This window comes from Salvelinus alpinus, chromosome 30 (assembly GCF_045679555.1).
Source record: "Salvelinus alpinus chromosome 30, SLU_Salpinus.1, whole genome shotgun sequence".
Taxonomy (NCBI): Eukaryota; Metazoa; Chordata; class Actinopteri; order Salmoniformes; family Salmonidae; genus Salvelinus; species Salvelinus alpinus.
The window spans coordinates 14,120,107-14,239,428 of record NC_092115.1 but is presented as its reverse complement, the minus strand read 5'-3'; the positions used below and the strand labels follow the sequence as shown (position 1 = coordinate 14,239,428).

The 119,322-nt window shown below is 43.5% G+C and overlaps 3 protein-coding genes across 14 annotated transcripts; 2 read left to right on the top strand and 1 right to left on the bottom strand.

Moving 5' to 3' along the window:
• The first annotated feature begins 13,825 nt into the window (after positions 1 to 13,825).
• On the top strand, positions 13,826 to 58,923 carry LOC139559913 (kinesin-like protein KIF1A). Of its 11 annotated transcripts, none has more exons than XM_071376367.1 (49): positions 13,826 to 14,173; positions 15,886 to 16,075; positions 21,922 to 21,995; positions 22,234 to 22,416; positions 26,837 to 26,905; positions 28,751 to 28,929; positions 29,328 to 29,439; positions 29,760 to 29,837; positions 30,061 to 30,126; positions 30,234 to 30,251; positions 30,429 to 30,507; positions 30,641 to 30,719; positions 30,980 to 31,122; positions 31,304 to 31,342; positions 32,344 to 32,543; positions 32,828 to 32,907; positions 33,019 to 33,094; positions 33,256 to 33,335; positions 33,627 to 33,733; positions 35,743 to 35,826; positions 36,112 to 36,292; positions 36,393 to 36,465; positions 36,565 to 36,661; positions 36,802 to 36,950; positions 38,129 to 38,307; positions 38,467 to 38,604; positions 38,893 to 39,011; positions 39,150 to 39,235; positions 39,369 to 39,504; positions 40,405 to 40,585; positions 44,330 to 44,420; positions 44,597 to 44,715; positions 44,812 to 44,867; positions 44,974 to 45,082; positions 45,201 to 45,267; positions 45,367 to 45,451; positions 45,784 to 45,889; positions 46,712 to 46,735; positions 47,484 to 47,598; positions 47,739 to 47,872; positions 48,005 to 48,066; positions 48,931 to 49,076; positions 49,362 to 49,550; positions 49,736 to 49,807; positions 51,207 to 51,313; positions 53,000 to 53,122; positions 53,410 to 53,602; positions 53,901 to 54,019; positions 54,231 to 58,923. In XM_071376367.1, the coding sequence occupies exons 2-49, from the start codon at positions 15,970 to 15,972 to the stop codon at positions 54,268 to 54,270; spliced, it is 5,148 nt and encodes a 1,715-aa protein (XP_071232468.1). In that variant the 5' UTR covers positions 13,826 to 14,173; positions 15,886 to 15,969; the 3' UTR covers positions 54,271 to 58,923. The 11 variants fall into 11 exon arrangements, with proteins under 11 accessions (XP_071232468.1, XP_071232467.1, XP_071232466.1 ...); XM_071376366.1 differs by having other exon boundaries at positions 40,387 to 40,585; positions 44,794 to 44,867; XM_071376365.1 differs by having other exon boundaries at positions 35,728 to 35,826; positions 36,790 to 36,950; positions 40,387 to 40,585; positions 44,794 to 44,867.
• Positions 58,924 to 73,583: 14,660 nt separating this feature from the next.
• On the top strand, positions 73,584 to 88,261 carry LOC139559845 (ras-related protein Rab-6B-like). 2 transcript variants are annotated; one of them, XM_071376221.1, is made up of 8 exons: positions 73,584 to 73,790; positions 78,409 to 78,467; positions 78,775 to 78,840; positions 79,322 to 79,427; positions 79,668 to 79,779; positions 81,611 to 81,704; positions 82,787 to 82,853; positions 87,389 to 88,261. In XM_071376221.1, the coding sequence occupies exons 1-8, from the start codon at positions 73,721 to 73,723 to the stop codon at positions 87,451 to 87,453; spliced, it is 639 nt and encodes a 212-aa protein (XP_071232322.1). In that variant the 5' UTR covers positions 73,584 to 73,720; the 3' UTR covers positions 87,454 to 88,261. The 2 variants fall into 2 exon arrangements, with proteins under 2 accessions (XP_071232322.1, XP_071232323.1); XM_071376222.1 differs by having other exon boundaries at positions 73,589 to 73,790; positions 78,775 to 78,828.
• An 851-nt stretch (positions 88,262 to 89,112) lies between these two features.
• Positions 89,113 to 101,255, bottom strand: LOC139559844 (CMRF35-like molecule 5). The gene is made up of 6 exons (XM_071376219.1): positions 100,983 to 101,255; positions 100,364 to 100,705; positions 93,667 to 93,789; positions 92,858 to 92,956; positions 90,609 to 90,652; positions 89,113 to 89,617 (listed from the first exon to the last, which is right to left on the bottom strand). Exons 1-6 carry the CDS (start codon positions 101,026 to 101,028, stop codon positions 89,504 to 89,506), a joined length of 768 nt encoding a protein of 255 aa, XP_071232320.1. The 5' UTR covers positions 101,029 to 101,255; the 3' UTR covers positions 89,113 to 89,503.
• Positions 101,256 to 119,322: the final 18,067 nt, after the last annotated feature.

Sequence of the window (119,322 nt, the reverse complement as noted above, 5' to 3'; positions counted from 1 at the left end):
TTGCCGGTGATGTCTGGTGAGGACCTGCCTTACAACAGGTACAAGCCCTCAGTCCAGCCTCTCTCAGCCTATTGCGGACAGTCTGAGCACTGATGGACGGATTGTGCGTTCCTGGTGTAACTCGGGCAGTTGTTGTTGCCATCCTGTACCTGTCCCGCAGGTGTGATGTTCGGATGTACCGATCCTGTGCAAGTGTTGTTACACGTGGTCTGCCACTGCGAGGACGATCAGCTGTCCATCCTGTCTCCCTGTAGCACTGTCTTTGGCATCTCACAGTACGGACATTGCAATTTATTTCCCTGGCCACATCTGCAGTCCTCATGCCTCCTTGCAGCATGTCTAAGGCAAGTTCACGCAGATGAGCAGGGACCCTGGGCATCTTTCTTTTGGTGTTTTTCAGAGTCAGTAGAAAGGCCTCTTTAGTTTCCTAAGTTTTCATAACTGTGACCTTAATTGCCTACCGTTTGAAAGCTGTTAGTGTCTTAACAACCGTTCCACAGGTGCATGTTCATTCATTGTTTATGGTTCATTGAACAAGCATCGGAAACAATGTTTAAACCCTTTACAATTAAAATCTATGAAGTTATTTGGATTTTTACGAATTATCTTTGAAAGACAGGGTCCTGAAAAAGGCACATTTCTTTTTTTGCTGAGTTTAAATGCATGCCCTTAGTTGCTCTATTCCACTGCTCCTGCCATCTCTGCACCATCACTGTCCATATCAGGCTTTTTGCCTCTGCCTTGCTCATTGAAATTACAACATCAACATCCCCGCTTCTAAGTGCTTGTGTAGCCAGTACATCAACTGCTTCATTCCCCTCCACTCCCACATGGGGCTGAGACCCAAATCAATCTTATCTGTATACCCATCTGTCTAATCTTGCCATGGGTTTGTAGTACCTCATAAAAAAGGTATTGTCTACTACGTGACCTAAAGACTCATTAACACCACATGAATCAGAGCAAATAACTACTCTGTCTGGCTTGACTTCCTCCACCCACTGCAAGGCCAACAGTATGGCCATCAGCTCCACCGCATATAGAGCCAGATGATCTGTAATACATTTTCTGACTTCCACCCCACATTCCTGCACTACAAATGCTGACCCAGTACGTCCTGTCCTTAGATATTTTGAACCATCTGTGTAAATGGCCACAAAATCCTGATACACAGTATCAAGACGTCTCTTGAACAAATCAGATGGATCAACACCCTCCCTATCTTTCTGTAGTCTCTCCAATCAGATGGATCATGACCCTCCCTATCTTTCCCTAGTCTCTCCAATCAGATGGATCATCACCCTCCCTATCTTTTCCTAGTCTCTCCAATCAGATGGATCAACACCCTCCCTATTTTTTCCTAGTCTCTCCAACACTTCTAGATCAACTACTGGGGGTGGCAGTAGCCATGGTAGATTTACAGAAATAGCTACCTTTGGACTAAACTCCCTTCAATACAGTCCCATCTCCTTCGCCTGGGTATTACCCACCCACCCAAAACTCGTGTTCTGTCTTCGCTCATGTTCGCAGCATGCCTGTAAAATCAAATCAAATCAAATGTCATTAGTCACATGCGCCGAATACAACAGGTGTAGACCTTACAGTGAAATGCTTACTTATGAGCCCCTAACCAACAATGAATTTAAAAAAAAACACACACACAAAAAAAAATATGAGTAAGAATAAGAAATAAAAGTAACAAGTAATTAAAGAGCAGCAGATAAAATAACATTAGCGAGACTATAGACGACGTACCGGTTCAGAGTCAATGTGTGGGGTGTCGTGGTAATTTCCTGTATTACAGCCTTACCTATTGCCCTTTTCACCTCTGCCTTGGTAAATGGTGCATTCAACACATCATTTACATCCTCCTTCCTATCCAGCACTTTAGGATGCTCCTCTCTCGTTTTCTGTCTCCCCCTCTGCCCCTCCTCTGACAAATTTTACCGAGCTATGTACTTCGACAAACGCTCGGCCATCCTCTCTGCCTTCTCCTCATCTGTTACTGCCACATCCTTCCTACTCGTCAACACTGGATAATCCCACTCCCTTCTGACGCCACTCATCCTTTTAATCATCCCCCACACTTCTCCCACAGGTGCACAGATGAATCATGGGAGATGTAGTATTTTGCGGCTTGTGGTAATGACTGGAGTGGAATAGTATCAAATACATCAAAAACATGGTTTGATGCCATTCCATTCGCTCCGTTTCAGACATTATTATGAGCCGTCCTCCCCTCAGCAGCCTCCACTGGTATAGGCCTATATTGCTTGTTAGATATTACTGCACTGTTGGAGCCAGAAACACAAGCATTTCGCTACACCCGCAATAACATCTGCTAAACACGTGTATGTGACAAATAAAATTAGATTTGATATTATATAATTCTTATGATATAATTAAGTTCAAACAAAAACCTTAATACAGGATAATAGAGAAAAAAGCTACTATGACAGGGTAGGAACCATAGATTTGCCCAGGGACCCTAATTAGCCCAAAGGCCAGCAGATGGCGAAATTGAGTCATTTCATTTAACCTTAGCATTTAGCCACTAGCATGGCGGTGGAAAATTGTACTTCATAACAAAAGTACGCATATTTCCCCCATTTTCCGTCTTCTCAACATAAAAAAAGTTAAAGAGGAAATCGAATCCTATGCTGCCTGAATGGATAATGTTTTAGGTACAACCAGTCCATGAGGGATACAACTGTTTCGCCGGCTGCATACAATGTGTTTGAACGGTAAGCCGAAATGACTAAATATCGCCATCTGCCGGCCTTTGGGTTAAACCTTATTAGTGTTGAACAGGTAGAAAATATTAAATCACCCATTAGTTCTCAAAAAGAAAGGAGGACCAAGGCACTCTTCATACAATTCATTAAAATGCCTTTATTTGTATGGCATGTTCAATGGAAACAAAGTTTAAAAACTCTGAAGCATTTCGGCTGCTCGGCCTTCGTCAGGGAGTAAGTACAAAGTTATGATACTACAGTCGTGGCCAAAAGTTTTGAGAATGACACAAATATTGATTTTCACAAAGTTTGCTGCTTCAATGTCTTTAGATATTTTTGTCAGACTTTACTATGGAATACTGAAGTATAATTACAAGCATTTCATAAGTGTCAAAGGCTTTTATTGGCAATTACATGAAGTTGATGCAAAGAGTCAATATTTGTAGTGTTGACCCTTCTTTTTCAAGACCTCTGTAAACCGCCCTGGCATGCTGTCAATTAACTTCTGGGCCACATCCTGACTGATGGCAGCCCATTCTTGCATAATCAATGCTTGGCTTTTGTCAGAATTTGTGAGTTTTTGTTTGTCTACCCGCCTCTTGAGGATTGACTACAAGTTCTCAATGGGATTAAGGTCTGGGGAGTTTCCTGGCCATGGACCCAAAATATCAATGTTTTGTGCCTTATGGCAAGGTGCTCCATCTTGCTGGAAAAGGCATTGTTCGTCACCAAACTGTTCCTGGGTGGTTGGGAGAAGTTGCTCTCGGAGGATGTGTTGGTACCATTCTTTATTCATGGCTGTGTTCTTAGGCAAAATTGTGAGTGATCCCACTCCCTTGGCTGAGAAGCAAACCCACACATGAATGGTCTCAGGATACTTTACTGTTGGCATGACACAGGACTGATGGTAGCGCTCACCTTGTCTTCTCCGGACAAGCTTTTTTCCGGATGCCCCAAACAATGGGAAAGGGGATTCATCAGAGAAAATGACTTTACTCCAGTCCTCAGCAGTCCAATCCCTGTACCTTTTGCAGAATATCAGTCTGTCCCTGATGTTTTTCCTGGAGAGAAGTGGCTTCTTTGCTGCCCTTCTTGACACCAGGCCATCCTCCAAAAGTCTTCGCCTCACTGTGCGTGCAGATGCACTCACACCTGCCTGCTGCCATTCCTGAGTAAGCTCTGTACTGGTGGTGCCCCGATCCCGCAGCTGAATCAACTTTGGGAGACGGTCCTGGCGCTTGCTGGACTTTCTTGGGCGCCCTGAAGCCTTCTTCACAACAATTGAACCGCTCTCCTTGAAGTTCTTTATGATCCGATAAATGGTTGATTTAGGTGCAATCTTACTGGCAGCAATATGCTTGCCTGTGAAGCCCTTTTTGTGCAAAGCAATGATGATGGCATGTGTTTCCTTGCAGGTAACCATGGTTGACAGAGGTAGAACAATGATTCCAAGCACCACCCTCCTTTTGAAGCTTCCAGTCTGTTATTCGAACTCAATCAGCATGACAGAGGGATCTCCAGCCTTGTCCTTGTCAACACTCACACCTGTGTTAACGAGAGAATCACTGACATGATGTCAGCTGGTCCTTTTGTGGCAGGGCTAAAATGCAGTGGAAATGTTTTTGGGGGATTCAGTTAATTTGCATGGCAAAGAGGGACTTTGCAATTAATTGCAATTCATCTGATCCCTCTTCATAACATTCTGGAGTATATGCAAATGCCATCATACAAACTGAGGCAGCAGACTTTGTGAAAATTCATATTTGTGTCATTCTCAAAACTTTTGGCCACGACTGTACAATGTCCTCTTTTGAACAGCTTTTTCCAATCAACCCTGATTTGAAGATGGAGTGGTTACATAATTCATTGGACAACACCTAGTAGGCAAAACTATACACATTAAAAAGTAAAATACTGTAGATATGTTATCAAAAATGCAACTCTTGGCTAGAAGCATCATAACCCCTAGAAAGGTAGTTCTAACCTTGAATATGACTGGGCAAAATGTTAAGAATAGGAGAGCCATCTATTTGATAGTACTGTACACTAGATCACAGCAAACATGGACCACAACAGTCTAAACATAGCTGAGGGCAATAGAGCAATATGTCCACTAGATGACAGCAAAGGGACCTATCACGACCTGACAGGAAAGGTGAGAAATCCATATCTTCATTTAAACCAGTGTACTTAGTGGCCTGTAGTTTGTAAATCCATATCTTAATTTAAACCAGTGTACTTAGTGGCCTGTAGTTTGTAAATCCATATCTTCATTTAAACCAGGGTACTTAGTGGCCTGTAGTTTGTTTGATCGTAGCTAGCTACATAGCTAGCTACATAGCCGTCTTTGTATCAAAGATAATTGTGTAGTCTAGAGCGATTTTCTAGGTTAGCTAGCCAGCTATTGTCGTTCTTTTAACGCAACGTAACGTAATCAACACTGCTAGCTAGCCAGCTAGCCACCGAATAGCAGCACTGTAGCAGCACTGTAGAAACTATTACACTCAACGGAACGACTTGATTAGTGTAGTGTCAACAACGCAGCCACTGCCAGCTAGCCTACAAAGTCAACAACGCAGCCACTGCCAGCTAGCCTACTTCAGCAGTACTGTATCATTTTAATCATTTTAGTCAATAAGATTCTTGCTACGTAAGCTTAACTTTCTGAACATTCGAGACGTGTAGTCCACTTGTCATTCCAATCTCCTTTGCATTAGCGTAGCCTCTTCTGTAGCCTGTCAACTATGTGTCTGTCTATCCCTGTTCTCTCCTCTCTGCACAGACCATACAAACGCTTCACACCGCGTGGCCGCGGCTCCCCTTACCCATCTGTCTATCGCCTCCTTTGAATTCCATGCTGTCACAGTTACCAGCCCTTTCAAGCTTAACATCCTTATCATTTATCGCCCTCCAGGTTCCCTCGGAGAGTTCATCAATGAGCTTGATGCCTTGATAAGCTCCTTTCCTGAGGACGGCTCACCTCTCACAGTTCTGGGCGACTTTAACCTCCCCACGTCTACCTTTGACTCATTCCTCTCTGCCTCCTTCTTTCCACTCCTCTCCTCTTTTGACCTCACCCTCTCACCTTCCCCCCCTACTCACAAGGCAGGCAATACGCTTGACCTCATCTTTACTAGATGCTGTTCTTCCACTAACCTCATTGCAACTCCCCTCCAAGTCTCCGACTACTACCTTGTATTCTTTTCCCTCTCGCTCTCATCCAACACTTCCCACACTGCCCCTACTCGGATGGTATCGCGCCGTCCCAACCTTCGCTCTCTCTCCCCCGCTACTCTCTCCTCTTCCATCCTATCATCTCTTCCCTCTGCTCAAACCTTCTCCAACCTATCTCCTGATTCTGCCTCCTCAACCCTCCTCTCCTCCCTTTCTGCATCCTTTGACTCTCTATGTCCCCTATCCTCCAGGCCGGCTCGGTCCTCCCCTCCCGCTCCGTGGCTCGACGACTCATTGCGAGCTCACAGAACAGGGCTCCGGGCAGCCGAGCGGAAATGGAGGAAAACTCGCCTCCCTGCGGACCTGGCATCCTTTCACTCCCTCCTCTCTACATTTTCCTCTTCTGTCTCTGCTGCTAAAGCCACTTTCTACCACTCTAAATTCCAAGCATCTGCCTCTAACCCTAGGAAGCTCTTTGCCACCTTCTCCTCCCTCCTGAATCCTCCTCCCCCTCCCCCCCTCCTCCCTCTCTGCAGATGACTTCGTCAACCATTTTGAAAAGAAGGTCGACGACATCCGATCCTCGTTTGCTAAGTCAAACGACACCGCTGGTTCTGCTCACACTGCCCTACCCTGTGCTCTGACCTCTTTCTCCCCTCTCTCTCCAGATGAAATCTCGCGTCTTGTGACGGCCGGCCGCCCAACAACCTGCCCGCTTGACCCTATCCCCTCCTCTCTTCTCCAGACCATTTCCGGAGACCTTCTCCCTTACCTCACCTCGCTCATCAACTCATCCCTGACCGCTGGCTACGTCCCTTCCGTCTTCAAGAGAGCGAGAGTTGCACCCCTTCTGAAAAAACCTACACTCGATCCCTCCGATGTCAACAACTACAGACCAGTATCCCTTCTTTCTTTTCTCTCCAAAACTCTTGAACGTGCCGTCCTTGGCCAGCTCTCCTGCTATCTCTCTCAGAATGACCTTCTTGATCCAAATCAGTCAGGTTTCAAGACTAGTCATTCAACTGAGACTGCTCTTCTCTGTATCACGGAGGCGCTCCGCACTGCTAAAGCTAACTCTCTCTCCTCTGCTCTCATCCTTCTAGACCTATCGGCTGCCTTCGATACTGTGAACCATCAGATCCTCCTCTCCACCCTCTCCGAGTTGGGCATCTCCGGCGCGGCCCACGCTTGGATTGCGTCCTACCTGACAGGTCGCTCCTACCAGGTGGCGTGGCGAGAATCTGTCTCCTCACCACGTGCTCTCACCACTGGTGTCCCCCAGGGCTCTGTTCTAGGCCCTCTCCTATTCTCGCTATACACCAAGTCACTTGGCTCTGTCATAACCTCACATGGTCTCTCCTATCATTGCTATGCAGACGACACACAATTAATCTTCTCCTTTCCCCCTTCTGATGACCAGGTGGCGAATCGCATCTCTGCATGTCTGGCAGACATATCAGTGTGGATGACGGATCACCACCTCAAGCTGAACCTCGGCAAGACGGAGCTGCTCTTCCTCCCGGGGAAGGACTGCCCGTTCCATGATCTCGCCATCACGGTTGACAACTCCATTGTGTCCTCCTCCCAGAGCGCTAAGAACCTTGGCGTGATCCTGGACAACACCCTGTCGTTCTCAACTAACATCAAGGCGGTGGCCCGTTCCTGTAGGTTCATGCTCTACAACATCCGCAGAGTACGACCCTGCCTCACACAGGAAGCGGCGCAGGTCCTAATCCAGGCACTTGTCATCTCCCGTCTGGATTACTGCAACTCGCTGTTGGCTGGGCTCCCTGCCTGTGCCATTAAACCCCTACAACTCATCCAGAACGCCGCAGCCCGTCTGGTGTTCAACCTTCCCAAGTTCTCTCACGTCACCCCGCTCCTCCGCTCTCTCCACTGGCTTCCAGTTGAAGCTCGCATCCGCTACAAGACCATGGTGCTTGCCTACGGAGCTGTGAGGGGAACGGCACCTCAGTACCTCCAGGCTCTGATCAGGCCCTACACCCAAACAAGGGCACTGCGTTCATCCACCTCTGGCCTGCTCGCCTCCCTACCACTGAGGAAGTACAGTTCCCGCTCAGCCCAGTCAAAACTGTTCGCTGCTCTGGCCCCCCAATGGTGGAACAAACTCCCTCACGACGCCAGGACAGCGGAGTCAATCACCACCTTCCGGAGACACCTGAAACCCCACCTCTTTAAGGAATACCTAGGATAGGATAAAGTAATCCTTCTGACCCCCCCCCCCCCTTAAAAGATTTAGATGCACTGTTGTAAAGTGGCTGTTCCACTGGATGTCATAAGGTGAATGCACCAATTTGTAAGTCGCTCTGGATAAGAGCGTCTGCTAAATGACTTAAATGTAAATGTAAATGTAAATCCATATCTTAATTTAAACCAGGGTACTTAGTGGCCTGTAGTTTGTAAATCCAAAAACGTTCCCTTTGGTTTAGCTGTGTAAGACGGTCCCCTTTTCTAATTGAGGCCGGAACATGATCAATACCCACAGCTTGTAGGGAGGCAGGGTTGCCATGGTGTAAGGACTTGTAGTGCCTTCCATAGGTACCCTGACACCTCCTTGTGGTGACTCCAATGCTCCTCCAGCCCCTAGAGGGAGACAAAGACTGTCACTAGTCACTTTAATAATGTTTACATATCTTACATACTCATCTCATATATGTGTACTGTATTTTATACCGTCTATTGCATCTTGCCTATGCCGCTCGGCCATCGCTCATCTATATATTTATATGTAAATATTCTTACTCCATCCCTTTAGATTTGTGTGTATTTTTTATTTTATATTTATTTCACCTTTATTTAACCAGGTAGGCTAGTTGAGAACAAGTTCTCATTTACAACTGCGACCTGGCCAATATAAAGCAAAGCAGTTCGACACATATAACAACACAGAGTTACACATGGAATAAACAAACATACAGTCAATAATACAGTCGGAAAAAAAGTCTATATTGTTTGCAAATGAGGTAAGATAAGGGAGGTAAGGCAATAAATAGCCCATGGTGGCGAAATAATTACAATATCGCAATTAAACACTGGAATGGTAGATGTGCAGAAGATGAATGTGCAAGTAGAGATACTGTGGTGCAAAGACGAGAGATAAATAAATAAATACAGTATGGAGATGAGGTAGTTGGATGGGCTGTTTACAGATGTGCTATGTACAGGTGCAGTGATCTGTGAGCTGCTCTGACAGCTGGTGCTTAAAGCTAGTGAGGGAGATATGTGTCTCCAGCTTCAGTAATTTTTGCAGTTTGTTCCAGTGATTGGCAGCAGAGAACTGGAAGGAAAGGCAGCCAAAGGAGCAATTGGCTTTGGGAGTGACCAGGGAGATATACCTGCTGGAGCACGTGCCACGGGTGGATGCTGCTATGGTGACCAGTGAGCTGAGATAAGGCGGAGCTTTACCTAGCAAAGACTTGTAGATGACCTGGAGCCAGTGGGTTTGGCGACGAGTATGAAGCGAGGGCCAGCCAACGAGAGCGTACAGATCGCAGTGGTTGGTAGTATATGGGGCTTTGGTGACAAAACGGATGGCACTGTGATAGACTGCATCCAATTTGTTGAGTAGAGTGTTGGAGGCTATTTCGTAAATGACATCGCCGAAGTCGAGGATCGGTAGGATGGTCAGTTTTACGAGGGTATGTTTGGCAGCATGAGTGAAGGATGCTTTGTTGCAAAATAGGAAGCCGGTTCTAGATTTGATTTTGGATTGGAGATGTTTAATGTGAGTCTGGAAGGAGAGTTTACAGTCTAACCAGACACCTAGGTATTTGTAGTTGTCCACATATTCTAAGTCGGAACCGTCCAGAGTAGTGACGCTGGACGGGCGGGCAGGTGCGGGCAGCGATCGGTTGAAGAGCATGCATTTAGTTTTACTTACATTTAAGAGCAGTTGAAGGCCACGGAAGGAGAGTTGTATTGCATTGAAGCTCGTCTGGAGGTTAGTTAACACAGTGTCCAAAGAAGGGCCAGAAGTATACAGCATGGTGTCGTCTGCGTAGAGGTGGATCAGAGAATCACAAGCAGCAAGAGCGACATCATTGATGTATACAGCGGAGAGAGTCGGCTCGAGAATTGAACCCTGTGGCACCCCCATAGAGACTGCCAGAGGTCCGGACAACAGGCCCTCCGATTTGACACACTGAACTCTATCAGAGAAGTAGTTGGTGAATCAGGCGAGGCAATCACTTGAGAAACCAAGGTTGTTGAGTCTGCCGATGAGAATGTGGTGATTGACAGAATCGAAAGCCTTGGCCATGTCGATGAATATGGCTGCACAGTATTTATTGTCTCTTATCGATGTCCTTGAGCGTGGCTGAGGTGCACCCATGACCAGCTCTGAAACCAGATTGCATAGCGTAGAAGGTACGGTGGGATTCGAAATGGTCAGTAATCTGTTTGTTAACTTGGCTTTCGAAGTCCTTAGTAAAAATTCCCTGTCTTAGGTCAGTTAGGTTCACCACTTTATTTAAAAAATGTGAAATGTCAGAATAATAGCAGAGAGAATGATTTATTTCAGCTTTTATTTCTTTCATTACACTCCCAGTGGGTCAGAAGTTTACATACACTCAATTAGTATTTGGTAGCATTGCCTTTAAATTGTTTAACTTGGGTCAAACGTTCCGAGTAGCCTTCCACAAGCTTCCCACAATAAGTTGGGTGAATTTTGGCCCATTCCTCCTGACAGAGCTGGTGTAACTGAGTCAGGTTTGTAGGCCTCCTTGCTCGCACAAGCTTTTTCAGTTCTGCCCACAAATTTTCTATAGGATTGAGGTCAGTGCTTTGTGATGGCCACTCCAATACCTTGACATTGTTGTCCTTAAGCCATTATGCCACAACTTTGGAAGTATGCTTGGGGTCATTGTCCATTTGGAAGACCCATTTGCTGCCAAGCTTTATGTCTTGATGTCTTGAGATGTTGCTTCAATATATCCACATAATTTTCCTTCCTCATGTTGCCATCTATTTTGTGAAGTGCACCAGTCCCTCCTGCAGCAAAGCACCCCAACAACATGATGCTGCCACCCCCGTGCTACATGGTTGGGATGATGTTCTTCCGCTTGCAAGCCTCCCCCTTTTCCTCCAAACATAATGATGGTCATTATGGCCAAACAGTTCTATTTTTGTATCATCGGACCAGAGGACATTTCTCCAAAAAGTACGATCTTTGTCCGCATGTGCAGTTGCAAACCGTAGTCTGGCTTTTTTATGGTGGTTTTGGAGCAGTGGTTTCTTCCTTGCTGAGAGGCCTTTCAGGTTATGTCGATATAGGACTGGTTTTACTGTGGATATAGATACTTTTGTACCCGATTCCTCCAGCATCTTCACAAGGTCCTTTGCTGTTGTTCTGGGATTGATTTGCACTTTTCGCACCAAAGTACGTTCATCTCTAGGAGACAGAATGCGTTTCCTTCCTGAGTGGTATGACGGCAGCGTGGTCCCATGGTGTTTATACTTGCGTACTATTGTTTGTACAGATGAACGTGGTACCTTCAGGCGTTTTGAAATTGCTCCCAAGGATGAACCAGACTTGTAGAGGTCAGAAAAAAATTATTCTGAGGTCTTGGAGGATTTCTTATGATTTTCCCATGATGTCAAGCAAAGAGGCACTGAGTTTGAAGGTAGGCCTTGAAATACATCCACAGGTACACCTCCAACTGACTCAAATGATGTCAATTAGCGTATCAGAAGCTTCTAAAGCCATGACAACATTTTCTGGAATTTTCCCAGCTGTTTAAAGGCACAGTCAACTTAGTGTATGTAAACTTCTGACCCACTGGAATTGTGACACAGTGAATTGTAAGTGAAATAATCTGTCTGTAAACAATTGTTGGAAAAATTCAAATTGTGTCATGCACAAAGTAACCGACTTGCCAAAGCGATAGTTTGTTAACAAGAAATTTGTGGAGTGGTTGAAAAATGAGTTTTAATGACTCAAACCTAAGTGTATGTAAACTTCCGACTTCAATTGTATTTAATTTTTTTAAATAGTTTTGCGATGGAGCGGTGTCTCACTTGTGGCAGAGGTCTCCAATGCCATTGGCGGGGTTGGCGAGCCCGGCAGAGGACTCTCCATGTGTGAGGAAGAACAGAATGGGTTTGTGTTTGGCCAGGGCCTATAGATGGATAGGCTGTCAGATAATAAACAACATATTTTTGTGCACTAAATGCCATCGATAGTTAGATTCCTCGCAATGTTATTAATGTGTGATGTAACCTTTTCTGAATCTGCTGACACATGTCCAGATAATGTGCCAGAGTAACAACTGTTTGGCTTGTCTAAATAATGTCTTTCCTTATCTGATGAACAGAAGAGCAGCAGAGGTGTGATCATCATGAGAGGATAATGAGAAATGATAAAGGAAGTCATACATTGCTAATGGCAGGTCTTACAATGCATTATAACCACATTATAATGCATTATATACACTGAGCGTACAAACATTAAGAACACCTGCTCTTTCCATGACATAGACTGACCAGGTGAATCCAGGTGAAAGCTATGATCCCTTCTTTAATTGTTTTTTATTTTATTTTAATTGAATATTGAAACATACAATCTACCTGCAGTGAAGCCGCTCAACATTTACATTACATTCAGTTACATTAACAGACTCCCATCCAGAGCGACCCACAGAAGCAACCAGGTTAAAACGCCCTGCTCAACGGCACGTCAACAGATCTCCCACAAGGTCAAAAACGTGAACTGGAACCAGCGACCTATCAACCAGGCCACCAGCCCTCCAAGATCCCCCCCGCAGTTCCCCGAAAGATACCCCCCGTGAAAACCCCCCATAATAAAATTAAATAATTCCCCAACCCCAAGACCCCCGCGTGTATCAAGAATGGTCCACCACCTGAAGGACATCCAGCCAACTTGACACAACTGAGGGAAGCATTGGAGTCAACATGTGCCAGCATCCCTGCGGAACGCTTTTGAAACCTTCTGGAGTCTATGCCCCGATGAATTGAGGTTGTTCTGAGCGCAAAAAGGGAGGGGGGGGGGGGGGGTGAATAGGAAGGTGATCCTATTGTTTGGTACACTCAGTGTATGTTGGCTTTATGTAATAGTGTCAGCTGTCCAGCAGATGGGGTCCAATCAATGAGCTTATATTACCTTCCTCAGCTTCCTCTATGACCAGGCTCTGACAGAGTATGTGATCAAGGATAGATCCTGTTTTTTCAAATGGATTACTTTGTGAAATGATTTGATGAAAGAGTTAACGTGGAATATCTTGGAAGAGAGCAGTATCTTGGAGGGAGGAAAATCCCATTCAAGTAATAATATGTTTCCTTCACATAGATCATTCATGAAAATTTTAAATACAATAAAATACATGCTTACTTCTTAGAAGATGTATTAACATATCTCTGCTCTCTACTCTGTAATAGAGTTACAGTCCAGTATAATAACACATTTGTTGCGGTCACTAGACAAAGAAACCATATTTATGAGAAACAATAGCCTATATTGTTAACTATTGCCCACACAGCTAAATACTTGAACTTGAACAACAAAGACTTCATTCACTGAACAGCCATTGGACAGCCAGAGGATACATTTCTGTTGTAGTACTGTAGGTATAGAATTACAACTTTACTCTCTACTGGTTAGCTCAGTGAGAAACCAATGAGATCTGCACCCACCTCAAATTATCTGTGCTTTGTATAATGGGGGCTTCCCATTGGTACCTGCATGCCCCCTCCCTCCCAGCTCTTTTTCCCCCCTGTTCCCTCCCTCCCTCAACCTGGTCTTCTCCTCCTACCCCTCCCTTTCCTTTCCTGCTCCCTCCCTCACCCCCTCCCTCCTTCTCTGCGCTGCTTCACTGTTCTCTACCTGCTCCACTCCGATGATGCTGATGATGATGTCATCATTGACATCATCATCAGCACCATTTTTTTGGGACCTACCGTATAGGACGTTCTATCTCTCTCTCTCTCTCTGAGCTCGCCTCCTGCATTAATCTAGTCTAGCCCCCTCCTCTCTCTCCTCCCTCCTTCCTGTTCACTCCGCTACCCTTGGCTGGCAGACCGACTGACGCACCACTGTGTACCAGGCCCTGTTGTTAGAACCCACCCAGCCATAGCCCTGACTGTGGTGGTCTAGCTCTCTCCGTTTCTCTCTATTGCTCGGTGCGGATACTCCCTGCATGGATACACTGAGGGAGGCTGTTAGCTGATATTAACGGAAGGAAAAATATCAAGGAGGAACCCACTGCGGTTGTTGAATTCGAGGTGGTTTGGTAAGACAATTTGAGGTTTTGTTCTTTTCTGTTGAGATGTTGTTTTTGATCACGGTCTTGGGTTGACGCAGTGGGGAACCAAGAGGGTTGTTGTTCCTCATGGTTGTCTGTTTGGATTGGCCATTTTGAGGCTCTTCCTTATCTTGGGGCAGTAAACAAGGATCTTAAAAGGGCACTGCGACATGTTTATGCATGAAGTCTGGATTATTTGGATAATGTAAACTAAATGTGTTGTTATTTTGAGGAAAATTGGCATCCATATGATTAGACATTGTGAAACAATTGTTTTTAAATGTACAGAATCATCTTGTCAATAGCCTCTTTAATTGGATCAGATCCACAGTCTAAAATAAACAACTAAATCTGATAATCATGAATTTGTTAATGTGTTGCAGGGATTAATTTATGTCTGGACGAATTCAATGACATTGATTTCTACAGTGGGCGAATAGCCTAGCAGTAAATTGAGTGATGGCCTATATTAAATTGCTTCCACAGTGCGTTTGCTTTGAGGTGCGGCAGAGCTAGATGGTAGAGATAACAATATTTACATTATGAATGTTGGGTCTTTTCGAGTGTAAACAAAAAAACACGAACTAGGTTGCTGCATACTAACATTTGTCACTTTAATATCCATATCAATTATGTAATTTATGTATTTATGACATTATTTTTGCGGGCTGTAGGTTTTATGATGCTCTGACAGTGTGCACATAAAATGATATGACTGAGATTTTTAGCTGCTGCGTCGAGTGGATATTGCTGTCTGTAGAATCAACGAATTCATGAAACGTAACAAGCCAACCCATTTTGAAATGGGTGGTACATTTTTTGGTCAATATAGGACAACAGACCCAGGCCCAAGTTAGGTTACATATTATTACCCATAGGCTATGACTCTTCAGGCAGGTGTAGTAAAGTCGGCATTGTCAGCTGCAGCGTTGTAGACGCGCCCATTGTAAGTAGGTCCGTCGAGGATGGAGAAAAATAAGGAAAGATGTCCGCTACGATGAAAGCAGCCATTTTAATTTTAGATAGCCTAGATTAGAATGTTTACCCCAACAAGTACTAGTTTATAGTCGACTAAAATGACGCAATTTATTGAGAATATTTTAATTTTAGGTTTTGAATTATCCGACTAAAGAAAAAAAAGTAAGGAGGGCCTACATTGTGAAGATGGCATGATGTATCGTAGGTGAATCAACTATACCGATACATTGATTCATGAAGTGCAGGTGATGATGTGGGTCATCCGAATTCATTGAGGAGGTGGCGAATGACGCAGCATGTAGGGCTGCCTAGTCTACGTTTGTGGTTGTCAAAAATAGATTTAGGAGAACTTCATTCTGTGTCCAACAAGTAGGCAATGACAACATGTCATGTGATTCTTCCAGAATAAGAAACACTGTATGTCATCTAGCAGTCAATTCATAAGGGAAATATATGTGCCTAGACTTTACAACCATACAGTGCTACTAAAAACAAGGTAACTGGCTGGCATTTAGTCAGGATCATTATAAGAGGAGTATAAGACCTTATAAGGGGCCAGGTCCTCATGAAGTCTTTCAATGCACTATAACTGCATCATAATGCAACCATGCAGGTTATGTAAAGTTGTTACCCGTTTTTTCTGTTAGATGATGGCATTACAAAGTAGTTAAAATCAGATCTTCATTCAGAGCTTCATCTCACCATGACTTCCCTCTCCACAGGTGTCAGGTATCTACCTGGCGACAAGCCCCTCCCCTCCTGACTGAACTCCTCTATAAACACGTCGCCCCCCACTGACAGGAAGCATGGCGGGGGCTTCAGTGAAAGTGGCGGTCCGGGTCCGTCCCTTCAACTCTCGAGAGATCGGGAAGGAGAGCAAGTGCATCATCCAGATGACAGGGAACACCACAAGTGAGCATTGGATATTTGGTGTTATAAGACATTTCTAGTATTGTAAGAAAATGCAAAAGGCACTTGCACGTCTGAGCTATCTTTGTTGCAGTTCCATGGTAATAATTGAATAACATGATAAAAAATAAGATTTGTTTTTGCAAATGTATTAAAAATAAAAAAACTGATATCACATTTACATAAGTATTCAGACCCATTACTCAGTACTTTGTTGAAGCACCTTTGGCAGCGATGACAGTCTTCTTTGGTATGACGCTACAAGCTTGGCACACCTGTATTTGGGGAGTTTCTCCTATTCTTCTCTGCAGATCCTCTCAAGCTCTGTCAGGTTGGAGGGGGAGTGTCGCTGCACAGCTATTTTCAGGTCTCTCTAGAGATGTTCGATCGGGTTCAGGTCTGCGCTCTAGTTGGGCCACTCAAGGACATTCAGGGACTTGTCCCGAAGCCACTCCTGCGTTGTCTTGGCTGTGTGCTTAGGGTTGTTGTTCTGTTGGAAGGTGAACCTTCACCCCAATCTGAGGTCCTGAGCGCTCTGGAGCAGGTTTTCATCAAGGATCTCTCTGCACTTTGCTCCGTTCAACTTTCCCTCAATCCTGACTAGTCTCCCAGTCCCTGCCGCTGAAAAACATCCCACAACATGATGCTGCCACCACCATGCTTCACCATAGGGATGGTATTGGCCAGGTGATGAGCAGTGCCTGGTTTCCTCCCGACGTGAATCTTGACATTCAGGCTTGGTTTCATCAGACCAGAGAATCTTGTTTCTCATGGTGTGAGAGTCCTTTAGGTGCCTTTTGGCAAACTCCAAGCGGGCTGTCATGGGCCTTTTACTGAGGAGTGGCTTCCGTCTGGCCACTCTACCATAAATGCCTGATTGGTGGAGTGCTGCAGAGATGGTTGTCCTTCTGGAAGGTTCTCCCATCTCTACAGAGGAACTCTGGAGCTCTGTCAGAGTGACCATCGGGTTCTTGGTCGCCTCCCTGACCAAGGCCCTTCTCCCCCGATTGCTCAATTTGGCTGGGCGGCCAGCTCTAGGAAGAGTCTTGGTGGTTCCAATCTTCTTCATTTAAGAATGATGGAGGTCACTGTGTTCTTGCTGCAGAAATGTATTGGTACCCTTCCCCAGATCTGTGCCTTGTCACAATCCTGTCTTGGAGCTCTACGGACAATTCCTTCGACCTCATGGCTTGGTTTTTGCTCTGACATGCACTGTCACCTGTAGAACCTTATATAGACAGGTGTGTGCCTTTCCAAATCATGTCCAATCAATTGAATGTACCACAGGTGTAGAAACATCTCAAGGATGATAATTGGAAACAGGATGCACCTGAGCTCAATTTCGAGTCTCATAGCAAAGGGTCTGAATACTTATGTAAATCAGTTTTTTTAATTTTTATGTTTAAAACATTTGCAAACATTTCTAAAAAACTGTTTTCGAGGGCCTCCTGAGTAGTACAGCGGTCTAAGGCCCCTCATCGCAGTGCTAGAGGCATTACTACAGACTGGGTTCATTCCTGGGCTGTGCTAGAAACGACCATGGCTGGGAGTCCCGTAGGACTGCGACAATTGGTCCAGCATCGTCCGGGTTAGGGAGGGTTTGGCCGGGGGTCTTTACTTGGCTCATCGCGCTCTAGTGACTCCTTGTGGCGTGCCGGGTGCCTGCAGGCTGACCCCGGTCGCCAGTTGAACTGTGTTTCCTCCGACACATTGGTGCAGCTGGCTTCCTGGTTAAACTGGCAGGTGTTAAGGAGTGGGGTTAGGCGGGTCATGTTTCGGGAGGACGCATGACTCCACCTTCGCCTCTCCCGAGCTTGTTGGGGAGTTGCAGCGATGAGACAAGATTGAAAACTGGGGAGAAAAGGGGTGTAAAATACACCCCCCCAGAAAAATAAATAATATATATATGTAAAAAAAAAAAAAAAAAGGTTTTTGCTTTGTCATTGTGGGGTATTGTGTGTAGATTGATGAGACATTTGTTTTATTTAATCAATTTTAGAATCTGGCTGTATTGTAACAAAATGTGGAAAAGGTCAAGGGGTCTGAATACTTTCTGAATGCACTGTATACAGATGTATGTGAACACCCCTTCAAATTAGTGGATTCGGCTATTTCAGCCCCACCCATTGCTGACAGGTGTATAAAATCGAGCACATAGCCATGCAATCTCCATAGACAAACATTGGCAGTAGAATGGCCTTACTGAATTGCTCAGTGACATTCAACATGGCACCGTCATAGGATGCCACCTTTCCAACAAGTCAGTTTGTCAAATTTCTGCCCAGCTAGAACTGCCCCGGTGAACTGTAAGTGGTGTTATTGTGAAGTGGAAACTTCTAGAAGCAACAACAGCTCAGCTGCACACAAGTCTAAGATCACCATGCGCAATGCCAAGCGTCAGCTGGAGTTGTGTAAAGCTCGCCGCTATTGGACTCTGGAGCAGTGGAAACGGGTTGTCTGGAGTGATGAATCACGCTTCACCGTTTGGCGGATGTCAGGAGAACGCTACCTGCCCCAATGCATAGTGTCAACTGTAAAGTTTGGTGGAGGAGAAATAATGGTCTGGGGCAGTGTTTCATGGTTCGGGCTAGGCCCCTTAGTTCCAGTGAAGGGAAATCTTAACGCTACAGCATACAATGACATTCTGGATGATTCTGTGAATCCAACCGTTTGGGGAAAGCCCTTTCCTGTTTCTGCATGACAATGCCCCTGTGCACAAAGCGAGGTCCATACAGAAATGGTTTTTCGAGATCGGTGTGGACGAACATGACTGGCCTGCACAGAGCCCTGACCTCAACCCCATTGAACACCTTAGGGATGAATTCGAATGCCGACTGACTGCGAGCCAGGCCTAATCGTCGAACATCAGTGCCTGACCTCACTAATGCTTTTGTGGTTGAATGGAAGTAAATATAATATATATATAAATATATAAGTAAATAAATACAGTTTGATGAAATATTTACATATATGGTCTGATTTAGATTGGGCCTTCAGGAGACAATCTCATATTGTTGCGGTCTGATGAAAAATCTTGTAACTCCTTTTTTTGCCATTACATTTGAAATGTTTTCAATTTGTTGAGAGCAGTAACTCCCCCCAATGTACTCTGAACATTTCATGACTCTCGGACCAAGGACCAAGATGGTATCCTTGTGGTTAGAGCGTTGGGCTAGTAACCGAAAGGTTGCTAAATCAAATCCCCAAGCTGACAAGTTAAAAATCTGTCGTTCTGTCCCTGATCAAGGCAGTTAACCCACTGTTCTTAAGCCGTCATTGTAAATAAGAATTTGTTCTTAACTAACTTGCCTAGATAAATAAATAATAATAATTCTGAAGTTACTGTACATATTTTTATGTTCATTCATGGGAAAATGTGGTCAAGAAAAGTTTCTGTTTTGGAGAGAAGAGATTTTCATCAGACATTGACAATATGACATTCTATATGGTTTTAAAAGACATGTATTTATAAAATTGGATCTAACACTATTTCAAGCTTATTTCCAGAAATTCATCACTTCACAACATAGGCCCTTGTCGGCTCAATCATTTCTACTGTGGAGAATTATTGTAGAGAATCAATTAAACGGTGCGCATCTGCCATTTTCTGCTTTGTGCTTGGAACACACGCTTGAAAGCAATGCGACGGTGGGCAGTGGGGCATGTAACACATCTCCATAGGAAGTGAAACAAAGGGTCCAGTCAGAACTGAGTGTGTCTGTGTGTGTGGACCTCTAGACCGTCTTATCCCTCGAGCCAGAGGGTCCAAAAGGCCTCGTTGTTTCTGTCTGAGCTGAGACACTGGGTCAGCTGATGTGTGTGTGGGTGTGTCTTATTCCGCTGCTTTGTGCCTGTCGGCAGGTCTGTTTATGACCTCATTCCCACAATCTTTGGCATGGTACAGATTAGGTTAGATCTCTGGAAATCTCTGAAATTGCTTTGGTGAAGGTAATACATTGTACTGTTTACCATGTAAACATCAGCTAGCATCATCCTCTTCCTGGTTGCTTCCACTCTACGGTTATATCAAGGAACTTTAGACTATTAGGATGGGAATGCTTGCAGAAATCTCATCTCTCTTGTATCACTGAGGGATTGTAACCACATTTACATCCACAGTTTTTATGTGATTAAAGTAATTTGTTATGAACAAAAAAAATCACGACATCTGTGATGGAAACAGAAAGTTTCAGTGCAATTATATAAATGCTGACAGATAATTTGTTGATTCGACATGGGGGGGATCTTTTTGTGTAATAAAATTAATTTAGTTGAAAATGGCAGTCGACACGCCTTTATTAGCAAATATTGATATAATAACCATCATATAGGAAGTAAACTTGGAGTTACGCGATGATATGGTGTGTGGTCCTCCCACTACGACTCGGGAAACCATGCAGTTTATTAGGTTACAGATTAAATAATTTATGATGAACTTCACAGGGTGGTGAAAGTGCACAGTGATCTTGATGCTCCTTTCCAATAAATATTGAGTGTCTGATTTTGGGGACTTGATGATCGATGCTTGACTGCCTTTGACAAATAAAAATATTCTCACTCTTATCCATAATAATCTCATCATGTAGACTAGCCTTCCCGCACAGCCTACCTGCGAGCTGTTGACTAGAGAGCACGTGCAAAGACCAGAGTAGGCACATTTGCTATTTAAATTCAACAGTTTTTGTGACAAAACTATCGGTTTTGAATTGAGATGGAAACACATTGACCTTTAGATTTTTATTCTGTACATGAAAAAGTACATTTTGTGTGCGCATTGTGTGCGTTTTTTATGCGGATTTTAGAATATTTGGATGGAAACATAGCTACTGACGCATTCTTCTGTTCAACTGAAACATTGTCTTACGACTTTCAACGACTTCCTTGCTGTGACTGCCTACATCCTTTCTGTGACTGCCTACATCCTTTCTGTGACTGCCTACTTCCTTCCTGTGACTGCCTACATCCTTTCTGTGACTGCCTACATCCTTTCTGTGACTGTCTACATCCTTTCTGTGACTACCTACTTCCTTCCTGTGACTGCCTACATCCTTTCTGTGACTGTCTACATCCTTTCTGTGACTGCCTACTTCCTTCCTGTGACTGCCTACATCCTTCCTGTGACTGCCTACATCCTTTCTGTGACTGTCTACATCCTTTCTGTGACTGCCTACATCCTTTGTGTGACTGCCTACATCCTTTGTGTGACTGCCTACATCCTTTGTGTGACTGCCTACATCCTTCATGTGACTGCCTACATATCTCTATCAATACCTAATGCTGATACAGCAGCACCATCAGTGGTGTCTGACCAATCATGATGCCACTTATGTCATAGACTGGGGAATGTATTCTAGCTGCGTTCATGTGCTAGTCAGAACTAGGAAACTCTGACATTTTCAACTTGCTAGCACGTGCAATCGGCTAGAGTACATTCCCCAGTCTATGACATAAGTGACATCATGGTTGGTCAGACACCACTGATGATGTGGCTGTATCAGTCAGGCTCAGATGAACCTAATCGCTGCATTACCTCAATGGGCCACAGACACCAGCTGCTGCCAGGTGCTTTCTCAGCTTCTGTGCCTTGGCCATTAAAGCTTTTATAGAGACGGACTTGCTCAGTTTTCCACAAACGCCTGGCCTAGTTTCAGATTCCACCAGCTCCACAATTCTTCCTGAAATGATGACAATGCATTTTCCACAAATTGTATCTGCTGTATGTAGTCAGCCAAATAAATTATATATCTGGTCTGCCATATACAGTGTATCACAATAGTTTACTTGGTGTAGATTTCTGGGTTTGGTTTGGATACTTCTAACCTTTGTTTCCTTCCTGTCTGTCCTTTCAGCGATCCTAAACCCCAAACAGCCGAAGGAGAACAAGAGCTTCAACTTCGACTACTCCTACTGGTCACATACCACGGTGAGTTTTGCCACACAAGTCCCACACTAGAGACTTGAATGTCGTGAATTTAAAGATCATGCAAGTCATGAGGTCAGTATTTACTCTGTAATTGCTTAATAAAGGTGTATTAACCCTCAATCCCTTTCTCTGTTTCACTCTCCTCTCACACTCTCTCTCTTCTTGTGCTCTCGCTCCCTCTCTCTCTCTCTGTTTCTCTCTCCTCTCTTGCGTTCTCTCTCTCTCGCTCTCTCTGCAGCCGGACGACATCAACTATCATTCACAGAAGCAGGTGTACAAAGACATTGGAGAGGAGATGTTGCTGCATGCCTTTGAGGGCTACAACGTGTGTATCTTTGCATATGGCCAGACTGGATCTGGGAAGAGCTACACCATGATGGGCAAGCAGGACCAGAAGGACCAGCAAGGCATTATCCCCCTGGTAGGATGGATGGATGGATGACAAAATGTAGTAAAGACATCATAATCTATAGTTACTTCATCACGTACATGTCAGATACTGAAACTATGAAAACATATTTAGGTTTATACCAAAAAATGCCTCTTATTTATAATACATACTGATTGCTGTGTTCAATGACCCAAGCCCAGCTCAGTTAATCCCTACCATCGTGTCGCTAAGTTGTCATAATGCTTCAGCAAATGTACATTATCCCTTGTGCGTTGGAAGACACAATGTAAGTAACCTAATTTATGTCGCTCTTAACTGCCCTGAATGTCTCTGCTGATCCTACAGATATTGTATGCAGTAATCATGTGCCTATGAACCAGAGTTATACTGTTAGCACTGAGGTGGTGTGCACTAGTAGGAAGTCCACTGTGTGCAGCTCACCCTGCACTAACATAAATAACATGAGCATGTCTACTTCTGCCAAGCTTCCCAGTAAAGCAATGGAAACAATCAAGTATCCCAGAAAAGTGAAAAAGAAATTGCCCACGTGAACATATGTAGCTTAAGAAACAAGGTTCATGAAATCATTTTTTTACTAGTAACAGATGACATTCATATTCTGACAATCTCTAAAACTCACTTAGATAATACCTTTGATGATACAGTGGTAGCAACACATGGTTATAACATCTACAGAAAATACAGAAATGCCAATGGTGGAGGTGTAGCGGTTTATATTCATGATCTACAGGTTAATCTGTCTCACCTGAAGCCCATTCTTGTGGGAAGTTGCTATAAACCACCAAGTGCTAATAGTCCATATCTGGATAACGTGTGAAATGCTTGATAATGTATGTGATATCAATAGAGAGGTATACTTTCTGGGTGATTTAAATATTGACTGGCTTTCATCAGGCTGCCCACTCAAGAGAAAACTTCAAACTGTACCTAGTAACTGCAACCTCGTTCAGGTTATCAATCAACCTACCAGGGTAGTTACAAACAGTAACTAGGAATGAAATCATCAACATGTATTGATCACATCTTTACTAATGCTGCAGAAATTTGCTTTAAAGCAGTATCCATATCCATCGGATGTAGTGATCACAATACAGTAATGTTGCCGGACGGGATGGCTGCCGTTTTACTGGCTCCTAACCAATTGTGCTATTCTGTTTGCTTTTTCGCATTGTTTGTAACTTATTTTGAGCATAAAGTTGCTGCTATGGTCTCTTATGACTGAAAAGAGCTTCTGGACATCAGAACAGCGATTACTCACCTCGAACTGGACAAAGATTTTTTCTTTAATGAGTCCGACGTAAAGGAAATACTGCTCTCCGGAGACCCGGCCCAAATCCCTGTCATTTGCGTGAAGAAAAAGCGGAGATACAGAGGGAGAAGGTTGGGATGCCTTGTTAGGATTCGTAGGCGAGTGAGTAAATCACCACTACCGTTGGTTCTATTGGCCAATGTGCAATCACTGGAAAACAAACTGGATGAATGGTCGAGACTATCCTACCAATGGGACATAAAAAAATGTAATATCTTATGTTTCACCGAGTCGTGGCTGAACGACGACACGGATGATATAGAGTTGGCTGGGTTTTCCGTGCATCGGCAGGACAGAGCAGCTACGTGTGGTAAGACGAGGGGCAGGGGTGTGTGTCTATTTGTCAATAACAGCTGATGCGCAATGTTTAATATTAAAGAAGTCTCAAAGTATTGCTAACTTGAGGTAGAGTATCTCATGATGCGCTGTAGATCACACTACCAAGAGAGTTCTCATCTATATTATTCGTAGCCATCTATTTACCACCACAAACCGATGCTGGCACTAAGACCGCACTTAACGAGCTGTATAAGGCTGCAACATCGAGAGCATCCTTACCGGTTGCATCACCGCCTGGTATGGCAGCTGCTCGGCATCTGACCGTAAGGCGCTACAGACGGAAGTGCGTATGGCCCAATACATCACTGGGACCAAGCTTCCTGCCATCCAGGACCTATATACTAGGCGGTGTCAGACGAGGGCCCAACATTTTGGGCCTTCCAACATAAGACTCCAGTCACCCAAGTCATAGACTGTTCTCTCTGCTACCGCATGGCAAGCGGTACCGGAGGGCCAAGTCTAGGACCATTAGGCTCCTCAACAGCTTCTACCCCCAAGCCATAAGACTCCTCAACAATTAATCAAATGGCTACCCAGACTATTTACATTGACCCTCCCCTTTGTTTTTACACTGCTGCTACTCACTGTTTATTATCTATGCATAGTCACTTTACCCCTACCTACATGTTCAAACTACCTCGACTAACCTGTACCCCCGCACATTGACTCGGTACCGGTACCCCCTGTATATAGCCTCGTTATTGTTATGTAATTTTATTGTGTTACTTTTTTATTTTTTACTTTAGTTTATTTAGTAAATATTTTCTTAACTATATTTCTTGAACTGCATTGTTGGTTAAGGGCTTGTAAGTAAGCATTTCACTGTAAGGTCTACACCTGTTGTATACGGAGCTTGTGACAAATACAATTTGATTTGGTTTTTAGTAACCATATCTAGGAAAACCAAAGTTCCAAAGGCTGGGCCTAGTATAGTGTATAAGAGGTCATACAATACGTTTTGTATTGATTCCTATGTTGTTGATTTAAAGAATATTTGCTGGTCTGTGGTATGTAATGAGGAGCAACCAGACGCTGCACTTGACACATTTCTGAAATTGCTTATTCCAGTTACTAATTAGCATGCACCCATTAAGAAAAGATAGTTGTCTATCAACAATGACAAGCCACTGAGGTCTGACTAAATGGAAAATTACTGAGGATAATAGTGGACAATATTTCCACTCCTATTTGCCATATCTTCAATCTAAGCCTACTAGAAGGTGTGTGCACTCAGGCCTGGAGGGAAGCAAAAGTAATTCCACTACCCAAGAATAGTAAAGGCCCCTTTACTGGCTCAAATAGCCGACCAATCAGCCTGTTACTACCCCTTAGTAAGACAACAGACTTTAAGCACGCTTATAGGGAAGGACATTCAACAAGCACAGCACTTGTTCAAATGGCTGATGATTGACATTATCGATCATAGTCTGCTGCTGGAAAAACCTATGTGTTATGGCTTTACACCCCCTGCTATAATGTGGATAAAGAGTTACCTGTCTAACAGAACACAGGGGGTGTTCTTTAATGGAAGCTTGTCCAATATAATCCAGGTAGAATCAGGAATTACCCAGGACAGTGTGTAGACCACTTACTTTTTTCAATCTTTACTAAGGACATGCCACTGACCTTGAGTAAAGCCAGTGTGTCTATGCATGCGGATGACTCAACACTATACATGTCAGCTACTACAGCAACTGAAATGACTGCAACACGTAACAAAGAACTGCAGTTAGTTTCAGAATGGGTGGCAAGGAATAAATTAGTCCTAAATATTTCAAAAACTAAAAGCATTGTATTTGGGACAAATTATTCACTAAACTCTAAACCTCAACTCAATCTTGTAATAAATCATGTGCAATTTGAGCAAGTTGAGGTGACTAAACTGCTTGGAGTAACCCTGGATTATAAACTGTCATGGTCAAAACATGTTGATACAACAATAGCTAAAATGGGGAGAAGTCTGTCCATAATTAAGCGCTGCTCTGCCGTTTTAACAACACTATCAACAAGGCAGGTCCTACAGGCCCTAGTTTTGGCGCACCTGGACTACTGTTCAATCATGTGGTCAGGTACCACAAAGAGGGACCTCGGAAAATGACAATTGGCTCAGAACAGGGCAGCGTGGCTGTCCCTTAAATGTACACGGAGCGCTAACATTAATAATATGCATGTCAATCTCTCATGGCTCAAAGTGGAGGAGAGATTGACTTCATCACTACTTGTGTTGACAAGCTGAATGCACCGAGGTGTCTGTTTAAACTACTAGCACACAGCTCAGACACCCGATCATACACCACAATACATGCCAACAGAAGTCTCTTCACAATCCCCAAGTCCAGAATAGACTATGGGAGGCGCACAGTACTACATAGAGCATGGAACTCTATTCCACATCAGATGTAAAAAACAGTTAAAAATACACCTTATGGAACAGCGGGGACTGTGAAGAGACACACACACAGGCACAGACACACACACAGGCACAGACACACACACAGGCACAGACACACATACACATGAGAAGACACTCACTCTACACATACACATGAATTTTGTAGATATGTGATAGTAGAGTAGTGGCCTGAGTGAACACACTTATCGGGTTGTGAAAGTGTAATGACATATAATGCCATGTAATATTTAAAATTGTATATAACTGCCTTAATGTTCCTGGACCCCAGGAAGAGGGCAACAGCTAATGGGGTTCCTTAATAAATACAAATACAAATAACAACAATAATAATAACAACAAATAACCCTCCATGCTTTCTTCTCTGCCAGCTTTGTGAGGACCTCTTCACCAAGATCAGTGACAGCAATACTGACAACAGCTTGTCCTACTCCGTAGAGGTGAGTGCTCCCGACCCTCTAGTGTTTTTAGAATAAGCTTGAATACAAGAGAGGGCTACTCCATAGTAGGTTTGGGGTTTTAAAGTGTTAACGTTTTGGCGTTATAATAAGGTTGGTAGCAACATGGAAAATCGTTGTGGAAATCTGTTTCAGCTCAAGCCGACTACAACATCCACAATGCATTGCTCTCTTTATGGGCTGGCTAGCTAGCTAGCAAATGTAACTACACACAATAATTGTCACGATCGTCGTAATGAGCGGACCAAGGCGCAGCGTGATTGAAGTTCCACATCTTTATTACGAAGTGAAACTTAAGCAAAACAATAAACGAACAACGAAAACGTGACTACGTGGTACTACATGCACAAACACAAAAACAATATCCCACAAAACATAGGTGGGGAAATGGCTACCTAAATATGATCCCCAATCAGAGGCAACGATAAACAGCTGCCTCTAATTGGGAACCATATTAGCACCAACATAGAAATAGACATACCAGAATACCCCCTAGTCACGCCCTGTCCTACTACACCATAGAGAAACAAGGGCTCTCTATGGTCAGGGCGTGACAATAATATCAGCATGTAACATAGCTAGTTAGCTGTAAAATCGCCTAAACAAACTGCACTATCAATTTAGGAGTCTACAATCTCACCATGTTCAACCTACAGATCGATGTGCCTCACAAAGTGGAGTCTGACATTCGCAACGGCAGATATACTTTTGAGGAGATGGGAAATGTTGCCCATGCTACGTGAATTGGTCGCACGGTCCATTCTGGGCGATTCTGGGACAAGGTGCGCTCTCCTTTAAAGATTGAATGGGAGTCTTTTGGGTGCTAGCTCAAAAACTCAACATTAGCATGAATTTCGTCAACAAGAAGTAAAACTTTACAAATCTTTTCTGAGATGTGAGATAATTAACTTGCTATCTGTAGTATCGTATAGCTTTGGAATTGTGACTTTACGTACTATCGAGGAAAATAGGCACGTTTCTCGACATATACATTGACTTTGAGAAGGGATTGCGTGATGATTAGCTTAGCAACCGCATGACAACGTGAACGCGATTGGTCGACAGTCTGCTGTGTGGGGCGTTATAGAATCCTTCATTCATTGGATTCCTGTCTCCTTTCTATAATATATCTAGCAACGGCACCATGCAATGCATCCTGGACTAAAGAGGCAGACAAATAGGAAAAATGTGCTAGACCCTCTGTTAAATTACCAATTTCTCGAGGTAGGAATATTGCAAACATAAGATCAATGGCTCATTCGAGAGACGACATCCTCCCGAGTTATGACATCGGCCAGTATTGAAATCTGATGTATGATATAGGTTTTCGCAATCTAAAAGTCATATTCCTATTAACTTCCAGTATAGTGAGAGAGACTTTACCATGGTGCTTCATCATACCGGCCAGATTTCTGCCTGTTTGAACGCTAATAAATCAGATACACATGAAAACATGAAATGACCCTGGGAATTGTTAGAACATCACTCAGAGATGCACAAATACGATATAACACTCAAAATGAGGGAAACTTTACTTTAACTCCAGGGTGATATGAATAGCTCTGTTAAATCTATATAGAATTCACCATAACTAATTGTATCCTAACGTGGTTGACAGTCATGAAATGGCAAATCCACATTAGGGTGCTTAAACCCAAGACAAGTGATATGTAAAAACAATGGGGAGGACACAGTATTGTCATAACATAAACATAAGATAAGAGTTCTGATAAGATTGTCTTTTGTACCCCAAGTGCTCAATAGACGTTTGATTGGCACTTAGTTAGTTTGATTGGCACTTCTATAGAGTATTGACGACCTCCACAGGTGAGCTACATGGAGATCTACTGTGAGCGTGTGCGTGACCTGCTGAACCCGAAGAACAAAGGGAACCTGCGTGTGAGAGAGCACCCCCTGATGGGGCCCTACGTGGAGGACCTGTCCAAACTGGCCGTCACCTCCTACAACGACATCCAGGACCTGATGGAGTCTGGCAACAAGGCCAGGTAAATGTGACTTTCAGTGGATGGATGATGGATGGATTGATGGATGGATGGATGATAGATGGATGGATGGGCGGGTGGGTGGGTTGGAGATGGGTGGATGGATGGGGTGGGTGGGTTGGAAGGGTGGATGGATGATGGATGGATTGATGGATGGATGGATGATAGATGGATGGATGGGCGGGTGGGTGGGTTGGAAGGGTGGATGGATGGTGGATGAAAGAGTGAGGGATGGATGGATGGATGATAGATGGATGGATGGGCGGGTGGGTGGGTTGGAAGGGTGGATGGATGATGGATGGATTGATGGGCAGGTGGGTGGGTTGGAAGGGTGGATGGATGGTGGATGAAAGAGTGAGGGATGGATGGATGTCATAAGGTTAAATTCTCTCTTCCTTCAGGACGGTGGCAGCCACTAACATGAACGAGACCAGCAGCCGCTCTCACGCTGTCTTCAACATCATCTTCACTCAGAAGAAACACGACATGGATTCAGAGAACACGTCTGAGAAGGTACAGTACAGGCTTATAACAACTTAATGACCAGGTTCAACCTCCTGTTCAAGCTTCTGCAATAGTTTGAGGCCAAAGAGTTAATAAGTCTGACCAATATGTATGGTTTACACTTTTATAGTTGAGATCTATTGCCATGTTATCTGGACATCCACAGTGATAACACTACTCAATGCTCATTACAGATAAGCCCTCAAAGAGCGTTTATTGGTGCTACCGCTGTGTATTTGGAATCTGGACATTTTTCCTTTACAATACAGAGTATGGAAGCAGATTCATGCCAAAATAAATGATGACACACGAGTGGTTTCTTGTTGCAGGTGAGCAAGATCAGCCTGGTGGATCTGGCTGGGAGTGAGAGAGCTGACTCTACAGGAGCCAAAGGAACCAGGCTGAAGGTGAGAGGGTCTTTTTTGGGTCTACTTTATGGGCTGAATTCGATCCCCCAGTGATGTCGATGTATGAATTCCTCAAAGTTTTTAGTTAACATTTCTAGTTGACACGTCTATGCATTTTACAAAGCATCTAGGCTCTGTGTCTCGAGATTGTGGAGATTGTAGTTTTTGCGTCCCAAGCAATGCTTCTCGATTGATTAACTACGCCCCATCTTTTCCTTTTCAGGAAGGAGCAAATATCAACAAATCTCTAACCACACTGGGAAAAGTCATCTCTGCTTTAGCTGAAGTGGTTAGAGTCCTTACTCTTCTGTACACAACTCGTTGTCTGTATGGTAATTTAAGCAATTTGGTAAGACTGTCTATTAATTCAATACTGTCAATTTCTTATTTTTCTAGGACACGGCACCAAATAAGGTACACCATTTCAATTACTTATTCAATTTCTGTCATGAGAAAATATTTGGGGAAATGGTATTAAGAGATGGATGATTAACAAGCGTTTCTTCTTATACCTGTATGCCTACATTTGTCAACATGTAAATGCACTTCTGTTGAAGCAGTATTCTAATTGGGAAGATTATCTGTTAACAGAACAAGAAGAAGAAGAAAGTGGAGAACCATATCCCATACAGAGACTCAGTGCTGACCTGGCTGCTGAGAGAGAACCTGGGTACGTACTTTCCACCTAGTAGCCCAGATCCTGCCGACTATGCCAATTGTAGCATCCTCATCACCCTTTAAATAATCTTTCCTCCTCTCGCCCTCATCCACAAGTCATCTGTTTTCCCCTTTCTGTCCATTAGGGGGTAACTCTCGCACTGCCATGGTGGCAGCCCTCAGCCCTGCTGATATCAACTATGACGAGACCCTGAGCACCCTCAGGTAAGAACCCAGCTCTGAGGTAACATTCTCCGGTTAAAAACATAGTAGTCACTGGGTGACCCTATAGTACTTCACTATCACCGTCATCATTTGTGAAGTGTAATGACAATGCATTATGAGACTAAACCAGAAAGTAATCCAGGAGCTTCAAATAATGATACCTTGAAGGCTCCCATGTTTTCACTGTCAATATAATTATGAACAAAGTTGAATTGAGATTTTTGAGTGAACGTCCCCTTTAATGGTTTTCATTCTCTCAGGTATGCAGACCGCGCTAAGCAGATCCGCTGTAACGCTGTTATCAACGAGGACCCCAACAACCGTCTGGTGCGTGAGTTGAAGGAGGAGGTGTGTCGCCTCAAGGACCTCCTCTATGCTCAGGGCCTGGGAGATATCATAGACAGTGAGTACACACACACACACACACACACACACACACACACACACACACACACACACACACACACACACACACACACACACACACACACACACACACACACACACACACACACACACACACACACACACACACACAGGATGAGTGTCTCACACACACTCTTCTCTCTCCCCTCTCCTCTCAGCATATCGATGTCCTGGTCCTGTGATAGCTGGTTTGAAAAGTGTGTATATTCTGGCAACCTCACGCTTTTGCAGCTAACTTGATAATAAAGCTCAAACATGACACTAAAGTCCTTACACCCCAGAGCTATGACAGGACTCCGAAACTCATCTAAAACCTATAGAAAAGTTTTACGTGAGACCAGCAGACCCTGTAGACAAGAAACTGCTCTCATAGTACTTTCCATGTTCTCATTTCCTCTCTTTTATCTGCACTGATCTGCAAAAATGGGATAGGTGAACGCAAGATGGTGGACTCCTCTTAGGGAACAGACTTTCACCTGTCCAGTCCTTTCAGATCAGTGTAGATCAAGAAGAGGAGACGAGGGGAGGAAGCCATTTTAGACTGTTGGGATGCATGCAGCCTTGGTTACACCGGTTCTCTGGGTGTGTAGCTAGCTGATTGGACGCTCTGCTTCTGTAGAGGAGCTTTGATATGCCAGGTTCTTAATGTGGGCTCTGGTTGGGTCTCTAGAGATCAGCTGCCTTCTAATTCACACTGCTTGCCCGGCATAATTGTCCCTTGCGGATGAATAACGTTTTTTGGAATTGCATTGAATTTAATTCAATAATGCTTTCACAGCCTTTCAGCCTGGAGATTATGCTGCAAGTAAGAACTAAAAGACATTTCTTCTAGACTGGCTGCCCTATATATTGGCTGGTCTTCATATAACATTGCTTGTTTTTAGCTTGGTATTTGATGTATTTTGCATACGAATGTCAGAGAAATGCATTGGCTCTAACTTATCGTATGCTTAACATATTCCGTCAGTTTAAGTTGCTCTTTTGTCGCTCTCTCTGCAGTGGCTTTGGTAAGCACCTGTCTGCTTCTACAATCTATCTTTTGAGCTTTCTTCTTCTTTTTTGTTGCTCTTCCCTTTCTTCCATATGTCCATCTCTCTGTTTTTCTCTCTATCCCGATGTCTCCTCTTCCTCACCTTCCTGCTGTCTGCTCCCTCTCTCTCCCTCTCTCCCCCACACACTCCCGCTCTTCTTCTGGCAGACTTGTGTGATTACAACAACTTTGTCAATAATCGCCAGGCTGTCAATCAAATGGGTGATCTATCCACAGTGACCAATGCCATGACTGGGATGAGCCCCTCTCCCTCACTCTCTGCTCTGTCCAGCCGCACGGGCTCCATGGCAAACCTGCACGACCGCATCTTCAGCCCCGCCTCCGAGGAGGCCATAGAGAGACTCAAGGTAGGGAGGAGGGAGGAGGGAGAAATGAGAGGTAGTGGGGGAGTGAGTAGGTGACTGTGTGAGCTAGAGGGATTGAAGGAGAAAGATACAGGGTGGGAAGGGGAGAGAGAGGAGGAGAGGAAGGCGGAGGAGAGATAGAGAGACGGCTGGGGACAGATGGAGATAGAGAGGAGAAGAAGAAAATTAGAGAGAGATGGCAAGGGTGAGGGAGGCTAACCACAATGCTTAGTAATACCATGTGTGTACCATACCAATGTAGACATTTGTCATTCTTTCCACCCTAGGAAACAGAGAAAATCATTGCAGAGCTCAATGAGACATGGGAGGAGAAGCTGCGCCGTACTGAAGATATCCGGATGCAGAGGTGTGTTAGACGGATTTAACCATTATCCTCATCTGAGTCCCTCTGTCTTCAATAACCGTTATAGCTAACCCAAACCCTAACCCCCAAAACGTGGCTCTCTGCTATCTGTAGGGAAGCCCTACTGGCTGAGATGGGTGTGGCCATGAGAGAAGATGGAGGCACCGTGGGCGTGTTCTCCCCCAAGAAGGTCAGAACCTCAAAAATACAGTACACCCCTATCACAACTGTAATGATATCCGCTACAGTACCCACAATGCTCTGTACATAATCATTTTTTCCCATCATGCTACAACAACCCCTGTCAACAACATTTAGACACGAGTCCTAATGTTCATGTCTTTCTTTCAGACCCCTCACCTGGTGAACCTAAACGAGGACCCATTGATGTCTGAGTGCTTACTCTACTACATCAAAGATGGGACCACCAAGTAAGAACGACTGCTTTCTTTCACCTGCAGGAAATGTGTACTTTTCATTGAGAACTATTTTGGACTGAGGTGGGCAACAATCCTGTAGTACAGTATATATGGATTTGGAGTAGGGGGTCAGCTGTTTAAATTTACTACCTGGAATATCAAAGGTGATGAGTGGTCCTGTGAAGTGGGCTAGGATATTTGATCATCTTCAGAATGTGAAGACTGAAATAGCTTTCTTATAAGAAATACATCTGCGTACAGCAAATCACTCTAGACTCCATATCCTCTGTATCTTTCCTTCAGGGTGGGTCGTGAGGACGCCAGAAGTCGCCAGGACATTGTGCTCAGCGGCCATTTTATCCAGGACGAGCACTGCACCTTCAGCAGCACCACAGGCCCCGGGGGAGAAGGTGAGACTGAATTGACCATGCTAGTTCTATTAGTTATATTTCTATGGGAGGAATAACTGGCAGATTATGCCTGAGTACACCAAAGGTTATAGAGACTCTGTAGAGACTGGGACTAGTGAGACTGGTGTTATAGACTATAGAGTAAGATGACTGGGCCATAGACTATATATTAGGAAAACTGTTATAGACTATAGATTAGGATGACTGGGCCATAGACTATATATTAGGAAAACTGTGTTATAGACTATAGATTAGGATGACTGGGTTATAGACTATAGATTAAGATGACTGGCTAATAGACTATAGATTAGGATGACTGATGTTATAGACTATAGATTAGGATGACTGGTGTTATAGACTATAGATTAGGAAAACTGGGTTATAGACTATAGATTAGGAAGACTGGTGTTATAGATTAGGATGACTGGCTAATAGATTAGATTAGGATGACTGGGTTATAGACTGTAGAGACGTGGACTAGTGAGGTTCTAGACTATAGAGACGTAGACTTGTGAGGTTCTAGACTATAGAGACGTGGACTAGTGAGGTTCTAGACTATAGAGACGTGGACTAGTGAGGTTCTAGACTATAGAGACGTGGACTAGTGAGGTTTTAGACTATAAAGATGTGGACTAGTGAGGTTCTAGACTATAGTGACGTGGACTAGTGAGGTTCTAGACTATAGAGATGTGGACTAGCGAGGTTCTAGACTATAGAGACGTGGACTAGTGAGATTCCAGACTATAGCAATGTGGACTAGTGAGGTTCTAGACTATAGCGATGTGGACTAGTGATGTTCTAGACTATAGAGGCGTGGACTAGTGAGGTTCTAGACTATAGAGGCGTGGACTAGTGAGGTTTTAGACTAGAGAGACGTGGACTAGTGAGGTTTTAGACAATAGAGACGTGGACTAGTGAGGTTCTAGACTATAGAGACATGGACTAGTGAGGTTTTAGACTATAAAGACGTGGACTAGTGAGGTTCTAGACTATAGCGATGTGGACTAGTGAGGTTCTGGACTATAGAGCCGTGTACTAGGGAGGTTCTAGACTATAGAGATGTGGACTAGCAAGGTTTTAGACTATAGAGACGTGTACTAGTGAGGTTTTAGACTGTAGAGACGTGGACTAGTGCGGTTCTAGACTATAGAGACGTGGACTAGTGAGGTTCTATAGATACTGGTGTAATAGACTATAGAGTAAGATGACTGGGCTATAGACTATAGATTAGGATGGCTGGCTAATAGACTATAGATTAGGATGACTGGTGTTATAGACTAGATTAGGAAAACTGGCTTATAGACTGTAGATTAGGAAGACTGGTGTTATAGATTAGGATGACTGGCTAATAGACTATAGATTAGGATGACTGGGTTATAGACTATAGAGATGTGGACTAGTGAGGTTCTAGACTATAGAGACGTGGACTAGTGAGGTTTTAGACTATAGAGACATGGACTAGTGAGGTTCTAGACTATAGAGACGTGGACTAGTGAGGTTCTAGACTATAGAGACGTGGACCAGCGAGGTTTTAGACTATAGAGACGTGGACTAGTGAGGTTCTAGGCTATAGAGACGTGGCCTAGTGAGGTTCTAGACTTTAGAGATGCGGACTAATGATGTTTTAGACTATAGAGATGTGGACTAGTGAGGTTCTAGACTATAGAGACGTGGACTAGTGAGGTTCTAGACTATAGAGACATGGACTAGTGAGGTTCTAGACTATAGAGACGTGGACTAATGAGGTTTTAGACTATAGAGACGTGGACTAGTGAGATTCTAGACTATAGAGACGTGGACTAGTGAGGTTCTAGACTTTAGTTATAGTAGTGTAATCACAGCAGAAGCAGACAGTAGAATGGGTAGAGTCTAGTGAGTGTGTGGGTAGAATCTAGTGAGTGTGTGGGTAGAGACCAGTGAGTGTGCAGAGAACCAGTGCAGAGAGTCAGTAGAATGGCCAAATGTTCACCATCCCCGGTGGTTCTTGTCTGTTGATGATGATGACACAGGGAACGTCATCCTGGAGCCCTGCGAGGGGGCGGAGATCTATGTCAACGGGAAACTGGTGACCACGCCTACTCTGCTTCGCTCAGGTAAGTCTTGAACCCCTCAGCGTCTTCCACTGAGCGTGGGAAACATATATACCACACACGTAAAACATACTGAAAAACTCTGTAATGATTTTATTTTAAAATGTTTTATTTGTTTTGGCATGAATCTGCTTCCATATACAACATCTACAAATAAACTAAGAATCATCACAGGTGATTCACACGTGAACACTCCAGGGTTTGAAAAACATCAATAGGTAAAAATGTATGAAACAACTGATGCATGATGCGGTTGACCTCGGATTGACCTTTGACTCCTGACCCCAGGGAACCGCATTATCATGGGGAAGAGCCATGTGTTTCGCTTCACTAACCCGGAGCAGGCGCGACAGGAGCGGGAGAGGACGCCCTGTGCTGAGACCCCCGTGGAGCCCGTGGACTGGGCCTTCGCCCAGAGTGAGCTGCTGGACAAACAGGGCATCGACATGAAGCAGGAGATGGAGTCAAGGTACAATAATCGATGGGCTACCTTTGGCAAAGCACCAACTGTAATGAACTATCATCCTTTTGTATAGCTTAAAACTGATTTGTGATCGTTTTGTCTGCAGGCTTCAGGAGTTAGAAGATCAGTACCGCAGAGAACGAGAGGAGGCCAGTAACCTTCTGGAACAACAGAGACTGGTAAGACAGGCCACTAACAGATTTTTTGAAATATGTATGAGATATATGCGCTATATTCTGTCATGTGATTTGATGTGTCTGTACCATGGTCTCTCCTAGGACTATGAGAGTAAACTGGAGGCCCTGCAGAAACAGGTGGACAGAAACTCCCGTTGCCTGGAGCCCCCAGAGGAAGAGGAGGAGCCTGAGGAAGAAGGTGAGACAGTGATTGACAGTTATCCACCTAGACCACACTTTTTCAAATTTTTACAATCGTTTTGAAATAAGATGCCTGTTGCTGAGGCCAGACAATGGAATATTTTTAGAATGATGGAATGTTTGAAGTTTTTCCCATAGTTCCATGGACCAAGTGTGAGACGGAGCTTGCACTGTGGGCATTCCGTAAGTGGCGTTTCTACCAGTTTACCTCCCTCAGGGACCTGCTGTGGGGAAACGCCATCTTCCTCAAGGAAGCCAACGCCATCAGTGTGGAGCTCAAGAAGAAGGTAGGTACACTGTCATTATATTTCGGGGCGGCAGGTAGCATAGTGGTTAGAGCGTTGGACTAGTAACCGAAAGGTTGCAAGATCAAATCCCCGAGCCCCTGAACAAGGCAGTTTACCCACTGTTCCTAGGCCGTCATTGAAAATAACAATTTGTTCTTAACTGACTTGCCTAGTTAAATAAAGGTCAAATAAAAATAAATATACAGTGAGCTCCAAAAGTATTGGGACAGTGACACATTTTTTGTTGTTTTGGCTCTGTATTCCAGCACTTTGGAATGATACAACGACCATGTGGTTGAACGGCAGACAGTCAGCTTTAATTTGAGGGTATTTTGTATTCATATCAGGTGAACCATTTAGAAATTACAGCGCTTTTTGTACATAGTCCACTCATTTTAGGGGACCAAAAGTATTGGAACAAATTCACATATATGTGTATTAAAGTAGTCAAAAGTTGAGTATTTGGTCCCATATTCCTAGCACACAATGACTACATAAAGCTTGTGACTCTACACACTTGTTAGATGCATTTGCTGTTTTTTTGGTTGTGTTTCAGATTATTTTGTGCCCAATAGAAATGAATGGTAAATAATTATATTCTTATTTACTATAAAAGTGACTCCATAATGACACAATACATTATTTACCATTCATTTCTATTAGGCACAAAGTATAATTTCAAATCCAAAGTGCAGGAGTACAGAGCCAAGACAACAACAAATGCATCACTGTCCCAATACCCTTTGGAGATCACTGTACATTATATCTATAAAGTAGAACAAAGATTCAATGGTGAAACTGTCAGCTATCAGTAAAATGAAACTGCGTTGTTAATCAGTTCAGTCAATCTACCAAATGAGTGTGCACAGAATCAGACGGGTACTATTCTTAGTATGAAAAAAATATATGTACTCACTGCTGTAAGTCGCTCTCGATAAGAGCATCTGCTAAATGACTAAAATGTAAAAATGTTAACTGTCTTAGGAAACTGTAAATCCATTCAACGTGTCAGCAAAGACTGGTATTGCAAAAAAAAACTTGCGTAGTCGTTGAACCTTTACAATTGTCAATCTGTTCGATGAGTCAGTGAAATGAGATTTGACAACAACATTCTAAAACAAAACTATTTTGTTGCTAACGTGGCAAAATGTTAAAATGATCCACTCTCTCCTTTGCAGGTCCAGTTCCAGTTTGTGCTGCTGACCGACACACTGTACTCCCCACTGCCCCCGGACCTGCTGCCCCCCAGCGTGACCAAGGAGAGGGAGAGACAGCCCTTCCCCCGCACCATCGTAGCAGTGGAGGTCCAGGACCAGAAGAACGGGGCCACACACTACTGGACCCTGGAGAAACTCAGGTATGTGTCGGGGGATCGTGGGAGTTTGTACAGGTTTATTTTGCGTAGCTCTGGTATGTAGGACTATATGGGTTTATGTTACCCAGCATCTACTTTACTGTGTCTGTTGGTTTGATGTAATCTGTGCTGACTGTGTGTTGACTGTTCTGCCCCCTGTAGGCAGAGGCTGGACCTGATGAGGGAGATGTACGACCGTGCGGCGGAGGTGCCTAGCAGCACTGTGGAGGACTGTGACCAGGCCCTGACCGGGGGAGACCCCTTCTATGACCGCTTCCCATGGTTCCGTCTGGTGGGCAGGTCAGTCATGGACCCAGGCCCTGTTCTTTTCAAATGTAGCCGTCTTTCCCTTACTTCCTTGAGGTAATCACTAAGCAGCCAGTGTTTTCATTATGAGAGCAAAAGGATGGAAACAGATCCAATACGATACAGATACAGAGGGGATGATACACATGAAAAATATTTGAACACGGCCCGGGCTAGTAGACTTAACCCCACTAGAGACCACCTCAAGATTCTATGACGCTCCGAAATGATTGCCCTGTGTCTGTTCCTGCTCCCCCTCTCCTTCTCTGTCCCCGTCCGCAGGGCCTTTGTGTACCTGAGTAACCTGCTGTACCCCGTGCCCCTGGTGCACCGTGTGGCCATCGTCAGTGAGAAGGGAGAGGTGAAGGGCTTCCTCAGGGTGGCAGTCCAGGCCATCTCAGGTACAGAGAGTTGACTCTTGTGAAACTGAGAAAGACTGAGACAGAGTGATACAACAGCTATTACAGTTTGTTTATGGATGCTTCTAGTATTTGTTGAGTGTTTGGAGTCGTAACCAACCAGCTGTCTTCTCTCCCCAGCTGATGAAGAAGCCCCAGACTATGGTTCTGGTGTCAGACAGTCAGGAACTGCCAAGATCTCCTTTGAGGACCAACAGTTTGAGAAGGTAGAATCAGTAAGAGATGATATAAAACTTGAGTACTTGCCAAGCCACTGTCTGCATGCTGTATCTAAAACAGTACAGTGTCATTATCTAAAAGGGTTATAATATATATCATATCAAGTGTTTGTCTGGTCAGTTCCAGACAGAGTCGTGTTCTGGCAGCATGTCCCACTCTAACACCTCCCAAGAGGAGCTCCGCTTTGTTGAGGGGGAGGGACAGACCTCTGACATAGGAGCTGACCCTGACGAGGTCAACAACAACACCTGTGCTGGTGAGGGCATCTTAGTCATCATCTTCATCATCATCACACCTGATTTCTCTATAATATAATGTGTTATGGAAGTTCTGTTGGTATTGCATGTGTGGTCTCAATGTTAGGCCCCCCCTTTCTACTATAAATAGATATTCAATGGTGTACAATGGCAGCGCCAACAGTATAAATCATTGAGGATGACAAACAAAGTCAAGGAATTATTCCCATTGTGGTTCTCAGATATTATACGCACAAATATGTTTAGAGAAGACATATTTATGTAAGCCTATCTAGGGTGTAATCAAATCAAATGTATTTATATAGCCCTTCTTACATCAGCTGATATATCAAAGTGCTGTACAGAAACCCAACCTAAAACCCCAAACAGCTAGCAATGCAGGTGTAGAAGCACGGTGGCTAGGAAGAACTCCCTAGAAAGGCCAAAACCTAGGAAGAAACCTAGAGAGGAACCAGGCTATGAGGGGTGGCCAGTCCTCTTCTGGCTGTGGCGGGTGGAGATTATAACAGAACATGGCCAAGATGTTCAAATGTTCATAATGACCAGCATGGTCAAATAATAATAATCACAGTAGTTGTCGAGGGTGCAACAAGTCAGCATCTCAGGAGTAAATGTCAGTTCAATCAATCAATCAATTTTATTTTATATAGCCCTTCGTACATCAGCTAATATCTCGAAGTGCTGTACAGACACCCAGCCTAAAACCCCAAACAGCTAGTAATGCAGGTGTAGAAGCAGTTGGCTTTTCATAGCCAATCATGCATCGGATAATTGTTTATTCAATGTGTCGATGTATTTCGTATCGCTTCCTATCCAAATAAACCATAATATGTAAATTAAATGTTAACTGAAAGGTCAACATGTACTCACTATGACCACAGACCTGTCCCCCATCACAGCCACTCCGGAGGCCCCTCAGAGCCCGTTAAAGGGGGTTCTGGGTCTGGAACTACCCCTGGAGCTGAACCAGGAGAAGGCCCTGTCCCACCTCCGCATCGGATCCACTTTCACCTTCAGGGTCACCGTGCTGCAAGCCTCCAGCATCTCTGCTGAATATGCCGATATCTTCTGCCAGTTCAAGTTAGTGCCTCCCACCCAACTTTTTTGATGTATTTTAGACTTTATTTGACCAGGAAGTGTCTTGAGGTTTAGGTTCAATGTTTTTGAGAGAGACTTGACAAGATGTCAGTGAGGAAAAGCATTTTGAATGATGAGGTTGCATATGGGGGCATTTGTTTCTAAAATCTCTTCTTAGGAACAACTACAAGTGTCTATGGTTCAGGTACTTTAACTCAGGCAGTCCTCGTATTCTAACTGTCTCATAGCTATGCTATGACAATGCCATGCCATTCAGGACCTGTCACTTCTCTCTATCCAGAAACCACCCCATCCTCTCTTGATTTAAACAAACTTAAATCATATGGTTAGTGTTATTCCTAAGGGTTAGTGTTATTCCTAAGAGTTAGTGTTATTCCTAAGGGTTAGTGTTATTCCCAAGGGTTAGTGTTATTCCTAAGGGTTAGTGTTATTTATAAGGGTTAGTGTTATTCCCAAGGGTTAGTGTTATTCCCAAGGGTTAGTGTTATTCCTAAGGGTTAGTGTTATTCCTAAGGGTTATTGTTATTCCTAAGGGTTATTGTTATTCCTAAGGGTTAGTGTTATTCCCAAGGGTTAGTGTTATTCCTAAGGGTTAGTGTTATTCCTAAGGGTTAGTGTTATTCCTACGGGTTAGTGTTATTTATAATGGTTGGTGTTATTTATAAGGGTTAGTGTTATTTATAAAGGTTAGTGTTATTCCTATGGGTTAGTGTTATTCCTAAGGGTTAGTGTTATTTATAATGGTTGGTGTTATTCCTAAGGGTTAGTGTTATTTATAAGGGTTAGTGATATTCCTAAGGGTTAGTGTTATTTATAAGGGTTAGTGTTATTTATAAGGGTTAGTGTTATTTATAAGGGTTAGTGATATTCCTAAGGGTTAGTGTTATTTATAAGGGTTAGTGTTATTTATAAGGGTTAGTGTTATTCCTAAGGGATATTGATATTCCTAAGGGTTAGTGTTATTTATAAGGGTTAGTGTTATTCCTAAGGGTTAGTGATATTCCTAAGGGTTAGTGTTATTTATAAGGGTTAGTGATATTCCTAAGGGTTAGTGTTATTTATAAGGGTTAGTGTTATTTATAAGGGTTAGTGTTATTCCTAAGGGTTAGTGATATTCCTAAGGGTTAGTGTTATTTATAAGGGGTAGTGTTATTTATAAGGGTTAGTGTTATTCCTAAGGGTTAGTGATATTCCTAAGGGTTAGTGTTATTTATAAGGGGTAGTGTTATTTATAAGGGTTAGTGTTATTCCTAAGGGTTAGTGATATTCCTAAGGGTTAGTGTTATTTATAAGGGTTAGTGTTATTCCTAAGGGTTAGTGATATTCCTAAGGGTTAGTGTTATTCCTAAGGGTTAGTGTTATTTATAAGGGTTAGTGATATTCCTATGGGTTAGTGTTATTCCTAAGGGTTAGTGTTATTCCTACGGGTTAGTGTTATTTATAAGGGTTAGTGTTATTCCTACGGGTTAGTGATATTCCTATGGGTTAGTGTTATTCCTACGGGTTAGTGTTATTCCTAAGGGTTAGTGTTATTCCTACGGGTTAGTGTTATTCCTAAGGGTTAGTGTTATTCCTAAGGGTTAGTGATATTTATAAGGGTTAGTGTTATTTATAAGGGTTAGTGTTATTTATAAGGGTTAGTGTTATTTAAAAGGGTTAGTGATATTCCTATGGGTTAGTGTTATTCCTAAGGGTTAGTGTTATTCCTACGGGTTAGTGTTATTTATAAGGGTTACTGTTATTCCTACGGGTTAGTGATATTCCTATGGGTTAGTGTTATTCCTACGGGTTAGTGTTATTCCTAAGGGTTAGTGTTATTCCTACGGGTTAGTGTTATTCCTAAGGGTTAGTGTTATTTATAAGGGTTAGTGTTATTTATAAGGGTTAGTGTTATTCCTAAGGGTTAGTGTTATTCCTATGGGTTAGTGTTATTCCTAAGGGTTAGTGTTATTCCTAAGGGTTAGTGTTATTCCTAAGGGTTAGTGTTATTCCTAAGGGTTAGTGTTATTTATAAGGGTTAGTGTTATTTATAAGGGTTAGTGTTATTCCTACGGGTTAGTGTTATTTATAAGGGTTAGTGATATTCCTAAGGGTTAGTGATATTCCTAAGGGTTAGTGATATTCCTAAGGGTTAGTGTTATTCCTAAGGGTTAGTGTTATTCCTATGGGTTAGTGTTATTCCTAAGGGTTAGTGATATTCCTAAGGGTTAGTGATATTCCTAAGGGTTAGTGTTATTCCTAAGGGTTAGTGTTATTCCTAAGGGTTAGTGTTATTCCTAAGGGTTAGTGTTATTCCTAAGGGTTAGTGTTATTTATATGGGTTAGTGTTATTCCTAAGGGTTGGTGTTATTCCTAAGGGTTAGTGTTATTCCTAAGGGTTAGTGTTATTCCTAAGGGTTAGTGTTATTTATAAGGGTTAGTGTTATTCCTAAGAGTTAGTGTTATTTATAAGGGTTAGTGTTATTTATAAGGGTTAGTGTTATTCCTAAGGGTTAGTGTTATTTATAAGGGTTAGTGTTATTCCTATGGGTTAGTGATATTCCTATGGGTTAGTGATATTCCTAAGGGTTAGTGTTATTTATAAGGGTTAGTGTTATTCCTAAGGGTTAGTGTTATTCATAAGGGTTAGTGTTATTTATAAGGGTTAGTGTTATTTATAAGGGTTAGTGTTATTCCTAAGGCTTAGTGTTATTTATAAGGGTTAGTGTTATTTATAAGGGTTAGTGTTATTCCTAAGGCTTAGTGTTATTTATATGGGTTAGTGTTATTTATAAGGGTTAGTGTTATTTATAAGGGTTAGTGTTATTTATAAGGGTTAGTGTTATTTATAAGGGTTAGTGTTATTTATAAGGGTTAGTGTAATTCCTAAGGGTTAGTGTTATTCCTAAGGGTTAGTGTTATTCCTAAGGGTTAGTGTTATTCATAAGGGTTAGTGTTATTCCTAAGGGTTAGTGTTATTCCTAAGGGTTAGTGTTATTCATAAGGGTTAGTGTTATTCCTATGGGTTAGTGTTATTCCTATGGGTTAGTGTTATTCCTATGGGTTAGTGTTATTCCTATGGGTTAGTGTTATTCCTATGGCAGACTCGTCCGACGGTGAAAGACAAGTTTCCATCAAATGTGCTCATAATCAGTGCAGGATATTGAGAGTAGTAAATAATATACACTGAGTGTAAAAAATCTTAAGAACACTTTCCCTTTTGTCCTCAGAACAGCCTAAATTTGTCGCTGCATGGCCTCTACAAGGTGTCAAAAGCATTGCACAGGGATGCTGGCCCAAGTTGACTCCAATGGCTGGATGTCCTTTGGGTGGTGGACCATTCTTGATACAGAAAACTGTTGAGTGTGAAAAACCCAGCAGTGTTGCAGTTCTTGACACAAACTGGTGGGCCTGGCACCTACAACCATACCCCATTCAAAGGCACTTAAATCTTTTGTCTTGTCCATTCACCCTGTGAATGTCTCAGTTGCCTCAAGGCTTAAAAATCCTTCTTTAACCGGTCTCCTCCCTTTCATCTACACTGATTGAAGTGGATTTAACAAGTGACATCAATAAGGGCTCATAGCTTTCACCTGGTCAGTCTATGTCATGGAAAGATGTTTTGTACACTCAGTGTATATTAGTAATGTCACAGTGCAGTAGTTTAATGTATATTGTTTTGTATAAACTCAATGTACATGATTAATGAATATTTAATATTGATTGAATGTGTTTTTCTACTTCCAGCTTCATCCACCGACATGACGAGGCGTTCTCCACTGAGCCACTGAAGAACACTGGCAGGGGACCTCCTCTGGGATTCTACCATGTACAGAATGTAAGCACTGACCAGAAACAATATATTCTTATTCATTACAACTAATAGGTTACTGCAAGTCTCATTTCTATGATATTACCATTAATTAATTAATTAATTTTGTTATTTCCTCGTATCATCCATTGTTACAGGCCTTATTGAGTGATGGCTAACCTCGCTTTTGATTTGTCTATTAGATCACGGTAGAGGTCACCAAGTCGTTTGTGGAGTATATCAAGACCCAGCCCATCGTCTTCGAGGTGTTTGGTCACTACCAGAAACAGCCGTTCCCACCTCTCTGCAAAGACCTCATCAGGTGATAAAACTCTACTTGTTCTCTTCTTCTTCAAATGATCCTGTTTCACTGTCTTGCTAAAATAGTCAATTTTAAAAGTTCACACTTTTTTTACAGTCCCCTTCGACCTTCTAGGAGGCAATTCCCGAGGGTCATGCCCTTGTCTAAACCAGGTGAGGGGTCAAACATGGCATTGTGTCCTTCTCTTTATCTTAGCAAAGTATTTTGTCACAGTGCCAGAACGTTAACCAGGCCAGATTCATTCCTTCTCTTTCACAGTGCCGGCCACCAAGCTAAACACCTTGACTCGCTCCATGGCAGGCCCATGTCACTCCAAATATGACCTCATGGCCTTCTTTGAGATCTGTGAGCTAGAGGCCAACGGAGAGTGAGCACAAATCTTACATCTGTTTCCTTACTTCCCCGCTCATATCAAGGAATCAAATGGACACAACAATCATAATCTACTCATATAGTTTGTACATTTGTTCTGTGTTTGTCCTCAGCTATATCCCTTCAGTGGTGGACCACAGAGGTGGCATGCCTTGCCATGGAACCTTCCTCCTTCACCAGGTAAAGAATTGCAACATTTTCAGAGGGGAGTTGATTTGAATCTATTTCTCAGTTATTCAAGGCCCAGTGTTGACTTCCTGTGTGGTGACCTGTCCACAGGGCATCCAGAGGAGAATCACAGTTACCATAGCACACGAGACAGGAAATGACGTAGAGTGGAAGGAGGTCAAGGAGCTGGTGGTGGGTGAGTACGGCTGGAAGAATGCTTTATTAGGAGACAACAGAGCGTCATGACAATAAAGATCCACTAGCTCCATCTTTACAGTACATCAATCGATCAATCAAATGTATTTGTAGAGGCCTTTTTACATCAGCAGATGTCACAAAGTGCTACATAGAAACTCAGCCTAAAACCCCAAACATCAAAGAATGCAGATGTAGAAGCACGGTGGCTAGGAAAAACTCCCTAGAAACCTAGAGAGGAACCAGGCTCTGAGGGGTAGCCAGTTCTCTTCTGGCTGTGTCGGGTGGATCATAAACATCCATCTCTGACTTTTGACCTTTGACCTCTTTCAGGGCGTATCCGGAATACTCCGGAGGCTGACGAGACCATCATTGACCCAAACATCCTCTCCCTCAACATCTTGTCTGCAGGCTACGTCTGGCCCTCGTATGACGACAAGTACGTATGATTTCCTCTTTCTCAGCTTTTTACTGGACATACTGTACATACTGTACATACTGGACATACTGGACATACTGTACATACTGGACATACTGTACATACTGGACATACTGTGCATACTGTACATACTGGACATACTGTGCATACTGGACATACTGGACATACTGGACATACTGTACATACTGTGCATAATGTACATACTGGACATACTGTGCATACTATACATACTGTACATACTGGACATACTGTGCATACTGAATATACCGGACATACTGTACATACTGGACATACTGTGCATACTATACATACTGGACATACTGGACATACTGTGCATACTATACATACTGTGCATACTGAATATACCGGACATACTGTACATACTGGATATACTGTACATACTGGACATACTGTACATACTGTGCATACTGAATATACCGGACATACTGTACATAATGGAAACACTGTGCATACTGTACATACTGTGCATACTGGATATACTGTGCATACTGTACATACTGTACATACTGTGTATACTGGACATATTGGACATACTGTACATACTGGACATACTGTGCATGCTGTGCATACTGGACATACTGTAGTTATGAATCAATGGCTTTAGCTTGTTTCTCTCTTTCACAACAGCAGCTGAATATGATTTTCCATAATGTTCTGCTGCAGTATGTCTATTTTTCTCTTTTTATTTGTTGTTATATATTAACACTGTATATTTTGGTCACTTTGCTGCTGTGAAATCCTCAGCCAAGCTGCTTGTTTAACCCGCTCGTCCTCTTCTCTTTGTGCTTCGCTGTATTGCAGTGTTTCCCTGGGAGTTGACCATAGGTATAACACACAACCTTTCTCCTTCTCTCCTCTCTTTATACAACCTTTCTCCTTCTCTCCTCTCTTTATACAACCTTTCTCCTTCTCTCCTCTCTTTATACAACCTTTCTCCTACTCTCCTCTCTTTATACAACCTTTCTCCTTCTCTCCTCCCTTTATACAACCTTTCTCCTTCTCTCCTCTCTTAATACAACCTTTCTCCTTCTCTCCTCTCTTTATACAACCTTTCTCCTTCTCTCCTCTCTTTATACAACCTTTCTCCTTCTCAACTCTTTGTTTCTTTGCTTTTTGTTGTTTTATTTCTAACTTTTTTCTGCAGTTTTTTTTACCCGACATGTTCATTTGGCTTGAGGCTGTTGTTTCTGTCCATGTATAGAGTTTGTTTCAGTACTCCTTGTCTTTGAGGGGCTTGCACAACTGAATACCTTTTCCTCTTGATATTGCCTGATCTATGCCGATGAAGGAAAGTCATACTACACGTTTCCATTCATTCATCATTGACAAATTGAAAACAACGTCTATACACCAGTGGAGGCTGCTGAAGGGAGGACGGCTCATAATAATGGCTGGAATGGAGCGAATGGAATGGCATCAAACGCACGGAAACCATGTGTTTGATGTTGCTGATACCTTTCCACTAATTCCGCTCTGGCCATTACCACGTGCCCGTCCTCCCCAATTAAGGTACCACCAGCCTCCTGTGCTATACACCAAAACCACTCACTTTTTCCCTTGTGTTTACCTACAGGACGTTTTACCGGTTTGAGGCAGCATGGGACAGCTCCATGCACAACTCCCTCCTTCTGAACCGCGTCACTCCCTATGGAGAGAAGATCTACATCACCCTCTCAGCCTACCTAGAGGTAAACATTTCCCTCGCTGCAACCCTGAAACATCACCCAGGTTGGCTCTCTATATTGATGGGGGGAAGTGGTGAGTTAGCCTGTACACTACAATTTAAAGTGCTGTGAGTTTAATGCTGGTTCTGGTCCATTCCTTTCAGATGGAGAACTGCACCCAGCCGACGGTGATCACCAAAGACTTCTGTATGGTGTTCTACTCCCGTGACGCCAAGCTCCCCGCCTCTCGCTCCATTAGAAACCTTTTCAGCACCGGCTGCCTAAGGCCCTCAGAGAGGTAGCTAGGCCCGTAGAAATAGAATTAGAACGTAATATTCCAGGTTATATATCTCTATATGGGTAGGCCCCACCTCAAGCCCTCTCTGTGGAATCTGACAGTACTAACTCTGTTCTCTCTTCTCTTCCTCAGTAACCGTGTCACTGGAGTGTATGAAGTCAGTCTCTGCCATGTCGCTGATGCCGGAAGTCCAGGTAGATTAAAGGAATGGCAGAATGCTTGATTATAAACACAATTATAAACTGGTTGGTTCGAGCACTGAATGCTGATTGGCTGACAGCCGTGGTATATCAGACCGTATACCACGGGTATGACAAAACATGTATTTTACTGCTCTAATTACGTTGGTAACCAGTTTATAATAGCAATAAGGCACCTCGGAGCTCTGTGGTATTATGTCCAATCTACCATGGCTAAGGGTTGTATCCAGGCAGTCCACGTTGCGTCGTTCCCAGGAACAGCCCTTAGCCGTGGTATATTGGCCATATACCACACCCCCTAGTGCCTTATTGCTTAATTCTACACAAGCATCTGGGCTGCATTTCATCCAACTTGTGTGTGCAACTGTCAATTTAACAGTTCACTCTATCTGGAGATAAATCTGGAATGACCTACAACCCACATCCCCAGTGTGTTCTGGCAGTATATAGACAGTATATAGACAGTATATCCGTATATAGGCAGTATATAGACAGTATATAGACAGTATATCCGTATATAGGCAGTATATAGGCAGTATATAGACAGTATATAGGCAGTATATAGGCAGTATATGGGCAGTATATGGGCAGTATATGAGCAGTATATAGGCAGTATATAGGCAGTATATCCATATATAGGCAGTATATAGACAGTATATAGACAGGATATCTGTATATAGTCAGTATATAGACAGTATATAGGCAGTATATAGACAGTATATAGACAGTATATAGGCAGTATATAGACAGTATATGGACAGTATATGGGCAGTATTTGGGCAGTATATATGCAGTATATAAACGTAGTTCTGTTTTTATATTTGACATTGCTGTCTTTTTACCCTTTTTTACCCTCAGGCATGCAGCGGCGGCGCCGGCGCGTCTTGGACACCTCAGTGGCATACGTCCGTGGAGAGGAGAACCTGGCTGGGTGGAGGCCCCGTAGCGACAGCCTCATCCTGGACCACCAGTGGGAGCTGGAGAAACTCAGCCTGCTGCAGGAGGTGAGGCCTGGGATTGGTAGGGTCTGTAGGGTGGGTGGGCCGGAATTCAGAGGGGTGGAGTCAAGTCTGATAGTTAGTCAATGAATGAATGAATGAAATAAACAAACAATACTTTGCCATTGAAATGTGGTCTGAATAATAAATAATGTTTCCATCCATAAACAGTAGCTGTTTTCAAAATAGTATTGTGTGGCGGTACTACTCACCAATGAGTCACTCACCTGGATAATGGATAGTGGCCATTTTGTGCCAGAGACTCAGCAGTTTCTTTGTGTGTCATAACAGGTAGAGAAGACCAGGCATTACCTGCTACTGCGGGAGAAACTAGAGGCCACCCTGGCCGCGGGGCAGGACGCGCTCTGCAAGAGTGGCGACATCAGCGACTTTGCCAAGAGCCCCATCCTCAGCTACAGCCTCGGGGGCAGTCCTGCCCTGGAAAGCCCCAGCCAGAGGCAAAGGGAGCTGGCTGCCAAGGTGACTACAAGTCCCTGGCTTCTATTAGGAACCAGGCCTACCTTGGAGCTCCTAATACAACACTTGCTTGCCAGAACACTTTCTGGTTCTCTCTCTTTTTTGGACTTTTAATGGTTGTGATTATTAGTAATAATAATACATTTTTCTGCTCCTCCTCTCCTCCTCTCCTCCTTCTGGGGTCTCAGTGTCTGCGGTTGCTCATGCACACCTTCAACAGGGAGTACAGCCAGGTGAGCAGCAGTGCCAGTGAGAGCAAGGTGAGCCCCAGCCCCCAGGCCTGTTAACCCCCTCTATAACCCACTTACAGAACCCAGCCCCCAGGCCTGTTAACCCCCTCTATAACCCACTTACAGTACCCAGCCCCCAGGCCTGTTAATCCCCTCTATAACCCACTTACAGAACCCAGCCCCCAGGCCTGTTAATCCCCTCTATAACCCACTTACAGAACCCAGCCCCCAGGCTGTTTAACCCCCTCTATAACCCACTTACAGAACCCAGCCCCCAGGCCTGTTAACCCCCTCTATAACCCACTTACAGTACCCAGCCCCCAGACCTGTTAACCCCCTCTATAACCCACTTACAGAACCCAGCCCCCAGGTTGTTTAACTCCCTCTATAACCCACTTACAGTACCCAGCACCCATGCCCTTTAACCCCCTCTATATCCCACTTACAGAACCCAGCTCCCAGGCCCTTTAACCCCCTCTATAACCCAATTACAGAACCCAGTCCCGTTAACCCCCTCTATAACCCACATACAGGCCCCAGGCCCGTTAACCCCCTCTATAACCCACTTACAGCCCCCAGTCCAGTTAACCCCCTCTATAACCCACTTACAGAACACAGCCCCCAGGCCCTTTAACCCCCTTTATAACGAACTTACAGTACACCGTGCAGGATACTTTTGCCCAGCCAGCCCCTAGCCCAAAGCACGTTGTATACCATCAAACGTGCCCCCTATAGATTCCAACCCACTCTCACTGATCCCACCCAAGAAATCTGTCATCTACATCCTTCCCCCCTGATCCCCTGTCTAGTTGACACACGCAGCCTTTCTGATCATTTACTTATTTGTTAAACAAAGAACTAAACTCTAACAAATAACTGAATTCTAACAAGGAAATACATTCTAATGAAGAACTTAACCTTAAAACAAAATAACTACCTTATACCTCACTCTTAATTAATTAATTAATATTTAGTTGCTCATCATCACTCGTAAACCCCATCCCCTGAGGTCCCATCTTTTCCAATGATTTACTTCTGTTCTATGGAATCCTTCACCCAACCTACACATGTTCTCATTCTCACCCTTAGCCCCCTCTCCTCCAACCCCCCTCTCCTCCCACCCCCGTCTCAGAGAATGTCAGGCTTCTCTGTCCCTACTACAGCATGTTGTCTCTACATGTGTAACCAAAGCCTGGGGCTGAAACACATGTCCTCTCATGACCTCATTGGATTACTTGATGAGTATCAGATTCTGTCATAGACCTTGCAGACCCTCCAAATGCAATACATGGGAACTGTTGATGAATGTATAATGGTGTCATTGTATGTGCGTGTTTGTGTGTGCTTATTTTGTGTGTGTATATGTTCATGTTTGTTTGTATGTGTGTGTGTGTGATTATCTGTGTATGTGCGTGTGTATGTGTTTCAGCTGTCTGAGATGTCAGCGTTGCTGATGTCACCGTCCTCTTCTGGTCTGAGCACGCTAACGCCGTCCTCTACTTGCCCCTCATTGGTGGAGGGACATTATGACATCAGGTATGTGTCCTTTCACCTTTCAACTGTCACCCCTCACTCCCATTTTATTCACCCCAGACCTGCTGTTGACAAGTAGTATACGGAAAGTATTCAGACCCCTTGACTTTTCCTCATTCTGTTATATTACAGCCTTATTCTAAAATGGATTAAATAAATGTTTTTCCTCATCAATCTACACATAATACCCCATGATGACAACACGAAAACAGGTTTTTAGAAATAATTATAAAAAAATAAGAAACAGAAATATCTTATTTACATAAGTATTCACACCATTTGCTATTTGACTCGAAATTGAGCTCCATCGATCATCTATATAAGATTGTCTATAAGGTCCCACAGTTGACAGTGCATGTCAGAGCAAAAATCAAGCCATGAGGTCAAAGGAATTGTCCATAGAGCTCTGAGACAGGATTGTTTCGAGGCACAGATCTGTGGAAGGGCACCAAAAAATGTATGCAGCATTGAAGGTCCCCAAGAACACAGTAGCCTCCATCATTCTTAAATGGAATACGTTTGGAACCACCAAGACTCTCCTAGAGCTGGCCGCCCGGCATAACTGAGCAATCGGGGGAGAAGGGCCTTGGTCAGGGAGGTGACCAAGAACCCGATGGTCACTCGGACAGAGCTCCAGAGTTCCTCTGTGGAGATGGGAGAAACTTCCAGAAGGACAACCATCTCTGCAGCACTCCACCACTCAGGCCTTAAAGGTAGAGTGGCCAGACGGAGGCCACTCCTCAGTAAGGCACATGACAGCCTGCTTGGAGTTTGCCAAAAGGCACCTAAAGGACTCTCAGACCATGAGAAACAAGATTCTCTGGTCTGATGAAACCAAGATTGAACTCTTTGGCCTGAATGCCAAGCGTCACCTCTGGAGGAAACCTGGCACCATCCCTACGGTGAAGCATGGTGGTGGCAGCATCATGCTCTGGGGTTTTTCAGAGGCAGGGACTGGGAGACTAGTCAGTATCGAGGGCAAGATGAACAGAGCAAAGTACAGAGAGATCCTTGATGAAAACCTGCTCCAAAGCGCTCAGGACCTCAGACTGGGGCGAAGGTTCACCTTCCAACAGGACAACGACCCTAAGCACACAGCCAAGAAAACGCAGGAGTGGCTTCGGGACAAGTCTCTGACTGTCCTTGAGTGGCCCAGCCAGAGCCCGGACTTGAACCCGATCGAACATCTCTGGAGAGACCTGAAAAAAGCTCCCCACAGAGCTTGAGAGGATCTGCAGAGAAGAATGGGAGAAACTGCCGAAATACTCCCGAAGTTGTAGCGTCATACCCAAGAATACTCGAGGCTGTAATTGCTGCCAAAGGTGCTTCAACAAAGTACTGATTAAAGGGCTTGAATAATTATGTAAATGTGAGATTTCATTTTTTTTTTTTATACATTTGCAAAAAGTTCTAAAAACCTGTTTTGCGTTGTTATTATGGGGTATTGTGTGTAGATTGATGAGGGGGGAAAAGTATTTAATCCATTTTAGAATAAGGCTGTAACGTAACAAAATGTGGAAACAATCAAGGGGTCTGAATACTTTCCGAATGCACTGAATATGCAAATTAATTAATTCGCTTTGTAGAAAGAGCTTTGTTAAAAGGGCGTTGATAGGACATTGAGAAAGCACAGAGAATGTTTTAAGAACGTTGAGAGAACATTGATGGAACGTTATCTCTGGTCTGCAGACACATTGAGCCCAGCTCTGGAGCTTCAACCCCAGACCTGGACCCCTTTAGCCCTGTAGATAGGAAGAGGATCCCGGGTAGAGGCAGCACTTTCGTCCCTGACATCCAGGAGATCCGCGTCAGGTGAGACCAGACCACTCTGGGGCTTAGCGATTTCAGCTAGGACTAGGCTGCTGTACAGGATTCCATAGAGGTCAGATGAGGCATACAGTTTGATATTGGGGTGAATTAGGATATATCTCTGCTAGATTAATTGTTTGGAATCACTATAAAGATGAAAAAATATGAGCAATACTTAAGTTATTCGGATGGGCTGTATTTCTACTAAATCAACAATAAATAAGAAAATATGATGTTTACTTCATATATAACTGAAATATAACTGTCCTTCTATCTCCCCTGGGCTGCAGCCCCATCGTGTCGAAGAAAGGCTACCTGCACTTCCTGGAGCCTCACACCAGTGGCTGGGTGAAGCGCTACGTGGTGGTACGCCGGCCCTACGTCTACCTGTACCGCAACGAGAGGGACAATGTGGAGCGCGCTGTCATCAACCTCTCCTCTGCCCAGGTGGAATACAGCGAGGACAAGCAGACTCTGCTCCGGGTAGGACTGACAGAAACTTCTTCCAAATATATCATAAATATATCAAAAATATACCATATACATTTTACAAATAAATCACTAATATATTACAAATATACAATGGATATACCAAAAATACAGTATACCACTAATATGTTTGTTGGAATGTACTTCTTGGATATATTTTTTGTTTATAGACAAATATATAAAAATAATAATAATAATAAATATATTTTTTATACCATTGATTTCCTGTATCTGTCCAATTGTAGTTAATTTACCAGATCCTTTTAGTGATCTAAATCATTTCTGCTTTTAGACTCCAAACACATTTGCAGTGTGCACCGAGCATCGTGGAATACTTCTCCAAGCCAGTAATGACAAGGAGATGCACGACTGGCTGTATGCTTTTAACCCCCTGCTCGCCGGAACTATCAGGTATAGTAACCCCTCACTGGCTCAACCTTGTTACCTCATATGTTCATCAATGAAAACCCCTCCTCAAACCTTTATTTTCTATGTATTACCAGGTTACTTAAACCTCCTCGTAAACACTTGTTCAAGCTAATTTCTAATTCAAATTCACTGTCTCCCCCCGATCATTTTCAGTCAAACATTAACCCTCCCCTCTTTTCCCTCCCTCCCCAAGGTCTAAGCTCTCCAGAAGAAAGTCAGGCCCAAGGATGTGAGAGAGAGGAACACGCGCGGGGGGGGGGGAGAAAACAAAAAAACAACACAATCTCAAAGCTCCACTGACCCTCTCCTGTATATAGCTCATCTAAACAGCTCTCCCTGTCCTAACAGTGCGCCATCCTGTCGCTGATACTTCCCCAAACTGCACTTAAAACCATCCCAGCTGATGCCCTATTTGAAGCCTCTTCCTGGTTACCTGGAACATGCACAGTTTAAACTACCCATTAAACACCCTTAATACCCATGTAAGACTTAACTAACAACCCAACCCTGTGTAGTGGGGCTTACCCCTGCTGGCTGTATTGTGCCTGGTTGTGACACCCCATTGTCATGTGCATGTAAACTTTACCGTTATCTAACATGCTAACAGTCCCCATAGGGTTTCTCCAAACAAAGAGAAACGTTATAGTGTATAAGTCTTAGTCCAAGTTGTTATCAGTTCCAATGGCCTGCTACTTACTACCGCCCCACTCTAACTGTACATTATACCCCAGATCAAAACCACTCATGTATTTCTTATAAACACTGTAGACTGATAAGAAAAATATTAATGGTGACATGGTATATTCCCTTTTCTAGTCCTCTCATAAGAGATATCTGTTTCTGTGTGTGTGTTCTCATGTTAAAACAGCATATCCACATTTACCTCATGTTGAAATGGCTGCCAGTCGCATACTGTAACTCGTTGTCGTTGCATCTGTTTTGTATCCAAGGTTTTAGACAGTATAGGATGAACGTGATATATCCAGGTTTTGGACAGTATACAGTGGGATAGAAGTGGGGTGCTGTAATAGTTGGATAATGTAATGGACAGATTAGGATAATGGGGATATGATAGGGCAATAGGATGACTCTTTGCCTTCCATGCTTGGAGAATGGCGAGTTCACTGTGTTGACATTTCATAGTAACATGTTTGTAGAGCATTAGGCAATATAATACGCCAGCTGCCTGACTCACACTGGAGAGCAATGTGTCCTTGACCGTTTACATATTCTTTGTGTATATACATTATTTATTTGCTATTTTAGTTTTATTTATTTATCACTGACCAGTTTAATTTATTTGTATGGGACCACTGACCAGTTAATGTATTTGTATGGGACCACTGACCAGTTACATTTATTTGTGTGGGATCACTGACCAGTTTAATTTACTTGTGTGGGATCACTGACCAGTTAAATTTATTTGTGTGGGATCACTGACCAGTTTAATTTATTTGTGTGGGATCACTGACCAGTTTTGTCGCATGGCACTTTATTGTTGCATTATATCAACTTTATTCTCTTAAGTTGATGTCTGTCCCATTCACTCAGTTGTTTTTAACCAAAGCAGTCCAATCTATTTAAAATAGTGAAGATATCCTCTGTCATGTAGACTTAAAAAATGTCTCCTAGGTTTTAGTGAGATATTAATGTAATCCTTTGCGAAACCTACGATTCTGCTATTGGCCCTGAATGTTTGTTTATAAGTGAAATATTCCACGTGGATACACTAAGAATGGCTCCTCTCCAGCAAGAGGATGTTTTTTGCGTTCTATGGTGGTGGGTTACTTTGCCTTCTATGGTGGTGGGTTACTTTGCGTTCGATGCTGGTGGGTTACTTTGCCTTCTATGGTGGTGGGTTACTTTGCGTTCTATGGTGGTGGGTTACTTTGCCTTCTATGGTGGTGGGTGACTTTGCCTTCTATGGTGGTGGGTGACTTTGCCTTCTATGGTGGTGGGTTACTTTGCCTTCTATGGTGGTGGGTTACTTTGCCTTCTATGGTGGTGGGTTACTTTGCCTTCTATGGTGGTGGGTGACTTTGCCTTCTATGGTGGTGGGTTACTTTGCCTTCTATGGTGGTGGGTTACTTTGCCTTCTATGGTGGTGGGTTACTTTGCCTTCTATGGTGGTGGGTTACTTTGCCTTCTATGGTGGTGGGTTACTTTGCCTTCTATGGTGGTGGGTTACTTTGCCTTCTATGGTGGTGGGTTACTTTGCCTTCTATGGTGGTGGGTTACTTTGCGTTCGATGCTGGTGGGTGACTTTGCCTTCTATGGTGGTGGGTTACTTTGCCTTCTATGGTGGTGGGTTACTTTGCGTTCGATGCTGGTGGGTTACTTTGCGTTCTATGGTGGTGGGTTACAGTACATTGAATCATTTAAAAGAACGCTGTGATTATACTCTATTGATAGGTTAGTGGGATATTTTTTACCTTTTTTCCGCCAGTCGAGTTGTCTGAAAGTGCATCGCTATGCACCAGGTAGTGCCTCCCTTTCTTCACTTCGCTCTCTCTTTTTCCTGTTTTTCATCAAGTCCACACTTTAATATCATTGACGTCCACCACATTAGCTCAATGTTACATGTATCGAAGCAAGCTTGTATTTACTCTGATGCTATGAACCTAATATTGATGCCGTGTGTCCATGTGATTCTATTTTGACTAATATGTGTACAGTCTATAGACTACACTAGCTTATTGTGTAAAGTAGCAGCTAACATCCTCTGCTTTGCTTTTGTATAGCTGTTTTACAGCCTGGTGCTTGTGTCAGAAACCTATACAGTATGAACCTGTAGATGTTATGAAGTCGCACATCCTGGAGACTTTGGCTGTGGTTTATTGTTGCTGTGACCATACCTTCACACCCAGATGACCACAAACTGCTATCTGAAACGAGAATAGTCCAAAGGGAATCAAGGTGGCACTGCCGACTGAAGCAAAGTGACTCTTCAGTGCTACGTTGGTCTAGCAGCCGTAGGAGATGGACAATTTCAAACTGAAGTTGCCTGTTGTCTCATAGTCTGAGTGTTGTATGCTTTTGTACGTCCTTTTGCTTTATTGAAAACCAAGCGTTAGTGTTGTGTTTACAGCAACATCATGTGTGAGTGCAGCAGACCAGCCATGGCCAGACAGCCAATTGGATCATGTCCTACTGTTGTTCCTTGTTTGTATGGCGAGGTTCGTGTTTTGGTCAAACACAATTCTCCCATCTAACACACAGTGTTGGGCTTTTATGCATGCCTTAGGCCTGCCAACCTACAGAGCATGCTCAGATAGACACAGCAAGGGAGCAACATGCAAGACATGGCATACATACACATCACACATGATGTTCCTCAAATGATGTTAATAAGCGCTTATATCCTCAATTATGAACATATCTTCTTATATCCTTCCTATAAGGAATATATTGCGTATATACTGCAGTGCAATAATTGAGAGTTGATTGGTTTCAGTGGAAAATCACACGGTTCTTTGTTTTCTGTTTCTAGAATGCTGAAACTTAAATACAACCTATCACAAGATAAATACTATGATCTAATTAAAATACAACCTATCACAAGATAAATACTATGAACTACCTAAAATACAACATATCTCTGGGTTTCATATTGTGGATCTGTTTTTTTTTTTTTTTTTTGTCATTTAGCAGACACTCGTTTCCTGAGCGACTTACATGAGCAATTAAGGTTAAGTGCCTTGCTCCAGGTCACATCTATAGATGTTTTTTTCTCACCTTGTTGGCTCGGGGATAAGCAATCTTTTGCTTACTGGCCCAACGCTCTTAACCACTAGGCTACCTGCCGACCCAGTTGTGGTCATCTTGTGTGTTGTATGCAATTTTTTACTTTGGTGTACACTGGTATGCCACTATTTTGCCTGCTCGACCAATGGAAGAAAAGAAAGCTTTATTTATGAATTATTGTTTCTATTTGGAGGTGGATTACGTGAGTAGGGAATATTAGGGCTATTGAATTGTCATCCAAGTATAATTTATTGTACTTATCACAGCATCATTTATCATATTAAGAATGTACAGAATGCATAAGATTGTTTGGGGGTTACAATATTATCCCTCAAAAGAAGGAGATGTTGTTTTGTTTGAAACTGTACTATTGTCGCTTTAGCGTTTAGCGTCTACTAACTCTTAACTCTACTTCTTAAAACTAGAATACTTCTTAAAACTAGGATGCTTCTTAAAACTAGTATACTTCTTAAAATCAGGGTACTTCTTAAAACTAGGATGCTTCTTAAAACTAGTATACTTCTTAAAACCAGGGTACTTCTTAAAACTAAGATGCTCCTTAAAACTAGGGCACTTCTTAAAACTAGGGCACTTCTTAAAACTAGGACGCTTCTTAAAACTAGGGTACTTCTTACAGCTAGGATATCTGAAGTTCCGTCCTCAAAGAAGAAGTTAAAACGACGCATTTGAAGTTCCGTGAGCCGGCTATATATACAAATACAGATGGATTCTGTTACTGCTTTGACAGCTTTTTTATGTAGCATTACATTTCCTGGATCCAAGCATGCGGATCTGCCTCTTCTTCACACTGCTCTCTCTTTCCCTCACTGCTTGCTAATGACGCCCTATCCCCCTCAGTGCAGCTCTGTATAGAAACAGCCCCGTATACTAAACGCCCGCCTAAATGACTCTGCATTGACCTTGGCATTTGATTGGCTCTTGTCTTGTCAGTAATGAACCTGATTGGCTGTGGTGGGTCCGATCGCACAGATGTAACCCCCGTTCCATAATAACTGGCCTGTGATGTCATCTCAGTGCTCACGTTATCTTTTGAGTGTTGGAGTTCTAGTGTCTTCTAATGTTTGTGGACACGTAAACAATTTGTCCGAATTAAGTGAAATAAATGTGGAACTTATGCAACATTTGCTTGTGTCCTTTGTCTGGATTTTGTTGTCTGGCATCGCCAATCATCTAAAACTCATAGATCCTACCTCATACAAGGATGCAAGGACGTGCTGATTTGAAATTTGTAAAAAATAAATGTATTTCTAGACTTCAGAGAGCAACAAAATAACTCAACTGGACATCTAAAATCGTAAGTATCTGTAATGTGGTGTTGTTCAGACCTGTTCCTGGGACCCCTACTGTACATGGTGTGCAGGTTTTTGCTCCAGCCCAGCACTAACATCTTATTCAACTAATGAAATATACTGAACAATAATATAAACACAACATGCAACAATTTCATTGATTTTACTGAGTTACAGTTCATTTGAGGAAGTCAGTAAATTTAAATAAATTCACTAGCCGTGGTCGACACAATGAACTCGACACAGTTGGGGATACAACATTGGACGACAACACAACCGGAGATGCCATACCGGACCAGCTCTCTCTTCCACTTCTACCACCTAAAAACTGCCGTGGACAAGATGCTCAACACCCGTATTCTCCGATATCCCCAAGCCAGCATCGCCGCACCACCCCTTGCCCCGAGCACTTCCTGCCTCCCCAGGTGATCTAAGACAGCCTGACCATTGACCTTTACATGCTGGGCTACTTCCACATCCTGGAGCAGGAGTTGACAGCTGAGGAGCTGAAAATGAGGGCACCTGCTGTGAGACGATGTCTTCTACCACGTAGGGGGTTTCCCACGGGAGACCGCCAGGGACTTCCACAAGGCGGTCCTCCAGGAGATCCAGGAAGGGAAGCGGCTGTGGCTTGACAGATTTGAGGACATCAAAGCGCCGTTCTTTGGGAATGCTGCAGCACGTGGAAGGTACCATCCAGGGAGCACCAGAGAGTGTCAGTGGGCACAAGGCTAGTTCATAGTGTAGACTGTCAGTCCGGAAGAAGAGCTTCTAAAGTGTAGCAGCGCCACATCATTTTCCTGTTTCAGCAACAACAAGATCTATAAATACATCAACCACAGCCTACTTTCTGGAGGATTTCAAACATTAGTCCTGGTTTTCACTTTGTCTTTTGATATTTTTTTGTAAAACTTGTTTGTGTTATTAGACTGTTCAGTGCATTTTGGTGCTTTTGGAGAGACTATTAATTCAGAATGTGTGTGCATGAGTGTTATGTCATTGCAAATCAATTGAAAGAAGCTGAATACATCCTTGATCATGATATCCTTACAGCTTTTAGATTGTTGATTTATGTTGGATAGTAAATGCCCTAATCAGCCGTTTTGAATCAATATAAAATAATTTCTGGGTAACAATGAAATACATTACTGTAATAGATTTCCATTAAAATGGGCCCCCCAAAACTGTTCAAGCAAGAATTTTGCTTGGACTGTCTGAGAATAGTCTAAGTGCGGAGGGACAAATTTAAACTAGCTGTTATTGGCAGAGGTTTGGAACTCTCTTTGTTATTGGTCTACTAACCAATTTACCTCATGGTGATGTCACCATGGAAAGCCGAAACTCCCTCCCATGCAAACCTGCTGATTAGAAAGTCCTGTCTAGATTGTATTTTCAACCATGGACTATCAGGAAATAACATTGATCAAATTTTTTCAAACTTTTACAGTGTTAGTTTCATCAACTGTTGTACAATATGATACAAAATGCAGGAAAAAATGAATTTTGACTGCACTGGGCCTGTAATTGCATAATATTATATGGAAGGAGATTCATACCACAACAACATTACCGGTATATTTGTTTTGGCATGAATCGGTTTCCATAATCCCTACAGTGTAATATACAATATACACGACATACAGTCGTGTCCAAAACATTAGGAACACTAATATTGAGTTGCACCCCCTTTTGCCCTCAGAACAGACTCAATTCGTCGGAGCATGGAATCTACAAGGTGTCGAAAGCGTTTGTCAGGGATGCTGGCCCGTGTTGACCCCAATGCTTCCCACAGTTGTGTCAAGTCGGCTGGATGTCGTTTAGGTGGTGGTACTTTCTTTAAACACACGGGATACTGTTGAGGGTAAAAAAGACAGCAGCTTTGCAGTTCTTGACACACTCAAACCAGTGTGCCTGGCACCTACTACATTATCCTGTTCAAAGGCACTTATATATTTTGTCTTGCCCATTCACCCTCTGATTGGCACACATACACAATCCACAATCTATCTCATGGAAAGTTTGTTTTACATCAATAGTATAATGTGTTTTAAAATCAGCAATAACATAAGCCCCTATAACATAACCTGATGTCTGCCCAAGTACAAATTACAAACTGTTTTTGCATCGACTCATTACAACAGTGCCTAATGTTATACTGAACAAAAAAATAAATGCAACATGCAACAATTTCAAAGATTTTACTGAGTTACAGTTCATATAAATAAATCATGTCAATTGAAATAAATTCATGTGGCCCTAATCTATGGATTTCACATGACTGGGCAGGTGCGCAGCCATGGATGAGAGGGCATAGGCTGACCCGCTTGAGAGCCAGGTCCACCCACTGGGGAGCCAGGCTCAGCCAATCAGAATTAGTTTTACCCCACAAAAGGTAATTATTACAGACAGAAATACTCCTCAGTTCCATCAGCTATACTGGTGGCTGGTCTCAGACAATCTAGCAGGTGAAGAAGCTGGATGTGGTGGTCCTGGGCCGGCGTGGTTACACTTGGTCTGCGGTTGTGAGGCCGGTTGGACATACAGTCGTGGCCAAAAGTTTTGAGAATGACACAAATATTAATTTCCACAAAGTTTGCTGCTTCAGTGTCTTTAGATATTTTTTTTGTCATATGTTACTATGGGATACTGAAGTATAATTACAAGCATTTCATAAATGTCAAAGGCTTTTATTGACAATTACATGAAGTTAATGCAAAGAGTCAATATTTGCATCAATATTTCCAATATTTGCAGACCCTTCTTTTTCAAGACCTCTGCAATCCGCCCTGGCATAACTTCTGGGCCACATCCTGACTGATGGCAGCCCATTCTTGCATAATCAATGCTTGGAGTTTGTCAGAATTTGTGGGTTTTTGTTTGTCCATCCGCCTCTTGAGGATTGACCACAAATTCTCAATGGGATTAAGGTCTGTGGAGTTTCCTGGCCATGGACCCAAAATATCGATGTTTTGTTCCCCGAGCCACTTAGTTATCACTTTTGTCTTATGGCAAGGTGCTCCATCATGCTGGAAAAGGCATTGTTCGTCACCAAACTGTTGGAGGGTTGGGAGAAGTTGCTCTCTGAGGATGTGTTGGTACCATTCTTTATTCATGGCTGTGTTCTTAGGCAAAATTGTGAGTGAGCCAACTCCCTTGGCTGAGAAGCAACCTCACACATGAATGGTCTCAGGATGCTTTACTGTTGGCATGACACAGGACTGATGGTAGCGCTCACCTTGTGTTCTCCGTACAATCTTTTTTCCGGATGCCCCAAACAACGGGAAAGAGGATTCATCAGAGAAAATGACTTTACCCCAGTCCTCAGCACTCCAATCCCTGTACCTTTTGCAGAATATCAGTCTGTCCCTGATGTTTTTCCTGGAGAGAAGTGGCTTCTTTGCTGCCCTTCTTGACACCGGGCCATCCTCCAAAAGTCTTCGCCTCACTGTGCGTGCAGATGCACTCACACCTGCCTGCTGCCATTCCTGAGCAAGCTCTGTACTGGTGGTGCCGCGATCCCGCAGCTGAATCAACTTTAGGAGACGGTCCTGGCGCTTGCTGGACTTTCTTGGGCGCCCTGAAGCCTTCTTCACAACAATTGAACCGCTCTCCTTGAAGTTCTTGATGATCCGATAAATGGTTGATTTAGGTGCAATCTTACTGGCAGCAATATCCTTGCCTGTGAAGCCCTTTTTTTGCAAAGCAATGATGACGGCACGTGTTTCCTTGCAGGTAACCATGACTGACAGAGTAAGAACAATGATTCCAAGCACCACCCTCCTTTTGAAGCTTCCAGTCTATTATTCGAACTCAATCAGCTTGACAGAGTGATCTCCAGCCTTGTTCTCGTCAACACTCACACCTGTGTTAACGAGAGAATCACTGACATGATGTCAGCTGGTCCTTTTGTGTCAGGACTGAAATGCAGTGGAAATGTTTTTTGCGGATTCAGTTCATTTGCATGGCAAAGAGGAACTTTGCAATTAATTGCAATTCATCTGATCACTTCACTTCATAACATTCTGGAGTATATGCAAATTGCCATCAAATTCTCTTAAATTAAGTTAGAGGTGGCTTATAGTAGAGAAATTACCATTCAATTCTCTGGCAACAACTCTGGTGGATATTTCTATATCTTTTTTTTCAGTATAAATTATGGGAAGTTCCCTGACGTTGTGCCATACTTCTGTCAGGCGTTACACTAGATTTTCCAAGAATCCAATTGGGGCACATGCAGTAGTGGGACATACAGTTAAACATGTTGTACCTTCTCAGGTTGTGGTGGTGTTGCTTTGGTCCCATGATCAAAGCCAGAGCCATGCTACATTCCTGTTAAGGGGTTTGGTTGGAAACTTTTTGTGCTCAGAGTCATCTAAGGGGTTAAGGCACATGCACAACCCAATCCTACCTAGACATCCAGACACACACTCTCACATGCACAAGAAGAGATGCTTGGAAGCTTGTTTTCGGCTGTTGGGGTGAACACTGCAAACTGTCACCATAGATGAGGAGGAAAAAGAGATGTCCAAAACATATTTTATTATAAAGGTATGTATGAAAGCATGTACTGTAGGTAGATCACTTTCTCAGATGTTTTCAGATCTATACTAGATCCAAACTAGATCTAAACTAGATCCAAACGAGATCTAAACTAGATCCGAACGAGATCTAAACTAGATCCGAACTAGATCTGAACTAGATCTGAACTAGATCCAAACTAGATCTAAACTAGTCCACAGTAAATCTCAAGATGGATTATAGATCCGGCAAATGCGTCAATGCCAAATTAATGTAAAAGATAGGCACAGGAAATCTGGAAATTATATGATGCTTATCTTTTCCATTAATTGTAGCATAAAGCTTTAACTACAAAACAGATGGCCTGGAATGTGGACATATCTCAAGAGAAGACTTCTGAGGTCGGAAAACATCTGACAAACTTTGATTTTGGAGTTTAACATCCCTTTCTGGTGTGAGTCTAGACTTGTTCAATTCCACGTGTTGCACGGACTGCAAAATGTCTATATTCATGCTCAAAGTAAAGATCATTCTGTAGCCACAGCAAGATATCATATGTAGTCAAAGTCTACCAGAGATAAAACGGCCAAGAATGCTTTCCTTATAGGTGTTCAGTGCCTATAGAAGGTCTCTTGGTACACACAGAAAATTTGCTTGCTTGCTTTCTCTCTTTGTCTCTCTTTCTGTCTCTCTCTCTGTCTCTCTCTCTCTTCGCCTCTCTTTCTCTCTCTCTGTCTCTCTCGTCGTCTCTCTTTCTGTCTCTCTCTCTGTCTCTGTCTTTCTTTCTTTCTGTCTCTCTCTCTTCGTTTCTCTCTTCGTCTCTCTTTCTGTCTGTCTATTTCTCTGTCTCTGTTTCTGTCTCTCTCTCTTCGTCTCTCTCTTCCTCTCTCTTTCTGTCTCGCTCTCTTCGTCTCTCTTTCTGTCTCTGTCTCCTTTCTTCTTTATCTCTCCACCCCCTCTCTACCCCCCCTCTCCCTTCTCTTCCTCCCTCACTGTCCCCCCAAGCTATTTGTGCTGTGTCACAGTCTGCTCCAGCTCATCCAGCTGCTGCAAAGTGCCTACGTCAAGAGCTGCATCACCACAATAGAGCACCCCTCCGGTTTCAACAGCATATCTACATTATGGGCACCATCTCCTCCCTGCACGAGGTACAGCACCCTCTGCCGTTCTCAACTGGGATAGCACAAAGTCATGTGTAACTGTAAAATCGCTCCAGCACTAGCTGGATGGAATGTTATTAATATATTTCATTATTTCATAATTAATACACTTTTTTTAAACAGCTGAAAATACAGTGTATCTATGACAAACATTTTTGTTATATTTCAGTCTTTATGGATGTACAGTGCATTTGGAAAGTATTCAGGCCACTTGACCTTTTCCACATTTTGATACAGCCTTTTCTAAAAATGGATTAAATTGTTTTTTCCCCCCTCATCAATCCAAACACAATACTCCATAATCACAAATCAAAAACAGTTTTTATAAACTTTAACAAATGTATTAACATTTAAACTGAAATATCACATTTACTTAAGTATTCAGACCCTTTACTCAGTACATTGTTGAAGCACCTTTGATGATACAAGCTTGGCACAACTGTATTTCTTATCTGCAGATCCCCTAAAGCTCTGTCAGGTTGGATGGGGAGTGTCGCTACACAGCTATTTTCAGGTCTCTCCAGAGATGTTTGATCGGGTTCAAGTCTGGGCTCTGGCTGAGCCACTCAAGGACATTCAGAGACTTGTTCCGAAGTCACTCCTGCATTGTCTTCGTCCCAATCTGAGGTCCTGAGCGCTCGGGAGCAGGTTTTCATCAAGGATCTTTCTGCACTTTGCTCCGTTCATATTTTTCTCAATCCTGACTCGTCTCCCAGTCCCTGCCGCTGAAAAACATCCCCACTGCATGATGCTGCCACCACCATGCTTCACCGTAGGGATGGTGCCAGGTTTCCTCCAGATGTGACGCTTGACATTTAGGCCAAAGAGTTCAATCTTGGTTTCGTTAGACAAGAGAATCTTGTTTCTCATGGTCAGGTGCCTTTTGACAAACTCCAAGCGGGCTGTCGTGCCTTTTACCGAGGAGTGGCTTCCGTCTGGCCACTCTACCATAAAGGCCTGATTGGTGGAGTGCTGCAGAGATGGTTGTCCTTCTGGAAGGTTCTCCCATCTCCACAGAGGAACTCTGGAGCCCTGCCAGAGTGACCATCGGGTTCTTTGTTGCCTCCCTGACCAAGGCCCTTTCTCCCCTGATTGTTGAGTTATGCCGGGCGGCCAGCTGAGGAAGAGTCTTGGTGGTTCCAAACTTCTTCCATTTCAGAATGATGGCGGCCACTGTGTTCTTGTGGACCTTCAATGCTGCAGAAATGTTTTGGTACCCTTCCCCAGATCTGTGCCTCGACACAATCCTGTCTCGGAGCTCTACAGACAATTTGTTCGACCTAAAAAACAGCAACCTGTTTTTGCTTTGTCATTATGGGGTATTGTGTGTAGATTGATGAGGAAAAACTAATATTTAATCAATTTTAGAATAAGGCTGTAACGTAACAAAATGTAGAAAAAGTCAAGGGGTCTAAATACTTTCCGAATGCACTGCATATTTAAAGTGTAATATTGGGATGCAAACTCTTTCAAATCTATATCTGACATGGTATAGGTGTTATTTTCTGTAAGCCCATAACCATATGTGTGAGGTGTATACTTTTGTTTCAAAGTAGATGTGTTTAAGATGACTAAGAAACACTCTAATTTATCCCACTGTAGTAAGCCCACTTGGCTGTGACTGCATGTGTGTGTCCTGCAGATGGGGAACATGGTGCTAGTGGTGTTTGTTAGTTACTTTAGGAGCCGGGTCCACCAGCCTCGTTTCAATGGCCTGGGAGGGCTGTTCATGTCCTGTGCTGCTGCCACCCTGACCTTACCTCACTTCCTGTCCAAGCCCTACCAGTACCACTCTATGTTAGCTGGTAAGGAGACAAACCCAAATATTTGACTCAATATATTACAGTGCATTTTTGCCAAAATTCAAAGCATTACATTGCAGGAAGTCCATGATACTAGTTTGACTATGAATACAGGTCTAATTGTGTTGCTTTGGCAGGCTCATCATAGCATCCTCTAGAGAAAACCTTGAAGAATTAAATTCTCAGTTAGAGTTTAACAATATAGCAATTTAGTTATATTTAATAAGGTTATCAAGCGATTCTTTTGTAAATCCTCAGTCACTGTATACAGTATATATACTGTATATATATACGTATATATATATATACACTACCGGTAAAAAGTTTTAAAACACCTACTGTACTCATTCAAGGGTTTTCCTTTATTTTTTACTATTTTCTACATTGTAGAATAATAGTAAAGACATCAAAACTATGAATTAACACATATGGAATCATGTAGTTACCAAAAAAGTGTTAAACAAATCGAAATAGATTTTATATTTGAGATTCTTTAAATAGCCACCCTTAGCCTTGATGACAGCTTTGCACATTTTTGGCATTCTCTCAACCAGCTTCATGAGGTTAGTCACCTGGAATGCATTTAAATTAACAGGTGTGCCTTCTTAAAAATGAATTTGTGGAATTTCTTTCCTTCTTAATGAGGAAAGCCAATCTTGAGCCAATCAGTTCTGTTGTGACAAGGTAGAGGGGTATACAGAAGAGAGCCGTATTTGGTAAAAGACCAAGTCCATATTATGGCAAGAACAGCTCAAATAAGCAAAAAACAACGACAGTCCATCATTACTTTAAGACATGAAGGGCAGTCAATCAAGAACATTTCAAGAACTTTGATCGTTTCTTCAAGTGCAGTCGCAAATACCATCAAGTGCTATGATGAAACTAGCTCTCATGAGGACCGCCACAGGAATAGAATAAAATAAAAATATGAAGCAATGACTTTTAAATTCAATTTTCCCCTACCGTTCTCTCTCTGCTCCTGTACCGATACCCCCCTTATTCTCCCCCATCCTCTCCATCCATTAATCTTCTTCCCTATCCTTCTTCCCCATCCCCTCTTACCTCTCCTCCTCCATCCCTCTCTCCCCATCCCTCTTCCTCCATCCTTCTCTCCCCATCCCTCTTCCTCCATCCTTCTCTCCCCCATCCCGTATCCTCCATTCCTCTTCCTCCATCCCTCTTTCTCCATCCCTCTTCCTCCATCCCTCTTCCTCCATCCTTCTTCCTCCATCCTTCTCTCCCCATCCCTCTTCCTCCATCCTTCTTCCTCCATCCTTCTCTCCCCATCCCTCTCTCCCCATCCCTCTTCCTCCATCCCTCTCTTCCCATCCCTCTTCCTCCATCCTTCTCTCCCCCATCCCTCTTCCTCCATCCTTCTCTCCCCCATCCCTCTTCCTTCCTCCATCCTTCTCTCCCCATCCCTCTTCCTCCATCCCTCTTCCTCCATCCCTCTTCCTCCATCCTTCTCACCCCATCCCTCTTCCTCCATCCCTCTTCCTCCATCCTTCTCTCCCCATCCCTCTTCCTCCATCCCTCTTCCTCCATCCCTCTTCCTCCATCCCTCTCCCTCCATCCTTCTCTCCCCATCCCTCTTCCTCCATCCCTCTTCCTCCATCCCTCTTCCTCCATCCCTCTTCCTCCATCCTTCTCTCCCCATCCCTCTCTCCCCATCCCTCTTCCTCCATCCCTCTCTTCCCATCCCTCTTCCTCCATCCTTCTCTCCCCCATCCCTCTTCCTCCATCCTTCTCTCCCCCATCCCTCTTCCTCCATCCCTCTTCCTCCATCCCTCTTCCCCCATCCCTCTTCCTCCATCCCTCTCTCCCTCCTCCTCCTTTGCTGGCCTCACCACCTTCCTCAGCTAGTTCCTGGAGCACCAGTATGGCCTCACCACCTTCCTCAGCTAGTTCCTGGAGCACCAGTATGGCCTCACCACCTTCCTCAGCTAGTTCCTGGAGCACCAGTATGGCCTCACCACCTTCCTCAGCTAGTTCCTGGAGCACCAGTATGGCCTCACCACCTTCCTCAGCTAGTTCCTGGAGCACCAGTATGGCCTCACCACCTTCCTCAGCTAGTTCCTGGAGCACCAGTATGGCACCACCACCGCCTACGGCAGCTTGCTCATGGATGATGTGTTACGTACGCTACACACTTACTGTACACACACAAACGCACACATGCACACACATACGCACGCCAAACGCACGCATGCACTCACGCACACACACAATGTCTCTGAATGTATAGTTTTAAACATTGAATTGTTTTGACCCTAAACCCAACTGTGACGTCCACCCTGTTGGTTCTCTCCAGGGGCATCAACCTGCCCACGGTTGCTGTAGGGCTGCTGCTGGGCGGGGTGGTGATGAAGCTGTGTTTGGTACCTCTCTCCCTCTCCATCCTGCTCTGTGTACCTCTCGTCTTCATGGAGAGAGTGGCAGGGGTCAACGCGGGCTACAGTGACACACTGGACCAGTGGACTGTATGAAAATACCCCTCATTACTGTGTGGCACTATACTGTGTGACATTTGTTTCCTTTTGGCGGTACAAATCTTAACTCAATTATTAATGTTCAGTCTCCCTATGCTGTCTCTACGTCATTCACTTTATATAGACCACTGACTGTATTGTGTACTCAACATGTTGCACCGTTGTAGCCAAAGCAACCATCACTGATAGGTTGGCAAATATTATAGTCTATTCTATTCTGTTATTATTTTACCAGGTTTCTCCCTCTCTGTAACTCCAACTGTTCCTGTCTGAATTATGTCTTTAACCCTGTGTGTGGAGCAAACAACACAGAGTACATCTCTCTCTGTCACACTGGCTGCACTAATGTCACTTCCGACCCACTAAACTCTCACAGAGTCCAGGTACTGAATAGTTCATCTTTGAGTTATATCACTATATCAAATTCCCTGTCAAATGCTGTATATCAAATCAATATATCAAATTCCCTGTCAAATACTGTATATCAAATCAATATATCAAATCCCCTGTCAAATACTGTATATCAAATCAATATATCAAATCCCCTGTCAAATACTGTATATCAAATCAATATATCAAATCCCCTGTCAAATACTGGATATCAAATCAATATATCAAATCCCCTGTCAAATACTGTATATCAAATCAATATATCAAATCCTCTGTCAAATACTGTATATCAAATCAATATATCAAATTCCCTGTCAAATACTGTATATCAAATCAATATATCAAATCCCCTGTCAAATCTTCATTCTTCCACCTCCACAATATTTCCAAGTCAAGTCCTCCCTCTCCCGTCCTGCCGCTGAAACCCTCATACATGCATTAATCTCCTACTCTCCCGGCATCAACGCAAGCTCCCTCTATAAGCTCCAAATGGTTCAGAACTCTGTAGCCCGACTCCTCCAGCCCAAAGTCGTGGCAGCACATCAGCCCCATCCTCCAAGAACTCCACTGGCTCCCTGTCTCTCAACGCATTAACTACAAGATCCTCCTTCTGACCTACAAAGCTCTTCTCCACCTTGCCCCCCCCCCCCCCTTACCCCTCCGACCTTCTTCTCCCTTACCAACCCACACTCTCACTCTGTTCCACCACAGCAGGCCACCTTGCCGTTCCCAAGTCCAAGCTCCATGGCTCTGGAACTCCCTCCCTCCAGCCATCTGTGACTCTAAGTCCATCACCATCTTTCAGTCCCTCCTAAAGCCCCACCTCTTCTCCTTGGCCTACCCCTAAACCCCCCCCCCCCCCCACACACACACTCAAATCAAATCAAATGTTATCTGTCTCACACACCTGCTCGCTCACTCACACACTGGCACATCTCACTCTTTTCCCTGCTTAAACCCCTCCCCCTTCTCTTTGTTTCATGTTTCTGTTTCTTCCTGCTGCTAGTCTGGTGTTGCCTTGTTTGATCTGTTTAGTTTCTACAATTGTAAAGCGACTTTGGTTTCTTGAAAAGTGCTACAAAAGTCCCATGGATTATTATTATACGATATTATTACTATTATAGATTATTATATATTATTATTATATATTATTATTATTATTATTATTATTATATAACATTATTATAGATTATAATTAGAGATTATTATTATTATAAAATATTATTATTAGAGATTATTATTATTAAATATTGTTATGATATATTATGATATATTATGATATATTATTATATATTATTATTATTATGATATATTATTATATATTATTATTATTATTATTATATATTATTATATATTATTATTATATATTATTATTATTATATATTATTATTATATATTATTATATATTATTATTATATAGTATTATTACATATTATTATTAAAGAGGATTATTATTATATATTATTATTAAATATTATATAATAATAATAATAATAATAATCTATACTAATCTATAATAATAATATATAATAATAATATTTAATAATAATATAATTATATATTATTATTATATATTAGTATAGATTATTATTATTATTATTATTATTATATATTATTATTATATATTATTATTATATATTATTATTACATATTATTATTATATATTATTATTAGTAGTATTTTATATTATTAGTATTATTATAGATTATTATTATTATAGATTGTTATTATTATTATAGATTATTATTAGAGATGATGATTATTATATATTATTAATATATATTATTATTATTATATATTATTATTATTATATATTATTATTATTAGAGATTATTATTATTATATATTATTATTATTATATATTATTAATATATATTATTATTATTATATATTATTATTATTAGAGATTATTATTATTATATATTATTAATATATATTATTATTATATATTATTATTATTGGAGATTATTATTATTATGATATATTATTATTTTAGATTATTATTATTATTATTATATATTATTATTAGATATTTTTATTAGATATTTTTATTTATTATTATATATTATTATTATATATTATTATTAGAGATTATATTATTATTCGAGAGTATCATTATAGATTATTATTATTATTATAGATTATTATTATAGTTTACTATTATAGATGATGATTATTATTATAGATTGCTATTGTTATTCTAGATTATTATAATATATACTTGTTATGATTATATTATGATTATAAATTATTATAATAATATATTGTTATATTGTTATTGTTATTATATTTGATATCTAGCCTGGTCCCAGATCTGTGGCAACTGGCAAGACAGCAGTATTTCAAAGACATTTGGAAGAATGTAATATAAACTAGTCAGACCTCTCCTCCCAGGCTTACTCCATGTGTAGCTGTGTGCCCGCTGTGCCTGCTGTGACTGTTGGTGGGGCTGCCATGGGGATGGGCACGCCCGTCCAGGTTCCTCTACCAAGAGCAACCCCCATCTCCTGCCCTCCATGATCCTCATGGTCTTCACTGGATTCACCCCACAACCCCATCTACACTGAACAAAAATATAAACAAAACATGTAAAGTGTTGGTCCCATGTTTCATGAGCTGAGAAAAAAAAATCCCTGAAATGTTCCATACGCACAAAAAGCTTATTTCTCTCAAATTTTGTAAGCAAATTTGTTTAGATCCCTGTTAATGAGCATTTCTCCTTTGCCAAGATAATCCATCCACCTGACAGTTGGGGAGTATTTCTGTCTTTAATAAAGCCCTTTGGTGGGGAAAAAAGTATTAGATTTGGCTGGACCTGGCTCCCAAGTGGGTGGGCCTATGCCCTCCAAGGCCCACCCATGGCTGCGCCCCTGCCCAGTCATGTGAGATCCATAGATTAGGGCCTAATGAATTGATTTAAATTGACATATTTCCTTATATTAACTGTAACTTAGTAAAATCTTTGAAGTTGTTGCATGTTGCATTTATATTTTTGTTCAATATAGATTCCAAATATGTTTCAATCCATATATTTCATATATACTTCAGCCTGGCTGCCAGCCCTTGCTGTGTTTAAACTGGCCATTGACTACTCCTGTGTCTGGTGGAAGCAGGCCTGTGGGAATAAACTGAGCGCCTGTGGTTACTACTACAACAAACAACATCCTTCGGAACAGGTGCAGATGCACTTGATGTGCTTGTAAATTAGGGGTCGCCACGAACAAAGTCTTGTTGTCCTTGATTTTCGTGAACGTTTTATTTACACATTTTAGCAGATGCTCGTATCCAGAGCAACTTCAGGAGCAGTTCGGGTGAAGTGCCTTGTTAAAGGTCACATCGGCAGATGTTTATCCTAGTCAGCTTTGGGGATTCGAACCAGCAACCTTTTGGGTTATTGGGCTACAGGTGGGTTATACGTGCCTTTGGTCAGTGCTCTTATTCCTGGCTGGCTGGAGATTACAGCCATCACAGGCCTGGCCTGAGTATTAAGAAGGAGCCTGGGAGGCCGGTGTAAGAGGAAGGCACTGAGCCTGAGAGGGTCAAGGCCATTGGTACCTTCAGCTCAAGTTAGATCACAATACTGGAAACACTATGGTTGCAGGTTCAATTCCCGCATTGGCCAATTAAACTGAATATGTGCCACTGTCAATGAAAGCTCTGTTAGTCGCTTTGGATAAAAGTGCCTGCTGAATGACCATGTTATTATTATATTATGTAGTATCAACATTGAAGATTTTATTTTGGACTATAATACAAATTAACATAGCAGTTTCTTCCATTTTGAAGGGACTTTTGATAAAGGAATGTTTTCGGTTTGCTTATCATGAAAACGGTATATGCTACGGGTTTATTGTACAGTATTCGCATCGTTTTTAATTTTATGAGGATTTGTATCAATGACACTATTTGTGAATGAATGTGAATGTCATATTGCTATAACAAATTGTTTATAATACAATGTGTTTGGAAATAAAACTAACCTGAAAACACAGCTATTGCATTATGTTACTTACGTTGCTGAATATGCATACACGGTGTAAATGTAAGGAATAACGGTAGAAAATGCCATAATATTTCAGAAGGTGAGAGAACGAATAAGGTGAGGTCGCGCACAGGCGCACACGCATCCTAAATTGACAGGACGATGCTGGGCTGCATTCCCATCATTATATGAGCAGAGGAGGATCCCAACACACCGATAGTGAAAGAAACAACGCCTCTGGATCAGAAAACCTGTATTATAATCCGATAGAGTTTTATCGCTGTAACCATGTCCGCCGGAGGAGACTTGGGGAACCCTCTGAGGAAATTTAAACTCGTCTTTTTAGGAGAACAGAGCGGTGAGTCGAGCATTTTGGAGAGCCTTGGAGGCTTGCTTGGTTATCACTTGCCAAACATGCTAATGCATCCTGAAGGCCATAACTGTGTTATTTGGTCTATTTGAAAGTTTTCACTATTTTGTAAATGTTTTGAGAGGTTGTGTTATATGTTAGCTCAATCAACCAATTCACCGGTTGCTGTCACGATTTTGTTTTTGTAGAAAATTTGATTAGTCATCCATTGTGATCTTAAACGTCATGAAATAAATCTATCTTCCCGGGTTTCCAGATGTTCATATTTTATTTAAACCAATTTCTCTATTTAAACATGTCTTATTTTAATGTATAATTGGTATTAGAGAAAGATTACAGTAGACGACGTGAAATACGAATTTGGATGTTTTGATGTGGTGCAGTGACCGGCAGAAAGATTCGTTCTGTTTCAAGATTATAATAACATGTTATCACAGTTCCATCGTTGATTATATGCGTAAATGTAACATTAAAATGTATGACATGACAAGCTATAATTTTTTTGAGGTTTAAAAGGGATAAATAGACAAACAGTTCCCATGTGTCAGTCCGGGACACACCCAGGTTGGCGATGTCTGTAGAATATATAAACCTCGCAGTCACTGTCTCCAATCTCCATCACTTGACTCACAGTTCCGTAACAGAATGATAGTCACGAATGGTTTTTCCGTGTCGTAACATGATGATGTATTCAATAATTCAATCATTTAGGGAACAATGACTGTTTACGTGGTTGACATGGCACAGATTCAGGAGTCTAGATCGATAATGGTTTAGCGCTATAAACCTCTTGGAATATGTGGTCACTGGTCAGACATCAGACAGTCGGAGTGGCTATACACATCTCGGTACAATCCTGGAAGTGAAAAATACTAGTGGTTTATTTGTAATAGAATGGATGCTGTGTTAGGGTGTGTGTGTGTGTGTGTGTGTGTGTGTGTGTGTGTGTGTGTGTGTGTGTGTGTGTGTGTGTGTGTGTGTGTGTGTGTGTGTGTGTGTGTGTGTGTGTGTGTGTGTGTGTGCGTGCGTGCGTGCGTGCGTGCGTGCGTGCGTGCGTGCGTGCGTGCGTGCGTGAGTGAGTGAGAAAGAGAAAGATGAGATGTGTGTCACTCATGTCCATTATTTAGTGTATGTTCCTATGTGTGTGTGTGCGTGTATGTATGCACTGTATGTGTGTGTGTGTGCGTGTGTATGTAATGGTAGGTGTCATGGCTTTCCATAGAAAATTAATCTGAGATGTAGCTGCCCATGGTGCTCTGTGTGTGTGTGTGTGTGTGTGTGTGTGTGTGTGTGTGTGTGTGTGTGTGTGTGTGTGTGTGTGTGTGTGTGTGTGTGTGTGTGTGTGTGTGTGTGTGTGTGTGTGTGTGTGTGTGTGTGTGTGTGTGTGTGTGTGTGTGTGCGTGTGTGTGTGTGTGAGCATGTGTGTGAGCATGTGTGTGAGCATGTGTGTTATTGCATTTGTATGTAGCTAACACCCTAATGGTTTTCCGTAAGGTATGTGGTAATGTAGCGGTGTGGTGCTGATTGCAAGCCTGTAATGGCCACTGCCCATAGCCTTCTGTAGGTTACTAACTGTGATGTACTTAGCTACAAGGAGCCTAAGACACCTAGACAAAGCGAGTGCAACATTATCCATAGGCTAGTTATTGATTTCATAACAGTATGTATTTAATGTATGTATGTATGTATGTATGTATGTATGTATGTATGTATGTATGTATGTATGTATGTATGTATGTATGTATGTATGTATGTATGTATGTATGTATGTATGTATGTATGTATGTAGACAATGTATGTTCTGCACGGTACGTACAGGTAACTGCCAAAATAAATGAAACACTAACATAAAATGTCTTAATAGGGTGTGTCAGAACAGCTTCAATGCACCCTGACAATAGATTCTACAAGTGTCTGGAACTCTATTGGAGGGATGTGACACCATTCTTCCACAAGAAATTCCATCATTTGATGTTTTGTTGATGGTGTTGATAAATGCTGTCTCAGGCACAACTCCAGAATTATTTTGGCAGTTACCTGTATATATGTATTTGATAGAAAAAAGTCAAGGGGTCTGAATGCTTTCTGAAGGCACTGTATGTACAGAGCATCAGGAAAGTATTCAGACCCCTTCCCTTTTTCCACATTTTGTTACGTTACAGCCTGATTCTAAAATATATTAAATAAAACATTTTCCTCATAAATCTATGCACAATACCCCACAATGACATGATTTGGAAAGGCACACACCTGTCTATATAAGGTCCCACAGTTGACAGTGCATTTCAGAGCAGAAACCAAGCCATGAGGTCAAAGGAATTGTCTGTAGAGCTCCGAGACAGGATTGTGTCAAGGCACAGATCTGGGGAAGTGTAGCAAAACATTTCTGCAACATTGAAGGTCCCAAAGAACACAGTGGCCTCCATCATTCTGAAATGGAAGAAGTTTGGAACCACCAAGACTCTTCCTCAGCTGGCCGCCCGGCCAAACTGAGCAATCGGGGGAGAAGGGCCTTGGTCAGGGAGGTGACCAAGAACCCGATGGTCACTCTGACTGAGCTCCAGAGTTCCTCTGTGGAGATGGGAGAACCTTCCAGAAGGACAACCATCTCTGTAGCACTCCACCAATCATGCCTTTATGGTAGAGTGGCCAGATGGAAGCCACTCATCAGTAAATGGCACATGAAATCCCGCTTGGAGTTTTCCAAAAGTCACCTAAAGGACTCTCAGACCATGAGAAACAAGAGTCTCTGGTCTGATGAAACCAAGATTGAACTCTTTGTTCTGCCACAAGTGTCACGTCTGGAGGAAACCTGGCACCATCCCTACGGTGAAGCATGGTGGTGGCAGCATCATGCTGTGGGGATTTCTTTCATCGGCAGTGACTGGGAGACGAGTCAGGATCGAGGGCAAGATGAACGAGCAAAGTACAGAGAGATTCTTGATGAAAACCTGCTCCAGAGCGCTCAGGACCTCAGACTGGGTCGAAGGTTCACCTTCCAACAGTACAACGACCCTAAGCACACAGCCAAGACAATGCACGTCTCTGAATGTCCTTGAGTGGCCCAGCCAGAGCCCGGACTTGAACACAATCTAACCTCTCTGGAGAGACCTGAAAATAGCTGTGCAGTGACGCTCCCCATCCAACCTGACAGAGCTTGAGAGGATCTGCAGAGAAGAATGGGAGCATCTCCTCAAAATACAGGGGTGCCAAGCTTGTAGCGTCATACCCAAGAAGACTCGAGGCTGTAATCGCTGCCAAAGGTGCTTCAACAATGTACTGATTAAAGGGTCTGAATACTTATATTTCAGTTTATTATTTTGTATACATTTGCAAAAATGTCTAAACCTGTTTTTGCTTTGTCGTTATGGGGTATTGTGTGTAGATTGATGAGAAAACCCCCCCAATTTAATACATTTTAAAATGAGGCCGTAACATAACAAAATGTGGGAAAGGTCAATGCGTATGAATACTTTCTAAATGCACTGTATAAGTATGTATGTATGTATGTATGTATGTATGTATGTATGTATGTATGTATGTATGTATGTATGTATGTATATACTGTGTGTATGGATGTATGTATGTATATACGGTATGTATGTATGTATGTATGTATGTATGTATGTATGTATGTATGTATGTATATACTGTGTGTATGGATGTATGTATGTATATACGGTATGTATGTATGTATGTATGTATGTATGTATGTATGTATGTATGTATGTATGTATGTATGTATGTATGTATGTATATATGTATATATGTATGTATATGCAGTATGTATTTATGTATGTATGTATTTGTATGTATGTATGTATGTATGTATGTATGTATGTATGTATGTATGTATGTATATACTGTGTGTATGTATGTATGTATGTATGTATGTATGTATGTATGTATGTATGTATGTATATACTGTATGTATATACTGTATGCATGTATGTATGTATGTATATACTGTATGTATGTATGTATGTATGTATGTATGTATGTATATACTGTATGTATGTATATACTGTATGTATGTTTGTATGTATGTATGTATGTATGTATGTATGTATGTATGTATGTATGTATGTATGTATGTATGTATGTACTGTATGTATGTATGTATATACTGTATGTATGTATATTCTATATGTATGGATGTGTATATATACTGTATGTATGTATGTATGTATGTATGTATGTATGTATGTATGTATGTATGTATATACTGTATGTATGTATATACTATATGTATGGATGTGTATATATACTGTATGTATGTAATGTATGTATGTATGTATGTATGTATATACTGTATATATGTATATACTATATGTATGGATGTGTATATATACTGTATGTATGTATGTATGTATGTATGTATGTATGTATGTATGTATGTATGTATGTATGTATGTATGTATATACTATATGTATGGATGTGTATATATACTGTATGTATGGATGTGTGTATGTATATACTGTATGTATGTATATACTATATGTATGGATGTGTATATATACTGTATGTATGGATGTGTGTATGTATATACTGTATGTACTGTATGTATGTATCTATGTTCACCCTTGTGTTCTGTTCATCTTCCAGTGGGGAAAACATCACTGATCACCAGGTTCATGTACGACAGCTTTGACAACACATATCAGGTAAAAGTTGGCTCCTTCATTTAATGTTCAGGTACAAACAAATTACAGGACATAAATTACAAACACATTACAGGACATCAATTACAGTACAAAGTACAAAGGGCAATACACATCTATTTACCATAGATTTGATTAGATGTCAGTGCTTGGCCTACACACTGAATAGCTTCTTATGTTTCCTATCTATCACAATACATATTTTCTTTTGTGAATAACAAACTATAGAGGGTAAAACACTGTACCCCGTGGGACTTATTTTATTGTTCTATTATTGCTAATATCACTTTCCTGTTGTTTTATTTGACAGGCAACCATTGGGATTGACTTCTTATCAAAGACCATGTACCTGGAGGACCGAACAGTAAGAAACTCTGTCAGTTTCCTGAAAGGAACACACAGATCAACACAGACTACATTATTTCTACACTTTTTAGTGGCCTAGCACGCTAACTAGCACAATAGCACTCCAATTCTCCTAGTATACAAGACATACTAACTATACCAGAGGAGGCTGGTGGGAGGAGCTATAGGAGGACAGGCTCATTGTAATGGCTTGAATGGAATAAATAGATTGGTATCAACCCCATGAAACATATTGAAACCACATGCTTGACTCCATTCTATTTATTCCATTCCAGCCATTACAATGAGCCCATCCTCCTATAGCTCTTCCCACCAGCCTCCACTGAACTATACATACTTGTACATACTACACACTAATTACATCGATGAGGCATTCATAAATGAGAATGTATTCTCATTTAACTTACCTGGTGAAATGAACTTAAATACACGTGTTAATACAGAGCTGTTGTTTAGCCAGTACTGTATCTCTGTGTATGCTATCTATCTAGGTGAGGCTGCAGCTGTGGGATACAGCTGGCCAGGAGCGCTTCAGGAGTCTGATTCCTAGCTACATACGGGACTCTACTGTCGCTGTGGTGGTGTATGACATCACAAGTGAGCATTGCAACTCACACAACAAGCAGAACCACATGCGCACACACACACACACACACACACACACACACACACACACACACACACACACACACACACACACACACACACACACACACACACACACACACACACACACACACACACACACAGTTACCCTGTGTACTATAGTGGCGTGTCATTTTGGTTTACACCGTAAAATACAGTAAAAATGTTGTAAATTATGTATTTCCCCTACAGACATGAACTCGTTCCAGCAGACCTGTAAGTGGATTGATGACGTTCGAACAGAGAGGGGCAGTGATGTCATCATCATGTTAGTGGGCAACAAGACAGACCTGGAGGAGAAGAGGTGGGTCTAGTTCAGGGTTCCCCAACTGGCAGCCCGCGGGCCGAATTTGGGCCACTGGTGGTAATATTTGATCCCCCAAGTTGTTGGACATAATTTTTTATTTATTTTATCTTTATTTAACTAGGCAAGTCAGTTAGGAACAAATTCTTATTTACAATGGCGTCCTAGGAACAGTGGGTTAACTGCCTTACTCAGGGGCAGAACAACATATATTTACCTTGTCAGCTCGGGGATTCAATCTAACAACCTTTCGGTTACTGGCGCAATGTTCTAATCACTAGGCTACCTGCCGCCCCAGGACTGTAAGACTGTAAAAACAACAGGAAATCAGCTCCAAGTTATTTTAATGTAAGAAATCTGGTCCCAAGTGTTCCCACGCATAATAGAAAGACACATGCTTGTATACAAATGTAAGCAAGGTTTGTAATGATTATGTTTTAGTCAAACATATCTGTCTGGGTCTCTTGCGGTCAATTTGCACTACAAATTATTAGTAATTATGTTCCGGCCAGCCGACCATCCTCAAAAAAAAATGTTCCATGGCTGAAACGAGTTGATGATCCCTGTCTGAAACGAGTTGATGATCCCTGTCTGAAACGAGTTGATGATCCCTGTCTGAAACGAGTTGATGATCCCTGTCTGAAACTAGTTGATGATCCGTGTCTGAAACTAGTTGATGATCCCTGTCTGAAACGAGTTGATGATCCCTGTCTGAAACTAGTTGATGATCCCTGTCTGAAACGAGTTGATGATCCCTGTCTGAAACGAGTTGATGATCCCTGTCTGAAACGAGTTGATGATCCCTGTCTGAAACTAGTTGATGATCCCTGTCTGAAACGAGTTGATGATCCCTGTCTGAAACGAGTTGATGATCCCTGTCTGAAACGAGTTGATGATCCCTGTCTGAAACTAGTTGATGATCCCTGTCTGAAACTAGTTGATGATCCCTGTCTGAAACGAGTTGATGATCCCTGTCTGAAACGAGTTGATGATCCCTGTCTGAAACGAGTTGATGATCCCTGTCTGAAACGAGTTGATGATCCCTGTCTGAAACGAGTTGATGATCCCTGTCTGAAACTAGTTGATGATCCCTGTCTGAAACTAGTTGATGATCCGTGTCTGAAACTAGTTGATGATCCCTGTCTGAAACTAGTTGATGATCCCTGTCTGAAACTAGTTGATGATCCCTGCTCTAGTTTATATCTGACAAATGTATTACATATACACTGACTGTACAAAACATTAGTTACCCATGCTCTTAGCATGACATAGACCGACTTTCTAAATCCTCTTCAATCAGTGTAGATGAAGGGAGGGAGACAGGTTAAAGGATGATTTTTAAGCCTTGAGACAATTGACACATGGATTGTGTATGCGTGCAATTCAGAGGGTGAATGGGCAAGATAAAATATTTAAGTGCCTTTGAATGTTGTATGGTAGTAGGTGCCAAGCGCACCTGTTATATGTGTCAATAACTGCAACGGTGCTGGGTTTTTCACGCTCAACAGTTTCCTTTGTGTATCAAGAATGGTCCACCACCCAAAGGACTTTCAGCCAATTTGACACAACTGTAGGAAGCATTGGAGTCAACACGGGCCAGCATCCCTGTATAAGCTTTCCGGAGGGGTAGTTTGTCTGAAGTTAATGCTACTTTTTCAATCCCTTTAAATGGATTATATATGCATTTACAGCGTGAACATGAGTCACCTGATTTGATTCAACTATGCATCAATTGTTCAACGTCATTGGTTCTACATAAACCGTTTAAGATGTCTATCAAGTATTTCCCTTGAAACATTTGAATGCATGCTATGGTCTGATTCTCCCACAGGCAAATCACTATTGAGGCGGGAGAGCAGAGAGCCAAAGAACTGAACGTGATGTTCATCGAAACTAGTGCCAAGACAGGCACCAATGTCAAACAGGTGATTCTTGCTATATCAAATCAAATCAAATGTATTTATATAGCCCTTCTTACATCAGCTGATATCTCAAAGTGCTGTACAGAAACCCAGCCTAAAACCCCAAACAGCAAGCAATGCAGGTGTAGAAGCACGGTGGCTAGGAAAATCTCCCTAGAAAGGCCAAAACCTAGGAAGAAACTTAGAGAGGAACTAGGCTATGAGGGGTGGCCAGTCCTCTTCTGGCTGTGCCGGGTGGAGATTATAACAGAACATGGCCAAGATGTTCAAATGTTCATAAATGACCAGCATGGTCAAATAATAATAATCACAGTAGTTGTCGAGGGTGCAACAAGTCAGCATCTCAGGAGTAAATGTCAGTTGGCTTTTCATAGCCGATCATTAAGAGTATCTCTACCGCTCCTGCTGTCTCTAGAGAGTTGAAAAAAGCAGGTCTGGGACAGGTAGCACATCCGGTGAACAGGTCAGGGTTCCATAGCCGCAGGCAGAACAGTTGAAACTGGAGCAGTAGCATGGCCAGGTGGACTGGGGACAGCAAGGAGTCATCATGCCAGGTAGTCCTGAAGCATGGTCCTAGGACTCAGGTCCTCCGAGAGAGAGAAAGAAAGAGATAAAGAGAGAATTAGAGAGAGCATACTTAAATTCACACAGGACACCGGATAAGACAGGAGAAGTACTCCAGATATAACAGACTGACCCTAGCCCCCCGACACAAACTACTGCAGCATAAATAGTGGAGGCTGAGACAGGAGGGGTCAGGAGACACTGGCCCCATCCGATGATACCCCCGGACAGGGCCAAACAGACAGGATATAACCCCACCCACTTTGCCAAATAAATTTAGCATTTCTTAATTAGGCAGTCAACATTTCAGAATTTTAGCTTCTTAATATGCTTCATGTCACTCAAACATAAGATTTAGATTGTGGAAATTCTTTCTAGTATGTCGTTTTATTATGTTAGTTTTATTCTATTCTTTCAAACTATTTCCCTTCCTCTCTTGCTCTCTCTCTTCCTTCCTCTCTCTTTCGCTTCCTCCTTCTTCCTCCCTCCCTCTCTTTCTCTTTCTCTCTCTCCCTCTCCAGCTGTTTCGGCGTGTTGCAGCAACCTTACCTGGGATGGAGAGTTTGGACGATGTGAACCCTGAAGGCAGTATCCTTTAGAACAGAGAGAGTGAGTGACTCAACACTGTTAATCAAGGCTCAGAACAACGAAGAGAAACTCAGTAGAGGGAAAGAATCCTTTAACTCATCGTGGTTGCTGGTACGGTAATAAAGAAGTAGGCAGAAATAGGCTGCCATCTCCAGTGCAGTGAACCCGTAATATGATCAATGGTATGTATAGAATCTATACTGCCCTACAAAGGCAAAGTTCAGTAACTACGTTATGGTACTTCATGATGTATTTTGATCGATTGGCTTGTTCTTGTTTCAGGTAACTAAATACCACATTAATCAGATAACATACCTGGCCTTTACAACAGATGAAAGGTTTTGTAGGGCAGTATAGGACAAGGGGAAAGGATCCCCCCTAATGATGGTATAGCAGGATAGCAGCCTAGTGATGGTATAGCAGGGTAGGCCCCTGTACCTAGGGAGTAGAGCCCTGCACGGGCATGAAATTTAAGCCTGAGCCCTTCCAATACCCACAACATTCAGGCCCTACCGTTCCCTCGCCCGTACCGTTAGCTGCTCCTCTCTGTCTGTCCCCTGCTCCATCTCTGCACTGCTGCGTTTATCTGCTCCAATATTCTCTCTACATGTCTGAGTATCCATAACAATGGCTCCGCTTGGCTGCCCACAAGACGAGAGAGGGACTGACTGAGTTGGCTGCTCACCAGACGAGAGAGGGACTGACTGAGTTGGCTGCTCACAAGACGAGGGACTGACTGAGTTGGCTGCTCACCAGATGAGAGAGGGACTGACTGAGTTGGTTGCTCACCAGACGAGAGAGGGACTGACTGAGTTGCCTGCTCACCAGACGAGAGAGGGACTGACTGAGTTGCCTGCTCACCAGACGAGAGAGGGACTGACTGAGTTGGTTGCTCACCAGACGAGAGAGGGACTGACTGAGTTGGCTGCTCACCAGACGAGAGAGGGACTGACTGAGTTGGCTGCTCACCAGACGAGAGAGGGACTGACTCAGTTGGTTGCTCACCAGACGAGAGAGGGACTGACTGAGTTGGTTGCTCACCAGACGAGGGACTGACTGACTGAGTTGGCTGCTCACCAGACGAGGGACTGACTGAGTTGGCTGCTCACCAGACGAGAGAGGGACTGACTGAGTTGGTTGCTCACCAGACGAGAGAGGGACTGACTGAGTTGGCTGCTCACAAGACGAGGGACTGACTGAGTTGGCTGCTCACCAGACGAGAGAGGGACTGACTGAGTTGGTTGCTCACCAGACGGGAGAGGGACTGACTGAGTTGGTTGCTCACCAGACGAGAGAGGGACTGACTGAGTTGGTTGCTCACCAGACGAGGGACTGACTGAGTTGGCTGCTCACCAGACGAGAGAGGGACTGACTGAGTTGGTTGCTCACCAGACGAGAGAGGCACTGACTGAGTTGGCTGCTCACAAGACGAGGGACTGACTGAGTTGGCTGCTCACAAGACGAGGGACTGACTGAGTTGGTTGCTCACCAGACGAGAGAGGGACTGACTAAGTTGGCTGCTCACCAGACGAGAGAGGGACTGACTGAGTTGGCTGCTCACCAGACGAGAGAGGGACTGACTGAGTTGGTTGCTCACCAGACGAGAGAGGGACTGACTGAGTTGGCTGCTCACCAGACGAGGGACTGACTGAGTTGGCTGCTCACCAGACGAGAGAGGGACTGACTGAGTTGGTTGCTCACCAGACGAGAGAGGGACTGACTGAGTTGGTTGCTCACCAGACGAGAGAGGGACTGACTGAGTTGGCTGCTCACAAGACGAGGGACTGACTGAGTTGGCTGCTCACCAGACGAGAGAGGGACTGACTGAGTTGGCTGCTCACCAGACGAGAGAGGGACTGACTCAGTTGGTTGCTCACCAGACGAGAGAGGGACTGACTGAGTTGGTTGCTCACCAGACGAGGGACTGACTGACTGAGTTGGCTGCTCACAAGACGAGGGACTGACTGAGTTGGCTGCTCACCAGACGAGAGAGGGACTGACTGAGTGGGTGCTCACCAGACGAGAGAGGGACTGACTGAGTTGGTTGCTCACCAGACGAGAGAGGCACTGACTGAGTTGGCTGCTCACAAGACGAGGGACTGACTGAGTTGGCTGCTCACAAGACGAGGGGCTGACTGAGTTGGTTGCTCACCAGACGAGAGAGGGACTGACTGAGTTGGCTGCTCACCAGACGAGAGAGGGACTGACTGAGTTGGTTGCTCACCAGACGAGAGAGGGACTGACTGAGTTGGCTGCTCACCAGACGAGGGACTGACTGAGTTGGCTGCTCACCAGACGAGAGAGGGACTGACTGAGTTGGTTGCTCACCAGACGAGAGAGGGACTGACTGAGTTGGCTGCTCACAAGACGAGGGACTGACTGAGTTGGCTGCTCACAAGACGAGGGACTGACTGAGTTGGTTGCTCACCAGACGAGAGAGGGACTGACTGAGTTGGTTGCTCACCAGACGAGAGAGGGACTGACTGAGTTGGCTGCTCACCAGACGAGAGAGGGACTGACTGAGTTGGTTGCTCACCAGACGGGGGAGGGACTGACTGAGTTGGTTGCTCACCAGACGAGAGAGGGACTGACTGAGTTGGTTGCTCACCAGACGAGGGACTGACTGAGTTGGCTGCTCACCAGACGAGAGAGGGACTGACTGAGTTGGTTGCTCACCAGACGAGAGAGGCACTGACTGAGTTGGCTGCTCACAAGACGAGGGACTGACTGAGTTGGCTGCTCACAAGACGAGGGACTGACTGAGTTGGTTGCTCACCAGACGAGAGAGGGACTGACTAAGTTGGCTGCTCACCAGACGAGAGAGGGACTGACTGAGTTGGCTGCTCACCAGACGAGAGAGGGACTGACTGAGTTGGTTGCTCACCAGACGAGAGAGGGACTGACTGAGTTGGCTGCTCACCAGACGAGGGACTGACTGAGTTGGCTGCTCACCAGACGAGAGAGGGACTGACTGAGTTGGTTGCTCACCAGACGAGAGAGGGACTGACTGAGTTGGTTGCTCACCAAACGAGAGAGGGACTGACTGAGTTGGCTGCTCACAAGACGAGGGACTGACTGAGTTGGCTGCTCACCAGACGAGAGAGGGACTGACTGAGTTGGCTGCTCACCAGACGAGAGAGGGACTGACTCAGTTGGTTGCTCACCAGACGAGAGAGGCACTGACTGAGTTGGCTGCTCACAAGACGAGGGACTGACTGAGTTGGCTGCTCACAAGACGAGGGGCTGACTGAGTTGGTTGCTCACCAGACGAGAGAGGGACTGACTGAGTTGGCTGCTCACCAGACGAGAGAGGGACTGACTGAGTTGGTTGCTCACCAGACGAGAGAGGGACTGACTGAGTTGGCTGCTCACCAGACGAGGGACTGACTGAGTTGGCTGCTCACCAGACGAGAGAGGGACTGACTGAGTTGGTTGCTCACCAGACGAGAGAGGGACTGACTGAGTTGGCTGCTCACAAGACGAGGGACTGACTGAGTTGGCTGCTCACAAGACGAGGGACTGACTGAGTTGGTTGCTCACCAGACGAGAGAGGGACTGACTGAGTTGGTTGCTCACCAGACGAGAGAGGGACTGACTGAGTTGGCTGCTCACCAGACGAGAGAGGGACTGACTGAGTTGGTTGCTCACCAGACGAGAGAGGGACTGACTGAGTTGGCTGCTCACAAGACGAGGGACTGACTGAGTTGGCTGCTCACCAGACGAGAGAGGGACTGACTGAGTTGGTTGCTCACCAGACGAGAGAGGGACTGACTGAGTTGGCTGCTCACCAGACGAGAGAGGGACTGACTGAGTTGGTTGCTCACCAGACGAGAGAGGGACTGACTGAGTTGGTTGCTCACCAGACGAGAGAGGGACTGACTGAGTTGGTTGCTCACCAGACGAGAGAGGGACTGACTGAGTTGGTTGCTCACCAGACGAGAGAGGGACTGACTGAGTTGGTTGCTCACCAGACGAGAGAGGGACTAACTGAGTTGTTAAGTAGCTTCTTTAGATCACTCTAAACTCTGTCAAACGTGTGAAATAATCTCTCCAGTTGAAGCACTTCTGACACCGTGTTATGATGTTAAGAGATGATTGTACAGAGACACTGTGAATAAGAGCAGGAGGGTGTGAATGGCTCAGCTTCAAAATGTTATTGATCAATTGAATAATTCTTGAAAATGATACCCAAGCCTGGCCAATACCCCAGTTATTGATTTAAAAAACAGGCCCTTCCTAACCCGATGTATAATGTCGGGGCCCTTAGGGCTCGAGTTGGGTAGCAGAGCTGTACTAGGGAGACATGACGAAGAATACACTATTGTGGTTGGAAGGAGGGCGTACTGTAGTTACATATAGTGTGGAATTGTGTGTGTGGGTGTGAGAGAGAAAGATAGAGGGTCTATTATATTGCATTAAAGTAATTTTTGTTGACTGTTATGTGACAGTTTTGTTGTTTAGAATGGAATATGCAGATAATGTTTAACCATTTTCTATGTGTTCCCCAAGTTTTCCTTAATTCCTTAATTTTCCAGTGATTGACATAAAGCTGGACAAACCAGCAGAACCCACTGTCCCAGAGGGCGGGTGCTCGTGTTAATGCAGAGCTGTCAGACAGCTTCCTTCACACCATAGGCTTGTTGTGTTGCTTCCTACTGGTTAGCTTCCAGTTGACTTTTCTGATTGGATATGGGCCTTGTACCGTATATATCCGATTAGACGAATCAAGTGTTATTTCAGTCTTCAGTTGTAAAATATTGTATACTTTGTCAATATGTAGCTAAGTGCCGGACAAGAAAAAAAAAAAAAAAAGAAAAGGAAAATGGAATGAAACTCGAATTATTTTCGCCGTTATGTTTTGTATTTTTTTATATAAAAGGGAAAGCACCAAAAATGAGGCTTAAATGGGGAGAAGTGGGCCAGTCCATTTTCAAGATGGCTGCCCTGTCTGAATGTCTGCAGCACGCATGCACGCTGATCTCATGCCTCTCGAACCCCGGAGCTGCTCGACTAACTTAGAATGTTTTATAGCGTAATAATAGCATACTCATATCAACAATGTGTTCCAATTCATATTCCCCACAGGAGTTGATTTACCGTAGATTCACCCTTAAGTTACTGTAGCTGTGAAAATGTGTAACTCTCAATGGGCAACTTTTATAGAACAACTGTGCTGTGGTACAAGAAGAAAAAAGCCAATGGAATTTCACATGCCCTCCCCTTCTCTCCCTCCGTTCCCCCGGCAACACACATAACGATCCACTGTACTGCACTGTATATAATATGTATGTCGTGAACGTCCCTTAGTAAAAGTGGTCATTGTTCACCGGTATGAGTAATCTAACAATGTTTAATGATTAATAAATAAAAGATTAAAAGGGCTTCACTCTTCTAACCATCCACACTTACCCATTTCAAAATGGTCTCGTCTTTCAAAAGTGTCTCTTGCTTTACTCGTAGTTATATTTATGATCCTTTCAAATACATACTGTATATCAGACTAAGTCAGAATATAACATGATCATGTTATGTAGAATTAAAACCTCTCATTTACAGTTCAAATCAAATTGTATTTGTCACATGCTCTGAATACAACAGGTGTAGACCTTACTGTGAAATGCTTACTTTAAAACCTTTAACCAACAATGCAGTTCAAGAAAGAGTTAAAAAATATTTACTAAATAAACTAAAGTAAAAAAGTAAAAGATAAAAGTAATACAATAAAAATAACGAGGCTATATACAGAGGGTACCGGTATCGAGTCAATAACTATTAAATGATGTTGGGCATAGTGGGCACATGGTGGGGGGAAATGGAGACCATGGTTAGAGACTATTACCTATTTGACACTACCAGGGGTCTAACCTGCTTTTGAAAGCAAAAGTCAAATTGAAAACATAATTGGCAATATTGATTTTCATTAATAGCAAGCTAGGAGGACTGATGGTTTGCTTAGCTAATCTACTGTAGCAAGTCTGTTAGGTAACTACTGTAGCCATCTAGGAAACTTTCCAGCTAGCTATTTTTTCATTTCTAGCAGAAAGTGTTATAGCCGTGGTATAAGCGGGATAATCAACTCGGGGCTCGATGCTTTCCCTGGAAAATAATGCAACTCCGTGGAAGGTTAGTGCCACGGCGCTGTGCGTGGTGGCACACAACTTCCAAATCGTGCATTGTTTACCACAGAATGCATAGTCCCTCATTGATTATCCCTTAATTATGTCTATTTAATTATGTGTTAAAAACCATAAGACAGTTATAATGCATATAGTGAGCCAATATTTACTTAGATATTAACATGCAAATTAGGCCTAAGTGACCTAAACATTAAGACAAGGTGAGCAGAGACATGAAAGACAGTAGTCAAGGTAGCACATCTGTGAGGACATGAAGCAGATTATGCAGATGTTTGCTCAAATTAAATCTCACCGCTCAAGAGGTGGCACACATAGTTAATAACATGTCACTGTGATTGGTTGCCAGTGTGTGTATGTCCCTTCTGATTGGTTGACAGTGACTCAGGTGTTTCTGCTGACTGGAGTAGATGGGAGGAGTAGGCAGGGTTTTGACCAATGTTGACAGTGGCATAGTCACCAGAAGAAGTGCTTTCTTAAATGACAGCACTGGCTTCATTGGGGCAGCTGGGGTCCTTATGGAAGTTGACACCGGCATAGTTGAGATTCAGAGGGGCTTGTGGGTAAGTTGGCGTAGATGTTGGACTGTAGGGGTTGGTCATTTATTTCCTCATAGTCACGATCACAACCCTGGAGAGGAGGAAAATTAGGGGGATGGGAGGACTTACGAGAGGGAACATACACTGAACAAAAACACATGTAAAGTGTTGGTCCCATGTTTCATGAGCCGATATAAAAGATCCCAGAAATGTTCCATATGCACAAAGTCTAAATTTCGTACACACATTTGTTTACATCTGTTAGTGAGCACTTCTACTTTGCCAAAATAATCCATCCACCTGACAGGTGTGGCATATCAATAAGCTGATTAAACAGCATGATCACACACTCAATGACATTGCTACATTAGGCAGATATTTTGTAGGAAACAATGTCATCAAAATTGTCACATTTACTTTAGACAGATGGCAATGTCATTAGCTAGCAAAGTTAGTCAAATACCTAGCAATGCTAATGTTAATTAGCTAGAATTCGGTGTGCTCCCCTCACTCTTATCTAGCTAGCTAACACTATACTACAGGTGTTTGTAAATTCACTCTGGAGTGCCAGAGTGTGCATTCGTAAATTCAGAACATTGTCAGATTGTCATAGTAAATTCCGAGCGTTTCACTCTCAGAGCGTTCAGAGAGAACACTGGACGCTCTGTCCGAGGAGTAGGGTTGATCCGAGCATTCTGACTTCACAACAGCAGTCAAGCGACCAAGCTAACTGGCTAAAGTTGGCTAGCTTGCTAGATACTTCTGACACAAATGATGGAACTTCACTGTCAAGCCTCATGAGAAGACCCAGATGCAGACAGTTTCGAAGTAACATTTTTTTTTTCTGGAGCTGAAAAAAGATCCCAGAAATGTTCCATATGCACAAAAGCTTATTTCTCTCAAATTTTGTACATCCCTGTTAGTGAGCATTTCAACTTTGCCAAAATAAGCCATCCACCTGACAGGTGTGGCATATCAATAAGCTACACAGTGTGTTATACATTGCTCAGTATTGGGTATCCAGCAATCTGTTCAGGTGGTTTTGAGAGCTGCATTTCCACCAACAGGGCACACACACTGACCTCTCTGTTGATCCCAGTGTTCACCGTCAGTGCAGAGGAGACAGCTGTAGAACACAGACAAACACAGCTCACTATTTGGCTCCAGCAGTCTGTTCAGGTGGATTTGAGAGCTGCATTTCCAAGAACAGGGAGCCGAGGGCACACTGTCACACTGTTCACAATGAGACGTCTAATGTTCAATCAGGGCCAAAGGATGATTTGTACCTCTGTCACTCAGCTGCGTTATGCCATTGTCATCAACATTCTCAAGACGCTCAGCCATACTGATGCCCAAAAGTCAAGTGGTGCCCAGTCATTCTTAACAGAGGCTATGAGTTTTGTCTAAATTACACTATAGTAGCTTGGAAATGCATGACATTGCCATTATGCAGCTATTTTGTAGTAAAAAAAAGTATCAATATGTTGTCAAATTTACTTTAGACAGATGGCAATGTTGTCATTAGCTAGCAAAGTTTGTCAAAACTATCTAGCAATGCTAATGTTAATTAGCTATAATTCAGTGTGCTCCCCTCCCTCTTATCTAGCTAGCTAACATTATACTACAGGTGTGTTCATAAATTCACTCTGGAGTGCCAGAGTGCGCACAGTGTTTTCTGGGCATTCGTAAATTCAGAACATTGTCAGATTGTCATAGTAAATTCAGAGCGTTTCACTCTCAGAGCGTTCAGAGAGAACACTGGACGCTCTGTCCGAGGAGTAGGGTTGATCCGAGCATTCTGATTTCACAACAGCAGTCAAGAGGCCAAGCTAACTGGCCAACTTGCTAGATACTGCCGACACAAATGAGGGAATTTCTCACTCTGTCAAGGCTCAGGAGAAGACCCAGATGCAGACAGTTTCGAAGTAACAAAAGTTTCACAAAAACAGGGGGCAGGCAAAGGTCAGTAATCCAGAGCAGAGTCCGAAAGGTACAGAACGGTAGGCAGGCTCAAGGCAGGTAGAGGACAGTAATCCAGGGTGGTGTGACAAGGTACAGAATGGCAGGCAGGCTCAAGGCAGGTAGAGGACAGTAATCCAGGGTGGTGTGACAAGGTACAGAACGGTAGGCAGGCTCAAGGCAGGTAGAGGACAGTAATCCAGGGTGGTGTGACAAGGTACAGAACGGTAGGCAGGCTCAAGGCAGGTAGAGGACAGTAATCCAGGGTGGTGTGACAAGGTACAGAATGGCAGGCAGGCTCAGGACAGGCAGAATGGTCAAAACAAGACAACAGGAACTAGAGACAGGAGCACGGGAAATCCGCTGGTAGGCTTGACGAAACAAAACGAACTGACAGGCAAACAGAACACAGGTATAAATACATTGGGGATAATGGGGAAGATGGGCGACACCTGGAGGAGGGTGGAGACACGCACAAAGACAGGTGAACCAGATCAGGTTGTGACACTGACCATTTCACTCATTCTAGCAGAGCTGGTTAGGCTGTTTAAGTTATCTAGAGCTTTGGATACTTTAACTGCTGCCCGCAACAATTTAATGGCATTTTTTGCCAATGTTTACTGACACGGTCATATTCAACAGGTGTTGCAGTTTGTAAATTCTGTTATTCTGCACTCCTGTCACAGATGAGTGCTCTGAAATCAGAGTAGATAGCCAGAGTGAATTTACTAACACTCCTAGCTAGCTAACGTTATACTACACCTAAAGTCAATCGGATGACATCACAATGATAACAGGTTTTCCAACTAATTATTTGTTTCCAAATCACTATAATGTACTTTAGACTAAATCTTAATCAGTGCCGGTTGAGAACGCACTAGTCGGTTGAGAACGCACTAGCCGGTTGAGAACGCACTAGCCGGTTGAGAACGCACTAGCCGGTTGAGAACGCACTAGCCGGTTGAGAACGCACTAGCCGGTTGAGAACGCACTAGCCGGTTGAGAACGCACTAGCCGGTTGAGAACGCACTAGCCGGTTGAGAACGCACTAGCCGGTTGAGAACGCACTAGCCGGTTGAGAACGCACTAGCCGGTTGAGAACGCACTAGCCGGTTGAGAACGCACTAGCCGGTTGAGAACGCACTAGCCGGTTGAGAACGCACTAGCCGCACTAGCCGGTTGAGAACGCACTAGTCGGTTGAGAACGCACTAGTCGGTTGAGAACGCACTAGTCAGTCGGGCATCAGTCCTCAAGAGAACTCAAAACAATATTGTGACGAAATGTGCAATCATGAATATGCAAATTATTTATTTGAAATGAAAAGTGTGAAAAGGGGCATTTAAATTTTTTGACAGCGTGTGTGTTTCTCACCTGTTTCCTTGTTGCATTTCCATCTGTAGACTATAAGCAGACTGACTACAAGCAGCAATGTAACCAGACTCATAGATACTATGATGATCACTGATGTTCCTGGAACACAGACACACAAGTAGCGCCAATACTTTACAATCAGCACTTCTGTTCAACTTTCATAAGGCCTTTTTACACTAATATGTAATGTAAGATCTGCCTCTTCGATAAAATGTTACATTTTATGTGCATCTTTTCTGTTTACATCCTATCCTTACATTAGCCTTGGATGTGGTGGCCAACATTCATGCATGGGTGTAGCTATTTGCATACACCATAGTATATAGACTACCAAAAGAAGGCTAGCTGTTCAACTATACAGGAGCGCCTCATCTAAACCATATTGCATACTTAAGTAATGCATCAAATCACAGGTGTGGACATTGTCCCCATTTGTTTAAGGCTGATTTAAACAGGCAGCCCAATTCTGATCTTTTGTTTCACTAATTGGTATTTCGACCAATCAGATAAGCTCTGAAAAAGATCTAATGAGTTGCTCGAGAGACATTGTCTTTGCACTATACCACTCAGTGGGGAATCTGGTGTGGAAGTGTCCCACACTACCTAAAGTCAGATTTGGCTCCAAATCAGTAACTTACACTACAAAAGTACATGTTGTGAAACCAGTTTCAAAGAGAAACCAGCATACAGTAAGTTTAAAAGGCTCATAGGCTGTGTTCACGCAACTTTTGACCAATCAGATATTTTCAAATCATCTTTTTCAGATCTGATTGAATTAGTGAAAAACACAGCCATAAGAGTTTATTTACCAGATCCATTGTGTGTTGATGAGATGGATGATGGTGGTGAGATGGCTAAGGATGATGGAGTTGGTGAACCAGGGTTTGATGCGGTTGTAGTAGGTTCTGTTTTGGTGGTGATTGTTGGTGCTGCTAAAAAGGACCACAAAACAAAGTGACAATTTTCCACATGGCTAACAAAACAAAAATGCTGTCTGCTGGTATTAAAGTAGTTCTTGCAGGGGGATGTTGTCACGTTGTATAAAAGGATTGGAGACAGAAATACATAATAGGGGGGTTTAACTCCACCCAAAAATACAACATACCATGTAAAGGCACAGGGACGAAGTCCAAAACAAACACATGTACAAAAACACAGGGATGTAACCCAAACAAAAGAGGTTAAACCTCTAATAAATACACGGGACAAGACCCATAATAACGATGACACAATACAACACCGCACAGGCACTCACAAGATCAACGGTCATGGGAACAATAACCGACCACACAATGGTGAGCAGAGGGCACATATATACAATTACTAATCAGGGGGAATGGGAACCAGGTGTGCGTAATAGGACAGTTCAGTACTGCCTAGAGGCCGGTGACGTAGACCTCCGGAACTGGTACACGGAATGAGCAGGAGTACGGGGAATCAGTGACAGATGTGTTGTCGGAGAGACATTGTTTGTACACTATACCACTCAGAGGCGGGAATCTGATTCAAAGTCAGATTTGACACCAGATCTGTCTCTTTACAGTACAAAAATATGTTTACAAACTAGCGTAGTGTAGAAAGGATCCGTTGTGTGTTGATAGTGTTATGATATGGAGGGAAGGTTAGAGTTAGGACATTGACAAACAACACACTACCATGATACACTTTCACACTACATCCTCAGGTGGCAGCACCAACCGAGTCTAGATGCTGAGCCAAGTTTCTAGTTACACACAGGTGCTGCCAATTAAGGTGAGTGTCCCAGCTGGCAGAGCCATGAGGCTGCTGGTGTTTGTTTGGTAGCCATGAGGCCTTTCATTTGTTTTTGAGTCTTTAGTTTGGGCATGCTTTTTTCTAATTTTCTTTTTTGTACATATTTATTTTTCGTCACCATCTGAACAAATAATAATCCACTTGGACTGGCCGACCAAGAGGTGAAGAAGGAGCTGGCCCTGGACCTAAGATAAGTTGGCAGTCTCCTGGGTACAGACATTGTGGTCCTGTGTGTGTAACGTCTGCTTCCAACTCACACTCAAACACGTAGATCCCCTGAACGCAGCTCACTTTCCAGCCCACTTTCAAGCTTACACTCTCAAACACATAGATCCCCTGAACACAGCTCACTCTCCAGATCCCAATCACCTGTTCACACACCTGTATGTCATTATCACACACAATTTTGTTCAGTTCTTTGCACCCCATCATTGTGAGGTATTGTTTGTTTTGTGACACACTTCTATTCGGTGCTCTGTTTTTCCCGTAATGTAATCCTCCTGTGTATGATAGGCTATTGAGGCAGGCAAAAACTATCGGATTTCCTGTTATCAGCCTATTGCCTGATCTCCCGGGCGACATTACTAGCCTTTTCCCTGCCTGTACTGTTGTCTTGTTGGACCCCCTGTGTATGACCTTCTGCCTGCCCCTGGACCCAGCTACCTGCCTCCTCCTATGGTCCTTTACAATAAACACCTGCTGCGTCATATGCTTGAAGCCAGCTATCTGTCTCCCATCATGGTCATTACAGTGTGGCTCAGTTGGTAGACCATGGCACTTGCAACACCAGAGTTGTGGGTTCGACTCTCACGGGAAGCAGTACAAACAAATATGAAAATGTATGCACTCACTACTGTAAATTGCTCTGGATAAGAGCGTCTGTAAAATTTTAATTCAACACATAGCTGCACACGCTTACTTTATGCTCACATCAAATCAGGTTACAGACCATGTAGCTAGGCCTAAGATGTAGACACATTTAATATACTACAGGTTGTTTTTCCCGCCTCTACTCACATAGGCACACCCAGCTCTCTCCATCATTGTATCCATCCAAGCTTCTCACTTCACTGACATACAACTGTGTCCTGATCAATCTGTCTCACAATGCAGAAAAGGCAAATTAAAGAACAGTCTTACTCTTGATATCTAGCTGGACTGCTGACAGGGTATGAAGAGTGTGGTTGTCCTGCACGCCACAGAGACATCTCCCAGCATCCTCTTTGATTAGGCTAGTGATGGTCACGGTGACAACTCTGGCTGTCTTGTTGTCGAACAGTGAGAACGTGGCATTTTACGTGGCATTGTTTTTCTTCATACACACAATGGATGGAGACTGACCGTTCTTCACAGCCTGTCACCTCAGTGAGGTTCTCACAACACCAATCTGTCATTTTAAACAAACATCTAGGCCTAGCGCTCAGAAAGATGTTCAACCAATTTATTACAAGATAATGATATGCCATAACAGAACTAGAGTGGGTTGGAAACTCCAATGACAATTCCTAGTCTAATGCATTAATGATGTGTGATCTGTGGTTCTCCAATACATGTACTGTACTGTGTGTTTAATCCATTGTTCACGCCACTTGAAGGATATGACCTGATTTAGGGTGAAATCTTGTTGAGATGTTAAAGGGGAAATCTGCAGATCAAACAACAACAAAGCAGTCACCCCATCACTGTTTTTGTTAAACAGCTGACGGATGGGACTGGAGAAATATAGACACTGACCATCCATTAGATCAAAGCTGTAGTTTTAACCATGGTTTGTCTATCCAGTGTTTGTTTGTTTACAAACAATGGAGTAAAACAAGCTTATATTTTGAATTTTAGTGGGGTATGACATTTGAACTAAGCTCATGAGGCACTTATAAGTTATATACTTCAAGAATCAATGGGAATATATTATTTATTTAAAAGTACAAAAATGTACAGTACCAGTCAAAAGTTTGGACAAACCTACTCATTCAAGGGCTTTTCTTTTTTTGTATTTGTAGAATAATAGTGAAGACAAACTATGAAATAACACATACGGAATCATGTAGTAAGCAAAAATGTGTGAAATAAATTAAAATATATTTTATATTTGAGATTCTTCAAAGTAGCCATCCTGTCAAGAGTGCGTACTGGCGGCAGAGAAGTCAGCCGTTTCCAACGGCTAAGTTTAATTATCAAAACCCACCGGATACAGAACAATACAATACATGGGTACATAACCCCGACGCACACCAGAACAAAACGTGCACAAGCACTGACAACAAACAATTATGGACAAGGACATGGGGGGGGAACAGAGGGTTAAATACACAACATGTCACTGATGGAATTGGAACCAGGTGTGATGGAAGACAAGACTAAACCAATGGAAAATGAAAAGTAGATCGGCGATGGCTAGAAGGTCGGTGACATCGACCGCCGAACGAACAAGGAGAGGGACCGACTTCGGTGGAAGTCGTGACACATCCTCTGTCTTGTATACAGCTTTGCACACTCTTGGCATTCTCTCAATTAGACATCTGTCCTTTGGTCTGAATAGTCGAAATTTGAGATTTTGGGTTCCAACCTCCGTGTCTTTGTGAGACGCAGAGTAGGTGAACGGATGATCTCCGCATGTGTAGTTTCCACCGTGAAGCATGGAGGAGGAGGTGTGATGGTGTGGGGGTGCTTTACTGGTGACACTGTCAGTGATTTATTTAGAATTCAAGCCACACTTAACCAGCATGGCTACCACAGCATTCTACAAATAGGGCTATCTTCTGTATACCACCCCTACCTTGTCACAACACAACTGATTGGCTCAACTGCATTAAGAAGGAAAGAAACACCTGTTAATTGAAATGCATTCCAGGTGACTACCTCATGAAGCTGGTTGAGTGAATGCCAAGAGTGTGCAAAGCTGTCATCAAGGCAAAAGTGGCTACTTGGAAGAATCTCAAATCTCAAACATATTTTAAAAACTGTTTTTTGGTTAGTACATGATTCCATATGTGTTATTTAATAGTTTTGATGTCTTCACTATTATTTTACAATGTAGAAAATAGTAAAAATAAAGAAAAACCCTTGATTGAGTAAGTGTGTTCAAACTTTTGACTGGTACTGTATGTAGCAATTGCAGATTGCCCCTGCAATTGCTACATGCGCATAACAGAACAATGCATGCATTGTGTCAATGAATAATGTGCATAAAAAATGGAATAATGTTCAGGTTCTCAAGTTAAAAACTTCTTGTCAATAGGGGGGCGCTATTTTCACTTTGGAAAAAATCGTGCCCAAATTAAACTGCCTCGTACTCTATTCTAGATCATACAATATGCATATTATTATTACTATTGGATAGAAAACACTCTCAAGTTTCTAAAACTGTTTGAATTATATCTGTGAGTAAAACAGAACTCATTTTGCAGCAAACTTCCATACAGTGTGAGGTTCTGAATTATGCACTATAGCCCTTACTATATCACATGTGATTGAATATTAGCAACTGTTGGCCTGGGCGCCTGGGTGTCTGTGTGTGTGTGCTGGAAGTAACAGTTAGCCCCAGATAAGTGTGCTGGGAAGCTGTGGTTAGCCTTGAGCGAGAACAGTGGGCTTTGTATGCAGGTGCAAATAGCGCAGACAATATTGCAGAGCTGTCTGACCTCAGTCTCTGGGGTGAGGGAGCGTAATCTACACAGCAACAGCGCCGGGACACCAAAGAGCGCAAAGAGGCTCGGACTAGCCTGAGCGCCGGCGATAGGCTGGGTGAGTCTAAACCACGCCCAGTCTCTACTCTGTGACAGGCCGGCTCGGAAGCAGGAACTAACTCTGTCAGAGTATATTATAATGTCTTTGTCAGGAACAAGTCAGTTCTCTGTTCTACCCTGCGGGGTGGTACAGGGAACCCGTATATACGAAAGTTGCATTTGCCATTTATTACTTAGTTAATAAAAAATACATAGCATACAATTGGTGACTCATCGTCATACTTATCCTTATACCAGATTGAATTGACGCAACCCTAACAACAGGAAGTGAAAAATCTGAAAACGAGGCTCTGTTCCAGGGCCTGCCTATTCAACTGGCTTATATTTATCGATATGCATGCACTTCATACGCCTTCCACTAGATATCAACAGGCAGTGGAAGGTGGAATGGGGTGTCTAGCTTGATCTGAGGTCGAACAAGAGCTTTTGGAGTGGCAGGTCAGGAATTTCCTTTCTCTACCTAGGCGCGCGAAGCACCTCCATATTGTCTTCTGATAAGGGTTCGGTATACACGGCTAATATCTCCGGCTCTGATTTTATTTGATACATGTGATAATAACATCGTAAAGTATGTTTTTTCAACCGAGTTTTATCAGATTATTCAACGTTTATTGGGACTTTTGGAGTTTTCCGTTCTTTGCATCGAGAGAAACTGGGAACTTCATCAACATTGGCTAGCATTGTGGCGCGAATTCGACAGGAGAAAAGGACATTCTAAAACCAAACAACGATTTATTCTGGAAATAGGACTCCTTGTACAAGATTCTGATGGAAGCTCAGCAAAAGTAAGAACAATTTATGATGTTATTTCGTATTTCTGTGGAAAATGTTATTTCTATTCTCCGCCGTTTTGGCGGGCGCTGTCTCGCAATAACGCAAGCTGTTTGTTATGGTAAAGTTATTTTAAAAAATCTAACACGGCGGTTGCATTAAGAACCAGTGTATCTTTCATTTGCTGTACAACATGTATTTTTTAGTAAAATTTATGATGAGTTCTTTGGTCAGATTAGGTGAGTGTCCAAAATAGCTCCTGACATTCTGGGGAAATGTTGCTACATTTTCACAATGTATAACCACGGTTTGCAGCTCTAAATATGCAAATTTTCGAACAAAACACAAGTGTATTGTATAACCTGATGTTATAAGACTGTCATCTGATGAAGTTGTTCATGGTTAGTGATTAATCTTATATCTTTTGCTGGTTTTTGCGAATGCTATCTATGCGGTGAATAAATGCGTTTGTGTGTTTGGCTATTGTGGTAAGCTAATATAATGCTATATTGTGTTTTCGCTGTAAAACACTTAAAAAATCTGAAATTTTGGCTGGATTCACAAGATGTTTATCTTTCATTTGCTGTACACCATGTATTTTTCATAAATGTTTTATGATGAGTATTTAGGTATTTCACGTTGCTCTCTGTAATTATTCTGGCTGCTTTGGTGATATTTTTGATGGTAGCTGCAATGTAAAACTATGATTTATACCTCAAATATGCACATTTTCGAACAAAACATAAATTTATTGTATAACATGTTATAAGACTGTCATCTGATGAAGTTGTTTCTTGGTTAGTGACTAATTATATCTCTATTTGGTCGGTTTTGTGATAGCTACCTATGCGGTAGAAACATGGTGAAAATATGCAGTTGAGTCTTTGGCTATTGTGGTTAGCTAATAGAAATACATAGTGTTTTCGCTGTAAAACATTTTAAAAATCGGAAATGATGGCTGGATTCACAAGATGTTCATTTGCTGTATTGGACTTGTGATTTCATGAAAATTATATTATATGATATCCCTGTCCCGTTAGGCTAGGCTATGCTAGTCAGCTTTTTTGATGAGGATGCTCCCGGATCCGGGATGGGTATTAAGTAAAGGTTTTAAGACTCAGGTCAATAGCAGAAGCTTGACTAGGAATGTATATTATAATATGTTTAGTTTGGAAGTGACAAAGTTTTGAGGATGAGAATCAAAGGTTTACACTACCTTCAGAGACTTCAAGGTTGACTTGAATGTAGTTATCTTGTCCCCATTTGTCCACTCCACACCAGTATCTCCCAGCATCGTTTAACGTCAGGTTGGTGATGGTCACAATGAAGACACTTTCCTCTCTGTTGTCCTTCAGCGAGTATCTCCCTTTTGAAGCACTGTTTTCCCCCGCCTCAGTCTTAATAACTTTGTCTTTATTAAAAACAGTACAAACCCCTTTGCAGAGGTACTTCTGGTGGCTCCTCCACTCCTCTCTATAGGGGCATCTGATCTCTGCCTTGCCCCCCTCATATCCTTCCACTGTGATCAACTCTGCTGTACGCACACTCCACACAGCAGCTGCAGGATACACCAACAGTCTCATTACAAACAGTACAAACACCCCAGCGTCCATTTCACATACTGTAAGAGTGGATTCTGCTCTGGTACACCACTGGTGTTCCCCATCACATCCATCAGTACATACTGGACCTTGTGTTCCTCAGTGTCCCCTCCCCTTTATCTAACAACATTATCACTGAGTGAATAGAGTTACACTGTAAAATGTTACAACCAAATGTATCCAACTATAGAGAGGAGTCACTGGAGATGTGTTCATTCAGTCTGATGTACTTACCTAAGAGGAGGACAACCTTCAGTGTGAGGACCAGCAGGATAACCATGATGACTTGTGGCTCCCAGCTAGTTCAAGTCTCTTTAGACCCTGTACACCCTGTTTACTCCAGGCAAATCAAATCAAATCAAATTGTATTAGTCACATGCGCCGAATACAACAGGTGTAGACCTTACAGTGAAATACTTACTTACGAGCCCCTAACCGACAGTGCAGTTTCAAAAAATACGGATAAGAGATGCAGAGTAGTCACCTCAGACCTCTACGTCCAGTTACCACCCCAGTACAGGAAGTTCTGCTCCTGCAGTGTGTATGAGAACCCCTCTGAGAGTGAGTGTGTCTACGCTGAGCCACAGCAGTCCTGATGTTTCACTAAGTACTTCCTGAAACCATTTCACTTCTCAGTAACACTTTATAATAACTTCCGGCAATAAACAATTTCTAAGACATTTATATACAGTTTACTCACCATTTATTAATAATGTATTCCTACAATAAATATTAAATAAAAACATATACTGTATATAGACAGATTTTCAAACAACTTTGAAATTATTTGTTAATGATTTACTAGTTAGGATGGCAGGTAACCTTGCGGCCAGTAACCGAAAGGATGCTGGTTTGAATCCCCGAGCTGACTAGGTGAAAAATCAGGGCGTTCTCGTTGACAAGGCACTTAACCCTAAATGCTTCTGTAAGTCACTCTGGATAAGACCATCTGCTACAGTGCCTTCAGAAAGTATTCACACCCGTTGATTTTTTCAACGTTTTGTTGTGTTGCAAAGTGGAATTAAAATGCATTGTCATTTTTTGTCAACAATGTATACAAGATACTGTAATATCAAATTACGTTTTAATTTGAAGTCCATTTTAAATCGCAACACTATTTACATTAAAACAATCAAATTAAAAGTACAAAGGATGAATAAAAGAACATAAAACACAGAGGATGTCTAAAACTAAAGCTAAAAGGTACATTGTTAACTGTGATTTTAAAAACCTCAATGATTTCTGCTCCTTTTACCTGAGAAGGCAAGCTGTTCCATAACTGAGGGTCTTTGATAGAGAACATAGATTAGAACATTTTACACACACACACACACACACACACACACACACACACACACACACACACACACACACACACACACACACACACACACACACACACACACACACACACACACACACACACACACACACACACACACACACACACACACACACACACACACACACACACACACACACACACACACACACACACACACACACAATGATTTCTTGGAACTGAAAACTGGATGTGAAAAGAGTAATTTCCCTTATTTGACACAGCGTGGGTGTGTGAGAGTGAGTGTTTCTCACCTGCTTCCTTGTTGAATTCACATCTATAGACTATGAGCAGGCTGACCACAAGCACCAATAGCAGCATAACCACATTCCCAGATACTATGATGCCCACTGATGTATCTGAACACAGACACAAACAGTACCATTAGAACACGTACTTTACAATCAGCACTTCTGGTCAACACTCTAATGTACTTGTCCTCTTGCTCAGTTGTGCACCGGGGCCTCCCACTCCTCTTTCTATTCTGGTTAGGGCCAGTTTGCGCTGTTCTGTGAAGGGAGTAGTACACAGAGTTGAAAGAGATCTTCAGTTTCTTGGCAATTTCTCGCATGGAATAGCCCTCATTTCTCAGAACAAGAATAGACTGACGAGTTTCAGAAGAAAATACTTTGTTTTTAGACATTTTGAGCCTGTAATCGAACCCACAAATGCTGATGCTCCAAATACTCAATTAGTGTAAAGAAGGCCAGTTTCCTTGCTTCTTTAATTGGCAAACAGGTTTCAGCTGTGCTAACATAATTGCAAAGGGATTTCTAATTTTTTTAAATTTATTTTTATTTTTTACCATTATTTTACCAGGTAAGTTGACTGAGAACACGTTCTCATTTGCAGCAACGACCTGGGGAATAGTTACAGGGGAGAGGAGGGGGATGAATGAGCCAATTATAAACTGGGGATTATTAGGTGACCATGATGGTTTGAGGGCCAGATTGGGAATTTAGCCAGGACACCGGGGTTAACACCCCTACTCTTACGATAAGTGCCATGGGATCTTTAATGACCTCAGAGAGTCAGGACACCCGTTTAACGTCCCATCCGAAAGACGGCACCCTACACACCCTAATGATCAATTAGCCTATTAAAATGATAAACTTGGATTAGCTAACACAACGAGCCGTTGGAACACAGGAGTGATGGTTGCTTTTAATGGGCCTCTGTACGCCTATGTAGATATTCCATAAAAAATCTGCCGTTTCCAGCTACAATAGTCATTGACATCATTAACAATGTCTACACTGTATTTCTGATCAATTTGATGTTATTTTAATGGACCAAAAATGTGCTTTTCTTTCAAAAACAAGAACATCTCTAATGACCACAAACTTTTAAATATTGTAAATATTTACACCCGTATGTCGTTGTCTTCTCTGTTGGAATCCGGTCTGTTTGCTGGAGAGTCAATCGACAGAAAGTCTCTGGTTGTGTTAATTATGGATACGTCAAGCGTACACATGGATGTTTTGTAGAATAGATGTTTCGGCGGTTGTCGGTATTCTTGTCCTAGACTTATGTAATTTCCAGCTGCAGACTAGTAATTAATTATACGTCTAGGATTTGCTCATATTCTGTAGTGATCGATAGTCTCAGAGTTGAACCATTTCTAGCCGTGTAGCCAAAACTACATCTGTATGGTCTCCGTGGCCTATAGAGTTGTAGTTCTTAACCATTTCAACATGTACCGTCAGCTCCATAATTTGATCTATAGAATTGTAGCAGTTCCAACGTGGGGACTCCGTCCCGATGTTCTCTGACTTAATGTACATTTTGTAGGAAGTGGTTTAATACTCTGTGGAAAAAGGGGCGGTTCTATGACACCTGATGTAATGTCTGGCCTCCTGGGGGTGTGGCCACTCACTAGTTAAACTTTATATGAACATCCATACTCATATTTAGAAGGTTAACATCACATTACATCTTTTCACAAATAGTTTCATGTTTAATCACATACGTTTCACAATATTTAGATGTAAACCTGACAGCTGGGAAATGTACACTTTAACCTTTTCACATGTACCAACACACGGGTGTGATCATTCTACAGTGGTCCCTGTAGCATACGATCAAACTGGTGTGATTAGAACGCTTATTTAGAACGCTTATTTAGAACGGCCAGTTTCGAATGATGCAACAATCAGCATTTAAGCTGGCCCCACTTTTTTCAGAAACATTTTGCACAAACACAGTCCTTAGAAAGTTATGTCCAGAATGTGAGCAGTTTATTTTTGGATGCAATGTTCAGACATTCACAGAAGTAGCTACAGCATAACACAATCATCCAAACTGGAAAATGTAGGCTACATTTGTCTTAGCGCTAACTGCGGAAAGATTGACATAACACATGCGGTCATATTTGTATAACTCTCGCTGACCAACTACAATATGAATTAGCTAATATAAATTACTATTTATAATTAATCACATCACGGGTGAGCTCACCATTGATCGAAATAATTGAGTAAAACACTCTCTAGAAATCGAAAGTAATCCGACGATGGGTAGTTTCTGCTCGCTGCCATGCTTGTTATGCAGATGAATGAGGACCCAAAAGCGACGTAATAGTAACAGAGTCTTTATTCCAGTATAAAACAAATAATGATACTCCTGGATATAAATCAATGGAAATCCAAAACAGGAAACTGAAATCCTCTCGTCAATAGAGAGGAACGACTGGAGACGCGACCACAGACTGCAGGTCGCTTCAGGAAGGCACAGGCCGTAGCTGACATAGACACCTGCTCACACGCAGCATCTGAAGAAGGTAAAAGAACACGACAGGGCGGAACAAGACACAGGAACTGCAAACATCAAACAAGAATCCGACAAGGACAGGAGCGGAAAACAGAGGGAGAAATAGGGACTCTAATCAGAGGGCAAAATAGGGGACAGGTGTGAAAGAGTAAATGAGGTCGTAGGGAGAATGAGAAACAGCTGGGAGCATGAACGGAACGATAGAGAGAGAGAAAGAGAAAGAACCTAATAAGACCAGCAGAGGGAAGCACAGGGACAAGACATGATCAAAGACAAAACATGACAGTACCCCCCCACTCACCGAGCGCCTCCTGGCGCACTCGAGGAGGAACCCTGGCGGCAACGAAGGAAATCATCGATCAACGAACGGTCCAGCACGTCCCGAGATGGAACCCAACTCCTCTCCTCAGGACCGTAACCCTCCCAATCCACTAAGTACTGGTGACCACGTCCCCGAGAACGCATGTCCATGATCTTCCGTACCTTGTAAATAGGAGCGCCCTCGACAAGGACGGGGGGGGGGGAGGGAAGACGAACGGGGGCGCGAAGAAAAGGCTTGACACAGGAGACATGGAAGACAGGGTGGACGCGACGAAGATGTTGCGGAAGAAGCAGTCGCACAGCGACAGGATTGACGACCTGAGAGACACGGAACGGACCAATGAACCGCGGAGTCAACTTGCGAGAAGCTGTCGTAAGGGGAAGGTTACGAGTGGAAAGCCACACTCTCTGACCGCGACAATACCTAGGACTCTTAATCCTACGCTTATTGGCGGCTCTCACAGTCTGCGCCCTGTAACGGCAAAGTGCAGACCTGACCCTCCTCCAGGTGCGCTCACAACGTTGGACAAAAGCCTGAGCGGAGGGAACGCTGGACTCGGCGAGCTGGGACGAAAACAGAGGAGGCTGGTAGCCAAGACTACTCTGAAACGGGGACAGCCCGGTAGCAGACGAAGGAAGCGAGTTGTGAGCGTACTCAGCCCAGGGGAGCTGTTCTGCCCAAGACGCAGGGTTTCGAAACGAAAGGCTGCGTAAAATGCGACCAATCGACTGATTGGCCCTTTCTGCTTGACCGTTAGACTGGGGATGAAACCCGGAAGAGAGACTGACGGAAGCACCAATCAAACGACAGAACTCCCTCCAAAACTGTGACGTGAATTGCGGACCTCTGTCTGAAACGGCGTCTAACGGGAGGCCATGAATTCTGAACACATTCTCAATGATGATTTGTGCCGTCTCCTTAGCGGAAGGAAGCTTAGCGAGGGGAATGAAATGTGCCGCCTTAGAGAACCTATCGATAACCGTAAGAATCACAGTCTTCCCCGCAGACGAAGGCAGACCGGTAATAAAGTCTAAGGCGATGTGAGACCATGGTCGAGAAGGAATGGGAAGCGGTCTGAGACGACCGGCAGGAGGAGAGTTACCTGACTTAGTCTGCGCGCAGTCCGAACAAGCAGCCACGAAACGACGCGTGTCCCGCTCCTGAGTAGGCCACCAAAACCGCTGGCGAATAGAAGCAAGCGTACCCCGAACGCCGGGGTGGCCAGCTAACTTGGCAGAGTGAGCCCACTGAAGAACAGCCAGACGAGTAGAGACAGGAACGAACAGAAGGTTACTAGGACAAGCGCGCGGCGACGCAGTGTGAGTGAGTGCTTGCTTTACCTGTCTCTCAATTCCCCAGACAGTCAACCCGACAACACGCCCTTCAGGGAGAATCCCCTCGGGGTCGGTAGAAGCCACAGAAGAACTAAAGAGACGGGATAAGGCATCAGGCTTGGTGTTCTTATTTCCCGGACGATAGGAAATCACGAACTCGAAACGAGCGAAAAACAACGCCCAACGAGCTTGACGTGCATTAAGTCGTTTGGCCGAACGGATGTACTCAAGGTTCTTATGGTCAGTCCAAACGACAAAAGGGACGGTCGCCCCCTCCAACCACTGTCGCCATTCGCCTATGGCTAAGCGGATGGCGAGCAGTTCGCGGTTACCCACATCATAGTTGCGTTCCGATGGCGACAGGCGATGAGAAAAGTAAGCGCAAGGATGGACCTTATCGTCAGACTGGAAGCGCTGAGACAGAATGGCTCCCACGCCCACCTCTGAAGCGTCAACCTCGACAATGAATTGTTTAGTGACGTCAGGAGTAACAAGGATAGGAGCGGATGTAAAACGCTTCTTGAGGAGATCAAAAGCTCCCTGGGCGGAACCGGACCACTTAAAGCAAGTCTTGACAGAAGTCAGAGCGGTGAGAGGGGCAGCCACTTGACCGAAATTACGAATGAAACGCCGATAGAAATTAGCGAAACCGAGAAAACGCTGCAACTCGACACGTGACTTAGGGACGGGCCAATCGCTGACAGCCTGGACCTTAGCGGGATCCATCTGAATGCCTTCAGCGGAAATAACAGAACCGAGAAAAGTGACAGAGGAGACATGAAAGGCGCACTTCTCAGCCTTCACGTAGAGACAATTCTCTAAAAGGCGCTGGAGTACACGTCGAACGTGCTGAACATGAATCTCGAGTGACGGTGAAAAAATCAGGATATCGTCAAGGTAAACGAAAACAAAAATGTTCAGCATGTCTCTCAGTACATCATTAACTAATGCCTGAAAGACAGCTGGAGCATTAGCGAGACCGAACGGCAGAACCCGGTATTCAAAATGCCCTAACGGAGTGTTAAACGCCGTTTTCCACTCGTCCCCCTCTCTGATGCGTACGAGATGGTAAGCGTTACGAAGGTCCAACTTAGTAAAGCACCTGGCTCCCTGCAAAATCTCGAAGGCTGACGACATAAGGGGAAGCGGATAACGATTCTTAACCGTTATGTCATTCAGCCCTCGATAATCCACGCAGGGGCGCAGAGTACCGTCCTTCTTCTTAACAAAGAAAAATCCCGCTCCGGCGGGAGAGGAAGAAGGCACCACGGTACCGGCGTCGAGAGAAACAGACAGATAATCCTCGAGAGCCTTACGTTCGGGAGCCGACAGAGAGTATAGTCTACCCCGAGGGGGAGTGGTCCCCGGAAGGAGATCAATACAACAATCATACGACCGGTGAGGAGGAAGGGAGCTGGCTCTGGACCGACTGAAGACCGTGCGCAGATCATGATATTCCTCCGGCACTCCTGTCAAATCACCAGGTTCCTCCTGAGTAGAGGGGACAGAAGACACAGGAGGGATAGCAGACATTAAACACTTCACATGACAAGAAACGTTCCAGGATAGAATAGAATTACTAGACCAATTAATAGAAGGATTATGACATACTAGCCAGGGATGACCCAAAACAACAGGTGTAAAAGGTGAACGAAAAATCAAAAAGGAAATGGTCTCACTGTGGTTACCAGATACTGTGAGGGTTAAAGGTAGTGTCTCACATCTGATACTGGGGAGAGGACTACCATCTAAGGCGAACATGGGCGTGGGCTTCCCTAACTGTCTGAGAGGAATGTCATGTTTCCGAGCCCATGCTTCGTCCATAAAACAACCCTCAGCCCCTGAGTCTATCAAGGCACTGCAGGAAGCAGCCGAACCGGTCCAGCGTAGATGGACCGACAAGGTAGTACAGGATCTTGATGGAGAGACCTGAGTAGTAGCGCTCACCAGTAGCCCTCCGCTTACTGATGAGCTCTGGCTTTTACTGGACATGACATGACAAAATGTCCAGCAGAACCGCAATAGAGGCAAAGGCGGTTGGTGATTCTCCGTTCCCTCTCCTTAGTCGAGATGCGAATACCTCCCAGCTGCATGGGCTCAGTCTCTGAGCCGGTGGGAGGAGATGGTTGAGATGCGGAGAGGGGAAGCACCGTTAACGCGAGCTCTCTTCCACGAGCTCGATGACGAAGATCTATCCGTCGTTCTATGCGGATGGCGAGTGCAATCAAAGAGTCCACGCTGGAAGGAACCTCCCGGGAGAGAATCTCATCCTTAACCTCAGCGTGAAGTCCCTCCAGAAAACGAGCGAGCAACGCCGGCTCGTTCCAGTCACTGGAGGCAGCAAGAGTGCGAAACTCTATAGAGTAATCCGTTATGGATCGATCAACTTGACATAGGGAAGCCAGGGCCCTGGAAGCCTCCTTCCCAAAAACTGAACGATCAAAAACCCGTATCATCTCCTCTTTAAAGTTCTGATAATCGTTAGAACACTCAGCCCTTGCCTCCCAGATAGCTGTGCCCCACTCCCGAGCCCGACCAGTAAGGAGTGATATGACGTAAGCGATCCGAGCTCTCTCTCTTGAGTACGTGTTGGGCTGGAGAGAGAACACAATATCACACTGGGTGAGAAAGGAGCGACACTCAGTGGGCTGCCCAGAGTAACATGGTGGGTTATTAACCCTAGGTTCCGGAGACTCGGAAGACCAGGAAGTAGCTGGTGGCACGAGACGAAGACTCTGAAACTGTCCAGAGAGATCGGAGACCTGAGCGGCCAGGGTCTCAACGGCATGACGAGCAGCAAACAATTCCTGCTCGTGTCTGCCGAGCATAGCTCCCTGGAACTCGACGGCAGTGTTGAGAGAATCCGTAGTCGCTGGGTCCATTCTTGGTCGGATTCTTCTGTTATGCAGATGAATGAGGACCCAAAAGCGACGTAATAGTAACAGAGTCTTTATTCCAGTATAAAACAAATAATGATACTCCTGGATATAAATCAATGGAAATCCAAAACAGGAAACTGAAATCCTCTCGTCAATAGAGAGGAACGACTGGAGACGCGACCACAGACTGCAGGTCGCTTCAGGAAGGCACAGGCCGTAGCTGACATAGACACCTGCTCACACGCAGCATCTGAAGAAGGTAAAAGAACACGACAGGGCGGAACAAGACACAGGAACTGCAAACATCAAACAAGAATCCGACAAGGACAGGAGCGGAAAACAGAGGGAGAAATAGGGACTCTAATCAGAGGGCAAAATAGGGGACAGGTGTGAAAGAGTAAATGAGGTCGTAGGGAGAATGAGAAACAGCTGGGAGCATGAACGGAACGATAGAGAGAGAGAAAGAGAAAGAACCTAATAAGACCAGCAGAGGGAAGCACAGGGACAAGACATGATCAAAGACAAAACATGACAATGCTCTTCTCCCCTCAAAGAAACCAAAGATAATAAGACGAGACAAGATTAGTTTGGTCTCTTAATAGTCTGCATGTTCAAAGGGGGGCGACGTCCACCATTGTTCACATCCCACCATTCATTTCCGTAAGTCCTCAAAAAATGAGTGAACCCTTACGGCTATCATTTTGTTATAACATTTTCGGTCCAACAGACGATTACGTGAAACCCAGAATGCATTGTATGTCAACAAACATGGCTCCACACACATAGCAGGAATTAGCTTAGCTCATCATAATCAGTACAACCTTCAAAAAAGTATTTTACACACATAATATGTGCACATTACAATCTATGCAAGAATCGGAATGCATGATTCATCACCTGTACTTGAAAAACATGTGAATAAAACAGTAAATATATCAATAATTTGATACAAATGGTGCGTGCAGGCTGTCTATCACGTAACCTCTCACTCCCACTCTGAGCCATTCAGTGTTGTTGTTTATGTTGTTTAGCTAGTGAACTAAGCTGTAGCATTAGCAATGTCTTTCAAAAGGAGACAACTCACAAATGCAGGCTCATCTGACAATGAGCCTGAAAGTCAGGAATCAGACTCTGACAGTGACAGTGAGGAGCTGCCCCCCAGCCATTGAGAACCCTGAATCTGAGGACCCCTGTCCACTGACAAAGTCCCAGTTCCCTTTGAAGATGCTGGTGGTGATGGAGGCAGACCAACAATGGATGAAGTACAGGAGTTCTGTGGTAGCTGGAAGGCTGCCAGCCACACATTTCCAATCACTCAACTACCATCAGGTTTGGGGTCAATTCCATTTCAATTCCAGTCAATTCAGAAAGTAAACCAAATTCCAATTCCACATTTTTGGAAATGTTTCTAAATGACTGCACCTACAACAATGCAAAGTTTGCAGATGACACCACTCTGGTCGGTTTCAGCACCGACGGCGATGAGTCCATGTACCGTGGAGAAGTCGACCAGCTAGTGGCCTGGTGCAGTCACATGAACCTGGAACTCAACGCGGACAAAACCATGGAAATGACGGTTGCCTTTAGAAAATGCCCCCCACCATCTCTACCACTCGAGATTGATGGCTCAGCTGTTAGCATGGCTGAATCACAAATTCCTGGGGACCATCATCTCCCACAACCTCACAAGGGAGGACAACATTTAACATTTAAGTCATTTAGCAGACGCTCTTATCCAGAGCGACTTACAAATTGGTGCATTCACCTTATGATATCCAGTGGAACAACCACTTTACAATAGTGCATCTAACTCTTTTAAGGGGGAGGGGGGGGTTAGGAGGATTACTTTATCCTATCCTAGGTATTCCTTAAAGAGGTGGGGTTTCAGGTGTCTCCGGAAGGTGGTGATTGACTCCGCTGACCTGGCGTCGTGAGGGAGTTTGTTCCACCATTGGGGTGCCAGAGCAGCGAACAGTTTTGACTGGGCTGAGCGGGAACTGTACTTCCTCAGAGGTAGGGAGGCGAGCAGGCCAGAGGTGGATGAACGCAGTGCCCTTGTTTGGGTGTAGGGCCTGATCAGAGCCTGAAGGTACGAAGGTGCCGTTCCCCTCACAGCTCCGTAGGCAAGCACCATGGTCTTGTAGCGGATGCGAGCTTCAACTGGAAGCCAGTGGAGAGAGCGGAGGAGCGGGGTGACGTGAGAGAACTTGGGAAGGTTGAACACCAGACGGGCTGCGGCGTTCTGGATGAGTTGTAGGGGTTTAATGGCACAGGCAGGGAGCCCAGCCAACAGCGAGTTGTAGTAATCCAGACGGGAGATGACAAGTGCCTGGATTAGGACCTGCGCCGCTCCCTGTGTGAGGCAGGGTCGTACTCTGCGAATGTTGTAGAGCATGAACCTACAGGAACGGGTCACCGCCTTGATGTGAGTTGAGAACGACAGGGTGTTGTCCAGGATCACGCCAAGGTTCTTAGCGCTCTGGGAGGAGGACACAATGGAGTTGTCAACCGTGATGGCGAGATCATGGAACGGGCAGTCCTTCCCCGGGAGGAAGAGCAGCTCCGTCTTGCCGAGGTTCAGCTTGAGGTGGTGATCCGTCATCCACACTGATATGTCTGCCAGACATGCAGAGATGCGATTCGCCACCTGGTTATCAGAGGGGGGAAAGGAGAAGATTAATTGTGTGTCGTCTGCATAGCAATGATAGGAGAGGCCATGTGAGGATATGACAGAGCCAAGTGACTTGGTGTATAGCGAGAATAGGAGAGGGCCTAGAACAGAGCCCTGGGGGACACCAGTGGTGAGAGCACGTGGTGCGGAGACAGATTCTCGCCACGCCACCTGGTAGGAGCGACCTGTCAGGTAGGACGCAATCCAAGCGTGGGCCGCGCCGGAGATGCCCAACTCGGAGAGGGTGGAGAGGAGGATCTGATGGTTCACAGTATCAAAGGCAGCCGATAGGTCTAGAAGGATGAGAGCAGAGGAGAGAGAGTTAGCTTTAGCAGTGCGGAGCGCCTCCGTGACACAGAGAAGAGCAGTCTCAGTTGAATGACTAGTCTTGAAACCTGACTGATTTGGATCAAGAAGGTCATTCTGAGAGAGATAGCAGGAGAGCTGGCCAAGGACGGCACGTTCAAGAGTTTTGGAGAGAAAAGAAAGAAGGGATACTGGTCTGTAGTTGTTGACATCGGAGGGATCGAGTGTAGGTTTTTTCAGAAGGGGTGCAACTCTCGCTCTCTTGAAGACGGAAGGGACGTAGCCAGCGGTCAAGGATGAGTTGATGAGCGAGGTGAGGTAAGGGAGAAGGTCTCTGGAAATGGTCTGGAGAAGAGAGGAGGGGATAGGGTCAAGCGGGCAGGTTGTTGGGCGGCCGGCCGTCACAAGACGCGAGATTTCATCTGGAGAGAGAGGGGAGAAAGAGGTCAAAGCACAGGGTAGGGCAGTGTGAGCAGAACCAGCGGTGTCGTTTGACTTAGCAAACGAGGATCGGATGTCGTCGACCTTCTTTTCAAAATGGTTGACGAAGTCATCCGCAGAGAGGGAGGAGGGGGGAGGAGGGGGAGGAGGATTCAGGAGGGAGGAGAAGGTGGCAAAGAGCTTCCTAGGGTTAGAGGCAGATGCTTGGAATTTAGAGTGGTAGAAAGTGGCTTTAGCAGCAGAGACAGAAGAGGAGAAAGTAGAGAGGAGGGAGTGAAAGGATGCCAGGTCCGCAGGGAGGCGAGTTTTCCTCCATTTCCGCTCGGCTGCCCGGAGCCCTGTTCTGTGAGCTCGCAGTGAGTCGTCGAGCCACGGAGCAGGAGGGGAGGACCGAGCCGGCCTGGAGGATAGGGGACATAGAGAGTCAAAGGATGCAGAAAGGGAGGAGAGGAGGGTTGAGGAGGCAGAATCAGGAGATAGGTTGGAGAAGGTTTGAGCAGAGGGAAGAGATGATAGGATGGAAGAGGAGAGAGTAGCGGGGGAGAGAGAGCGAAGGTTGGGACGGCGCGATACCATCCGAGTAGGGGCAGTGTGGGAAGTGTTAGATGAGAGCGAGAGGGAAAAGGATACAAGGTAGTGGTCGGAGACTTGGAGGGGAGTTGCAGTGAGATTAGTGGAAGAACAGCATCTAGTAAAGATGAGGTCAAGCGTATTGCCTGCCTTGTGAGTAGGGGGGGAAGGTGAGAGGGTGAGGTCAAAAGAGGAGAGGAGTGGAAAGAAGGAGGCAGAGAGGAATGAGTCAAAGGTAGACGTGGGGAGGTTAAAGTCACCCAGAACTGTGAGAGGTGAGCCATCCTCAGGAAAGGAACTTATCAGGGCGTCAAGCTCATTGATGAACTCTCCAAGGGAACCTGGAGGGCGATAAATGATAAGGATGTTAAGCTTGAAAGGGCTGGTAACTGTGACAGCATGGAATTCAAAGGAGGCGATAGACAGATGGGTCAGGGGAGAAAGAGAGAATGTCCACTTGGGAGAGATGAGGATCCCAGTGCCACCGCCCCGCTGACCAGAAGCTCTAGGGGTGTGCGAGAACACGTGGGCAGACGAGGCGAGAGCAGTAGGAGTAGCAGTGTTGTCAGTGGTAATCCATGTTTCCGTCAGTGCCAAGAAGTCGAGGGACTGGAGGGACGCATAGGCTGAGATGAACTCTGCCTTGTTGGCCGCAGATCGGCAGTTCCAGAGGCTGCCGGAGACCTGGAACTCCACGTGGGTCGTGCGCGCTGGAACCACCAGGTTAGAATGGCGGCGGCCACGCGGTGTGAAGCGTTTGTATGGTCTGTGCAGAGAGGAGAGAAGAGGGATAGACAGACACATAGTTGACTGGCTACAGAAGAGGCTACGCTAATGCAAAGGAGATTAGAATGACAAGTGGACTACACGTCTCGAATGTTCAGGAAGTTAAGCTTACGTTGCAAAAATAAAATAAAATCTTATTGACTAAAATCTTATTGACTAAAATGATATAGTACTGCTGGCGGTGAAGTAGGCTGGCTAGCAGTGGCTGCGTTGTTGACTTTGTTTGAACGTGTAGCTGGCTAGGTAACCTCGACAATTTCTCAAAAACTACACAATTATCTTGGATACAAAGACAGCAAAGACAACTATGTAGCTAGCTAACACTACGCTAATCAAGTCGTTCCGTTGTAATGTAAGTTGTAGTGTGAGTTTCTACAGTGCTGCTATTCGGTAGAAGTTGGCTAACTAGCAGTGTTAGCTAGCAGTGTTGACTAGGTAGGAGACGGCAGCGCAGCGCGGTGGATGAAAATAGCTGGCTAGTTAACCAAATAATTACTCTAACCAACTCTAAGCTACACAATTATCTTAGATACAAAGATAGCAAAGACAACTATGTAGCCAGCTAACACTACACTAATCAAGTCGTTCCGTTGTAATGTAATCGTTTCTCCAGAGCTGCTATGCTGCTATTCGGTGGCTAGCTGGCTAGCTAGCAGTGTTGACTACGTTACGTTACGAAAATAGCTGGCTAGTTAACCGAATAATTACTCTAACCAACTCTAAGCTACACGATTATCTTAGATACAAAGATAGCAAAGAGAACTGTGTAGCCAGCTAACACTACACTAATCAAGTCGTTCCGTTGTAATGTAATCGTTTCTCCAGTGCTGCTATGCTGCTATTCGGTGGCTAGCTGGCTAACTAGCAGTGTTGACTACTTGTTACGTTCGGACGAAAATAGCTGGCTAGCGAACCTCAATAACCTCAATAACCTCAATAACTACACAATTATCTTTGATACAAAGACGGCTATGTAGCTAGCTAAGATCAAACAAATCAAACCGTTGTACTGTAATGAAAATGAATGAAAATGGTAAAACTACCTGTGGAGCGAGGCGGAATTGCGACTGCACGCTCCAAACCGGAAATGTGAAACATCACAGTGGTCACCAAGAAGGCACACCAGCGTATGTACTACTTGCAGCACCTGACAAAACTCGATCTCCCAGTCAATTCTGATCCGGCTTTATACATCAATCATTGAATTAATCCTCACCTCCTCCATCACCGTCTGGTTTGGGTCTGCATCTACCCCCTGCAAGGGCAAACTGCAATGCATTGTCCAGTCTGCAGAGATGGTCATCGGCTGCAATCTGATTTGAGGAGTTTATCACATCAGTCACCGGCTTCATTAATAAGTGCATTGATGTGGCCGAGTGGCGCAGTGGTCTAAGGCACATCGCAATGTTAGAGGCGTCACTACAGACCCGGGTTCAATCCTGAGCTGTATCACAACCGGCTGTGATCGGGAGTCCCCTAGGGTGGCGCACAATTGGCCCAGCGTCATCTGGGTTAGGGGAGGGTTTGGCCAGGGGGGCTTTACTTAGCTCATCACGCTCTAGCGACTCCTTGTGGCAGGCAGGGCACCTGCAGGCTGACCCCGGTCATCAGTTGAGCAGTGTTTCCTCCGACACATTGGTGTGGCTGGCTTCCGGGGTAAGCGGGTGGATGTTAAGAAGTGCAGTTTGGCGGGTCATGTTTTCGGAGGATGCATGACTCGACCTTTGCCTCCTGAGCCTGTTGGGGAGTTGCAGCAATGTCATTCCCTCAGTGACCGTACATACATATCCCATACAGAAGCCATGGATTACAGGCAACATCTGCACTGAGCAAAAGGCTAGAATTGCCGCTTTCAAGGAGCGGGACACTAATTGCTTATAAAAAAATCCCATATAAGCTTATAAGAAATCCCGTTATGTCCCCTGACAAACCATTGAACAGGCAAAGCGTCAATACAGGACTAAAATTGAATTCGCGTCAGATGTGTCAGGGTTTGCAAACTATCATGGATTACAAAGGGAAACCCAGCCATGAGCTATCCACTGACGTGAGCCTACCAGACCAGCTAAATACCTTTTATGCTTGCTTCGCGGCTAGCAACACTGAAACATGCATGAGAGCACCAGTTGTTCCGGATGACTGTGTGATCACGCTCTCCAAATACGATGTGAGTAAGACCTTTTAACTTCTCTGCGCTATGGATCCCTTTAGCGGGATCATTTTCCTAAACAACCGCTGAATTGCAGGGCGCAAAATATTACAAAAAATATTTATAATCATGCAATCACAAGTGAAATATACCAAAACACAGCTTAGCTTGTTGTTAATCCACCTATCGTGTCAGATTTTGAAAATATGCTTTGCAGCGAAAGCAATCCAAGCTTTTGTGAGTGTATCAATCAATGCTACAACAGCTAGCCCCAAATTAGCATGGTCACGAAAGTCAGAAAAGCAATAAAATGAATCGCTTACCTTTGATAATCTTCGGATATTTGCACTCACGAGACTCCCAGTTACACAATAAATGTTATTTTTGTTCGATAAATATTACTTTTATAACAAAAAAACGCCATTTGGGTTGCGCGTTATGTTTAGAAAACCAAAGCCTCGTTCCGTTCGACGAAAATTCCAAAAAGTATACGTAATGTTCGTAGAAACATGTCAAATGTTTCTTATAATCAATCCTCAGGTTGTTTTTAACAAACATAATCGATAATATTTCAACGCAGATACGCAGAAGCGGGAGGACATGGAAACTTGGACACAGAGGTATCTACTGAGAGCGAATTCCCTACAGACAGCGACTCCAGCTACCATCGCACACAGTCGTTCTTTTAGCCCGGAAGCAACACAAGGCTCCACGAAAGAAAATAAACGATGTAGGAGAGGCAAGCGGTCGAAGAGGAGACCAGGAACACAGGCCGTGGACACGGAGCTACAGCAGGACGAGGTAATTAACCTCTCCAAAAAATACCTTACAGAGGCACTGTTTCCTCTCGCGCAAGTCTCAGTCTTATCTAAGGGCCTCTCTTTTGTACCTACATGTACAGATAAACCATTCGATATGAAAGTAGATCTGTTAGAATTCCTTCGCAAGATTAAACTTAAGCACGTGTTTTCTCAAAACACTGTTTTTGGGCCTAGAAACAGATCAAAGAACTGGTAGCCATGTTAAGCCCAAAAGCAAATTTGGTCCTATGGTTAACAACTCCTCGATTAATACTTATTGTAGCCATGTCAGTATATACGAGACAAACAAACCACATTCAGAAGAATCTCCCTAGAACAGAAGAACAGGCACTTAATGAATGAATGAAAGATTCATCTTCGGTTATAAAACCTGCAGACAAGGGGGGGTGCTGTGGTTGTTTTAGACTATGAAAAATATAAAGAAGAAATTCAGAGACAACTCAGCAATGAACGTTTCTATAGAAAACTGAGTGTTGATCCCACACAGGTGTTCCAAAGGGAAATATGCTCTAATCTGGAGCAAGCCCTATTAAACAACCTTATCTCAAAACCTGAATATGAATATCTTTGCTGCAAATGTGCCATATGTCCACGCCTGTACATTTTACCGAAATTACACAAGCCTAAAACAAAAGGCAATTATCCAGGCAGACCAGTGGTTGCAGGAATAGGCTCAATGCTAGAGCCGTTGTCGATCTTTGTACTCTATTAAAATGAATGTGCAAGCATTGCTATCATATGTGAAAGACTCTATAGACTTCATTAACAAGATCTCACCAATAATGGGTTTAATAGAAGACTGTATTTTGGTCACATTAGATGTCGAGAGTCTATATACCATCATTCCCCATGTGGGGGAGCTAGCTCACTATTTGGGAGACAGAGACACTAACGAATATCCACCAACAGAGCTGGCTGAATATGTTTTGACGTATAATTATTTCAGGTTTGATGATGAATACTACCTCCAAATGAATGGAACATCGATGGGCTCCACATTCGCTCCGAGCTATGCTAACCTTTATGTGGGTATTTTTTAAGAAGGTTTTGTTAATAATGAAAACAAAAATCAATTTTTGAATGAAGTCCTGAAGTGGCATATCGATATATTGACTTTTTATTTTTCTTTTTTATTTTATTTTTTTTCTGTTTTTTTTTATTTTTATTTATTTATTTTTTATTTATTTTTTTTTTTTATTTTTTTTTTTTTAAACATATGGGAAGGAACGGTTAAAGAGCTGTCAGACTTTATGGCACTACTCAATGACATCAACCCTGCATCTGAAGCTAAGCAGGGTTGGTCCTGGTCAGTCCTTGGATGGGAGACCAGGTGTTGCTGGAAGTGGTGTTGGAGGGCCAGTAAGAGGCACTGTTTCCTCTGGTCTAAAGAAATATCCCAACGCCCCAGGGCAGTGATTGACACTACCCTATACAGGGCGCTGTCTTTCGGATGGGACGTTAAACGGGGTGTCCTGACTCTGAGGTCATTAAAGATCCCATGGCACTTATCATAAGAGTAGGGGTGTTAACCCTGGTGTCCTGGCTAAATTCCCAATCTGGCCAACATACCATCATGGTCACCTAATCATCCCCAGTTTACAATTGGCTCATTCATCCCCCTCCTCTCCCGTGCAACTATTCCCCAGGTTGTTGCTGTAAATGAGAATGTGTTCTCAGTCAATTTACCTGGTAAAATAAAACATTTCAAATTCACTACTGAATGTGACACTCAATGTGTTCATTACCTCGATATGTGGATTGAGAAACCAAATGGAACCCCCCAGAAATACTCTATTACAGGGGGACAGCTTCCATCCTGAGCCATTAAAAAGAGGACTTCCAAGAAGCCAGTTTTTCAGACTGCGTCGTATATGCCACTACATAGAGGATTATCTAGAAAAAGCAGCGGAGATGAGCACTAGGTTTCTAAGAGGAGGCTATTCGCCACAATGTGTGGATGAAGCTCTTAATTTGGCATTGGGGAAAACACGAGATGAACTGCTACAAATAAGACCCGCTAAAGCTAAAGAACACTCCGTAATGTTCATAACCGTGAACTCGCGAAAAGTGGGAGATACTGTCAAGAAACATTGGCATATTTTATCATTAGACCCAGTTTTGTGGCTGAATTAAAAAATCCACCACTTATCGTGTATTGGTGAGGTCGCAATTTACCGATAAATT

What these genes read in the sequence shown, in the direction of transcription:
- LOC139559913 (XM_071376364.1), top strand. Translation starts at nt 15,970, where the DNA reads ATGGCGGGGGCTTCAGTGAAAGTGGCGGTCCGGGTCCGTCCCTTCAAC. An exon ending in GCGTGTTCTCCCCCAAGAAG is followed by an intron (nt 33,095 to 33,255) that starts GTCAGAACCTCA and finishes TCTTTCTTTCAG; the next exon opens with ACCCCTCACCTGGTGAACCT. An exon ending in CCCTCTCAGCCTACCTAGAG is followed by an intron (nt 47,599 to 47,738) that starts GTAAACATTTCC and finishes CATTCCTTTCAG; the next exon opens with ATGGAGAACTGCACCCAGCC.
- LOC139559845 (XM_071376221.1), top strand. Translation starts at nt 73,721, where the DNA reads ATGTCCGCCGGAGGAGACTTGGGGAACCCTCTGAGGAAATTTAAACTC. An exon ending in CTTTTTAGGAGAACAGAGCG is followed by an intron (nt 73,791 to 78,408) that starts GTGAGTCGAGCA and finishes TTCATCTTCCAG; the next exon opens with TGGGGAAAACATCACTGATC. An exon ending in GCTTTGACAACACATATCAG is followed by an intron (nt 78,468 to 78,774) that starts GTAAAAGTTGGC and finishes TTTATTTGACAG; the next exon opens with GCAACCATTGGGATTGACTT.
- LOC139559844 (XM_071376219.1), bottom strand. Translation starts at nt 101,028, where the DNA reads ATGGTTATCCTGCTGGTCCTCACACTGAAGGTTGTCCTCCTCTTAG. An exon ending in GAAGGTTGTCCTCCTCTTAG is followed by an intron (nt 100,706 to 100,982) that starts GTAAGTACATCA and finishes TGTATCCTGCAG; the next exon opens with CTGCTGTGTGGAGTGTGCGT. An exon ending in ACACTGGGATCAACAGAGAG is followed by an intron (nt 89,618 to 90,608) that starts GTCAGTGTGTGT and finishes CCTCCTCTCCAG; the next exon opens with GGTTGTGATCGTGACTATGA.